The sequence below is a fragment of the Mustela putorius genome, unplaced genomic scaffold (assembly GCF_011764305.1).
Source record: "Mustela putorius furo isolate JIRA1106 unplaced genomic scaffold, ASM1176430v1.1 tig00003858_pilon_pilon_pilon, whole genome shotgun sequence".
In the NCBI taxonomy this organism is placed as follows: domain Eukaryota; kingdom Metazoa; phylum Chordata; class Mammalia; order Carnivora; family Mustelidae; genus Mustela; species Mustela putorius.
In genome coordinates this window covers 4,013,865-4,122,199 of record NW_025422010.1, presented here as the reverse complement: position 1 = coordinate 4,122,199, position 108,335 = coordinate 4,013,865, and the positions used below count along the sequence as shown (strand labels likewise).

Here is a 108,335-nt window from a genome sequence, read left to right as displayed (position 1 = left end):
CGAGTATCGGCGGGGAGCAGCCCCCGACGCGTTCGTACACCTGCCCCATTCACTGGCTAGGAATCTGGCCCGGAACCCCCCTTCCCTTCCCTTGCACACCTGCCCCGAGCACAGGCTGGGGTTTAGCCCGGGAGCCCGCCACCTTCCCGCGCACGCCTGCCCGGGATACGTCCCCAGGGCAGCGCAGACTGATTCCAGCTCCCGGGTGCCGGAAGTGCGGCTACGCGCGGGACTACTTTTCGCGGACCCTCAGGCGAAGGGGCGGAGGGATCCCGCGCAGGGTTGGTGCGGCGAGAGAGAAAGCGTGCGGGACGGGGCCCGGAGCAGTGCGCCTGCGCGGCCGGCGCCGCCACCACCGCTGCTGCCGCCGCCCGTCCGCCCGCGTGAGGGGAGCTGCCGCCACGGCCACCACAGCCTCCGTCTCCGCTGCCGCCTCGGCCCCGCACCCACCATGGCGCAGATCCTCCCCATCCGTTTCCAGGAGCACTTCCAGGTGAGATCAGGGCTCCGGCACCGAGACCCGGACGGCTACAGGGCGGGTCGCGCGCTTCGTCCTGTCAGCCGCGCCCCCCGCCGCCCCGCCTCCCGGGAGACCGGGCGGGAGCCGCTTACTGGCCGGCCGGCGGGACCTCCGGCTCCTGGCCCTGGACCCCGACTCCAGTGGACGCGGCGGGGCGCACATACCCGGGCCGGCCTGGGTGGGCGGGCTAGTGTCTAGGCGCGCCGGTCGGTGTAGTGGGAGGGCGTGGTGGCCCGCACGTGCCGCCCCGCCAGGTGTGCTGATCGCTGAAACCCGTTATCCAGTAGCGACGGTGATCCTTCTCGGACCGCTCAGATCTCGGTGGCATGCTAAGAGCGCCGGGTGACGGAAACTGAAGATGTCCCGAAATGTCTTTCAGTGCTTTTGGGAGCTGGAACCAGACTGACGAGCGGTGCGCTCGGATTCCACTCGCAAGCTTTACAACTCTGAAATCTAAATCTGAGTCTCATTTCCCTTTTGCGTCTCTCGATTCTTACATCTGAGTTTGTGTCTGTTGGCTTCCGAAGTCACTGGAGTGGTTTCGTGGGAGGAAGGATCGTCAAATCCTTTGACCAAAGAGCGAGAGGGATCATGGTGTGTTTTAATAAGACCCTTTCAATGCAGTAACACCCACTCCCCAAAGTTTAGCTTTTTAATGAGGTCCCAGTTTGTTCTATCTCCAACTCTCCTAATAGAGTTGTGCTTCAGGGAAATAAAGATTGGTTGTTTGTGTTTGACTGGGGGTTGTGTCCTGGCACGATGTACAGTGCTTCACTCACATCACACGCATGTGTCACACCTGTGAAGGGTGATAACGATTCTCATTTTACAAGTGAGGAGGTGGCGTAGGTATATAGTTGCCATTGGCTCTGTGCTTTTGTTAAATCATCACAGTTCTGGGGCGCCTGGGTGCCTAAGTCCGTTAAACCTTTGACTCTTGATCTCCGCTCAGGTCTGGATCTCACAGTTTTGAGTTGGAGCGCCCCCCACCCACCGTGGTCTCCACGCTGGGTATGGAGCCTCCTTTAAGAAAAAATCATCACAATCCCATAAGATCCATATGATTTTCCCCGTTTTCTGGGTGAGGAAACCGGGGCACAGAGACATTAAATAAGTTGTCCAGTCATTCAGCAAGTAAGAGCCGGAATCAGACTCAGGTCATTGTAACTACACTGCAGGATTGCAAGGAATGTTGTCGATTGGAATATCTTTTTTTTCCCCCATAGCACAGAACACTTCTAACTCTATATCCAGATGGGAGAAGCCCTGGGAGTATAGTGAGGGGTCAGATCCTCTTATTATGCAGATTGGAAACTCGATCCCTTGAGTATTCTTCTGTGGTCCCTTAGTGATAGAGCTGTGGTTGGTGGAGGTAGCAGTCTCCTGAACACCCATCTCTTGACAGTAATGTGAAATAGGAAAATACTACTGCTGCTGCTAATTAGAACAACACAATAATGTGATCCATTTTATTGAGCCCTTTCTCTTGCTAATCACTATGCTATGTATTTTATAAATCTCATTTAATTTAGTCTTTATCGTAACTGAGGCACAGAGTTATAAATAACTAAGGCACAGAGAGAGTGAGCAATAAAGGTAAAATTACACAACTAGTAAGTGACAGCTTGGGTTCTAACTCTGATCACTAACTCCAAAGCCTGTGCTTTAGCCACTAAATATGTTCTCTTCAGAAGGCAAGGAAGCAGTAAGACATTTTAAATTCCTATGGAAGTTCATAATGTCTTGAAAAAATATATTCTATTACCTGGAAAATACTTATGACTTGTTAACACATAGGCCATGTAAATGTGGTTTGTGGTCTCCAGCATTAACCAGCTGTTGAGATTTCTCTGTACTCATTTTTCTAGTCTGTACACTCTCCCTTAGCTGCAGACATTTAAAAATTTCCGCTTGTTTTTTTAAATCCCTAATCCTGCCGTTCCCTGTTGTTGGCAACAGATGATTGGAGAAGCAGAAGCCATACGCTGGGATATTTCTCACCTTCATGCCTGCAGCCTTACAAACTTGTCTGCAGTTGCCCTTTTCTGCCTTCCTGTTATCTCAAAAGTGGGTGTTTTTTTTTTCCCACTTGTGTGTGTTCTGGATCCCACCTCCTTCCCTCTTTTAACAAGGCCTTCTCTTTCCCGTGTTTTCATCCATTCCCTCTTGGTGTCTTCTTCCATGTTTGTGTTTAACCATGCTCATATCTCTTCTGTCTTTACACAAACTTCTCCCTCTCCCCGTTCCCTTGAAGCTCTTATCTTACAGCTAGACATCATGAAAGAATTACCTTATCCCTCCATCACTTCTCTTATATTCCTTAGTAACCTGCAGTCTGGTTTTTGCCCCCACTGTTCCTGTGCATCTGTTCTTGCCAAGTTTACAAGTTGTCATATAGACTTTTTTGTAAAGACCAGTTAGTATATAGGTTAGGCCTTTGAGAGCCATGTATTGTCTCTTGAAACATAGTCTCCCACTCCCTCTTTTTAAAATTTTGTAAAAAGTATAAAACTCACTTTTAGTTGGGCTATACAGAGTCTGTAATTTGCTGGCCCCTGCTCCAAAAAAAAAAAAGAATTAAAACTCCAAAACATCTTCTATAGTTGACACCGTACTTTACTGCCTCCTCATAACCCTTTCTCTGTTGCTTTTGGTCATACCACAGTTTCCCAGGGTTTCTCCTATCTCTCTGCTCACATCCCAGTTTCCTTTGTGGGCTCCTCTTGGGAATAAGCCTGGGGTCTGTCTTGAGCTCTTCTGTCTTTTCATTTTGTATGCTCTACTGGGTGGTTTGTATGTATTCCCATATGCTCAGTGTTCCCAGGCAGGCTGCATATTTTTGCTGAGCCTCATAGGTATATGTAGGGGAGACAATAGTAGGCCCTGGTTAAGAGCACAGACTGAGTACAAATGGAAGGGTTTGACTCTGGGCTTGGGCACTTACTGGCCAAGTGAATTTGGGCAATTTTTGTAACGTTTTTGTGTGTCCATCTCTATATCTATAATACAGAGATAAAGGGTATAGTTTTTACTTCATAGAGCTATTGTGACATTTTGAGTTAATAAATGTGATAAATGTAAGATGTGGGACAGTGTCTAGTACATAACAAAATGCTCTATTCTTGTCAGTTGTTACTGCCACTATGACAGCTGGCCCCTGCAGAAGGCCATTGGATGGTCCATACGTTCTTCAAACAACACATCATGTTCCAAAATAGGGTTCTTCTTTCTCTCCAAATGTGTATCTTCTCCAGTTTCCAGCCAAGAACCTAGGAGACAGCCATGACTTCTCCCTAACCCGTTGGTTCTTTCTCCTATGTATTTTGGGCATTATTCTGCTACTCTTAGCTTGGACATGACCCTGAACTATGACCCTGGACTATGACAATATTGCTCACCTAAATGGCTGCACTAACTTTGTCTCTGGTCATCTACCTCTAGTCTTGCCTTCCCTTCTCTAACACACAGGCAAAGAGATTTTCTCAAAAGCTTAAAGTTCATCAGTGAATGCTTCCCTTTTGCTTCCAGGATGAAAATGCCAGACTCCTCAATGCCTTATAAAGCCCTGCCTAATCCAGCACCTGCTCAGCTTTCTTGCTTATCACCGTCTGGTCCTTCAGGACCTTCTCTGGAGCCCAACACTCTTACCTGTGGGCTTATTGCCTCTTTCCAGAACATTCTCCCCCCCCCCCCCTTTTTAATTTCACTTACTTTTATTTATTTGAGAGCAAGAATGAGAGGAAGAGTGCACAGAAGCAGGGGGTAGGGGCAAAGGGAGAAGCAGACTTCCCTCAGAGCAGGGAGCCCAATGTGGGACCTGATCCCAGGACCCTGGGCTCATGACCTGAGCTGAAGGCAGATGCTTAACTGACTGAGCCACCCAGGTGCCCTCTTCTCCTCATTCTTATTACCCAGCCAAGGCCTACTTAGCCTTCTGCTTAAGTGACAGGAAGCTATCCCTGATATGTCAGAATTAGGAGCCCTTCCTGTGTGCCCCCAGAGTTTTGGGGCTTCTCTCATGATGGCCCTAACCATATGGTGTATAGGTGATCACTTCCCCTACTGGACTGCAATCTCAGGATCTCCTCTCTGCAGTTGTATTACCACTGCCTAGTACATAATGGGCCCTGATATCTTAGAAGGAATGAAACCAGTTCCATATTGAAATGTTTGTATAATCAATGACTGACTAGTTGTAATGTAGATTCTAGGCCCTCCATATAGCTCACCTGTGAGCAGTTTACTGTAAGTCTACTTTATTAAGAATACTCCTACTTATCTCACATTTTGTTTCTGTCACACAACCCCTGCCTGTTTTGTCTACCATATCACTTTATATTTTGTGAATCTAGTTATCTTTTTTCTGTTTTTAATTTTGGTTGGTTTCATATGAAAAATTGTGGGCCAGATTTTCCCCAAAGGTTAAAACAATCATTTTATAATGGTCACTGGGAAAATAGAAATCAGCATATGGGCAGGTGGCTCCTGTGTGGCTCAGTTGGTTGGGCCTCCAACTCTTGATTTTGGGTGGGGTCATGATCTGGGGTCATGGGATTGAGCCCCAGGGTTGGGGGGGTACTTCGTGCCCAGCAGGAGGTTCTTCTTGGGATCCTCCTTCTCCCCCTTCCTTTGCCCCTCCCCGAGATAAATAAATCTTAAAATAAAAAAAAAACCAAATTAGTGTATAGGAACTTTTTTTTTTTTTTTTGTATAGGAACTTTTATTCTACAATCATCTTTTCAGGAATGTACCCAGAGCAGAAGCTGTACTTCTATATCTAATGCGTTATAATAAAGCATTCTTCCACTTCAGCTTGAGATTGTAGCAATTTATTTAATTTTACTTATCCTGCCATCCTCCTGTTGAGTGGAGGACTAGTTCTGCAGAAATATTTTTCTTCAGTGTACTATTTGAACTTTTTTATATTCAGATATCTAAGTTTGAAGGTTGTTGCTTTTTAAGCTGAGAATGGAAAAAAGCTAGAGGGCTAAAAACCAGTGACCTTGATTCAGAAGAGGAATAGTTTGTAAGAGTTTTGAAATGTGACACAGCTCAGTACACAGAGAACATATAAATGCATTCCCTAAAGGTTTTGATATGTAGCATATCTCTGAGGTGATGTTTTTAACAGATACAGAGTCTGCCAAGAGGATCTGTGTAAATTATAGGATGAGGGGGTCAGTAGTCGAGCCCTGCATCTGGCTCCCTGCTCCATGGGGAGTCTGCTCCTCCCTCTTCCACTCCCCCTGCTTGTGTTCCCTCTCTTGCTGTGTCTCTCTTTGTCAAATGAATGAATAAAATCTTAAAAAAAAAAAAGAAAACAGTCATGGGCACCTGTATCTGCTGGAGATGCCCCAGGGAATCACTCTGAAAAGAGATGCTGTATTCGTGGCACCTGGGTGGCTCAGTGGGTTAAAGCCTCTGCCTTCCTCTCAGGTCATGATCCTGGGGTCCTGGGATGGAGCCCCGCATTGAGCTCTCTGCTCAGCCTGCCCCCCACCCCGCCTGCCTCTCTGCCTATTTGTGATCTCTGTCAAATAAATAAATAAAATCTTAAAAAAAAAAAAAAAGATGCTGTACTCACAGCCTAGTACATGTTTGGTTTATGTTACCATTACATTGCCATCATATTTTGTGAAATGGTTTTTGGTATACTAAGACAATGCTAGGCTCCTTCTGCCCTGAAATTGTTGTGCACCCATGTAAAATGTTTTTAAGGTCTTGTGTAAACTGTTAAATTTTACCCTGGGTGGACTTGTTTTGGAAGTAGATAGTGGGCCAGCCATTTACCTTCTGCCTTTGTTATTTATGAAGTGAAGAAAGTAACAACCCAGTCACCCAGGGTGTGTGGAAGGGTCAGCCTTTTCGAGAGAATCCCAACAGTGGCATAGTAATTGAGCAAATATTAAGTGAATTTGGACAGGTCCTCCTTAGAAGAATCAGTTATCACCATAGAACATATTTAAATGTTCAAAATCCCCAAACTACACAAGTACTTTTTGAATTTATTGGGTTAAAATAGTTACCGTGTGCTAGGAGGATCTTAGTCAAGGTCCCTTTCCACCAGGTTCTTGAGCAAAGTCTGTAGCTAGGGCAAAGTGTGTGTGGAACAAGCTTTGAAGTCATACATATACATGGGAAGAATAACCCCAGATAGAACATATAAATGGAAATTAAACTTTTCTGGATGCCTAGGTGGCTCAGTCGGTTAAGCGTCTTCCTTCAGCTCAGTTCATGATCCCAGGGTCCTGGGATGGAGTCCCACATCAGGCTCCTTGCTCAGTGGGGAACCTCCTTCTCCCTCTGCCTACCACTCCACCTGCTTATGCACTTGCTCTCTCTCTTTCTGATAAATATATAAAATCTTTTTAAAAAAGAAAAGAAAATTAAACCTTTCTTTTCAAAAACTAGGTCTATTTTCCCAGATGAAACTACTATTAAGAAAACCATTATATCTTTCAAAAAATGATTAAAAGAATTCTGTTATAAAATTCCCCTCCTTTTGCTTTTGTAACTTAACAGAGTTTGAAAATCTTTCTTTGAAGATTACATATAGATTGCAGCATGCATTCGACAGTGTTGCTTACTAATATCCTTCTGGGGCAGTAGTTGTTGACACCAGTCACCCCATCCTATAAATATTTCTTTGCTTTCCCTTGCTGTTTGCCCGAATCTATTCCTTTCAGTCTGTTCTTTATTTTCTTCTTTTGCATCTCTTGCCTGAGGCCTGCTGGTGGCCTCCATGCCAGGGGGAGATTACGATCTCTTTCAGCTGGCTAAAGAAGGATGCCGCAGAGCTGGGCTGGCAAAGTTCAATGACAAAATTAGAATCCAAGCAGATCTTGACAGGCTGGAATCCAACTAGTTGACATTTAACAGGTATAAATATAGGGTCTTATGCATTGGTTTTAAAATACAGAAAACGTACGTTGATGTAATTTGAGAGAAGTTCTGTAAAGCATAATAAAAATGTAATTTTTAAAGTACCCTGAACTAACCTAGTCCTAGAATTTTAGGTTAGTTCTAGAAAAGACCTTCATAGGTCCTCATTTACAGAGCTCCCTCTTTAAGCTAGGAAAAAACTTGCTGATAAGTTTAACATATAAAATCTATATTTTTAAGTTACTTTAAAGATTTTTTTAAAAATTTATTTGACAGAGATCACAAGTAGGCAGAGAGGCAGGCAGAAAGTGAGAAGGGGAAGGAGGCTCCCCGCTAAGCAGAGAGCCTGATGTGGGGCTCAATCCCAAAACCTTGGGATCATGACCTCAGCTGAAGGCAGAGGCTTTAACCCACTGAGCCACCCAGGCGCCCCATGTTACTTTAAATTATTTTCTTAACTGCCTAAAACTTGTAACTTCTTCACTAATTAATTATTGAACATCCATGTGCTGGGCACAGTGATAAGGCAGTGAATGAGTCTGAGGAGACATAAACAGAGGGAGAAAGGACTAGCATCTTCAAAGACAAGAGGCATGAAAACCTGGGATGTTCAGTGCAACTGGAACGTTTTGGCTCTTTGATATGGGCAATTGGTGTTTTCACCAACGTCCCTGTATAAACACAGCTGCAACCCTCCCCATTCAGACTACTGTCCCTAAATCCCTTAAATATAGAAACAACAGGACTGTTGGATGAGTAATTTCTTTTTATGTTTTCCCCAGTGTCAAATTTGAATTTGGATTCATTTAATTGCAGGTCTTGAGAACAGAAAAGGATTATTAGATAGTGTCTTGTGTACTTTTGCTTAACTCGTATATGGACTGTTTTAAATGTGTATCTAGGTTACCTTTCAGAGTAATTATTGTAGGAATCAGGAGTCCTTAGTTACAGCTTCTAACTAATGAGAAAAAATCACTTTGAGTACACCACTTCTTTGGAATTCTGTTTCTGCATATGGAGTAAAGCTTAGTGGTATTTGATATTTTATTTTTTTACTTTTTAATTTATGATTTATTTATATATATACAGAGAGAGAGAGTCATGCATGCACAGTGGGGAGAGCAAGAGGGAGAATCCAAAGCAGAACCCTTCCCTTGTTGAGCGTGGAGCCCACCGCAGGGCTTGATCCCACGACCTGAGATCATGACCTGAGGTGAAATCAGGAGTTGGAGGCTCAACTGACTGATCAGCCAGGCGCCCCGGTATCTGATATTTTGGATGTAAAAGTTATTTTGGTGGGATTGTCCTGTGTTTGGCTGGACTCAGTCACTAATATTTAAGAACGTACTGTGCTCAAGAGATTGGGTATAGATATTTCTTGATATTTGGAGTTGAAATCAGAATGTTGCCATATTAATTCAAAATGATCCCCAAACTAAGAATAAAGTGAAAATTTAGAAAATCTGGGCCCACTTAAGTGTATGGCTCTGCTATGTAAAGATTTGACAGTGTTGGGTGTTGGGTGCTCTCTAAATTTACTATATGCTTATATAGTACAATGTTTACAATAATACATAATAAAAAATAAAGGAGACCGTGTAGGTCTCTTGGGAACTTACTTCACCCTGTTTACTTCCCCTTCCTCCCCACTTCCCACCTCTGCTCCCAATGGAACTTTTCATTGCCCTCTTATCAGCAACTTCATATAGTTTAGCCTAATAGTAATGGTTAGTCTCCACAGTCTGTGGGCTCTGAATAGTGTGACTGTATCTTATGTATCTTACTGTTTTCAGAGTCTAGTTAGTGGCTAATAGATAGTATGTTTTCAGTACTTATTTATGGAATGAATGTGTGAAAATTACTTGCTATGAAAAAGTCTCAACTTTCATTCACTGCATTTACTGCATTAAGCTGCTACTTCAGATGTGTGAAAATAAAATGTGAATTTCAAACAACTCAGTATTGTGGTTCAGAGCACAAGCTTTATTCACAACTGTCCCCATCATTAATCAGCATTGTGATTCTGGGAAGAGGTCTTAATCTAAAAACTGTGTGTTGCATTAGTGTAAATTGTGTGTGGCATAACTTGCCTCCTGAGTTAGCAGAAAGGTCAGATGAGGTCACCTTTTGGCCTCCAGCCTGTTCTGCTCAGCAGCTGGAATACTCAGTATATGCTAGACTCTGTATCACAAGAAACAATTAAGATATAGTCCCTGCTTTTGAGGAGTTCATGGGGGAAAAATATGATAGGATTAAGAATTATACTAGCAGTATGAACAGTCTCATTTGTGCTTCTTCCAAAGGCTGGTAGTTATTTTTAACAAGTCGCCCCTAATCTTTTGTTGTTAGCATAAACTTTATACAAATTCACACAGGGTAACAGTTACTAAAGGGTTAAGTCAGGAGCAGTAGGGTTTGAGTTGAGCAGAACAATGTTTAGAAACAAAGATACTTGTAGGTAAATGGGGGCAAGAGAATTTTATAGAAATAAGTATGGTTCTTCATAGGGGTGATAGAAATTTCCCGAGTCTGTGTTTTCCCCAGGGTTTTTCATTGAAGCTTATCTCATTAATAGGTTTTTATTTAAACCAGGCACTATCTATGAAGTGGTCTTTGGAGAAAGGTGCCTGATTTAAGTTGTACATGAGTTCAAGCAATCTGTCTACCTCCAAAATGTACTAGACCTTTTGACTTTTTTATTAACCTTAGACTCACCAAGAAATATTTAAACTGACTGAGAAATCAGACTTTATGATTTGTGGGGTTGCTTTAAGGAAAAACTCTTGGCTAGTTCTTTGTTACTGCTTGCTTTTGGAGAAACCAGTTTTTGTTTTCTTCCTTTCTGCTCTCTTTACCTGCCTTCACCTCTCCAAGACCCTCTTCCTGCTGAGGCTCTCCTTATTTGTGAGGTATTCTTTGTGGGCTTCTCCACCCCCTCCCAGGTGGTATCTTCCTGTCTCTGGCTCTGATGGCATCCTTCCCTCTTCCTGGTTTTATTCTTATTCTTGTGTGTTCTCATCAGCCTGTGGGATTGTAGGCTCCTTGAGAGTTGATTCATGGCCTGCTGTTGATGCATTGCCCGTACTTACTAAAGGTATAGAAAAACAAGTCAGTGTTTGCCTTGAATAATCACTTGATGTTAAGTTTTTTCTAAATTCTTATTTAACTTTTCCTCTTCCTTCTGTTAAACTTCCCTAAATAATGGGCTAGATTTAATCTGTTTCAGAGAGGAGAGACTTACTTTTAAATCAAATGTTTCTTTTCTCTTTAGCTCCAAAACCTGGGAATTAATCCAGCCAATATTGGATTCAGTACACTGACCATGGAATCTGATAAGTTTATATGTGTCCGAGAGAAGGTTGGTGAACAGGCTCAGGTAGTGATTATTGACATGAACGATCCAATGGCGCCTATCAGGCGGCCCATCTCTGCTGAAAGTGCCATCATGAATCCAGCCTCTAAGGTGATAGCTCTGAAAGGTAAGCTTTGAGGAATTTTGCCTCACTTTACCTGCTTTGTTACTTTAAATAGCAGACAACTGTCAGTAAACTCACAGGAAAATGTCATCAATAATATTAAACTTAATTCCAAAAGTTTTAGCCAAAGCTATGTTTTACATACCTTATTTAATGAGAGGTTCCTGAGCACCTGAGTTTTTTGTGACGTCATGTGTATAGCCAAATACAGGAGGGAGCAAATGCCCAGGGCCTCATCCTTATGACTGCTACATCTGGAAGGGCCAACCCCACACTGCACATGTTCACCAGGAGGACCATGTGGTGCCCTGGACCTCATGATGGGCTGCTTTACACGGGGCTCCAAACATCCTAGAGTATGAGCCAAGGTACTACTTCTCTTGTGAAACTCATCGATAACAGTATAGCTGTTGTTTAATAGAATTTTGCTTCCTTGAACTCGGGATATTGGGTACTTGAAACCTTGTAGTTATTTGAGAATATAGAATCTTTTCATATTGCCGTGATTTGGGAAATTTAAAGGGTTGTGTATATACTGGACTTGTTAATATTTTATGCAAGGTGTATTATGACTTACCTTGAAAAGTGAAAGTTCTTTCTGGAGCTAAATTTAGTAAATGCCGAATATTAGCTTTGCCTGTGCTCCTATTTTGTTACAGAAATAGGGTCTACTTTGTCCTTTCATAGGTAAATGGACATCTGGAAGTTATGAACTTTCTATTTAAAAAAAAAAAAAGCTGATTTAAAAAAAATTTTTTAATGATCTTTTCTTCTATCAACTCTGTTTCTTGTCAGAATATTTTTGGGGGCGCCTGGGTGGTTTAGTGGGTTAAGCCTCTGCCTTTGGCTTGGGCCATGATCTCAGGGTCCTGGGATGGAGCCCCACATTGGCTCTCTGCTCAGCAGGGAGCCTGCTTCCCCCTCCCCGTCTGCCTGCGTCGCTGCCTACTTGTGATCTCTCTCTCTCTCTGTCAAATAAGTAAATAAATAAATATTTTAAAAAATATTTTTTGAACATGTAGTGTAAATGGTATAAACTAATTTTAGTTGAAAAAAATGGCCAACCTTTATGGATTCTTCATGATTCTTTTGGCTTTTCTGTATTTTCTAGTTTGCAATATTTTTGAGAGATCTTATCTATCATGTTATTTGGTGTTTGGTATATTCTCTGTGGGTCTCAGAGATGGCCAGCATTTTAGTCTTCGTGGTCCTCTGATACAGTTCTCTTTACTGGTGTGCACCGTGCATCTCCTGGAGGTGGTTTTTGAAGTGTGGTAGGGGAATGGAGAGAACTCACGATTTAATACTATCAGTCCCCTCCTACCAAAGGCCACTGGCAACACATCTGAAGTTGAACAAGTTGGGTTTATTACTTGTTCCAGAAAGGGCAAAACCACACCATGGGGAGCTTGGACGTATCACACTATTATTAGAAGGTGTTAGAAGAACCTTTTGTAGGATTTGGGATTTCATTGGGTGATTTGGGGATGGTCTAAGGAAACACGAGTTTGCTGTAGATTGGGTGCTGTTAGAAAGTGGGACTAATTTTATACTTAGGTTATCGCAATGAATCTTAGCTATAAGGAAGTACATAGAGTGAAGATAAAGTTGGCATTGGTTAAAGAAGTAGTAGCCATGAGAGGGGCTGTTTGGTATTTTGTGCGTTGCACATTTACCTTGTTTTTGTCTGTACTTAGTAAAATTCTGAAGTGACATTTACTTGTTTTTGTCTGTAGTTGGTAAAATTGTTTTGTCTCACTTTATCATGGTCTTAAAGGGACTTGTCTGAAGTTGGTGTTCTCTGAGATGGTTTATGTCCACTAGGAGAGCAACATGGCCTGGATGTGAGGACCAGGGGCTGCTCCTATTTTTTTCCATTCTCGGTGTTCATATGAATTTTTTTCAGCTATAGTAATTGAGTGCTGTGTTCTTTTGCATGAGGAAGTGTGAGCTGTGGAACCAAATTGATAAAATTTTAAGTATCCTATTTTTACTGCAATCTTGTGGCCATTAGGATGATCTTGTATAAATTGTGAGCAAGGGTGGCACTGTGTTTCAAAGACCCTAGACCAAAATGAAGAAAACTGTTTTTTTTTTAAAGGTATTTGTACAGTGGCTGAATTACAGAGATAGTTTAATTATACTTTTATTGCTTCATATGACTTAGCTGCTGCATAGGTCCCAGTGTGAAAGCATGAAAGTGAAGTCAAAGGTACTGACTGGTCTTGAATCTCACAGACCTCATTTTGACTGGTGATGTCTTGTGATTGGAAAGGGGCTCGTGATGAGAAGGACCTCTTTTTAAAAAAGGTCTGCCTCCACGGTTTGTCCTTTTATTTCGCTGAGAGCTCCTGAGATGCTCAGCCCATATCACTGCCCATCCTTCTGGAGAAACTTAGAGCAGATTCACTCACCCCAGTCTCTCTTCAAACTGTCTCTACTGGTGCTTTTGTGGTGAACATTTTAAAACCAGAGATACAATTTTACCCTTGACTAAAGATCAGGAAGCAGTAGGGGCTGGGGGTTAGAATTCATCAGCAGTTGCTCATCATCCTAATGGAACATTAATACTCTAAGTGAGGGATCAGTAAACTGTTCAGTTTTGTACAGTCCCAAATAAGAATGGTTTTTATATTTTTATTTATTTATTTTTAGAAGATTTTATCTATTTATTTGCTAGAGAGAGACAGACAATGAGAGAGGGAACACAAGCAGGGGATGTGGGAAAGGGAGAAGGAGACTCTCTGCTGAGAGCCTGATGTGGGGCTTGGTCCCAGGACCTCGGGATCATGACCCAAGCCAAAAGCAGATGCTTAATGACTGAGCCAGCCAGGCGCCCCAGTTTTTATATTTTTAAAGAGTGGTAAAAACAGTTACAAGTCAAAGATCCTATATATCCCTAAATAGAAAAAGTTGACTGACTACTTGCATTACTGGTCCAAGTATATTTTTTACTTTTATTATGAATCGTAGCACTTTGAGTAGTCACATGTGTTTCTTTTGCAAACTCTACCTTTCCCCCTTAATTTTTAGTGGTAGATTGCATAAAGGCTTATAATAATAGTGCCAGCCTAGCAATTAGCTCTTGGCCCCAGTAAGGAGGGGAGAGGTGGTGAGATGGAGCCCCCTTGTGGTAGCACATTCTTTACCCTGGCAACTGGAATCTGACCGCAGATTGATTCCCAAAGGAGATTTGGTAGGGTTTTCTTGTTTTGTTTTATTCTTTGTGATGCTAAATATTTGGCACATCATGTAAAACAAGTTCTTTTTAACCAGTCAAAGGAGAGCTTGACAAGTTTTCGAACTAGAGGAAATTTCCTCTGTGATCCCAGGCTATTTGAAACTAAAAGGTACTCCCATCCTACAGTTGAACTTCTAGTCTAGTTTTTTTCTTTCTTAACCATTTTATTCAGGTATAATGCCATAAAATGCCATTTAAATGCCATAAAATTCACTTACTCTAAGCGTAGAGTTCAATGTTTTTAGTAAATTTATTGAGCTATGGAACCACCACCATGCTCTGGTTTTAGAACATTTCTACTACCCCCAAAAGTTCCTTTATTCCTCTTTGCAGTCATTTTCCACTTCCTCCCTCAGCCCTAGGCAGCTACTGATCTGTTTTCTGGCTTTATAGATTTGCCATTTCTGGACACTTCAAATAAATCTTACAACTTACAGTCTTTTATACCTGGCTTCCTTCAGTTAGCATAGTATGTTTGAGGTTCATCCACACTGTAGCTTAAATCAGTAGTTAGTTCTTTTTTATGTGTGAGTAAGATTCCTGTACTCCACTATTCCATGGATATATCACATTTTGTTTCTCTGTTTACCACTTTACCAGGTACCATTTGGATTGGTACCAGTTTTTGGCCATTAAGGATATTGCTGCTATGCATACTTGCCTTCAAGTCTTTGTGTGAATGTATATTTCCATTTTTCTTGGGTAAATGCCTAGGAGTGGAATTGTTGGATCATATGATAATTTTTTTTTAGCTTTTTTAAGATACCACCAAACTATTTTCCAGAATGACTACCATTTTACATTCTTGCCAACAAGGTATGAGCATTCTAGTTTTGTTGTTGTTTTTTTTTTAAGATTATTTATTTATTTGACAGGGAGACATCACAAGTAGGCAAAGAGGCAGGCAGAGAGAGAGAGAGGAGGAAGCAGGCTCCCCGCCGAGCAGAGAGCCCGATGCGGGACTCGATCCCAGGACCCTGAGATCATGACCCCAGCCCAAGGCAGCAGTTAACCCACTGAGCCACCCAGGCGCCCGCATTCTAGTTTTTTTAAACATATATGCAAACTTGATACTGATATGGTCTTTTTTTATTATAGCAGTTCCATTTGTATATCTTTTTTACCTTACTTTTTTAGCCACTCATGTATCTTTTTTTTTTTTAAAGATTTTATTTATTTATTTGACAGACAGAGATCACAAGTAGGCAGAGACAGGCAGAGAGAGAGGAGGAATCAGGCTCCCCGCGGAGCAGAGAGCCCAATGCGGGGCTCGATCCCATGGACGGCAGAGGCTTTAACCCACTGAGCCACCCAGGCGCCCCAGCCACTCATGTATCTTGTTAGAGAAATGTCTGTTTAAATCTTTTGTCTATTTCTTAGCTGGCTTATTTGTCTTATTGAATGTTGAGGGTTCTTTATATATTCTGGATATAAATTACTTACCAACTATGTGATTTACATATTTTCTCCCAATTTTTGTCTTATTTTTTTATTTTCCTAGTGTATCTTTTAAGGAAAAAAGTTTAAATTTGATAAACTGCAGTTTACCAGGTTTTTCTTTAATGGATCTTGATTTTGGAGTCCTACTTGTGAGTGTTTAGCCTAACCCAAGATCATGATTTTCTATTTTTTCTTCTAGTGGTTTTTTAGTTTTAATTCTTGCATTTAGGTCCATAGTCTGTTTTGAGTTAATTTTTGTGTATGGTGTGTGGTAAGCTGCTGCTGCTACTGCTGCTTCTTCCTCTTCTTCCTCATCTCCTTCCTCTTTGACTTCTTCTTCTTCCTTATCACCTCTGTCGCTGCCTCCTTCCTTTTCCCCTCCTCCTCCCTTCTTTTTTGGTGGAATAAGGGCATTCAGTTGTCCCACCCAGAACCATTTGTTGAAAACTCTGTTCTTCCCAAATGAATTATCTAGGCATCTTTGATAGAAGTCAATTGACCATGAATAGAAAGATCTATTTCTGGGCTCTCATTTCTATTTCATTGATCCATATGCCCAGCCTTGTGCCATTACTTGATGACCGTGGCTTTATGGTAAGTTTGAAACAAGATAGTATTGGTAATTCAACTTCATATTTTTCAAAATAGTTTTTTTTTTTAAATTTTGTTTATTTATTTATTTAAAAAGATTTTATTTATTCATTTGACAGAGAGAGATCACAAAGTAGGCAGAGAGGCAGGCAGAGAGAGAGTGGGAAGAAAGCTCCCTGCTGAGCAGAGAGCCCGATGAGGGCCTCGATCCCAGGACCCTGAGACCATGACCTGAGCTGAAGGCAGAGTTTTTAACCCACTGAGCCACCCAGGCGCCCTTTTATTTATTTATTATTAAGATTTTATTTATTTGTCAGAGAGAGTACAAGCAGGGGAAGCAGTAGGCAGAGGGAGAAGCAGGCTCCTCACTGGGTAAGGAGACCAGTGCAGGACTCAGTCCCAGGGTGCTGGGAGCATGACCTGACCTAAAGGCAGGCACTTAACTGAGCCTCCCAAGCATCCCATTTTCTTGATTGTTGTGAAAAGCCAACTTTTTGTTTTATTGATTTTCTTTTATTATTTATCTGTTTTCTTTCCTTGATTTTTGTTCTACTCTTAATTTTTATTTTTTTGTTGCATTGGGTTTAGTTTGTTCTTTTTGTAGTTTATTAAGGTAGAAACTTACTTTATTGATTTGAGATACTCTTTTCTGATCTTGACATTTAAGATTATGTATTTTTCTTTACGTACTGCCTTAGCTGCAACCCCAAAATTTATATGTTGTGCTTTTTATTTCATTCATTTCAACATATTTTCTAATTTTCTTTGTAATTTATTCTTTGACCCATGAGTTATTTAGAGGTGTGTTGTTGTGTTGTTGATGGGGCGCCCAGGTGGCTCAGTGGGTTAAAGCCTCTGCTTTGGGCTCAGGTCATGATCTCAGGGTCTTGGGATCAAGCCCTGCATTGGGCTCTCTGCTCAGCGGGGAGCCTGATTTCCCCTCTCTCTCTGCCTGCCTCTCTGCCTGCTTGTGATCTCTCTCTCTCTCTCTCTCTGTCAAATAAATAAATAAAATCTTTAAAAAAAAAAAAAAGAGTTGTGGGATGCCTGGGTGGCTCGGTGGGTTAAAGCCTCTACCTTTGGCTCAGGTCATGATCTCAGGGTCCTGGGATCGAGCCCCACATCGGACTCTATGCTCAGCAGGGAGCCTGCTTCCTCCTCTCTCTCTGCCTACTTGTGATCTCTGTCTGTCAAATAAGTAAATAAAATGTTTTAAAAAAAAAAGAGTTGTGGCTAAATATAATAAAATTTATTATCTTAACTATTTTTTAGTGTATAGTTCAGTGGTATTAAATACATTCATATTGTTGTACATCCATTAAGATCAGAACTATTTTCCTTTTGCAAAACTGGAACACTGTACTCATTAAACAGTAACTGCTCATTCCTTCCTCTTCCAGTCCCTAGAACCACCATTCTACTTTCTGTCTCTATGATTTTGGCTAGTCTACCTACCTAATATATGTAGAATCATGCAGTATTTGGTTTTTTATGATTGGATTATTTCACTTAGCATGATGTATTTCTTTGTTGCTTGCAATCTTCTTTGATTCAAAGTTTATTTTGTCTGAAATTAACCATCCCTGCTCTCTTTTGATTACAATTTACGTGGAATTATCTTTTTTCATCCTTTCATTTTGACCTCTTTGTGACTTTGGATCTAAAGTGAGTCTTCGTAGACAGCATATAGTTGGATCATGTTTTTATACCTGTTCTGCCTGTCTGTGTCTTTTGATCCATTTACAGTTAATGTCTTAATGATGAGGAAGGACTTCTATCATTTCACTATTTGTTTTTCATATAGTTTATGCTTTTTTGTCCTTCATTTTCTGTATTACTATCTTTGCTTATGTTTAGTTGATTTTTTTTTCAGTGAAAACATTTAAATTTCTTCTTGTTTCTTTTGTGTACATTCTATAGCTGTTTTTTGTTTTTTGTTTTTTGTTTTTGCTGTGGGGACTGTGTTTAACATCCTGAAGTTGTAACAGTTTAATTTGAAATTTTGCCAGTTTAACATCAATAACATACAAAAAGTCTGTACTTTTACATCTCCATTCCCACCTCTTTTATTGTTACTGTCACAGAATTACATCTTTATACATAATTTGTCCAAAAGCATACATTAATTTTTTCTAATGCATTCATTTCTTGAGTTATATAGAAAACCAAAAGTGTAGTTACAAACCAGTTGTAATACTAGATTTACTCAGCCTACTCAGTGATTTTTGTAATGTTTTAGTCTATTAAATCATGTTGAAAACAAAAAGTAGAGTTATAAGCCAAAGTTACAAAAGTACAAGTTTTTATAATCACCCACGTATTTACCTTTATTGGGATCTTTATTTCTTCATATGGCTTTAAATTACTATATAATGTCCTTTCATTTCAATCTGCAGGACTTCCTTTAGTGCTGTGGTTACAAACTCCCTTAGCTTCTCTTTATCTTAGAATGTCTTGATTTCTCCCTCGTATTTGAAAGACAGATTTGCTGGATATAGGATTCTTGGTTGGCAGAGACTTTGTTTTCCTTTTAGTGATATTACAGTTCTTTTAAAAATTTTATTTCCAAATTGTTTGCTGCTGGCATCTGGGAATTCAATTGGTATTTTTGTATATTGACCTCATACCCTGCAGTATTGTTAATAGTCGCCTATTCGTTCTGATAATGGCTTTGTAGATTTGTAAATTCCTTAGGATTTTCTTTGTAAAAGTTGTTTGTGAATAAAGGCGGTTTTATTTCCTCCTTCATCTTTATGCCTTTCACTTTTCTCGTGTTATTACAGTAGCTAGGATATCCAATACAGTGCCAGGTAGAAGTGGTCAGAGAAGTAATCCTTGTGTTGGTCCTGATTTGGGAGGAAGCAGTATTTCATGTTAGCTCTGAGTTTTGCATAGATACAAAGATCAGAACTTAGCTTTTTATCAGAGGTGGAAACAACAGGAGTCTCTTGCCAGAGGATGGATGCTAAAGTCTTTTTCTAGAACCTAGCTGCCCCATTGGATGCTAGCCATGTGAAGCTATTTCAATTTAAATTAATTAAACTTAAATTAAAGTAAAAGTTCAGTTTCCTTAAATGTGTCTTAGCAGACACATTTCAAGTACCTAATAGCCATGTGTAGCTAGGGTCTTCCATACTAGAAGTGCAAGTGCAAAACGTTTCCAACGTTGTAGAAAATTCTGTTTGACATCACTAGTCTAAAATTTAAGACAAAATGACCCTGTTTTCTGGAGAAGTTGTTTAATTTGAAGGGATGATGGTATTCTTTCCTGAAAGTTGGAGGCACCAGACAAAGAATGTCTTGTTTTTGCTAACTTACCCAGGAAAGTATTTTAAAACTAGAAGATACCAATTTAAAATTGATTCTTTTGATAGTTGCTTCAAAAGAACTAATTTCTGATTGTTATTCATACACTTTTACATTCTTCTGAGGAAGGCTTTTCTCAATATTAAGACATCAAAGTGTGGTTAATTGCACTCAGGCAGCTCTTTTCCCTTCTTAATCAAATTACCTATAAGTAGTACAACTTTAAAAAGTAATATTAAAAGGATTCAGATTAAGAGTGTAATAATTTGTCTTTTAGATTTTTAATTTATCTTTCTCTAATCTTCATCACATCAAATACTAGCTGGGAAGACACTTCAAATCTTTAATATTGAGATGAAGAGTAAAATGAAGTCTCATACAATGGCAGAAGAGGTGATATTCTGGAAATGGGTCTCTGTAAACACTGTTGCCCTGGTGACTGAGACCACAGTCTACCACTGGAGCATGGAAGGTGACTCTCAACCCATGAAGATGTTTGATAGACATGCCAGTCTGGCAGGGTGCCAGATGATCCACTACCGGACTGATGAGTACCAGAAGTGGCTGCTCCTCATTGGCATCTCAGCTCAGGTAAGGTTTTGGCTGCCTTCAAGAAGGTCTGATGCAATGTAGAGGTGTAATACTGAAGTTGGTACAGGTGTGAGGGAGAAGAAATAGGCCCAGACCTAAAAGAAATAGAGGTAACAAGAAATCCAAACGTTGGGTAACATAAGAATTTTAGATTAACTTTGGCCCATTGACTACACTGCATTTCATCAGATTACTGATATTCATCCTGAAAACTATTTCTGGCACAGTTTTGAGAAGTGACTTGCTGAGGAATTTTGTAGAGTGACTTGGAACCTATAGGTTTATGGGAGGTAGTTTTAGGGCTCTATTTTAAGGGCTTTAATGGAATATTACTAATTCATACACTTTTTTAAAGATTTATTGAAGAGAAAGCAAGTGAGCACAGGAGGGAGAGGCAGCGGGAGGAGAGGGAAAGTCTTAAGCAGACTCCTTGCTGAGAGCCTGATGTGGGGCTTGATCTCACAACCTTGAGATCATGACCTGAGCCAAAACCAAGAGTTAGACACTTAATACTGACTGTACCACCCAGGGGTTCCTACTAATTCATAAACTTTTATGATGAAAGGGGTAACTTTCTGCTGTGCTTCCTTTTTTCGTTCTTGGTGTCTAATCTAGTCACCAGATACTTGACTACAGGATGTATGACTTTGGATCTTTATTAGCTAATGCTGGCCATTAAATAATCTTCCGTAGCCTAGTGGGAAAAGTATAAATGTGGGATTCTAGCACCTAGAAAACTGTCAGACATTTGAAGAGAGTGCTGTGTGAGAATACCTTAAGTCAGAGAGGCCCCATGACAGAGGGGGCCTCTAAGCTGTGTTTTGCCACCTTTAAGAGTGCACTTGGAAAGGAAACTGTGTGAATGGCTCTTTCTGGGAGTCTGGGGTCATCACTTTGGCTAATACTTATCAGATGCTTAAGAGGCAGCTAGAGAGGCAAGGGTAAGAGATGGGTAGAGACAAGACTGAGGTGCATGCTGCTGGCAGTTGGAATTCTGCAGCAGATTTTAAAGTGAGAGTGATACGATTTATTTTCCTTCTCCGCAGCATAATGGGGTCAGAATAATGCTATCAGTGATGTTGAAGAGGGCCCACCATGAAGACTGGAGGCTGGGAAGCTAGTTGACAGGCAGATACAGGAAGAAAGTCTTATAGTGTGTTCTGAAGTAAAGATATATATGAGAAAGGTGAAGAGTGAGCGAAGATGGAACAGATACTTCTCTCCACTTTGGGAGTCTCCTCTACTCTGTAACTCCCAGGAGAAGTGAGCCATGAGTGATTTAGATGGAAGCACTGGCATTGGAGATGAACAGGAGAGGCAAGGCTTGAGATTTTATATCTCAACACTTAATGTGGGGCTCAAACTCATGACCCTAAGATCAAGAGTCATGCTCGGGGTGCTTGGGTGGCTCAGTTGTTTGGTCTCTGCCTTCAGCTCAGATCATGATGCCAGGGTCCTGGGACTGAGTCCCACATCGGGCTCCCTGCTTGGCAGGAAACCTGCTTATCCCTCTCCCATTCCCCCTGCTTGTGTTCCCTCTCTCTTGTTGTGTCTTCCTCTGTCAAATAAATAAATAAAATCTTAAAAAAAAAAAAGGGTCATATACTATATCGACTCAGCCAGCCAAGTGCCACAAGGCAAGGCTTGAGATTTTAGAGGTGAAGTGGCTAGAACTTGGTGATGCATGGGATGCATCTCAGGGAGAGGAGAGTTCGAAGATGGCCTAACATTTGTCTCAGAATTCTGAGGCATAGATGAGGTCAGAGTTGAAGTACCTCTGCTCTAACCCTTCATCTTTGTATTACACTGATGAGTTTGTCTCCTCAGGTGACCTGGTAGTTATTTGGTGTAACTTAAGGGAACTTACTTAATCACAGAGCCTTTTAGTGATAGGCCCATGGCTTCCTTTCAGCCCCAGTTACTTCTTATTGTCAGGTTAAGCTGGAATGAGAATATATTTGTAGGAAACCACATATCGTATCTAGAATAATGGGCATTCCCATTGCTCCTGCACATGATAATAACATTATAATGATTCACCCATGACATCTTGTTTGAGTCTGATTGCCCAGGCTTCCATAAAAGGAATAATTTTACACCTAGGACATTTTCTGTGATGTAGCATTTGTTATCTGGAATAATTTCCTCTTGCGGAGTTACTAACCCTAGATAGATGCTGTGTATGGAGTGTTTCTCATGTGGAAACTCTACCTTTGGTTTCCTATTGAAAGGAATTAGATGTTGCTGGCTCTTATGATAGGCAGAGATTGCACACAGTTCTAGTGTTGCTAATGGAAATGACATCAGTGAAGTATTTGTGATGTGAGGGGTGAGGAGTGTACCTTACATAGAGCCTGCAGATGCTGGGATGAATGAATCATGAGAGAGTCACAAACAGGTAAAATCTATATGACAAATGCTGTCTTGGTGAATTTTCAAGGTGGTATGGACACAAAAAGAAAAAATTGATTCACTCTACCTTTGTGAAGCCAGGAGGGGAGCTGGAAGATCCCTCTTCCCTAGCCCTTCATGCTATTCAAGAATCAATGAGAAAGCTGTGCTTTTTGAGCCTTTATGTTGCTTTCAGAAAGAAGGCCCTCGATATATAGGACCCTCAACCAAGGAACAAAATTAGTCACAGTTTAGCGTTTATCACTCTTCCCAAATACTTGCCCAAAATACTTTTTGTTTTTGAATTTCCTCTTTATTTCATGAAGCTCAGTTTTTGTACTGAATCTGGTCTGGAAATAAATTTGTTCCCCCAGTAATGATGAGGTCTCAGGGGTTGGAATGAAGCTTTAAGCTGATACTTACAAAACTAGATCATAGTTAATTCATTCCACTTTTTAACTGCCTCTAATACTTTCTCAAAAGCCCTTTGCTCCAGTTTGACCTGAGTACTTCAAGTATTTTATTATTCTTAGCCAGAGGTCAGCATATTTTTTCTATAAGGGCTTAGATAATAAATGTTTTTTGCTTTGTGGGTCCAAAATATTTGGTCTCTGTCACAACTACTCAGCTGTGAAGTTTTAATACAGGCAGACTTAGACAGTATGTAAATGAATAGCCATGGCTTCATGCCAGTACAACTTTATTTACTGAAACAGTTGGAACAAACCATATTGAAATTAAAAGGATTAGTAGAGACTACAAGAATATTGTATATCAGTAAATTAAATAACTTAGATGAAAGGACTAGTTCCCGGGAAGACATAGATTACTGAAAATGACTCAAGAAGAAGTAGAAATTCTGAATAGGCCTATACAATAAATTAAGACACTCAATTAGTAATGGAAAAACTACCCACAAAGAAGAACTCTGACCCAGATGGTTTCAGTGGTTAATTCTACCAAATATTCAAAGAAAAATTAGTACTAATCCTTCACAAACTTTTCCAAAACATAGAAGAGGAGGGAGTACCTCTCAGTTCATTCTTGAGGCCCATTAGTACCCAGATACCAAAAACAAAGATATCACAAGAAAATTGTAGGCCACTCTCTCCTCTGATTGTAGATGCAGAAATCTTCAACAATATACTAGTGAACTGTATCCAGCAACATATAAAAAGAATTGTATATCATGACCAAGTGGGACTTATCTGGGAGTACCAGGTAGGTTTAATATCCAAAAATCAATTCAAATAATGAACAATATTAATAGAATAAAAGACAAAAACCTTTTGGTCATCTCAGCAGATGCAGAAAAAGCACATGATAAAACCCAACACATTTCATGATAAAAATGCTCAACAAACTAGGAATAGAAAGGAACTTCCTTAACCTGATAAAAGGCTTCAGAGAAAAACAACTAGCATTGTACTTAATAGTGAAAGACTGAAATTTTTCCCAAGATCAGAACAAGACAGAGATACCTACTTTTGCCACTTCTGTTCAACATCAGACTAGAGGTCTAGTTAGAGCAATCAGAAAAGAATACAAGACATCCTGGTTTGAAAGGAAGAATTATAGCTATCTCTGTTTGCAGATGACATGATTTTATATATTGACAATATTAAGGTATCTAATGAAAAATTCTAGAACTAACAAGTACTAGGTTGTAGAGTACAGAATCAGTATACAGAAATCAGTTGTGTTCCTACACACTTGCAATGAACAATTCAGAAAGGAAATTTCATTTACAGTAGCATCAAAAAGAATAAGATACTTAGGGATAAATTTAACGAAAGAAGTATTTAACTTATATCCTGAAAACTATGAAACACTGATGAAAGTAATTAAAGAAGATCTAAATAGATGGGAAAACATCTCATGCTCATGGATCATAATAGTTAATATTTTTAAGATGTTAGTACTCCCCAGCCTGATCTGCAAATTCACTGGAATCCCTATCAGAATATCAGCTAAGTTCTTAGAAATTGATAAGCTAACCCTAAAATCATGTGGAATTGCAGGAAACTCAAAATAGCCAAAACAGTCTTGATGAAAACAACAAAATAAGAGTACTCATACTTCCCAATTTCAAAGCTTACTACAAACCTACAATGATCAAGACAGTTGGGGTGCCTGGGTGGCTCAGTGGGTTGGGCCTCTGCCTTTGGCGTGGGTCGTGGTCTCAGGGTTCTGGGATTGAGCCCCATATTGGGTTCTCTGCTCAGTGGGAGCCTGCTTCCCCCTCTCCCTCTGCCTGTCTCTCTGCCTACTTGTGATCTCTTTCTCTCTGTCAAATAAATAAGTAAAATCTCAAAAAAAATCAAGACAGTATGGTACTAAAATAGAAATAGACACATAGATCAATAAGGTAGAATTGAGAGTCCGTAAATAATACTCTTACGTTTATAGTCTGTTGGGTTTTTTAATAAGGATGCCAAGACCGTTCAACTGAGGTAAGAATAGTTTGTTCAACAAATGGTTTGGGATTACTGGCTATCCATATATACAAAAGCATGAAGCTAAACCCCTACCTCTCATCATACTAAAAATTAACTCAAAATGGATCTGACCCAAATGTAAAAGCTGAAGCTGTAAAGCTCTTAGAAGATAACATAGGAGCAAATCTTAGTGACCTTGAGTTAAGCAGAACCTTTGTAAATGCAGCATCTAAAGCATGAGCAACAAAAGAAAAACATATAAAAGCAAAATTAAAATCTTTTGTGCTACAAATGATACCATCAAGAAAGTGAAAAAATAGGGGCGCCTGGGTGGCTCAGTGGGTTAAGCCGCTGCCTTCGGCTCAGGTCATGATCTCAGGGTCCTGGGATCGAGTCCCGCATCGGGCTCTCTGCTCAGCGGGGAGCCTGCTTCCTCCTCTCTCTCTCTCTCTGCCTGCCTCTCCATCTACTTGTGATTTCTCTCTGTCAAATAAATAAATAAAATCTTTAAAAAAAAAAAAAAAGAAAGTGAAAAAATAACCTGCCATTTGGAGAAAATATTTCAAGATCATATATCTGATAAGGGACTTGTATCCAGAATATTTAAAGACTCTTACAACTCAGTAATTAAAAAGGCAAAATAAAATATACAAATTTTTTTATAAAATATGATTTGAGGAGTGCCTGGGTGGCTCAGTGGGTTCAGCCTCTGCCTTTGGCTCAGGTCATGATCTCAGTGTCTTGGGATTGAGCCCCTCATCATGTTACCTCCTCTGCTCAGCAGGGAGCCTGCTTCTCCCTCTCTCTGTCTGCCTCTCTGGCTACTAGTGATCTCTCTCTGTCAAATAAATAAATAAAATCTTTTAAAAATATATAAATTAAAATCTTTTGTGCTATAAATGATACCATCAAGAAAGTGAAAAAATAACCTGCCATTTGGAGAAAATATTTCAAGATCGTATATCTGATAAGGGACTTGTATCCAGAATATTTAAAGAATCTTACAACTCAGTAATAAAAAAGGCAAAATAAAATATACACTTTTTTTTTTTAATAAAATACGATTTGAGGGGTGCTTGGGTGGCTCAGTGGGTTAAAGCCTCTGCCTTTGGCTCAGGAATCGAGCCCTGCATCAGGCTCTCTGCTCAGCAGGGAGCCTGCTTCCCTTCCTCTCTCTACTTGCCTCTCTGACTACTTGTGATGTGTCTGTCAAATAAATAAATAAAATCTTAAAAAAAAAAAGATTTGAACAGATATTTCTCCAAAAAGTTATCTACATGCCCAATAACACATGAAAAGATGTTCAACATCATTAGTCCGTGTGGAAATATAAATTGAAAACATAGTGTGAGGGGCCGCTGACTGGCTCAGTCAGTAGAGCATGCCACTCTTGATCTCAGATCATGAGTTCAAATCCTACTGTGGGTGAAGAGCTTACTTAACAAAACAGAAACCCTCCCACAAAATGTGGTGTCACTTCACTGAACCTACTAGGATGGCTATAATCAAAAAGATCAGTAACAAATGTTGCCAAGGGTGTAGAGAAATTGGAACCCTCATACATTGCTGGTAGGAATGTAAAACACATAGCCATGAGGGAAAATAGTTTAGCAGTTCCTCCAAAAGTTGAATGTAGAGTTACCATGTGATGTAGAAATTCCACTTATATACCCCAGAGAAATGTAAAATATGTAAAACATAAAATATTACACACAGGACATCAGCAGGAATGGTGAAGTGAGGACCTTTGAAAATCTCCATAAAAGTAGTGCCGGCAAAATTCTCAAAATCAGCTTTCTCAGGGACATCCAGGTGGCCCAGTCAATTAAGCATCTGCCTTCGGCTCTGGTCATGATCCCAGGGTCCTGGGATTGAGCCCCACATTGGGCTCCCTGCTCAGTGGAGAACCGGCTTCTCCCTTTCCCTGTCTACTACTCTGCCTATTTGTGCTCTCTCTCTCTCTCTCTCAAATAAGTAAATAAAATATATATATATTTTTAGAAAAAACAGTTTTTTTCAGATGTCTGGAAATTAATAGGTTTACAAAAATCCGAAGAACTTTTATTTAAGAAAATTTGCTACATCTCAGAATAACAAGCTTGGCGACATTTTAACCTGTGCTGTTCCCATCCCTCTTTGTATAGTTTTTTGATGGCCTTGATAACCAAAGTTCCACCAGCTGGTAAAATACAGCAACCTTACAGCCTCTGAAGGAGGCTAGGAATGTTTAGAGCTCCCCCCAAAACACCTTTCCTAGAGAAATGTCATTATTTCACCTACCTATTAGTTCTTTGGAAATCTCCATTCACAAGCCTTACCTTTTATTTGACTTGATTCACTCTTGCTTGGTGCAGATGGCCTTATCTCTTGGGACACTTGTGATACACCATCAGCAGCAGTTGTTTAACATCACAGCTGCCTGTGGGGATCTTAGTAGTTGAGAAAAATAAGAAGCCGGCTTTAAAAAAAATTTTTTTTTTTTAAAGATTTTATTTATTTATTTGACAGAGATCACAAGTAGGCAGAGAGGCAGGCAGAGGCGGGGAGGAAGCCGGCTCCCTGCTGAGCAGAGAACCCAATGCGATGCGGGGCTCCATCCCAGGACTCTGGGATCATGACCTGAGCTGAAGGCAGAGACTTTAACCCACTGAGCCACCCAGGCACCCCCGGCTTTAAAAATTTAAAAATGAAAAGCTGTGGAATGAGATGTTCGCAGGGGCTTTCAAAAGTTTCAGCATATTCTTGGGAAACTAGACAACTATGTACATGCACAGAGCTCTACACCTGCCCAAGAAAGAATTGACAGGGTCTTAAGCCCTGACTGATCTTAAGGCTCTGTACAAGCAGGATATGAAGGCCGAAGGCCAATGCAGTATTGTAAGCTGTCTGCCAGAGTATTGAAGGCATGTCTCAACATACATATACTCTCTCGGCAAAGGCTGAGATTCAAGGCATTTAAGGAATCTCTTTCAAATTATTAACTGACCACTAAGCTCAGAATAGACCTCAGTGAACACATACGACAAAGAATACAGACTTTACAGAATTAGTTCAGGAAATTTGTTAAACAGCTACAATAAACCCAGGAAGTTGTGGTGGGGGGAGGATCTGATTTCCAGAGTTGTCACTTTATGTTATTTAAAGTTTCCAGCTTTCCACAATAGCAGCAAAAATGAAATACGCAAAAAAACAAAGTATAGCCTATACTCAAAGGGAGAAAAAGTAGTCAGTAGAGACTATTCTGAGGAAGCCCAGACATTGGAGTAGCTTTCAAAAAGACTGTAAGTCAGCTATTTTAAATATTTTCAAAGAACTGAAGGAAAGCATGCCCAAAAAACTAAAGAAAGTATAAGAACACTGTCTTTCCATATAAACCGTAACAATAAAGAACTAGGAGGTATTTAAAACAACAGCAACCACTTGTGGGATGCCTGGCTGGCTCAGTTGAGTGTGCCTTGGCCTCAGGATTGAGCCCAGGCCCCATGTTGGGCACAGAGCCTACTTCAAACAAAAAACAAAAACCAAAAAAAAAAAACCCTCATAGATTTGTAGAATACCATTCAAGTGGGCCAGTACACATACTGAAAGTCACACAAGAAGGAGAGAAAGAAAGGGGAAGAAAGAATATTTGAAGAAATAATGGCCCTGAACATAGCAAATTTGATGAAAACCATTAATCTGCATAACCAGGAACCTCAAAGAGATCCACACCCAGATGTATCATAACTAAACTATCAAAAGACAAAGAATCTTGACAACAGTAAGAAAGAAGCAAACTAATCTTGTACAGTGGACTCTCAATAAGATTAACAACTGATTTCTTATGAGAAACCATCCAGGCCAGAAGGCAGTGGTATGATATAATCAAAGTGCTTTAAAAAAATTAAAAGATCAGGGTGCCTGGGTGGCTCAGTGGGTTAAAGCCTCTGCTTTCGGCTCAGGTCATGATCCCAGGGTCCTGGGATCAAGCCCCGCATCAGGCTCTCTGCTCAGCAGGGAGCCTGCTTCCTCCTCTCTCTCTGCTAGCCTCTCTGCCTACTTGTGATCTCTGTCTGTCAAATAAATTAAAAAAAAAATTAAAAGATTGTCAATAAGAATTCTATTTCCCGCAAAATTCTTCCAACTAATGAAGGGGAGATTAAGACATTACCAGGTAACAAAAGCTGAGAGGATTTGTCTCTAATAGATCTGCCCTATAAGAAATACTGAAGAAAGGATGAATACCCAACATTTGCTTCAACATGGATGGGACTGGAGGAGATTATGCTAAGTGAAATAAGTTAAACAGAGAAAGACGATTATCATGTGGTCTCACATATTTGTGGAACATAAGGAATAGCATGGAGAACATTAGGAGAAGGAAGGGAAAATGAAGGGAGGAAAGTCAGAGGGGAAACAAACCATGAGTGACTGTGGACTCCAGGAATCAAACTGAGGGTTTTAGAGGGGAGGGAGTTGATGGGGGGTGGTGAGCCTGGTGATGGGTATTAAGGAGGGCACATACTGCATGGAGACCTGGGTGTTACATGCAAACCAATGAGTCATGGAACACTACGTCAAAAACTAATGATGCACTGTATGGAGACTAGCATAATAAAATTAATTAATTAATTTAGAAAAAAAAGATATACTCAAGAGAATCTTTCAGGTGGAAATGAAGGGACCCAAGTCAGTAACCCAAACCCACATGAAGAAATAAAGAACACTGGTATGAGCAACTTTATAGGTAAATATAAAATACTATATAAAGGTAGTTTTGTTTATGACTCTTTTCTTGTGAATTAAAAGATGACTACTGAAGCAATATTTATAAATCTGTGTTAATAGGTATATAAAATAGATAAATATGCACTTTTATGACAATAGAACAAAGGCAAGGAAGGAATGGAGCTATAAAGGAACAAAGTTTTTGTATAGTATAGAAATTATATTGATACAAATCCAAATTAGATTTGGACATTATTATATATAATAATATATATAATATATTATATATAAATATATATAAAATACATATTATATACTTATATATATAATATAATATATATTATATATAATAATGAGGACATTAATTGTAATTCTGAGGCAACCACAAAGAAAATGACGTTTTAAAAAAAATCACAAAAGGAATAACAAGATAATCGAAGTGACACACTAGAAAATATCTAACATAAAACAAGGTGGTAATGAAATAATAGAGGAGCAAAGAAGACATGAGACATAGAGGGGAAAAAATTGTTAACTGACAGAAGTAAATCTTACCCTATCGTAGTTGCATCAAGTGGATTGAACACTTAAAAGGCAGAAATTGGCAGAATATTAAAAAAAAAACCCATAATCCAACTATATATGCTGTCTACTGGAGAGACACTTTAAATTCAAAGATAGAGTGGGTTGAAAAAAGGATGGGAAAGATATACCAGGCAAATTGTATCCAAAAGAGAGCTGGGTTGGCTATCTTAATATCAGATAAAATGGACTTTAAGATAAAAATTGTTACTGGGGTGGCTAGGTGGCTCTGTTATGTGTCTGCCTTCTTCAGTTCAGGTCATGGTCTCAGGATCCTGGGATTGAGCCTTGCATCAGGCTCTCTGCTCAGCAGTGAGTCGGCTTCTCCCTCTCCCTCTATGATTCCTCTGGCTCTTATTCTCTCTCAAATAAATAAAATCTTTAAAAAATATATTAAAAATGTTACTGAAAACTTAAATAAAATGTTCATAGCAGTATTATGTATATTTTTTTAAGTTTTATTTATTTTTATTTTTTAGAGAACGAGTGGGAAGGAGCAAAGGGAGAGAGAGAATCTTAAGTAGGCTCCATGCCCAGTGCAGAGCCCAGTGCTGGTCTAGATCTGGCAAGCTTGAGATCATGACCTGAACCAAAATCAAGAGTTGGATGCTTAACTGAGCCATCTAATAACCCCTTAAGTATTTAAATTTTTAAGATTTATTTATTTATATTAGAGCACGAGTGGGGGAGGGGCAGAAGGAGAGGGAAACCATCTTAAGCAGTTCTGCACTGAGTCCAACAAAGACCTTGGTCCCACGACCCTGACATAATGATGTGAACCCAAATCAAGAGTGGAACATGTAACTGAAACTGAGGTACACCCAGGTATACCACCCACCTTGAGTTTTTATTTAAATTCCAGTTAGTTAACATACAGTGTAATATTGGTTTCAGGTATGCTATATAGTGATTCAGCACTTTCAGTAAAACACCTGGTCCTCATCACAAGTGCACTCCTTAATTTGCACCACTTATTTAACCCCCATCCCCCTGCCCATCTCCTCTCTGGTAACCATCAGTTACAAGGTTATTTATTGTAGCCAAAAGGTAGGAAACATTCCAAATGTCCATCAGCTGATAAATGCATAAATAAAATGTATATCCATACAGTGGAATATTTATTTGACAATAAATAGTGGTACAGCTGATCCCTTTTTTTTTTTTAAGATTTTATTTATTTATTTGACAGAGAGAGATTACAAGTAGGCAGAGAGGCAGGCAGAGAGAGAGAGGAGGAAGCAGGCTCCCTGCTGAGCAGAGAGCCCGATGTGGGACTCGATCCCAGGACCCTGAGATCATGACCTGAGCCGAAGGCAGCGGCTTAACCTACTGAGCTACCCAGGCACCCCCGGTACAGCTGATCCTTGAACAACGTGGGTTTGAACTGCATGGGTTTACTTAGACACAAATTGTTTTCAGTAAATACAGTATAGTACTGTAAATCTATTTTCTCAGCATTTCCTTTTCTATAGCTTTATTGTTAAGAATGCAGTATATAATACATATAAGATACAAAATATATGTTATTTGACTATATGTTATTGGTAAGGTTTCTGGTCAAGGGTAAGCTATTAGTAATTAAGTTTTTGGAGAATCAGAAGTTATACATGGATTTGCCCATGTCAGGGGTCCATGACCCTAAATTTCGCATTGCTCAAGAGTCACCTGTACTGATATATGCTGTATACCATGGCCATTCTTAATCTTGGATATATTAAGTAAGTGAAATATGTCAGCACAAAAACCCACATATTGTATGATTCCATTTTTATGAGGCATTCGGAATAGTTTTCCACAGAGATAGAAAATGGATAAGTAGTTGCTTTGACTGGGGGTGGAACGTGGGAGGTGGGAATGGGGATTGGCTGCTAAAGAGGTTTCTCTTAAGGGAGGAAAGTGTTTTAAAAAGTACATTGTGGGGCGCCTGGGTGGCTCAGTGGGTTAAGCCGCTGCCTTCGGCTCAGGTCATGATCTCAGGGTCCTGGGATCGAGTCCCGCATCGGGCTCTCTGCTCAGCAGGGAGCCTGCTTCCTCCTCTCTCTCTGCCTTCCTCTCTGCCTACTTGTGATCTCTCTCTGTCGAATAAATAAATAAAATCTTTAAAAAAAAAAGTACATTGTGGTGATGGTTGTACAATCCTATGAATAAACTAAAAAACATTGGATTGTATATTTCAAATGAATTATATGGTAAATGAATTCTATATCAATAAAGTTGTTAAAAAATACCTTTAAGAATCATGCTCATTTATAAGGAAATCATCATGTTTGAAAAATAATTTAAAAGAAAAGATTATAAATCACAGTGTTACTTATTTGTGGTTTAGACAAAAAGAAAAACCAACAAAATAAATCCAAGCTAAAAGTTTTTTACTCACTATACTTTTGACACTAAAGCTGTTGGCTTTTCTTTTTTTTTTTTTTTAAAGATTTTATTTATTTATTTGACAGAGAGAGTTCACAGTAGACAGGCAGGCAGAGAGAGAGAGAGAGGGAAGCAGGCTTCCTGCTGAGCAGAGATCCCGATGCGGGACTCGATCCCAGGATCCCGAGATCATGACCCGAGCCAAAGGCACGGCTTAACCCACTGAGCCACCCAGGCACCCTAGCTGTTGGCTTTTCTATACCAAACAGTTCTCTGATTCTCTGTGGACACTAACTGGATGTCCAAGAATTAGTGTAGACCTCACAAGTTAAGGGTTCAATCCCACGAGACTGCCCCCATGCCTTCATGATAATGACCTGAGGCCAGTCTCAAGTCCCAGGCTCCTAGCAGCTCTGACCAACAAGCTATAAATTAAGGGTTCCCATGACCTCCTTCTCTGGTTTGATAATTTGCTAGAATGGCTCCTATAACTCAGGAAGGCACTTTACTTACTGTTACTGGTTCATTAAAAAGGATACAACTTAGGAACAACCAAATGGAAGAGATGCATAAGGCAAGGCATGGAGGAAGGGGGTATGCATGGAGCTTCCATGCCCTGTACAGGCCTTCCACCCTCCCAGCACCTTGGCGCTAGGAGCTCTCTGAATTCTGTAATTCAGGGGTTTCTATATATTTTTTTTCTTTTTTTTTCCTATATATATTTTCATTGGTCATTGGTGATTAACTCTGCCTCCAGTCCCCGTTCCCTTCCCTAGAGGTCAGGATGTGGTGGGACTTAAAGTTCCAAACCAGAAGCTGTCTAAGCCCCCCCCCCATAAGTTTTTGTGTCATGAAGATGCACCTCTCACTCATATCACTTAGGAAATTGCAAGGGTTTTAGGAGTTCTGTGCCAGGAACAAGGAACAAAGACTGGATATGCATTTCTTATTTTTATCATACTATCACACAAGTATTTAGCAACAACAAAAACCCATGGGCATAAGGATAGACATGTAAACCAATGGAATAGAACTGAAAGTTCAGGAATAAAGCATACATCTGTGGCCAATTGATTTTTTTTTAAATTTCATTTATTTAGAGAGAGAGAGACAGCATGAGGGAGAGGGACAGAGAGAGAACCTAAAGCAGACTCCACACCAATGTGGGGCTCAGTTCCAGGACCCTGAGATCACGACCTGAGCTAAAACCGAGAGTCAAACACTTAACCAGCTGCACCACGCAGCTGATCTTGGCCAGTTGATTTTTGACAATGGTGGTAAGACCAATCAATGGGAAAAGACTATTCTCTTCAACAGGTAGTGCTGGCACACCACGGTATTCAAATGCAGAATAATGGAGTGGATTCCTAATTTTTATAGATGGTACATCTATAAAAATTAACTCAGGGCTCTTGGGTAGCTCAGTTGGTTGAGCGTCCAACTCTTGATTTCGGCTTAGGTCATTATCTCAGAGTTGTGAGGTTGAGCTGGGTCTGGATCCTGCTTAAGATTCTCTCTTTCTCTCCCCCTCTGCCCCTCCTCCAGTTGACACTCACTCTCTCTTTCTCAAAATAAATAAATCTTTAAAAATTAATTCAAAATGGATCAAATACCTAAATATAAGAGGCAAAACTGATGACATGAAGAATATTCATGACTTTGTATTCGGCTATGGAGTTTTAGACATAAAACCCAAAGCATGAGCAATAAAAGAAAAAATAGGTAAATTGGACTTCATCAAAATTAAAAACATTTGTGAATCAAAAGACATGGTCAAGAAAGTGAAAAGACAGCCTAAAGAATGGAAGTGTTTGTACATCATTTATCTGAGAAGAGTCTAGTATCTAGAATATTTAGAGAACACTTATAACTCAACAACAAAAAGATGTCTCAGTTAGAAAATGGGCCAAAAAACTTGAACAGACATTTGTCCAGAGATATACAAATAGTCAACAAGCACATTAAAAGGTGTTCAAAATCCTTAGTAACTGGGGAATTGCAAATCAAAACCACAGTGAGATACCACCCATTAGGATGGTTGTAATTTTTTTTTTAATTTTTAAAAAGATTTTATTTATTTATTTGACAGAGATCACAAGTAGGCAGAGAGAGGAAGGGAAGCAGGCTCCCTGCTGAGCAGAGAGCCGGATGCAGGGCTTGATCCTAGGACCCTGGGATCATGACCTGAGCTGAAGGTAGAGGCTTTAACCCACTGAATCACCCAGGCACCCCTAATTTTTTAATTGAGCTGTAAATCAAGCTCAATTTTAAATTAAGCTATAATTTTTTGGCAAGGATGCAGAGTTACTGGAATCCTTGTATGTCAGTAGTGGGAATGTTAAATGGTTCAGCTCCAGTGGAAAACAGATTGATGATTCCTCAGAAAATTTAACATAAAGTTCCTATTTGACCTAGCAATTCCACTCCTAGGTAGCTATCCAAGAAAAATGAGGAAAACACTCCCATACAAAAACTTGTGCACAAATATTCATAGCAGCATTATTTATAATAGCTAAAAGATGAAGACAACCCAAATATTTACCACTGGATGAATGGATAAACAAAATGTGATTTATACGTAAAATGGAGGATCACTTAGCCCTAAAAAGGAATAAAGTACTGATACAGGCTACACCATAGATAAACCTAGAAAAACTCACTGAGTGAAACAAGTCAGACACAATAGGGCACGTATTTTGATTCCATTTATATGAAATCTTTAGGTAAATCTGTAGAGACAAAAATTGGTGGTTTTCAGGGGTTGGGGAGCAGGGAGATGGGGACTTTTAATAGGCACAGGGATTTTTTTAGATGATGAAAATGTTTTGGAACTACACAGAGGTGATAGAGACACAACATTGTGAATGTTCTAAATGCCACCGAATTGAATCCTTTAAAATGGGTAGTTATAGGTTATTTAGTGAATGTCATCTCAACAAAAAGGAGGCAGGAGGAGAATGTGGAGGGTAGATTTTGGCCTTCAGGCTGCAGTTTGCAACCTCCTGTCTAAGCATTTGCAAACGTTTCCCCTTTGTTAGAAACAGCTTTTGCTTTTCATCTTGTGACCTCTTACTCCAGCTTACTTGTCACCAAGGAAGCCTTTCCTGACCCACCAGACTGAGTGAGCGGAATTGTAGCATCTCACTCTATCCTGGGCCATAGCAGTTAGCATCCCGTGTTGCTGTTGCTTGCTTCCATGCCAGAAACCCTTATCATGTGTTCTTAAGGGAAGGGTCTGTGTTACATTCACTTTCCTTATCCTTAGCTCCTTGCATGGTGCCTGGCGCAAAAGGAAGCATTTTTGCTTTGAGTCTTTGTCAGCTGCAGTCCTCAATATGCACTTTCCCGAAGCACACGCAACACCCCTGCAAGGTGGTCTTTACTAGCCAGGAGACTTAAGGCTCACAAGCAGGTCACTGGCTCAGGGCCACATGTGTAGCCTCTGGGTGGGTCCATGAAGACAGCCAGTGCAGGAGTCCAGGTCTCAGTCTTGATCTCAGGTGTTCTCTCTGCTCCACCTCTTCTTGGCTTTAGACTTTTCTAGCATTGGGCCTCAAAAATACTGTCTCCATATTGTCTCCAATTTTCCCATCCTCACCTGGGAGGGTGAGTCTTGTCTTATCCTTACTGTTACTTAAGAATTCTTTTGCTCATTCTTCTGCTAGAGCACCCACACTAGTTTACCAGTTGCTCCCCTGTTCTTCCCTCCTTCCAGCCCTTGGCAACCATTCGTCTGCTCTGTCTCTCTGGATTTCCCTATTTTGGATGTTTCATATGGGTCTTTGTGAATGGCTTCTTTTGCTTTGCCTGTTTTCAAGGTTCATCATGTTGTAACATGAATTGGTACTTTGCATAGTACTTCAGCATAAGTGTCTTCAGTAGAAAAGTACAAAGGAAAGGTTCTTTTTTTTTTTTTTAAGATTTTATTTATTTATTTGACAGACAGAGATTACAAGTAGGCAGAGGGGAGTCAGAGAGAGGAGGAAGCAGGCTCCCTGCTGAGCAGAGAGTCCAATGTGGGGCTCGATCCCAGGACCTTGGGATCATGACCTGAGCTGAAAGCAGAGGCTTTAACCCACTGAGCCACCCAGGCGCCCCAAGGAAAGGTTCTTTAAAAAGAAAAATGTTGAAGCCATTTTTTGCCTTTTTATGGAGTGAGGGTAGGTGGCAGATACACTGGGGATCTGAATTTACGCACAGATTGTAGAGGGGCTCATTCGACTGTGATAGCTATTCGAATGTTGGATTCTAGGGGCTTGAGCTGTGATGCTGTCATGTCTCATTTACTTACATCTCCTTACTTTGCTTCTTGAGCATTTAACGTTGGATATAAATATATAGAAATTCTTTTCTAGAAAATAGAAGTTCTAAGTTTTATAAAAGATATTAGCCTAATTAATTTTTAAAAAAGATATTAGCCTTATTGGAGTTTACTAAATATAGTTTTTGCTATTTATAAATTTCAGAAAACCCAATTTTCAAAATTATCCCATAATCTCCTCCTCCTGATTAAACTACTCTTCAAACATTTTAGTTTTTCTTCCCAAGACTTACTTTATATGAGCATTTATGAGTATGCATAGAATGTACGTATATATAGATTTACATGTACAAACATTGAATGTACACTTACACACATCCACAAACATGTATAAATGCGTACCTACGTGTATACACACATTTTACGTTTAACAAATTGGGACCACTATTTTACTGTTTTTGTAGTCTTATTTTCTCCCTGGTGTTTGTGACCATCTTTCCACATCAAATGTAGAGTTGTATCATGTCTTTAATATCTAATAGTCTTGATTTTTATTAGAGAAACTATTATCAACATATGAGACTTTCATTTTAGGAACATTTGTTTTAACAATTTATATCCTCTCTTTTCTCTCCCTTTCATTGCAAAATGTCTTGTCTTAGCAAAACCGTGTCGTTGGGGCAATGCAGCTCTACTCTGTGGATAGGAAGGTTTCACAACCCATAGAAGGCCATGTTGCTGCTTTTGCAGAGTTCAAGAGTGAGGGGAATGCCAAGCCTGCCACCCTTTTCTGCTTTGCTGTACGTAGTCCCGCAGGGGGCAAGGTAAGCACTCCACTTTGTCTTCACCCTCAGAAAAGTGTCCTGAGTGAGTGTTGGGAGTCTCTGTCCAAGTGTAAACGTTTAGCCAACGTGTCAAAATCAGTTTATAGTTGGGAGTGGGGAACAGCCTGCAGGTGCTTCATGGATATGAAAGTTCTTAGAGTATTTAGAGCAACTCCCTGTTGTACGCATTGATGGTTTCACAGCCAGTCTTTGTAAAGTCAGTAATGTGACATCAGCTCTACCAATTAATCGGTCCCTTTGCCCTAAAAAAAAGTCCTCTTTGACAAAGTCTCTTGAGCGTGGGCTATGCACATGTGGTTTCTGTTCTCACACAGCAGGCTCATGGAGGCAACAGCTGTGAAAGAACCAATGCACAGTATCCTAACGTAAAGCGTGGGTCCTGTGTGCTTCTGGCCAGGTGGTGGGAGCTGCAGAGTGGAGGCCATGCTCTGGGAGCAGGTTGAGTTTTATTAGGGCTCAAGCACATGGCTGGCATCTGTTCACTGGGGTTGCTGTGATATGAGGTGTAAGAATTCAGGATGTTGGATAGACCTGCGGTTCCATAGTTGCGTCACTCACCTCGAGAGTGGCCTTAAAACAGTGTCCTTATCTCAGTATTCTCTTGTCAGAAATACTTCCTGAAGTCATTATTTTGAGTTGGTCACTAGCCCTCAAATGTTCTCCAAAGAAGACTGCTAAATCAGTATGTGGTCCCAAATTTCATTATCTTAAATATTCTTCATTGGATACTTTGGTCTCCTGTGTAATATATATCATGCCGTCCTTAGCTGAGAACCAGTAGAAAAATAGGAGTCAGACAAAAATGTCTTATACTGAGGCTTTCCACCTTGTCACAGACAGAGCTAGGCAGCCACAGGCACCCTTGCAAAGGCAGAACTTGTCCCGCCAAGCTCCCGGTGAAGAAGAACACACCAGAACAAGCCTCCTGTAAGACAGGTGTGCCCATTTATCTCCTGGACTCAGTTGTAAGGCAGGCAGTTCCCCTCAGGACAAAGCTGCGGCTAGGAACAGTCTTCCATGGTGGGGACCCCCCCATAGCAGCCATCCCAAGAGCCACCTCATTTTGTGGTTGAATCTCACTTTCCCTACCGCAGTGGCAGGTGTGGGTCCCTTCAGAGACCTCTCAGCCTTTGCCCCCTGCGCACACCCCTTCTAGTCCAGCCCAGCTGCACTTACGGGAATGGCTCGGTAGTCTTCTCATATGGATCTGAGTTTTGTCTGGACTCCAGTTCCTTGTTTTTTTCTTTTCTTTTTTTTTTTTCTTCCTTGTTCCTTTCTTATAGGAAAGTACCACTTGCCGATAGTTGTGCCCTTCTCCTGCCACCTCCCAAAGAAGCCTGGCTTTCTTACTCATGCCCCTGCTTCTGTTGACGGTGTCCTTATCCTTCCCAACTCCCAAGCAAGAAACATGGCCCTCGAGCTCCATTCTATTCCTATTACCACTGTCCATCCTCTAGCAAGTCTCACTTCGATGGCAGATGAAGCCCTTGTTACCCATATTTGGGTTAAAGAATAGTCATTTATTAGGTCCTCAGACCCATCCCACCCCTCAAAAAGAATTTTCCCAAGCTACCATTTCTTTTAAGTGCCTGTATGCTAAGAGTTTAGTCTCCCTTCATCTTAACTTGCAGTGGCCCCTGCTCACTTGCTACATCAGCCCTCCCCTTTTAGCCCGTCTCACTGCTTACCTCAAGCCTCTTTGGTGTTTCCCCCTCCTCTCTGCCAGGCCAAATCCACACTATTCTCTAAGTTTACACTCATCAGTTTCTTCTGCTGGGCACCCCCTCCAACCCTTGTCGCTTTGTGTCTTTGACCACCCTTACTTGGGATTTTTTCCAGACTTGTTTTAGCTTTGGTACCTTTCCATTAGATGAGAGGAACTTAAAGCTCTTCTGATAAAAGCAGGGATGGAGCCCCTTATCCACTCTCATTCTTCCTGATTCTCCAAAGATTCTTATGAACCCCCCTCCCCAAGCAAAACCTTGAGAAGCTCTCAGGCCTTTGGTACAATCAACTGTCTTGTGAGTTTAGCATTCAGTTATAAGATCTTGTCTACTAACTGATTTGTCTTAGTCTGAGCCATGTCCAGCAGAGCCCCTTGTTTCATGAGCTTCTACACTAAAGCCCAGAGAGGGGAGAAGCAATTCGGCCAACATGCTGGAACTAAATGTTGCTCAGGTTTCCAGTGTTGTTTTTTCCTGTATCCTTGATGGTGGGCAGCAGGTTAGTGAGTAGCATGAGCACTCCAACCGAGAGACTGTCTTTTTTCTTTGTAAGTTTTATCATTAGTCCTACAAAGTGTGTGCTGTGGCTCTGCTTACCAGTGGGCATTGGTTAGCATCAGTCTGCCACCAATATGTTTACTTGAATTGACTTAAATTTCTTCTCCAGTTGCACATAATTGAAGTCGGACAGCCTGCAGCAGGAAACCAGCCTTTTGTAAAGAAAGCTGTGGATGTCTTTTTCCCTCCAGAGGCTCAGACTGATTTCCCAGTGGCTATGCAGGTATGAATGTGCTGCCCACTACATGAGTTAGAACAAATATGGATCTGGGGGTGGGAGGAACAGCAGGTAGCAGGTTCCTGTGCTTCAGAAGATGCCTGAATAGATACAGTAGAACATGAAGAGGATAACTTTAATGTCCATGTTCTAGCTCATGCTGTGTTAACATTCTCTGGAAAGGAGCACTCTTTTTCTGCAAACAGGGACTTTGTCCAACTCACATACCAAAGTCCCAGGCCTTTTCCTTTTTATTACAAAGATTAGATGTTCTCTGTAATACAGAAATATAAAGAGGAAAACAATCTTTATAGCTGAACCAATTGGATGTTTACCACTGGTTGAATGATCAGAGATCTCACTATTTGTCATATTTAAAAAGTTAGATACACTTTCTCAACAAAATTTGGATCGTGTTTATATATGTAAGATCATACAATCTACTCTCCCTTTTTATTTTTTTGCCCAGTACATCATAGGCATTTGGTATGACATTCTTTGTTAATATTTTGAGAAGTAAACATTTATTTTTAGGCATGTACCATAATTGTAGGATGGTTTAGCTGTGGCTTTTTTTCTGTTCTCACATATTTGACAATACTTAATGATGATTTCTTTTTAAATTTTTTTAAATGTTATTTTTTTAAGCTTGATTTCTGGAAATAGATATGTAATCAAATACATTTTTTCCCCACAAAGAGAATTTGACCTTTTTTCTGTTTTAGAGAAACATATATTGTCCATAAATTTCCAACAATATCAATAAACATAACAATAGAATTAAATAGCAACTGAAATCCTACCCCACTGCTAACTGTGACTGCCCCTTTGGAAATTTTTTCATATGCATGCATTTGTGAAGATATACAAATAGAGTCTTTTTTTTTTTAAGATTTTATTTATTTGTCAGAGAGAGAGAGAAAAAGCAGGGGAAGCAGCTGGCAGAGGGAGAAACAGGCTCCCTTCTAAGCAGGAGCCTGATGTAGGACTCAATCCCTGGACCCTAGACCCATGATCTGAGCCAAAAGCAGACTCTTAACCGACTGAGCCACCGACATGTCCCTACAAATAGTCTTATGAAAAATGGCTTGGCACTGGTCTTCAGCTTTATGACCTTCTCTATGTCATAGACCATCCCACACCAACTAAATATATATAATATTTTAATGTCTGTACTTCTGTTCTGTGGATATCTCTAACTCATTTAGACAGTCCCCCATTGGGTATTTATGTTTACAGTAAACACTTCTAGGAGTATTGTTAATCCAATGCTCAGTCCAAGGATAAACTACAGATGAAACTACTGGGTTAGGGATGTGTGCACGACCATGCTGGACAATGTCTAGTGATGTTCATGCCTTCCCTGTGATTGTTGTCAAGATGGGGTGGGTTTACCACTCGTACGCATCTTGTTAATTGTCTCTTCTTGATCTTGGCACTTTTTCTCTTGGGGTCTTTATCTTGTAAGAACTCTGTAGTTTTCGGATACTAAGTGCCTGTTGTGTTTCAAATAAATATTTCTCTCTAGTCATAGCAAAAGTTTATTTGTGGTGTGTTCCAGCTTGTGGAAGATATGCATTTTTGTGTGGCTTGGTATCATGTTTTGAAAAGAATTCTACACGCCAAAGTGATTAAAATATTCACCCATATTTGCTTCTTTTACTTTCTTAGTTTTATTTACTTTTTATGTAAAAATCTTTGACCCACCTGGAATTTATTTTGATCTAAAAAATAAGATGAAGAGCCAGTTCTTTTTTTTTTTTTAAGATTTTATTTATTCATTTGACAGAGAGTGAGCACAGCAGGGGGAGCAGTATGCAGAGAGAGAGGGAAAAGCAGGTTTCCCTGCTGAGCAGGGAGGGTCCTGAGATCACGATCTGTGCCGAAAGCAGACGCTTAATCACTGAGCCACCCAGGCGCCCAGAGAACCAGTTATTTACACTCATCTCCCATCCCCATATAGCCAGCTGGCTATATCAGCATTGTATACTGGTTAAAGTCTGTTTTCTACTACTACTCATTCATGTTAAATTCTTATATATGTTTGATTCTATTTCAGGGTTCTCAGTTAAGTTTTGTTTGTTTTTGTTTCTTCCTATTCCGGTACTGTTTTTTTGTACCATACTTTCAAAATTACTATAGGTTTGGGATGCCTGGTTAAGTTGGAGGAGTATGTGACTCTTGATCTTGGGGTCATGAGTTCAAGCCTCACTTGGGGTGGTGAGATGATGTAAATAAATAAACTTGTTAAAAAATAAAGTGCTTTAGGTTTTATAATTTTTTTAAGTTTATCCAGAACTTTCTCCTTATTTTATGAACTCACAGCTTTTTCTGAAGGGATTTGGTAAGAAAGTTAGGGAGAGGATAGTTAGATCTGAAAGACAAATGGAATAGCCTGACTTATTGGACCTTTATTTGAGAGGAGTCAGGGAAAGTATTAGCTTTAAAACTAGTTCTCAAGTGGGCATGACTAGAATCAACTTGGGATCCACGTCTCAGTAGCACACTGCTCTTGCCAGTGATAAATGACCTATTGGGCTAAGGAACTCAAGATCCTCTTTCATCATTTGTAACCCTTTTGCCCTATTTGGCATCTCCTTACTTTTCTACTTGTTGTTCTCTTTCTATAGATTGGAGCTAAACATGGTATTATTTACTTAATCACAAAGTATGGCTATCTTCACCTGTACGACTTGGAGTCTGGCGTGTGCATCTACATGAACCGTATTAGTGCTGACACTATCTTTGTCACTGCTCCACATGAACCTACTTCTGGAATTATCGGTGTCAACAAAAAGGGACAGGTATGGAACTTTAAGAGTTCATCTTGCATCTTTTCCATTCACTGGGGACTGCAGCTTAACTTTTCCTTCTCCTTCAGGAAAGTGATCAAATATAGTTAGCTCCTGTTATTCAACTTACACCCGTGTCTCCCTTTTCCTTCCTACCATCGCTTTGCCTCTCAGATAGCACCATTCTTAACATAGGATTGATTCTGAGAAGAGTAGCTCCCTGCACAAAGCTTCTACCAGTGGAGTAGTGGTTCTGATACATACCACTAACATGTTCAGGCCAGGCACATGTTAACTGGGGAGGGCTGAAAAGCAGGTACTATTCTACCTAAATCACCTTTCTCAACTAAAGTTAAAAAGACAGTTAAAAGAAGGAAATCTGTGCTATTGAAAAAAAAAAAAGAACATTGAGATGAAAAACTGTCACTTCCACCTACCCAAATAGGTCATTTTGGCAGAGTCATCTTGGATGCATCAATAGTAAATGTCCATGCAACTTGATGTGTTTCTCATTTGACCATGCTGTTGCTCTACCATGGTATTTTCTGCTGCCATTAGATATTTGGCTTCTGTGCATCTTGTCACTATTGGACCCAACGTTCTAGACATACCCAGCCTGAGCCTTAGAACTTTGCTGATACTGCAGTGCGTGCGAGTGGGATGTTGGCAGTGTGTGTATGTCCTGGGTTAGGCCAGTTTCACTTGTTGGTTCTTGACAGGTGCTGTCCATTTGTGTCGAGGAAGATAACATTGTGAATTATGCAACCAATGTGCTTCAGAATCCAGACCTTGGTCTGCGTTTGGCCATTCGTAGCAACCTGGCTGGGGCGGAGGAGTTATTTGTGAGAAAATTCAGTACTCTTTTTGCACAGGGGAGCTATGCTGAAGCCGCCAAAGTAGCAGCATCTGCACCAAAGGTAATGGCCCTCGAATGCTGTGTGCCAGCCTGAGAGTAAAATAAATTATAAAAACATTCACTACTGATGTTGGAGTTTTTTAACTGTTTTTTTAGTTGTTTTAGCTTTAAAATTTTGCACCAGTGGCCTGACGACAACGAGACAAATCAATGAAAAGCATATTCCTGCTGCAACATTTTTTAAAAAAATTCTTTCAGTTCTTATTTATGTGCATATGTATTTCACACCCAGGTTCTTAGCATAGAAAATGCAGAGCTATATTATACATCAAGTGGTTGTACCACATTTTATTCGCATTTACTCACATTCTACTCTTGACTTTCTTTACCCATCGAGAGTGTAACAGTACTGCCTAGGGCATATTCTTTTATTTATTTCATTAGGATAAATTGTCCTGGCCCTAGTTCTGCATCTGAGCAGATAAAAGGTTTTGAGTTGCTTCTCCTTGAAAGGGATTTTTCTGTCTTTCAAGTGATGCTTATGAGCAAACCATTTCTAATCTTCACCCAGGACTTTGAGTATTTTGAATTAGAATGTAATGGTGGTAGTACTTTGCTACTGCAAGGGTGATTTAGAAGCCTAATTCTCACCTTTGTTAGAAGTCACTTGTGGGACTGACATCCATTGTGTTTCTGGGCTTTTTTTTTTTTCCCCAAGATTTTATTTATTTATTTGTCAGAATGAGAGAAAGAGCGCACAAGCAAGGGGAGCAGCAAACAGGGAGAAGCAGGCTCCTCACTGAGCAGGGAGCCCAATGTGGGACTCGATCCCAGGACCCTGGGATCATGACCTGAGCCAAAGGCAGATGCTCAACTGACTGAGCCAATCAGGCGTCCCTGTGTTTGTGATTTTTGCTGAAGGTGGAAGCCATTGCCTTGGTAGAGGACTTTCTGTCCCTGACAATTAATTCCGGGTAGATTTTCCATTGGCAGATATTTTATTTATTTGAGAACGAGAAATAGTGAGAGATAGCACAAGCAGGGAGTTGAGAGAGAAACGGGTTCACTGTGAGCAGGGAGCCCAATGTGGGGCTCAATCCTAGATCATGATCTGACCTGAAGGCAGACACTTAATGGCCTGAGCCACCCAGGTGTCCTGGATTTTTTTAAAATACAGGCCAGTTAAGTAAAGGGACAACTTGTGATTATAACGTAACAATGTACATATCCATTTGTCGTCAGGGAGTCCTACGTACCAGTGACACTGTTCGAAAGTTCCAGAGTATTCCTGCCCAGCCGGGACAGGCCTCTCCTTTGCTCCAGTACTTTGGAATCCTGCTTGATCAGGGTCAACTCAATAAACTTGAATCCTTAGAACTTTGCCGTCCAGTGCTTCAGCAGGGACGCAAGCAACTCTTAGAAAAGTGGCTGAAAGAAGATAAGGTACAAACACGAAATCGCAACCCTCAGTACCATTTGAAAATGAAATCACAGGTTCCTCTGGTCCTAATCTTGCCCTGTCTCTTTGGCACAACACAGCTGGAGTGTTCAGAAGAGCTTGGAGATTTGGTCAAAACTGCTGACCCTACACTTGCTCTGAGTGTGTATCTTCGGGCGAATGTGCCGAGCAAAGTTATCCAGTGTTTTGCAGAAACCGGCCAATTCCAAAAAATTGTCCTCTATGCCAAAAAGGTAATTAGCATTTCACAGATACTTAATTTTTGGTGGGTGATTGCTGATTCTTAGGTTTACGAAATACCCTTCCTTCTATGGCAGTGCTCTGGTGTGAGTTGTCGGTGTTGCTGCTAGCATCTGTCACTCAGTGATAATGATCCTATTTTATTCTCTTCAGTTTTTTGTTTTCCTGTCTTGTGCTTATAGTCCTTCCAGTTCCCTTCCAGTTGGGGGCTTTCTGATAATTTTTTAAGGTTTTATTTACTTATTTGAGAACAAGAGATAGAGAGCGAGAAAGAGCAGAGGAGGAGCGGCAGAGAGAGGAAAAAGCAGACTCTCCACTGAGCAGGGAGCCCAAAGTGGGGCTCGATCCTGGGACCCTGGGATCATGACCTGAACCGAAGGCAGACGCTTAACCTACTTAGCCGCCCAGGTGCCCCTTCTGTAATTTTATCTTGTTCTTTTTCTCCCTTTTCCCTCATACCCCTCAGCACCAACTGTGTGTTAAACCCATGTTTCACTGGGGGTCCACTGCAGCTTGTCTATGAAGCAAACTGGCCTGTGTGCTGGGTGTTGGTCAGAGCTGGCACACTTGTCAGGGTGACTTCTTTGTGGTCCAGGCTGTTTGTGTAGTCGATTGATTGTACCTCCACATACATGGCATCATCACATAAGTGGGTGTTGTGTTTGGCATAGGTGCAGCATGTACACATGCTAATATCATTTCTCATTTCTTTGTAAACACAAGTTCGAAACAAAGGATGGGAGCTTTTTTTTTTTTTTCTGTAAGCACTCAGAGTGTTTTGTTTATTTTTCTGATGGGTGTCCCCTTGCCTCTAGGTTGGCTATGTCCCAGACTGGATCTTTTTGCTGAGGAGTGTGATGAGGATCAGTCCAGACCAGGGCCTGCAATTTTCTCAAATGCTAGTGCGAGAGGAAGAGCCATTGGCCAACATTGACCAGGTGAGCATCAGCGGTTGTTTGAGACAGCTTTTTGTGGCTTGTATAACTGTCAAGAAGATCTCTTTTGCTTTTCTCTTACCAATGTCTTGATTCTTTTCTTTGTCTGCTATTAATCTTCCAGTTTTAAAAATCTGATATACCAGGGAAGCTTGTCTTCTACTCTTTTATTGTTTGAATGCCTGTCATTTACTTTTGTTTTGAAGTGTTTTAGAGGATTTAGGTGTCCAATTGTGAGAATCTTATTTCTTTGTGTGGTGGTTGGGGGTGGGGAGTGAGGATGTTTCTTGACAGCAGTAGCCCCACCTGAGCCCCACCTCAGTATCCTCTGCTGACTGAGGCCACCTGAATTCTGCCTGCGTACCTGGTTATGGTGAGTGCTGTTGAGTCTGCAGACTTTCATCTTGTGGGTGTCTGGCTAACCTGGAGTTAAGTGAATGTGAGACTATTATTTTAGCATAACGTAGTTAGTGTTTAGATATAAACACATGTCTAGTTGCCTTCAGTAAGCTGTATGCAAAGGGCTCTGGGTAATACAGAAATATGTAACAAAGTTTGAAGCAAGGCAAAACCAGCAACCTGTATAAATGTAAGTGTAGTTATACTGGGTTTATACATCATGGAATTTGCAGGATTTTGGAGATCATGATTAAGGGGTTTGAGCCAAATTTATATAGATCTCAAGGGGAAAGAAAACTCCAGATTACATCTGGATTGTATTTCATAGTTCTGAGGTATTTTTTTTTTAAAATTTATTTGAAAGAGAGTGAGAGAGAGGGAAAGAGCAAGCACAAGCAGAGGGAGCAGCTGGCAGAGGGAGGGAGAAGCAGACTCACCACTGAGCAGAGAGCTCGATGCAGTTCTCTAACCCAGGACCTTGGGATCATGTCCCGAGCTAAAGGACACTTAATTAACTGAGCCACCCAGGTGCCCTCTAGAGTATTTTTAATACAAACTTTTTTCTTGTACTTAAACATGGAAACAATTACACAATCAGTAAGTTCATTATCTATATTTCATTTTATATTAAAGCTTATTCTTTGATATCTATTTAACTCTGATGATTGTATCTAAGTCAATGTTTGCGTTTTCCTAACTTGCCTGAATAATTAGAGTGTAAGGGCTAGATAGCAGGTGTTGACTGCCTCTAGAATTTGATTAAGTAATGGATTGTTAAGATTACTTGAATCACTTCAGAGAATTTGGGGGATTCACACTGATAAAAGTACTTCCTTTGATATACTTGAATAAAATACCTTGTTGGTGAATATGACATGGGTGATATAATTTCACAAAATTTCCTAAAAATTAAGGCCATGAATTACTTGAATTTTGTAATACAAGAAAATGCAGGAACGCCTTGCTGGCTTATTCAGAAGACCCTTAATCTCAGGGTTGAGTTTGAGCCCCATGTTGGATGTAGAGATTACTAAAAGAAATAAATAAAAACTTTTAAAAAGGCAAGGGAAGGAACTAATTATTGAATTTCTAATTCTAGATTCAATTTCAGGAATTATTTGAATAGGAAAATAAAACCCATTTCCTTTGGTAAAAATGTGTTTTGCTATCTGTTTCAGATTGTAGATGTTTTCATGGAAAATAGTTTAATTCAGCAGTGTACTTCCTTCTTGTTGGATGCCTTGAAGAATAATTGCCCAGCTGAGGGGCATCTCCAGACTCGCCTGTTGGAGATGAATCTGATTCATGCACCCCAGGCAAGTGCCATATCTAGATTGAAACCAAGGGACAAAGGACCTGTTTCATTTCTGTGTTGGACTTGCACACCTAAACACAGTGCCTTTGGGCTGGGATGTGCTAATGCCTCAGTGGACATTCTCTAGGACCTTCCTACAAGAGATTTCCAGAATCCGTGGTACAAAACTTTCATAGAAACAATGACAACTTTCAGAGAAATAATTACAAGAACAAAATCTTTTCTTTTCTTTTTTTCTTTTATTTTCTTCACTGTGGTAAAGTATCCATAACGGAATTTACTATTTGAACCATTTTTTAAAAATATTTTATTTATTTATTTGACAGATAGAGACACAGCAAGAGAGGGAACACAAGCAGGGGGAATGGGAGAGGGGGAAGCAGGCTTCCCGCCAAGCCCGATGCAGGGCTTCATGCAGGGCTCGATCCCAGGATCCTGAGATCATGATCTGAGCTGAAGGCAAATGCTTAACAACTGAGCCATCCGGGTGACCCTATCTGAACGATTTTTTTTTTTAAGATTTTATTTATTAATTTGACAGAAATCACAAGTAGACAGAGAGGCAGCCAGAGAAAGAGAGAGAGAGGGAAGCAGGCTCCCTGCTGAGCAGAGAGCCCGATGCGGGACTTGATCCCAGGACGCTGAGATCACGACCTGAGCCGAAGGCAGCGGCTTAACCCACTGAGCCACACAGGCGCCCCTATCTGAACGATTTTTAAGTGCACATTTAAGTGGCATTAAGTACATTCACATTGTTGTGCAACCGTTAACCACTATATATTTCCAGAACTTTTATCATTATCACAAATAGAAAATCCATATCCATTAACTCCCCTTTCCCTCCCCCAGCCCATGGTAACACCCTATTCTACTTACCTTTTCAATGAATTTACTTGTTCTAGATACTTCATGTAAGTAGATTCATATGATATTTGTCCTTTAGTTTCGCTTGTTTATTTTACATTATTTTCAGGATTCATCCATGTGGTAGCATGAATTCATGAATTTCATTCCTTTTTATGTCTGAATAATAGTCCATTGTATGTGTATACCACATTTTGTTTATCTGTTTATTTGTTGATGGACATTGGGTTACTCTCACCTTATAGCTGTTGCAAATAGTGCTGCTGTAGATATTGGTGTGCAGGTATAAGTTTCAGTTCCTGTTTTCAGCTCTCTGGGGCACACATCAGAAGGAGACTTGCCAGATCGTGTGGTAATTCTGCATGTCACTTGTTGAGGTGCCACCAAACTGTATTCCAAGCAGTTACACCATTTTCTGTTCCTGCCACAATATATGAGGGTTCCAATTTCTTCATATGTTTGCCAGTGCTTATTATTTTTTGGGTTTGTTTTTAAAAAAATAGAGACACCTGGGTGGCTCAGTGGGTTAAAGCCTCTGCCTTCAGCTTGGGTTATGATCTCGAGGTACTGGGATTAAGCCCCGCATCAGGCTCTCTGCTCAGTGGGGAGCCTGCTTCCTCTTCTCTCTCTGCCTGCCTCTCTGCCTACTTGTGATCTCTGTCAAATAAATAAAATCTTAAAAAATAAAAATAAATAAAAATTAAAAAAAAAATAATAGCTATCCTAAATGGGTGTGAAGTGGTAGCTCATTGTGGTGGGGCATTTCTTGAACTGAAAGTTGGGGGGATGTTAAGTCACATGTATATGCTTTTTTTTTTTTTTTTTTTTTTTTTTTTTTTTTTTTAAAGATTTTATTTATTAATTTGACAGAGAGAAATCACAAGTAGACAGAGAGGCAGCCAGAGAGAGAGAGAGAGGGAAGCAGGCTCTCTGCCGAGCAGAGAGCCCGATGCGGGACTCGATCCCAGGACTCTGAGATCATGACCTGAGCCGAAGGCAGCGGCTTAACCCACTGAGCCACCCAGGCGCCCCTGTATATGCTTTTTTAAATTAATTTTGCATAACATATGTATGAAAGGAGTTTGGAGAAATTTACATCAAGCTTTTAGCTTGATGGTTGTCTGAGTGGACAGGATCGTAGTTCACTTTGTTCTTTACTTATTTGTCTTCTAGTTTTTTTTTCTTTATAGTCATCTATTGTTGTTGTGATTAGGAAACACTGTGTTAATTATACTGTTCTGTGATTTCAGGTTATTCCAATCCACAAGTTAGCTACTCTTGTGTGGGTCATGTCTCACCTCTAGGAAACAAAAGTGCTATTAATTTGGTGTTTGGTGTTCTGTTGAACTCCTGTGAGTTGGTGATCATGTATGACAGCTTTTATTAAATGAGCTTTGAAGCAGAAACTAGACACCACTCAGTAATTGAGCAGATAGACCCTAAGAAGAGCCCAAATCTGAAACAGGGGCAGCCTGGATGGGTACACAGCTGGATACAATACCCAGAACATTGGGACAGTCTTCTCTGGATGTCAGAGGCTGGATGCTATTTTCCTTCTTGGCTCATCTTATATTTTCTGAGTTCTTTAAATGACACTATTGCTATAATAAGGAGGAAATTTCTTTTTCTAAAGAAGATAGTAAGGATAGGTCTGAAGAAAAAGGGTGGGGAGCATCCGGTAAGTTCCCGATGTTACAAAACTGTGCTCTCAGCACTTGGTTGGGATTGTTAGGAAGCCCAGAGTGTGCATTACCCTGGAGCAGCATAATGTTAACTAGGTCTGTGGTCACTGTATGGTTGGTACTCCATATCCAGGAAGGAACAGGAAAGAGTGTGCTGGGTGACACCCAGGAGCATGTCTCATCAAGACTCACTCGTAGTTAGATACTGAGGGTCAGATCACTTAACAAGGCAGAGAGGTTGATCGTTGACTCACTCATTCTTAGTCCAGAGGTTGCTTATTTAAAGATGGAATTAAGCTTCATCAAAATTCTTTCCAGGACTGTTAGTTGTTTTTCAAACATAACCCCCTGCACGTGCACACACACACACGCACACACACACACACATCCCTTCTCTCCCCAATTCTGCCTTCAACCAAATTGAGAAGCTTAATGAATACCAGTAGGATTTGTTACTTCCAGGTCTAATTGTAACTGTTGCTAGTCCAAGGATTGAGCTCATTAAAGACTCATGCTCTCATATTGACCTTGACTTGCCATGGAAAACTGTACAAATACGATGGCTGAAAAGCCAGAACAGTAGCCTCGCCTGATCCCAGTAATACGCTTTAGGGCAGAGCCTTGGCCTTTTATACACACCTGGCCCTGCACCCTAGGAGATCAGCGCCTAGTTCAAAGAGCCTCAGGTCACTTGCAAGGTTGTCTAGGGCTCTGCTTGGAGGTGGGGAAGAGCCTGGACCTGGTATAGCCTCTCTCTCCTATGATTACATTCTGGAGCTGTGCCCTGGGAGACATGGTTTGAGCAGCTACTGTTAAAAAATTATTGCCACAATTCAGGTTTCTTCCTGACCTCTCCATTTCATAGGTTGCAGATGCCATTCTTGGAAATCAGATGTTTACTCATTATGATCGGTCCCACATTGCCCAGCTCTGTGAGAAGGCGGGCCTCCTGCAGCGTGCACTGGAGCACTACACAGACCTCTACGACATCAAGAGGGCTGTGGTCCACACTCACCTCCTCAATCCCGAGGTATTGGTGCGCCGTTGGGGCACTTCTGTTGTGGATGACACCCACATGTCATTAGGGTCACATGCTCCCAAAATTTCCCTATGTCTGTGGTTGTGGGAGTGTGGCATGTGTCTTCCTTGTGCATGAGCCTTGTCACTGCTATATACAATTCTCATTCAGCCAACACACAAATTCCCCTTGCTCATCCACGCAACTCGGTTCTCATTACCTCTTTCTTCCCATAGTCTATCTCTGACTTAACCCAAAAGAGAGAACCTATTAACATTGACAGCTCTAGCAGAGTTGTGTAAAAATATTAGCAGAAGCTAATTGGTATTGCATTCCATTTATATAATAGGTTTTTGTATCATTTGTGGGGCGTTGCAGGTTCTGGACAGCTTGATGAATAGTTGAGGTTAGTGTCTCATCTGAAGTTAACTCCTGGCTTCCACTTTTTGCCACAAGGGATAGTTGCTTTTCAATCCTTTTAAGTGAAGATTCTTTATATTTTTCACACTCAGTGGGAAAAACTGATCCAGTGATGTTGCCAGTGTTGGCAACATCGAGGATGGTACTTAGCTGTGGACAAACTCTTCCTTGCTTCCCAGTGGCTCGTCAGCTTCTTTGGCTCCTTGTCAGTGGAGGATTCTTTGGCGTGTCTTCATGCTCTGCTGTCTGCCAGCATCAGACAGAACCTTCAGCTGTGTGTGCAGGTGGCCTCCAAGTACCACGAGCAGCTGGGCACACAGTCCCTGGTGGAGCTCTTTGAATCCTTCAAGAGTTACGAAGGTAAATTCCACAGCCTGTAGTCACCTGCATCTCCTCGTCAGGTGTTCGTGTCTGCCTGCCCAACCTGAGTCTTCCTTCAGGCCAGGCCAATGTGTTGGTCAGTGGCAGAAGATTTCTGCTGTCTGGTGTGTGTTACCCAGTGTAGGTCGCTTTTTTGGCATTTGCAAATGAAGAAATTGGTTGGTGTTGGGGTGGGGATGCTTAGAATCCCCCTTGTGTCCCTGGAGCCTCTATGGAACTGAGCATCTTTGTGTCACACACTCCTTTTTTCTGCTGAATGTTCACCAAAAAACTTTGGCCAGTAGTGCTGGAGTACATGGCTCTGAGGGGGCGGCCCCTTTGGCTTCCTCTGAGTAAGAGCCCCATGGAGACTCAGCCCTGTGTAGTTTTGGGGCTGGCAGGCTTGACTATGGTTGGCTTCCTCTGCCCTGTTGTGGGCATCACACCGAGAATGTGCTGGTTGGGGGATGGCTTTCCCAGGTGAGTGTCTGCTGGGGACAGGCTGAGGCAGGGATAGAAACTGAGCATTTGTCCAGCAAGGTGTTAAGCCACTGTTCTTGGCCTAGAATGTTGGAATGTTGGAGGAGTGAAGGCAAGACCTCCCTTTAGGGAGCTGCCCCTCTTGTCAAAAGACGCCATTGCAGGAAAGGCTGCAGCAGCAATTAGGTTACATGGGTGGGGAGATGGCAGTAGAGTAGGGTTGGTGGAAGCTGTCTGCCTTCAGGGTTCTGGTTCCTTCCTCCAGGTTACAGCCAAAGACCTTCTCAGGGAAGGTGGTTTTCTCTGAGTATCCTGTCCTGGTCTTGTCACCAGTACCTCCTGGCTGGCTCCTATGAGAGTCAGGAGGTAGTCAGCCTCTGAGGAGTAACAGTGCTCTGTGACTCACCTTGCACCCCCGTCCACAGTGGCTCCATGTGTGCCAACAGCTCAGTGTCACAGAACAGACTCTGGAGGCTCCCAGTGAAAGCCTCTGCTTTCCTCTTCCTGGTTTGTCTTTTTTCTTTTTAAAGATTTTATTTATTTATTTGTCAGAGAGAGAGCGAGAGCGAGCACAGGCAGATAGAGTGGAAGGCAGAGTCAGAGGGAGAAGCAGGCTCCCTGCAGAGCAAGGAGCCCGATGTGGGACTCTATCCCAGGACGCTGGGATCATGACCTGAGCCGAAGGCAGCTGCTTAACCAACTGAGCCACCCAGGCATCCCCTGGTTTGTCTTTTTAGAGTAGCAGCCACACAGCCCTCTTAGGCTACCTCAGTTTAAATTATTCTTGAAGATGACCGTAGGATGTGCCTGGGTCCCCAGAAGGATTCCACATACACACACATGAGGTATTTCACATCAGAACATCTCAGGTGTACCTCCCAAGTTTCATGGAAATCTGACTAGCTCCTTGAGGGAGAGGCCAAAGCAGAAGAACTTCACATAGATTTTGTAAGTTGTGAGTGGGCTGTGTGAGCTGGGAGAGTGGAGCATTGTTGTTGTGGGTTGGGCCATCAAGGGCAGGTGGAGTACGACTGTGGAAAAGCCAGGTAGATAGTATGAGGGCATAAGATGGAACAGTCTCTCTTTGTAGGCCTCTTCTACTTCTTGGGCTCAATTGTAAACTTCAGCCAAGATCCAGATGTGCACTTGAAATATATTCAGGCTGCCTGTAAGACGGGGCAGATCAAGGAGGTGGAGAGGATATGCCGGGAGAGTAATTGCTACAACCCAGAGCGGGTGAAGAACTTCCTGAAGGTAAGTGTGACCAGGTTATCACCTCCTTCCTTGAGCAAACCATCAGGCAGAGTTAGAAATCTGGCTTTTTCCTCCATCAGTGTCCCCTGGGTCCTTAGTGCAGAGCTCTACCTTGTGGCCTAAAGTTCTTGGAGGAGGCCACTGCTCATTTTATAAGCCTTGAGGCTGGATTCTTAATTATCTGATGTGTGAGTGGAGGGAGTTAGTTTATTTCTGCATTATGTTTCAGCAACATCCCAACTGTTCCTCTGTTAATTAGTCTGGGAAAGTCTATGGAGCAAATAAGCTACTCAGTGCTAGGGGCGAAAAAGCAAGTGTCTTTCTTCCTCATGCACAGACAGGGGTGGATGTGGAGCTAAGTGGGGTAGCCTTTCCAACCATCTTTCAAGGGCCAGGCTGTGGCTGCTTTGCCATCTTCAGCATACCACCTTGAATGTTGCCTTCCTGGTCAACTGGAAGAAGGAAAGAGAGGAGGAGCCAGCTCCGGTGGTTTTTGTGGGTGAAGTTGCAGGTCTCATGTGGCATTTTGATTCTCATTCCATTAGAGGAGACTAGGTCACGTGGCCACACCCAGAACTACAAGGGTGCAAGGACACCTGAGAAGTGTTGTGTAGGTATGTCCAAATGAGGGATGGGGAAGACATTATTGTGGTGGACTGCAGAGTTGGGGGAAGCCCCCTGCACTGATGGCTGATGTTCCATGAAGTATGGTTGCATGTCCGGAAAGGCAACCCTTATTGGCAGATGTTCTTGAAAGTAGTCTATCTCTTTGCTGCTGGGTCTCGGTCAGATTTATACATAATGATCTGCTTGTCTTAACCCAGGAGATACTTGCTTTTAGACCAATTTGCAGTGTTATTGCCAGATTTAGCGGAGTTCTTTTCTTCTTTAACCAAATAGTATTATTATCTTTCCCAAGGCAAACACTATATCCCCAAAAGCAAATGCCTTAAACAACAGCATATCTAGAACAGTTTCATCCTGAGTCTCCTTGGAGCCACTCTGCTACAGAAGCAGAGCCATCTCTGTGTTGATTCATCGTCCCTGTGGTCTGGCTCTTTGGGGTCTTCACTGCCTGCATTATTTCTGTGCTTTCCCAATACACAGGAGGCCAAGCTCACAGACCAGCTTCCCCTCATCATCGTGTGTGATCGGTTTGACTTTGTCCATGACCTGGTCCTATACTTGTACCGCAACAACCTGCAAAAGTACATTGAGATCTACGTTCAGAAGGTACTACTGGGAGCATCACTGGGACCATCACTCCCAGGTGACACCCAGCTGCTTTTGTGCCTTGCTTGGTGGTAATAGCTTACACCTGAGAGATTACCTCTGATCCTGAATGTATCTGAGACTGGTGGTATCATAGCTTGGGCTGCCATAGCGGAATACCACAGGCTGCATGACTTAAGCAGTTGACATTTTCTAGAGGCTGAAAGTCCAAGATCAAGGCACTGACCCCACCACCTTGGGTTGGTTCTTTCTGAGGCCACTCTCCTTAGCTTACAGATGGCACCTTCTCACTGTGCCTTTATATGGCTTTATCTCTGATTAGGGCCCCATCCTTATGCCCTCAAGGAACCATAATTATGTCCTTCAAGGCCCATCTTCAAATACAGTCACATTAGGGGTTGGAGCTTCAAATATGCATTCTGTCCACCACAGGAGCCCTTTCAGACAGCCATACTGTCCAGGCCTTGGGGGACTTGTAGCAGTGACCTGTGCCTGCAGCACTGAAGTCACCACCTTGACCATTCTAGGTCAACCCTAGCCGGATCCCTGCTGTGGTTGGAGGGCTGCTTGATGTGGATTGTTCTGAGGAAGTAATTAAAAACTTAATCATGGTGGTGAGAGGACAATTCTCTACTGATGAGCTGGTGGCTGAAGTAGAAAAAAGAAACAGGTAAGGGATCCTAGCTTGGTATCTTCTCTTGCCCCCGGGTTCTAGTGTTTGTTGTTAGGTCTATGACTAATTCTCCAAAGTCCCTTTTCAGTCAGCCTCTAGGCCCCAGGACCACCTGTCTCTGTGGCTGGTCTTTAATGCAACAGATCTTAGATCTAATAGTGAGTTGTTTGCTATTGGTAGTACAGATCTTTGAGAAAAACTTAGCAATTGAAATCAATTTGGAACTCAAGTCTGTTTTGGTCTCTAAAACAACCTGAGGTTAACGGAGTGAGATTTTTGTTTCTAGAAGCAAGCTTCAAAGTTCAGGGTCTGCCCTGGAGGTTTCGGTTGTTAGTTTTGAGACTTTTACGGTGCTCTTCCTTCTTTCAAAGGCTAAAGCTGCTGCTTCCCTGGCTGGAGTCCCGGAGTCACGAAGGCTGTGAAGAGCCTGCCACTCACAATGCACTTGCCAAGATCTACATCGACAGCAACAATAGTCCCGAGCGCTTCCTGAGAGAGAACACTTACTATGACAGCCGTGTGGTGGGCCGCTACTGTGAGAAGCGGGACCCACATCTGGCCTGTGTTGCCTATGAGCGGGGGCAGTGTGACCTTGAGCTCATCAAGGTGGGCAGCAAATATACTACGCTGCCAGCTATTGCTCTGGCTTCCTGGGGCAGGGCTTCCTCAGTGGGGGCCGAGGAGGGCTTCTTCTGAGCCCCACAATTGCAGATCATGTGGTTACATTATCACCAACTTGGTTTCCTCTTGATTCAGACTCTTTGTTTCCTATCTGCTTATGCCCTGTTGGTATATATTGTACCTGTAAATCTGGCTGGCCCAAGTCTGACCTTTCAGCCTTCTGCCTCCAGTCTTCAGTGTTACTTTGGGTCCTGAGAGCAAAATTGAACTCCTTGGCCTTACTCAGGAGGTTTTCTGTGAACCACAACCCTGCCTCACCAGCCTGACTGCCTCTCCTCTTGCCTCTCTACCCTGGATACTTATGTCCTGTGTGTGCTTGCACTTTTTCCTCTTTTTTTTTTTTTTAAGATTATTTATTTATTTATTTGACAGACAGAGATCACAAGTAGGCAGAGAGGCAGGCAAAGAGAGAGGGGGGGAAGCAGGCTCTCCGCTGAGCAGAGAGCCAGATGTGGGGCTGGATCCCAGGACCCCGGGATCATGACCTGAGCTGAAGGCAGAGACTTTAACCCACTGAGCCCCCCAGGTGCCCCACACTTCCTGCTTTTCTGAGGGCAGCTTCTTTTTTTTTTTTTTTTAAAGATTTTATTTATTTGTTAGAGCAAGAGAGAGAGTGCGCAAATGCACAAGCAGGCAAGAGTGGCAAGCAGAGGCAGAGAGAGAAGCAGGCTCCCTGCCGAGCAAGGATCCCAATGCAGGACTCGATCCCAGGACCCTGGGATCATGACTTGAGCTGAAGGCAGCAGCTTAACCGACTGAGCCACCCAGGTGTCTCCTGAGGGCAGCTTCTTACACGTACCCTATGCCAGCTGTTGCCGACCACTGTTGCTGAAGGCCCCTTCTTGGGACATCCACCCTCGGTCTGCTTACTGCTGCCCTGGCTTGGATCTACATGTTTTATTACTTACGTATCAAATAGTTTGAAACTTAATCTTGTGACTTAAAACTTCAGAAATCTCATGTGGGTTCACCTGATGTTTGACTATAGGCAATTGGTCTGTTTGCCCTGGGTGCCTCAGAATGTTTGACAATATGGTAAAAACTCAGCAGCCAGGGAAGAATCTCTTAGGGTATCAAACATACAGAGCCAAAGCTCAAGAGCCAGGCACCAGTTTCTCATCCTACTTTAGCTTTGGACACTGACCATGCATGTGACAGGCCGGGTCTACATAACACCTTGCCTTGCAGTCTCTAGGGAACCAGTTTTTGTGAAGTTGGGACTTAAGTTAGTTTCATACCATAAGCCACCTTTTGGCTGAACTTGCTACTTTTTTATCAAAACTCAGTTCAGTGACCGATTAGGGATCTTTGCACCCATCTGTCCTACCGGGTGATGTATGATTGACATTCCCTTTTTTTTTTTTTTTAAGATTTTATTTATTTATTTGACAGAGAGAGATCACAGTACGAGAGAGGAAGGGAAGAGATCACAGAGAGAGGAAGGGAAGCAGGCCCCCTGCTGAGCAGAGAGCCCGATGTGGAACTCGATCCCAGGACCCTGAGATCATGACCTAAGCCGAAGGCAGCGGCTTAACCCACTGAGCCACTCAGGTGCCCCTTGACATTCCCTTTTAATGAAGCAGTATTGAGACGAGGAAAAAAAAAAAGTGCTTGTTACAATCGGCTGTGTCAGAAGGAGAAGCTGCAGTGAAATTTCGGGGCAGGCCAGACCAAGCCTGCTCCTGGCCTCATGCCATGAACACATGAGCAGCCGTTGGACACATACGCAGCATTTAGTCTTTGCCCAGCATAGCACAGATCTCGAACATTTTCTTTGTTTCAGAGCATTCTGGGTAGTGCCACTTTAGAAGGTAACAGTTAGGTTCATGTGGAGAGGAGCTACCACACAGCCATACCCATTCTGAGTTGTTATAAACTACGAAACTTGTGTTTTGAGGTAATCTGTCACCTGAGAAGTACATTGTCATCCCTTTGGGATGCTGCTCCTCCCATGTCAAAGTACTGTTTCTCATTTGGGCTCTGGCTGAACTAGATAAGTTCAGGGGTCCCCCAAATAGTTTTCACTGATTGGCTCTGTTATACACACTAGTGTACTCATTTCAGGTTTGCAACGAGAATTCTTTGTTCAAAAGTGAGGCCCGCTACCTGGTGCGCAGGAAGGATCCAGAGCTCTGGGCTCACGTCCTTGAGGAGACCAACCCATCCAGGAGACAGCTGATCGACCAGGTGAGGAATGGAAATGGGAGTATGTGTATGCATGCCTGCTTTTTGCCCACTCACCATCTTGTGCCAGAGTGACTAGTTGAATTGTTATGTTTAACATAACATCTTCAGACATGTGACCAGACTATCTTGTGAATTTCTCTGGAGTTGTTTATTGGTTAAAGGCACAGAGTTGGCCCTGATCTCCTAAGCTGGGATGTGCTACCCCAGTAAAAGGAATATCTGATGACCTGCTTGCTTGCTGGATCCTTAGTGTTTTTTTTTTTCAGCTCAGCCCCCAATGACACAAGGTAAGTAGATCTTAAGGTTTTGTCAGCTGAACCTGCCTTTGTTGAGGAACCCCTTGCACCCTTGTGACTATCCAGTGCCTACTCAGAGCTGGGGCACAGTGCCAAGACCAGGATTCCTCTTATGTGCTGCCTGATGGATGGTTGTTGACCTCAGCCACTCACTGGGCTTTCTGTACTCTTAGGCAGCAGATGATACTTTACCATTCCCACTGTCTCCTAGGCTTCTGGGGACACTGTTCAGGGATGGGCTGAGAGCCAGGTGGGAGCAAGATCCTGGCCCAACAAGTGGCCTTCAGGCCTGAGCAGATCAGCTAAAGTGCCCTCCTCCAACTGCTTTGTGTGCAAAGCCCACTAGGTGGGCTTGTTGGGTTTTCTCTTCTGATATCAGTCCGACGTTCCCACTCCGCTTTACCTGCCCACTGGCGTCTTCTGCCCCTGTAGAGATCCAGACATGTATAATTCTGATCTCAGGCTGATTTCATGGGTGATTGGAGTTCTTTGGTAGGTAATCAGCTGACTTTAGGGTACAGGTTGAAATGGTGTCTCCTCCTACTTCCCCCCATCTTGTCTCCCCCTATCTCTTCTGAATTTCACCTTCTTGTTTGCTGTCCACTGTTCCTCATGTCTGTGCCATTATCTTATTCTTAATAAACTTTACTTTGGAATACTTTTAGATGGCTAGAAGCCTGAGTTATTTTGGACCTCATTATATCAGCTTTGGAGTTACCCATCTCTAAGATTTGTCCAAAGATTGATCTGGACTTGACAAAGACATTGAGCAACAAAGGCCTTGGGCCAGAGTAGATTTAGATTCCGCTAGAGATCTCTCTCCAAATTTGCAGACAACTGGTACTTCTCCAGGTGTGGTCCAGTTGCCTGGCACATCTTACAGGTCTCGTTGCATTGGCACTGGGATGAGCAGCTCTAATGCTGCACTGGGCTGAAGCCAGCAGGTGCCTCTTAGTCTTCCTGTGTCTGTGTGAAGCTCCTGATCCTGTCATTATGTCTGCTAGGACTGAATATTCATAGCCGCCTCCTGAGGGGCATTCACCTCCCGTGCCCCTCTAATTAGAGGGACTGCATGATGGCAGCAGGCGGCTTTTAGGTCTACAGGAGAAGCTCATCATGGAAAGTTTACTTAGAGGAAGCAGCTTCCTGAGGTAACCTTAGATTAGGCATCCTGTTGACTCAAATAGATTGTGGAAATTTATTTTTGCCCTTAAAATAACCAGTGTGTATTTAAAGTGCTCTAAGGTTTTCCAAGAATGGACAGATGTCATGATGGCAGGAAATAAACCTCCTACTTTGGATGGATTCTGTGTGCTGTCACAGTTCTCCTTTCCCTTAAGTACACCCTTTTTGTTACTATCTTCTGTGATAGCCCCTTTCCTCACATACCTTTGTATAACCTTTAGGGTTGTTATAAACGCCTCAGAAGAACTTTTGTATCCCATGGTGCCATTGAGTATACAGTGGTCACTTGTGAGGTGGACTGCGCTGATTTTGATTCCAGGTCCTTTGCAGCCCCTCCTGTTCATAGGATGAAAGTTCATGGCCAGAGCTCTATATTATCTATGTTATACCTCCTCTGAGCAATCTGTTCTTTCTCATTAATGCATTGCCATTGCCCATCCCTGATGAAACCTGGCAAAACTGATAGATCCTAAAGTCACCAAAGGTCCCTGGAAGAAAGTGCAAAGAGAACAATGCTGGCCTTCCAGCCTGATGTTATCTGGGAAGCGTACTCTTTGGAAAAATGTCTTTTTCCCCACTTGTGAGTTCTTTTGTAGTTGAGACACCTATAACTAAATGAGGGGTGGTGTGGCCAGTTTTTTGTCAGACCCCTTGCCATGGGTCTGAGGCTGTGGAACTCAGGGTGTACTCAGTTGCATCCCTGGAAGTGGGTTGGGCCAGAGTAGCTGTGATGCTCTAGGCTAGCAAGAGCTTCCCTGGAGTGGTGTCTTCATAAGAGAAATGGGGCCATATTTGTTATGAACAGTGACCTAAAAAAAAAAAAGATAAAAGCAAACATGTATTTCAGCCGCCTGTTTAAGTGCACTGTGTTACTGGCTTTGGAGTAAATTTGTAGTATGGTTACTGGGGCAGAGATGAGTCTGCAGCCCTTTTGATGTGAGAGAGAAACTAATTGTCAAATAGAGCAGGCTGAAGTCTCTGAAATTGACTTCTTTAGACAACCTTCCCTTTTTGCCTTGAGAAATCTTCTGTTTTCTCTGTGTCTATTTCAGACTGCCATGGGGTAATCCTTCCTTTCTGTTTAGCGTCAAAGATAGTCTTGAATTGACTTTATCTAACCAAATTCTTTCAAATGATACTTCAAACCAGGTGGTACAGACAGCATTGTCAGAAACACAGGATCCTGAAGAGGTCTCAGTCACGGTCAAGGCCTTCATGACAGCTGATCTGCCTAATGAACTGATTGAACTGTTGGAGAAGATTGTTCTGGATAACTCCGTCTTCAGTGAGCACAGGTGAGAGTATGCTGAGGGTAGCTGCTCAATCAGTCAGGTTCAAGCCACCCGCCTCATGCTCACTTTCTGTCACAGTTTTGTCTTACCTCACCTGCCCAGCCTCACTGGTTGCTCCCCAGTGTCTTCTTACTGCGTTCTGTATCTTTAGTCCTACCTATCTCTTCTAGCCCAACCTAAATTCTACTTTTTCCAGGAATTTGTCCTTCTTGCTTCTCTGGCCTGCACTGTTCTTCTTTAACCACAGTGTTCAGAGGGAGCTAATATTCTTTAGTACCTACTGTGTCCCAAGCATGTTAAACTCTTGAAATCATGGTGAACAAAGCTTGGAAACAGATGCCAAGAAAACTAAATCTGGGCATATATCAGGCATGACTTGCTAGAGATGTAATGTAGAACCATGATGAGTAGGAGCTTGGATAGGAAGAACATTCTAGGCAGAAACAATAGCATGAGCAGACTCTCCGGAAATAATAATAGAGCATGCTTCAGTGTGGTTGCACCCAGCATTTATTTCCACTTTAAAATTCATTATCAGAAAAAAAAATTCATTATCAGAGATTCTGCATCAAACAGACTAGTGTATTTGCATCCTGCTATAAAGACTTAATTATAAGGTATATTTTGTAGGTTGAACTATTTTATAGGGTTTTTTTTTTCAAAATTAACTGTTTCATAAGCCTTTTTGATCTTCAACTTTGTATTGTTTATTTTGAAATCCAGAAGGGTTTTCAAGGTCTGTGGCATTGTGTTAAAGAGTACTTGTGAGGATATGTTTGGACTTTGTTTATTTGTTGTTTTTTAAGTGCTGCATGATTCATTACTTATGAACAACACCCAGTGCTCATTACAACACGTGCCCTCCTTAATACCCATCACCAGGCTACTCTATCCCCCCACTCCCTTCTGAAGCCCTCAGATTGTTTCCCAGAGTCCATAGTCTCTCATAGTTCGTCTGCCATTCTGATTTCCCCCACCTCAGTTTTCCCTCCCTTCCCCTATGGTCCTCCCTGCTATTCCTTCTGTTCCACATATGAGTGAAACCATATGATAATTGTCTTTCTCTGCTTGACTTATTTCACTCTGCATAATCTCCTCCAGTCCCTCCAGCTTTTGTTGATACAAAAGTTGGGTGTTCACCCTTTCTGATGGCTGAGTAATATTCCATTGTATATATGAACCATATCTTCTTTATTCATTCATTTTTTGAAGGGCATCTTGGCTTATTTCATAGTTTGGCTATTGTGGACTGTGCTGCTATGAATGTTGGGATGGATGTTCCCCTTCCTTTCACTACATCTGTACCTTTGGGGTAAATACCCAGTTGTGCAATTGCTGGGTCATAAGGTAGCTCTATTTTTAACTTTTTGAGGACCCTCCATACTGTTTTCCAAAGTGGTTGTACCAACTTGCATTTCTACCACCTCTGTAAGAGGGTTCCCCTTTCTCCACATTCTCAACATTTGTTGTTTCCAGCCTTGTTTAAGGAGGTATCTCAATGTCGTTTTGATTTGAACTGATGGCTAATGATGTTGAACATTTTTTCATGTGTCTGTTAGCCATTTGTATGTCTTCTTTGAAGAAGTATCTGTTCTTGTGTTCTGCCCATTTTTTGGCTTGATTATTTGTTTTTTGAGTGTTGAGTTTGAGAAGTTCTTTATAGATCTTGGATACCAGCCCTTTATCTGTCATGTCATTTGCAAATATCTTCTCCCATTCCATGGGTTGCCTCTTCATTTTGCTGACTGTTTCCTTTGCTGTGCAGAAGATTTTTATCTTGATGAAGTCCCAAAAGTTCATTTTTGCTTTTGTTTCCTTTACCTTTGGAGACATGTCCTGAAAGAAGTTGCTGTGGCTGATGTCAAAGGGTTATTGCCTATGTTCTCCTCTAGAATTTTAATAGATTCTTGTCCCACATTGCAGTCTTTCATCCATTTAGAGTTTATCTTTATGTATGGTGTAAGAGAATGGTCAAATGTCATTATTCTGTATATTGCTGTCCAACTTTCCCAGCACCATTTATTGAAGAGACTGTCTTTTCTCCATTGGATATTTTTTCCTTATTTGTCGAAGATTAGTTGACCGTAGAGTTGAGGGCCCATTTCTGGAGACACTATTCTGTTCCATTGATCTATGTGTTTGTTTTTGTGCCAATACTGTGCTGTCTTGGTAATCACAGCTTTGTAATATAGCATGAAATGAGGCAACATAATGCCCCCAGCTTTGTTCTTCTCTTTCAACATTTCCTTGCCAATTCAGGGTCTTTTCTGGCTCCATACAAATTTTAGGACTGTTTGTTCCAAATCTTTGAAAAATGCCAATGGGATTTTTTTAAATTAACATATAATGTACAGGTCTGTGAATCATCAGTCTTACACACTTCACAACACTCACTATAGCACATACGCTCCCCAATGTCCATCACCCAGCTACCCCATCCCTCCCACCCTGCTCTCCTCCAGCAACCCTCAGTTTATTTCCTGCAGTTAAGAGTCTCTTATGGTTTGTCTCCCTCCCTGGTCCCACCATGTTTCTTTTTTCCCTCCCTTTCCCCCACAGCCCCCTGCCCTGCCTCTCAAATTATTCATATCAGAGAAATCATATGATAATTGTCTTTCTCTGATTGACTTACTCACTTAGCGTAATACTCTCTAGTTCCATCCATGTCGCTGCAAATGGCAAGATTTCGGGGGTTTTGATGGCTGCATAGTATTCCACCAATGGGATTTTGATAGGGTTGGCATGGAAAGTATAGATTGTTCTAGGCAACATAGACATTTAAACAATGTTTATTCTTCCAGTATGTGAGCATGGAATGTTTTTCCATCTTTTTGTGTCTTCTTCAGTTTCTTTCATAAGTGTTCTGTAGTTTCTAGAGTACAGATCTTTACCTCTTTGGTTAGGTTTATTCCTAGCTATCTTACGGTTTTTGGTGCTATTGTAAATGGAATCGATTCCCTAATTTCTCTTTCTCCAGTGACAATTTTAGTGTATAGAAAAGCAACTGATTTCTTTTTTTTTAAGATTTTATTTATTTATTTGACAGAGAGAGATCACAAGTAGGCAGAGAGGCAGTCAGAGAGAGAGAAAGGGAAGCAGGCTCCCTGCTGAGCAGAGAGCCCAACTTGGGGCTCGATCCCAGGACCCTGAGACCATGAACTGAGCTGAAGGCAGAGGTTTAACCCACTGAACCACCCAGCCACCCCGAAAAGCAACTGATTTCTGTGCGTTGATTTTATATCTTGCCACATTACCAAATTACTGTATGAGTTCTAGTAATTTGGAGGTGGAATCTTCTGGGTTTTCCACATAAAGTATCATGTCATCTGCAAAGAGAGAAAGTCTGACTACTTCTTTGCCAATTTGAATGCCTTTTATTTCTTTTTGGTGTCTGATTCCTGATGTTAGGACTTCTAGTACTATGTTGAACGATAGTGGCGAGGGTAGGCATCCCTGTTGTGTTCCTGATCTTATGGGAAAAGCTCTCAGCTTTTCCCCATTGAGAATGATACTCACTGTGGGCTTTTCATAGATGGTTTTAACGAAATCAAGGAATGTGCCCTCTGTCCCTGCATTCTGAAGAGTTTTAATGAGGATGCTGTATTTTGTCCAACACTTTTTCTGCATCAATTAAGAGATCATATGGTTCTTGTCTTTTATTAATGTGTTGTTCTATCACATTAATTTGTGAATGTTGAACCACTCTTGCATCCCAGGGTTAAATCCAACCTGGTCATGATGGATAAGACTTTTAATGTACTGTGGGATCCTATTAGCTAGGATCTTGTTGAGAATCTTGGCATCCATATTCATCAGGGATATTGGTCTGTAATTCTCCTTTTTGATGGGTCTTTGCCTGGTTTTGGGATCAAGGTAATGCTGGCCTCATAGAATGAGTTTGGAAGTTTTCTTTCTGTTTCGATTTTTTGAAACAGCTTCAGAAGAATAGGCATTATTTCTTTAAATGTTTGGTAGAATTCTCCTGCGAAGCCATCTGGCCCTGGACTCTTGTTTTTTGGGAGGTTTGGAGTACTGCTTCAATTTTGTTACTGGTTATTGTTTGTTTTTAAACTGAGAAATGCTAAATGATAAATTATGGAATGTGAAATTGTATTTTAATGGAATCCTATGCCCTTATTGATTACAGGATTCTAGAGGTAAGGTACCTGAGGTGGCTAGGGTATACTGTCTTGTCAGGCCACCCTCCTTTGCTAGATCTTAGCCTGTTGGTACTTCCCACAGAAAAACACTTAAAGGTGGTTCTGACTCTGTGTGCTGACTCCTTGGACACTTTTTTTCTCTCACATGCAATGGGACCTTCAAGTTCTTGCCCTTCTTTCTGTGACTTAAGTGCTTCACCAGACATAGTTTTCCATGCAGGTGAAAGTAGCCTGAATTAGCAGTGTGGCAGACTAGATACTATATACTTACACAGATCCTGTATAAGTAGAAAATCTGAAGATGTAGGATGAAATACACAAATGATCCTTTAAAATGAGTCCATGAGCCAGTGACTTCTGCCAAACTCTGTTAAACGTGAGTTGTGTGTCCCTATAGGACACAGAGGACAGGAGATAAGACGCAAGGGCCTACAAAAGGTATGAAGTGTGCAGTGAAGCCCCTCCTCAGTGCCAGGATCAACCACCAATATCAGCCAGCCCTCTGCTGAGAGACTAAATAAAACAAAATAAAATAAAATAAAATAAAAAAGAGCTCTTTGAAACCATGGTACTAGACTGTGAGGACAAAACTGGCCCCGAGAAGCTGGCCTTCTAACAGGTTTTAGAACAAATTTTGTGAACTGGCATGGGATTAAAAATCCTCAAGTGAGGAATTTAATTTTAAAACGATTGCCATCAGGTAGTGCCTTCAGATCTCTGCCAAAGACAAACACAAATCCTTTTAAGAGGAGCCTACCCTCTAGCAAGGCTTCAGAGAATTCTGATATAACATTCCAAGAAATAATGAGCTTATAGTAAAATATGGACAAAATGCATAAGGCAACAAGGCTGCATTAGTAAGAGCCAGCAGTAAAACAGAGTAGACTCAGATCTGCTAGAGGGACTGTGGCTATTGGAATTATCAGGCATGGAATGTAAAATTACATGTAATGTGTTTACATACCCCCAAAAAGATCAAGCAGATTATTTTTTAGAGGTTTTAGTTATTTGAGAGAGAGAAAGAGACCCAAGAAAGCACAAGCAGGAGTAGAAAGGGAGGGACAAGCAGACTCCCCGTTGAGTGGGGGGCCAGACATGGGGGTTGATCCCAAGACCCTGAGATCATGACCTGAGCCAAAGTCAGATACTTAACCAACTGAGTCATCCAGGAGCCCCTCAAGCAGATTTTTAAAAATACCAAATACCTGATAAATAAAAAATGAAGTTCTATAATTGGATTTGAAGTAAACTCCAAATGGGTTTAGGGGCATTAGAGAATAAGAATTGAAAGATGCATGTGAAGAAATTGCAAGAATGTAGCCAAGACAGGTGAAAACGGTGAAAGAGTTTAAGATCTCTACAGGTTGAAGGTAGACCTAATCAGAGCCTCAGAGAGAGCAGGGAATGGGACATTATTTGGAGGGGAAACGATGGAGATTTTAGCAGAACTGATGGTATTCTAGTTCTAAAATCTAGGAAACCCAGCAAATCCCAAGTAGGATGAATTTTTTAAAACCACCTTTACCCACATTATAGCAAAACTGTGGAACATTTAAAAAAATGTTTAAATACTCAGAAGATAGATTACCTATAATGAATATAAATTAGACTGACAGCAGACTTTTCAGCCTCAGTAGAAGCCAAAGGATATGGGATGATATGACTTCAGAGTATATTAATGAGAAGTTGGAAATAAAAGAATTTTTTTTAAAGATTTTATTTGTTTATTTGACAGACAGAGATTACAAGTAGACAGAGAGGCAGGCAGAGAGAGAGAGAGGGAAGCAGGCTCCCTGCTGAGCAGAGAGCCTGATGCGGGACTCGATTCCAGGACCCTGGGATCATGACCTGAGCCGAAGGCAGCAGCTTAACCCACTGAGCCACCCAGGCGCCCGGAAATAAAAGAATTTTTAAAAATTAGACAAATGTAAACCTAAAGGTGCTGGTATTATATTGATATTATATGTTAATATAGTTTGACATTTTATGTTTTTATATATATTTTCTATATTTAAAGCATGCAAAATAGACTTTGATATAAAAACTGAGGGATACCTAGTTGTCTCAGTCAGTTAAGCTTCTGCCTTCTGCTCAGGTCATGTTTCAAGGGTCTTGGAATTGGGTCCCGCATCGAGCTCCTTGCTCAGTGGGGAGCCTGCTTCTCCATCTACCTGCCACTCCCCCTGCTTGTGCATGCACACGCTCATACTCTCTCTGACAAATAAGTAAATACAATCTTTAAAAAAAAAAAAACTATTGAAGTAGAAATGGCCAGTAAGTAATCCCTACTTATCCTTGATTTCATGTCCTATGGTTTCAGGTGTCATGGTTAACTATGGTTTGTCTGAAAGTAGATAATGTGTCAGAAGCTCAGTTATAGCCTAACACTATGTCTCAATGCCTACATCATTCACCTCACTTCTTATTATATAGGCATTTTAGCATCTCACATCATCACAGGAAGGGTGAGTATGGTACAATAAGATATTTTAAGAACAAGAAACCACATTCACATAAATTTTATTTACAATATATTGTTGTAATTGTTCTGTGTTGTCATTAGTTATTGTTAATCTCTTACTGTGCTTGATTAATAAAATAAAGTTTATCATAACTGTGTATGTACAAGAAAAATATATAGGACTTGGAACTATCTGTGGTTTCAAACCCCGACTTGGGGTCTTGAAATGTATTACCTGATGATGAAATATTCAGCTCACTAGAAAGATAATTCTTAACCTGTATATACCTGTAATACAGTGTCAAAATATGTAAGGCAACAGTTGACAAAACTACAAGAAAACACAGGTAAATTCTCCATCTTGGGAGATCTTAACATACCTCTCCAGGTAATTGATAGAACAATTAGCTTAAAAATGACAATATTGAATAATTTTTAAAATGAGCATATTAAAAAGTATTCATAAAGATAGTAATAAATATATTTTTAAAAGTAAATAAAAACATAACATGTTGACAGTTAATGTGAATTTTATAAGCTTACTGAAATGAATTTACATATATTGAACAAGTAGATGTGGTTCTTAAAGAAGAAAAACAAATCAGGAGACAAATAAATGAAAAGGTAAACTGCTATAGTCCTATCCACTCAACCATGATAAATGCTTGATGTAAATTCATGAATGATCACATCATATTGAAAGACATTGGGGTACCTGGATGGCTCAGTCAGTTAAGCATCTGCTTGCAGCTCAGGTCATGATCCCAGGTCCTGGGGTTGAGCCCATTTTGAGCTCCCTATTCAGCACAGAGCCTACTTCTCCATCTGCTGCTCCCCCTGCTCATGTGTTCTCTCTCTCTCATAAATAAATAAAATCTTCAAAAAAAAAAAAAAAGAAAGAAAGAAAAAGAAAGAGATCAGTTTTACCCACTTCACTCAAATATACTGCAGTACCAGTAAAATTCTGTTTGTTTACATATGAAACTTGACAGGAAGATTTTAAGTTTTAAATCAAAAAGATAAAAGCCAAGATTAGTCAGTGCTAACACAAATAATAAATCACTCAAGAGGTAAGAATAGGTTTTAGGATGGCAAGGTACTTACTCTGACTAGAATTATCATAAAATTAAATCAAGTCATTATGGTTTGGGCAAGGAATAGAGAAATGGACCATTATAGTAGAGGAAAAAACCCTAAAATATACCCACACAAATGTAAAATACTTATTTATGACAGAGTGGCTATGCAGATGGAAATAATAGACTTGAGTAAAATGATGTTGGGACAAATGATTATATGGGTAAAAATTAAAATTGGATCTCTATGACACACAATGTGAAGATTTAAATATAAAGTCAAAACTATCATGTTTTTAGAGTTTATGTTTAAAAGAAAAATATAGGGGCACCTGGGTGGCTCAGTGGGTTAAGCCTCTGCCTTCAGCTCAGGTCATGATCTCAGGGTCCTGGGATCAAGCCCTGCTTCCCCCTCTCTCTCTGCCTGCTGCTCTGCCTACTTGTAATCTCTCTGTCAAATAAATAAATAAAAATCTTTTTTAAAAAATAAAATAAAATATATTTGTGGTCTAATAAATACATAAGCCAGTTGCAAAAAATATATAACCATTTGAAAAACTAGTAAATAGGACTATGTTAAACTTAAGAACTTTATCATAATAAGATGAGAAAAGGTGAGGAAAAGATGAGAAGCTACAAACAGATGTTTGCAACATAGATAACCAACAAAAAGCTAGCATGGAGAACATATAATGAAAGAAGAACTCAAATAACCTGATAGGAAACTCAGCAAAGCACTTTAGCAGTCCTTCAGCAAGAGGAGAGACAGCTGCAAGTCTAAGGCAAGCGTGCAGCCTCATCCACCATCAAGGAAGCACAGTCTGGCCATTGTGTACCATCCCTTTCCTCCTGCAGAGTCAAGGCCATCTAGCTCTCCTAATCAGCCTTGATGAGTGTAGAGCAGCTGGGCCTCTTACGTGCCCTGTTGGGAGTGTGTGTTCCTTTTGGGAAGCAGTGCCTGTTAGAAAGTGTTTCCACTCTTTTTTTTTTTTTTTAATTTATTTTTTTCAGCGTAACAGTATTCATTGTTTTTGCACCACACCCAGTGCTCCATGCAATCCGTGCCCTCTCTAATACCCACCACTTGGTTCCCCCAACCTCCCACCCCCCCTCCCCTTCAAAACCCTCAGACTGCTTTTCAGAGTCCATAGTCTCTCATGGTTCACCTCCCCTTCCAATTTCCCCCAACTCCCTTCTCCTAACTCCCCATGTCCACCATGCTATTTGTTATGCTCCACAAATAAGTGAAACCATATGATAATTGACTCTCTCTGCTTGACTTATTTCACTCAGCATAATCTCCTCCAGTCCCGTCCATGTTGCTACAAAAGTTGGGTATTCATCCTTTCTGATGGAGGCATAATACTCCATAGTGTATATGGACCACATCTTCCTTATCCATTCGTCCATTGAAGGGCATCTTGGTTCTTTCCACAGTTTGGCAATCGTGGCCATTGCTGCTATAAACATTGGGGTACAGATGTCCCTTCTTTTCACTACATCTGTGTCTTTGGGGTAAATAACCAGTAGTGCAATTGCAGGGTCATTGGGAAGTTCTGTTTCTGAATCTTGAAGAAACTCGTCTCACGTTTATCAGGAGACACGTGCAAGAATGCACAAAGCGGCACTATTTCCAATAGTAAAGATCTGAGAGCAATGTAGATTCCCATCTGTAAAAGGGCTGTGGTACAGTCATCCAGCAGAGTACCATGTCACGGTGGGAAGGAATGCTACACAACAACATGGGTGAATCTTGGACCTAATTTTTTAATACTTGTTTCCCCTTCTTTTTAATTTTACAGTTAAATTGGTCTTTTGTGGGGGACGTACAAAACTAGGAATTTCAACACATACCTAGATTCATGTACATAACCACCACAGTCTGCGTATAGAACAGTTCCCTAACTATGAAACTCCCTCGTGTGAGCTACCCTTTACAGTTACATTCCCTGTACCCCTGACAGTCACCCATCTCTGATTCATCACCATCAATCCAGTTGTGCCTTTTCAAGAATGTCATGTAAGGGGAATCACATAGTATGCAGTCTTTTGAGGCTTGGCCTCTTTCACACAGTGTAATTCCTTTGAGATCCATCTAAGCTGGGTGCATCAATAATTCTCTTCTATTGCTGTATAGTGTTCTGTGTTGTGAATGTACAACGGTTTGTTTATCCACTTGCTCATTGAAGGACAGTTGGATTGCTTTCAGTTTGGGGTTCTGTGAATACAGCTGCTGTAAGTGTTTGTGTCCATATTTTTGTTTGAACACACCTAGCAGTTGCTGAGCCATATGGTATATGTATGTTTAACTGTTTAAGAAGCTGCCAACCTGTTGTTTTCTGAAATGACTGTACCATTTTGCATTCCCACCAACAATGTGTGAGAATTCCAGTTTCTCTACATCTTCACCAGCACTTGGTATTATTGGTATTTTTTATTTTAGCCGTTCTAATAAGCATATAGTGTCCCATCATTGTAGTTTTAATTTGCACTTCCCTAATGGCTAGATGTTAAACAACTTTTCCTGTGCTCACTTGCCCTTCGTATATCCTCTTGGGTGAAGAGTCTCTCAAATCTTTTGCCCTTTTTTTAAATTGGCTTATTTGGTTTTTCACTGTTGAGTTTTGAGAGTTCTTTATACATTCTGGATATAAGTCTTTGTGGCTTTTTTTTTTTTAAGATGTTATTTATGTATTTGAGAGAGAGAGCATGAGAAGGGGGAGGGTCAGAGGGAATAGCAGACTCCCTGTGGAGTAGAGAGCCCAATGCGGGACTCCAGGATCATGACCTGAGCTGAAGGCAGTTGCTTCACCAACTGAGCCACCTAGGTACCCCACAAGTCTTTTGTTTTATATGGGATTTGCAAATATTTTTTTTCCCAGTGTGGAGTTTGTCTTTTTATTCTCCTAGTGGTATCATTTGCTTATCAAAAGTTTTCATTTGGGTCAACTCCAAGTCAAACATCTCTCTTGTGGATTGTGTTTTGGTGATAAGAACTCTGTGCCTAATCCCAGGTCAAAGATTCTCACTGAATTCCTTTAAGAGTCTTGCAGTTTTACATTTTACATTTAGATATGTGGTCCAGTGTCCAACAATATGTGAAGTTTAGGTTCATTTTTTGGCATGTGGTTGTATAGTCATTCCAGTGTTATTTGTTGGATCCATTCTGCATTGGATTCCTTTTGCATCTTTGCCAGAATCACTTGGCCAGGTAGTGTGATTCCTCCAACTCTATTCTTGTTCAAGATTTAGAATCAGCTTTGTCTATCAACCGGGAAACCTTCTGGAATTTTGATTGGAATTGCTTGATATCTGTAGACCAGTTTGGGGACAGTTGGTATCTACTGTGTTCAGTATACAATATGTCTCTCCATTTATTTAGATCTTTAATTTTTCTCACGAGCTTTTTATATTTTTCATCATATAGATCATGCACATGTCTTACTAGGTTTACACCTAAATATTTCATGTTTTGGGAGCTATTGTAAATAGGTAGAAGGGGTTTTTTTTGTTTGTTTTAAGTGTACATTGCTAGTATACAGAACTATCACAATGGTTAACCTTGTATCTTGATATCTTGCTAAGTTTACTTATTTATCCTAGGATTTTTTTTCAAAGATTCCTTGGAACTTTCTGTCAGTCATTTTGCCTGCAAATAGTAACAGTTTTCTTTTTTCCTTTCTAATCTAGATGCTTTTTATTTATTTTTCTTGCCTAACTGCCTTGACTAGAGCCTCCAGTAGAATGTTGAATAAAAGTGGGGAAAGAAGACATTATCTTGTTCCTGATCCTGAGGGGAAGCATTCAGTCTCTCACCATTGAGACCTGTGGATATTTTGTAGATAGCCTTCATCAGATTGAAGAAGTTGCTTTCTATTTCTAGTTTGCTCAGAGTCTTTAACATTAATGGGTGTTGGATTTTGTCAGATGCTTTTTCTGAATCAACAGTATGATCATGTTGTTTTCTTTTTTAAATTCTTAATATGGTACATTAAATCGATTCCCCCCCCCCCGATCTTTAAATGAGACAAAAGAAAACAAATTTTGTAAGATGTATCTGGTATGATTAAAGGAAAGTTCAGAAACATGCAAAACTATCTATATTGCTTAGATATAGTTTTTTAAAGATTATTTATTTATTTATTCGACAGACAGAGATCACAAGTAGGCAGAGAGGCAGGCAGAGAAAGATGGGGAAACAGGCTCCCTGCTCAGCAGAGAGCCCAATGTGGGGCTCGATCTTAGGACCCTGAGATCATGACCTGAGCCAAAGTCAGGGGCTTAACCCACTGAGCCACCCAGGTACCCCTAGATATAGTTTTTTAAAAGACTATTTTTTGACAGAGAGCAGAAGAAGGGGGAGCAGGAGAGGGAGAAGCAGACTCCCCACTGAGCAAGGAGCCCAGTATTGGGCTCGATCCCAGGATCCAAAAACAGATGCTCAACTGACTGAGTCACCCAGGCACCCCTAGTTACACAATTTATATGGTCGAGCTATAAAGAACCACAAAGAGCTAATAGAAGTACAGTTCAGGAAAATAGATACCTGTGAATTGGGAGTGAAGGCAGCTCCTGGAGAAGCTGTAGCAGCCCTCCAGGGATTGGTGGTTTTCTGATTTCTCCTACTTGTTGCTTTCTCAAGACTTTGGACCATATATACTTCATAAATACTCTGTTGTATCTATTCATCAGTCATATGTGTGTGTGTTTTAAATATCTTTAAATCGGGGACCTTGGGCTGGTCAACCTGCTGAAGAGTGTTATGTATAGCTTTCATTCCTGTGACACTGTGCTGACCATCACCTCTCCTAAGGAATCTCCAGAATCTGCTGATCCTGACTGCCATCAAGGCGGACCGCACCCGGGTCATGGAATACATCAGCCGCCTGGACAACTATGATGCCCCAGACATTGCAAATATCGCCATCAGCAGTGCACTGTATGAGGAGGCCTTTGCCATCTTCCGCAAGTTTGATGTGAACGCCTCAGCAATCCAGGTGAGCTTCTGAGTGCTTTCATGGTAGACCTAGGGACCTCTGCCACACTGTGTCCTCATCATCACCAAGGGTGTCACACCCTCTGGTTGTTCAGTGTGTCTCTCTGATCCTTGTGCTCTTTTCTATTCATCAGTAACCCATCTTTCTAGGCTGTTGCCTCCTACTCTGCTGGTGTTCCTGCTGTGTGGCAGTCACCCTCACTTGCTGGTTATTCCTCTAGACTTGGGTGCCTGAATCAAGGTCATGTGACTGAGGTGTCTGATTCTCAGAGACCCTCACACATGTCGACTATTTCAGCCCTTCACCGTCTGCTGCCTCAATTCCCCAGAGCAGTCCCAGCAGCCCTCCTGCCTACCTTCAGCCCCACCAAGAGCCCTTCCCTTAGCCCTCCTCCCTTTCCTACCAGCCTGTTGACTTTTTCTGGTTTTATTTCCAAAAATTATAAACCATGGGACATAACACAATAAAAAAAATTATAAATGAAAGTAAGAAATTTTAGGGTTAAGTATAAAAAAATGTTTCCCAATTTTTACATAATGTGTTTATATTACTTTATAATGAAAACCATAAATATAATAAACAGTTAAGATGAAATAAAATAAACCATGGGACAGATCACTTTAACTGCTGTCTTTCTAGATTCTTTATGTCCTTGCCTCTTTCTCTTACCATTTTTATCATTTTTCTGTATCTGCCTGTGAAATCCCACATCTCCTCTTTTTGCTTCATACCTAGTCTAGGGCCTTGCTCTGAGATCAAACTGTATTAGGGGCAGCTGCTGCACCTGAGCCCTTCAGACTCCTTGAAGCCTGCTTTCTGTCTGCTGAGCTATCTTATTCCCCACAGTAGCTCCTTTTTACACCCTCTATGCCAGGCAACTCCCATGTCACTCTCCTGGCCCAAAAAGCTAAGCTTGACTGTCTCTCATTTCCTTATGCCCTGTGTTGGGAGTGTCTCTTCTTCACTTGGCATCTTCCACCTGTGTGGCATAGATCTCATCCTTTTCCTCCATTCATCATCTGAGAAATTCTTAATGTCCAGTTGCTTTGGACTGAATTGAAATGGTCATGCAACTTTAGGCAAAATGTAGAACCGAACAAAAATCTGTCTGCTCCTTGGAGCTGACTTGGTGTTGTGGAGAATGAGAGCCCTCTTGTAACCCCTAGGTCCTGATCGAGCACATTGGAAACCTAGACCGAGCATACGAGTTTGCAGAGAGATGCAATGAGCCTGCTGTGTGGAGTCAGCTGGCCCGCGCCCAGCTCCAGAAAGACTTGGTGAAAGAAGCCATCGACTCCTACATTAGAGCTGATGACCCTTCCTCTTACCTCGAGGTCGTTCAGGCAGCCAGCAGGAGCAGTAAGCTAACCTCCTCTCCCCAGGGCTCTGCTTCTCACTGGTGTGAAGCCTGGCTGGAGAAGGGTGTGGCTTTCCAGGCATCTGCATGTGTTACTCATCCAGAGATACTGGGGACACGGCTAAGTCAAAGTTTTCCAAAAGAATCTATTACTCTTATTCTGTTAATGACACTAACTCTTCAGCTGACTGTTAACTAGACACTAGCTCTTTTGTTGACAAGATAGATTAAGCACAATGGATAACACTATCATGATAATTTTAAGGTCAGAAACTTAGACACAGAGCTTCTTCTGGCCTTTCCAGTTAACTGTGGTACTCCCTTTTCCTGGGGCTACAATAATCATCCTGTCTCCTGGTGAGGTCTTTACTTGGTGACATGGAACTTTCCATCCCTGGGATCAGCCTCCATGTGGTTCTGCCCTTTCCATCTCTCCCACCTAGGATATGGCTCTGCGTAGCAGCCAAACAAGTCCTTCTAGACTTTACCTGGAGTCCAAGCCCTCACTGAAGTAGAGTGGGAGATTAAACATCTTAACTAGGGACAAAATGGGAGGAGCTGCACCTCCTGTTTAAACTTAGCAGCTCTGGATTAACCTATTTTTGTTTTCTGTTTCAGACAATTGGGAGGATCTAGTTAAATTTCTACAGATGGCCAGGAAAAAGGGCCGTGAAACCTATATAGAGACTGAACTTATTTTCGCCCTGGCTAAAACCGGCCGTCTGTCTGAGCTAGAAGATTGTATTAATGGACCCAACAATGCTCACATCCAGCAGGTAGGCCATGCCCTGGGAACCACAGACTGCTCCAGGTAGGTTCAGGGATCACTCCCTAGAGTGGTGCAGATCTTTGACACTGAGAAGCAAGCCACACCGTGACTTAAGTCCTGTGTTAGTGTCACTGGTATGGAAATTAAGGCCCCTGGCTGTGTATACCAGAGTGAATCTTCTAGAAAAAAGGTGTCAGGACCATGTGCCAGTGTTCTGGCTGTTATCACTGAAGAGTAAAGTGAACTGAGTAACTGGCCATAGAATAGGTATGTTGGAAATCAATAGCTTTTCCATATATCAGGAATTACCAGATAACATAATGGGAAGAATATTTTTTAAAGTAGGAATAACACCAAAATGTTTAACCCCTAGAAAAATTGATGGAGATGAAAGATAATGGACTATATTCTAACCCCACCTGAAAGAATATACACATTTTACTGAAGTAAATAACACAAAAGTGGACTTTGGATTCTTTATTTCAAAGTAAGATCCAGTTAACTGTTGGAAATTGATTGGAGTTTTGAAAGGGCTTGAAAGCTCATCAGGAGAATTCTGTTATGAATTCAGAGGGAGATTTTAGACAAGGCTTCATTTTCTAACACCTCTATTAGTTTTCTGATTATAAAGGCAATTTTAAAAGTTATGGTCACTGATTAAAACAAGACTTGGTAAATACAGGCAAGTGAAAGGAAAGGGAATAGTACTGCCCAATCCTTATCTCTGAGTCCTTAACCACGTAGGAGTGATTTAGTACAGAGAACAAAATCACTGCTAGGCTTGCTGGGCTGCTGACATGGAGCAGGGGAGGCTAAGTGAGGCTAAGTGAGGCCACAGATGCAGCAAGGGGGCAGACTCCGTCCCAGTGCTTATGGAAGGACTCTTCTGGTTGTGTCTGTCTCCTCAGGTTTTGGGAAGCCAGGCACTCAGCTTGAGCTGCTGGAGATTTGAGGAGAGAAGACAGGAAATGAATGATGGACAAGGAACAAGTACCTGGGCTGAGGGAGTAGGGTTGCTAGTGTTGCGAGTTCTTCTAGGGTCACCATCATGAAGTTCAAGAGAGCCCAGGTGGCACTTTGGGTTTCAGCTATCTGAATTTAGCTCTGCAGTCTTGGGTGTAGAGTTGGCAGAGAACATCTCTGGGTAGGACTGGGATTTGGCCGAGTGAGTACAGCCAAGTACAACCAAGAGAGTGAGTGTAGAGCCCCATGGCTTACCAACACCAGCAAGCCAGGAGGAGAGTTAGCTGGGCACAGATGGGGATGGTGGGCAGGAGTTGGGGTGCCTGGAGGTCCGTGAGCTGGAAAGGAGGGGAGGCAGCAGGCAGAGAGTAGGTTCTTATGCCAGGTTTCCCAGGGTTGGCAGCTGACAGTGACTGGCTGTTGTCATGAGAGACACCAGGTCCTCAGAGCTAAAGCCGTCAGGAAATGAGGGAGATCTGTGGATGGCAGCAAGAACCAGGGCTGGCATGTGGTCTGCAGGCTGTCCTCTGGTAGGTAGTTGTGAGTGGGGAGGAAGGGACCGGCCTGGAAGCAGCAAGGAGCACACCTCTGAGGCCAGGCCCACTGGGGAGCAATCTGGGAGATGACAGACAGCAGACATAAGAACAGGCGATGGAGAGTGGGTCCAGGGCCTGAGGGGTACACTTCATCCTTCAGTAGTTCTGTGGTGGCCCAGGCTGCTTTGTGATCAGAAAGATACTCACCTTCTTTGAAAACAGAAACACCCCTTCCACTTACGAACTTTAGACCATCTCTGAGGAACCTTCCCATTTAAGAAGGTCTCAGCAAAGCTGTCCGGTTGTTCATAGGTTGGAGACCGCTGTTACGAGGAGGGAATGTATGAGGCCGCCAAGCTGCTGTACAGCAGTGTTTCTAACTTTGCCCGCCTGGCTTCCACCCTCGTACACCTTGGGGAGTATCAGGCAGCGGTGGACAGCAGCCGCAAGGCCAACAGCACGCGGACATGGAAGGAGGTAAGCATAGAAAGTCTCCAGGTGACCACTGGTCTCTCAATCCTTTCCTCCTTGTCCTTCCTCCCTCCACACCCTTGTGTCACATGGGATGCATCTGGATGCCTGCCTTGTCTAGGCAGGGTTCTGAGTCTTCTGGGAACGCTCAGAGAACCTTATAAGCTAGCATTTGTGGTTGAAGCAAAGGCCCTGGAGAGTTCTGTGTTGGACCAGTCAGTTGCCAGAAGCTATCTTAATAGCATGGAATTAATCAGCATGAGAAGTACTGTCCTAATTTAAGATATTTTTAAAAACCACCTTATTAGTGGTATTATCAGTGTAATTTGACACTTTAGTCTTTTGTAGTAAATTGGAAGGGCACGTCTTTTTTTTTTTTTTTAAAGATTTTATTTATTTATTTGACAGAGATCAGAAGTAGGCAGAGAGGCAGGCAGAGAGAGAGAGGAGGAAGCAGGCTCCCTGCTGAGCAGAGAACCCGAGGTGGGGCTCAATCCCAGGACCCTGAGATCATGACCTGAGCCGAAGGCAGAGGCTTTAACCCACTGAGCTACCCAGGTGCCCCTGGAAGGGCACGTCTTATAGCTCTCTGATAATAACGGAATTATCTGCAAGTAGAGAAAATATTGTAAAGAGAGGTGCAGAACATTTGGCTTCAGTGAATCTCTGAAGTACTGTTTGATAAAAGATTAAAACCAACATAAATGTACAAAATCAAGGGCAGGGTTAAATAGTGTACATATTGCAACTCCACCAAAATGAATAGGCAGGGTTTGGGAAGGGAGGTTTCAAGTATTCCATGAGAAAAATAAGTAGCATGTCCAGGGTAATTCTATCCTGGGTGTGAGTATGGGAGAGAGAGATTTCACAAGAAAAACAGCAGGTAACAATTGTGTCCTGAAGTAGTGACCAGTTATCTCTGGGTTGTGGAGTTATTTTTGTTTATTTGGGTTTTCTGCCTTGTCTATCAGGAAAACACATGCATGTATATTTAGAAGATGGGGAGGTAGGGAAACTTCAAGAGAAGCCAGCTTTGCCTGTGGGTATGAGGTCCATCTTCAGCCATTAAAAGAAGAGCAACTTAGGGATGCCTGAGTGGCATCTGACTTTGGCTCAGGTCATGATCTCAGAGTCCTGGGATTGAGCCCCAAGTGGGGCTCCTGCTGAGCGGGGAATCTGTTTCTCCTCTGCCCCTTCCTCTGCTCGTGTGTTTTTCTCTTTCTCTGTGTGTGTGTGTGTGTGTGTGTCTCTCTCTCTCAATAAATAAATAAATAAATAAATAATAAAATCAAAGGGAGGGAGGGATGAAGGGAAGGAAGGGAAAAAAGAGCAACTCAGAGGCCCCTTATGAGTCTTTTTGAGCAGAAGCTCAGGAGGCTTCTTTTACTTCCTAGAACTTGTTATCATTAAGTGTACATACCACAGAGTGCCTAAAACAAATGCTCAGTTTAAAAAGTATTTATTAAAGTAAGCTCCTCCCACATAAACAGCACTCAGATGATCCATGCTCCCTTTACCATTATTCTTGAACTTCGTTAAACCATTTTCAAACCCTGAACCTGCAATTCCAGCATTGCTTTTGTGTCACCTAAAGAAATCATCATGCCTCAGGGCTTAGAAGTAATGCATGATCCCTTTTCTCTCCACGGTCTCAAATACCCCCATGGCCTGCACATTAAAAATGTCATTATTTTTTCTCCCAGTCTCACACAGCTCACCTTCCAATTATTTACTTGTTCAGAATCTAACTTTAAAAACCCTGTTTGCTGGTATTTCTGCATTTACAGTTGCATCCCTGGCTTGTGGCACTGTGCCCTGTCTGGGGGACACTCACACTGTCTGGCCTTCCCTCCCATAGGTGTGCTTTGCCTGCGTGGATGGGCAGGAGTTCCGCCTTGCACAGCTGTGTGGTCTTCACATTGTCATTCACGCAGATGAGCTGGAGGAGCTGATACGATTTTACCAGGTAACTAGTCTTTGGCCAGAGATGATCTCTGCTGGCAGTGGAGATGACAAGTGATCCCTAAGCACTCCACATAAAGGGACCCTTATCCCCTCAGTATGCGTCACTTCCACAGGTAGGCATATGAAGCACTATCTCTATGGGAAAGTCTTTCCATGTACTAGACAACCCATCCACAAATCAGATTGGTTGTTAGATATCCTGGACCTCACTGCTGGCTGGTATTTGTGTTTTTAAGAGTACTCCCCCCTCTTCTTGTGTCCTTGGGCCTTCAGAAGCCTAGCCAGTGGCTTACATGTGTGAATAACCCTTAGGTAACTTTTTGGGAACACTGGACCAGTCATAGCCAAGACACAGCCCATACCCCAGAGTGTGTGGCCCACAGAGGGTGTGATTATCAGGTACCATAGAGACAGAGGATATGCACTAGTCTGGGGTAGGGAACCCCAGGGGGCCTTTGAAGAGTGGGAGCTGTCTGTGTTGGTGTCATAGTTCCTCTCTGCTGTCAAGTGTTTGGAGTCAGACGCGCTACCATTGCGCCACGAGGTCACTTGCTGTCAAGTGTTTGATAGACATCAGTGTGTTCAGGGCCTGGACTTCTGTCTGTGGGAGTCCTGGAACTGCGTGTGTGAAAGTGTGGGATCTGCAAGGCAGACTGCAAATCGGATTTTGCTCAGCAGTGTTACTCTTCCCATAGAATTCAATCCCCAGCCCCCCGTCACTGAGAGGATAGTAAGGGCTATGGGGGGACTTAGTGAGTCGCAGGGTTCAAGGGCTTGTGAACTTCTGAAAGTGAGGGCCACTGGAGTCTAAAATGTCAAGCTAGGCTGGATGACTTCTCAGTGATATATGCTTTCCTATTCCACAGAAGTTCAAGAAATAAAACTGTAAAGTAAACAGGGAAAGTAGTAAAGCAGTCTGGTGGCTGACAGTATTTCATTTGTTCATCAAGTGTTGGAGTACCTGCTATACGCTGGGTGTTATTCTAGATAATGCTATCAGTAAACAAAACAGAAAAACCCTCATTCAGTTTAATTTATATTCAGTGAGGCTGACAGACAGGCAACAAACATCACGTTTAGAAGTGATGAGTTACAGGGGCTTTGGAGCCTGTTTGGGGACAGGAGTGCCTGACTCAGACTTCATGAAGGGACCATCAAGGTCACACTAATTGAGAGGGGGACCCTGAACAGAGACCTGGAGAAACTGAGGGGCCTGGTCATGGGGATGTTTGAAGGAAGGGTCAGCAGACAGGGCAGGTCCAGAGGCGAAACATGCCAAAGAATTGGGGAACGGCCCCGGAAGGAATGAGAGGGAACACAGGCCATCATGAAGGACTCACAGCAGGACATGGGACCTGAAGGTAAGGGGCCATTCTGGCTTGCATGCTGAGAACAGCCTCTTCTAGGAACAGGCCAACAGGTGGCAACCAGGAGAGCCCTGGGGCGAGTGATCTAAGGTAAGAAGTGATCAGGCAGTCAGGTTTGAGGGGTTTTGAGTGTGCAGCTGAGTCAGTATGCAAGTGGATTGTGTGTGGGTGAGAGAAAAAAGTCAAGGATGATTCCATTTATTTTGGGCCTGAACAATTAGAGCTAGAGTTTTCACCAGTGGACATGGGGAAGACTAAAGGCAGAGACTGGTGGAAGGGAAGGATGGGGATTAAATTTTGGACATACCAAGTTTGAGCTGCCAGTTGGATGTTCACATAGAGGTGTCAGGAGAGGCAGAGGGAAAACAGGGCCTGGAGCTCAGAGAAGAAACTCAGCTAGAGAAATGAAATAGGAGTCATTGGTTGACATACAGATGGGGCATAAAGACAGACCACTTGAGTGAGGTCGTGTGGTGTTGAGGGGAGCAGATAAAGAATAGCAGGAAGTGAGCCTACAGCTCTCCAATGTGGGTTGGGGTAGAGTAAGAAGAAAGTCCAGAAAACAAGGTGTCTGTGCCCAGCGGGTAGAGACAGTCAGCCAGGCAGGGTGCTGCTGAGGGGTTTTGCTGCAAAGAGTAGAAAAATAGGATGGCTATGTAGAGGCCATGGAGTCAAGAAAGAGCATTTCAGGATGGGAGGATAAGCAGGATGTTTGCTAAAGGCAAGCTGTGGAGGGAGAAGCTGATGCCCAAAGAGAGAGGGACAGTTACTGGCCCAGCAGCCTCAGTAGGTAACACATGCTGGCAGGGTCAACACAGGCATTTGCTTCTAATGGCGTCCTTTTCTCAGTGAAGCAGGAGTGAAGTTATCTACACCGTGCAGACAGGGAGTGAGGAGGGTGTGAAATTGTCCTCTGAGGGTGAACCCTGAGGTTTTCAGGCAATAATGTGACAGCAACCAGTCAGACTCAGTTCGGGCATGTCAGGCAGGCTGGAACCAGAGTGAGTAACTGAGAGGGAGCAGGGCTGGCCACCCCAGCCGTGTTTACCCCTACATCAAGCCTGTTTGTCGGTCTGTCAGGATCGGGGCTACTTTGAGGAACTGATCTCTCTGCTGGAGGCGGCCCTGGGCCTGGAGCGGGCCCACATGGGCATGTTCACAGAGCTGGCCATCCTCTACTCCAAATTCAAGCCTCAGAAGATGCCAGAGCACCTGGAGCTCTTCTGGTCAAGAGTCAACATCCCAAAGGTAATCTCTCCCTCTTTGAGGTTCTAGCTGCTATTTGCATGTGTGGCACAAGCCCAGCCCTTGGCCATGGCTGTCCCCACAGGTGCTGAGAGCTGCAGAGCAGGCGCACCTCTGGGCAGAGCTGGTGTTCCTCTATGACAAATACGAAGAGTACGACAATGCCGTCCTTACCATGATCAATCACCCTACTGACGCCTGGAGGGAAGGACAGTTCAAGGATGTCATTGCCAAGGTAAGAGGGTGCCTGAGCACCAGCTCCTGTCTGCTTCTGGCTAGCCTGTCCTAGGGGCGGGCAGAATGAAGGCCAACGTGTGCTCCCTACGGTGTATTGGTATTTGCCTTCATCTTGTGAGTCTCACTGCCCTCTGTGCAGGTGGTGGTGATTCCATAAACACAGAGGGAACAGATGCTTAGGAAGGGTAGTGACTGGCCTAGGCCCCAAAGCTAAGCTACAGGCAGGGCAGGATCTAGGACCACTCTCCCAACCTCACTCCCACACAGGGTCCTGAACAGCCAAACCCTGGTGTTTGCTCTTCCTTCTTCTCTGTCAGATTGGGACCCACTTCCACACCCCATCTATACCATTTCCTGTTGTATTGTTTCATATTTTCTATCGCCTGGCATATTTTTTCTGCATGTCTCTCCCCTAAAACTGCTAGCCCCAGAGCAGCAGGCGCACCTGTGGAGGTGGAGTCATGAGCCCGGATCTGCTGGCCTCTGGGTCCCTGCTCTTCCTTGGAGCCTCCACCCTCCAGTAGTCTAGTTGGGCTAAACCAGGGTGCTACACTGTTCCACCAGCTGCCAAATACTGTAGGAAGGTGTCAGGTCTGGGTGCAAGCACTGAGCAGGCCTCTGCTGTTTTATTTCCAGGCTCAGAGTGGGCCCAGCTTCCAGTTTTCTCCTTCTCTGTGAGATCTGTGTATTTGAAGGAAGGGGATGAAGCTTTCTGTCATCAGTCTCAGACCTTTTGCCTTTGTTTTATCCCAGTGGCCTTACATGAATAAATTGCCCACAGGTCTCTCCCATTTGCTGTCTGTCAGTGAAAGACAGCATTTTGACTATGTGTCAGTCCTGTTTCTCCTGGTAGGGTTTGATGGGGCAGGCATGGGCTCCTCACCATCTGGGTCAGGAACTTGTCTGCCTTTGTTCCACATATGGCTGCTTAGGGCAGGTGTGGGTGACAGGTGGGGTACCTAGCCAGGTCTCAGCCCCGGAGGTCACACAACGGCAGTGCTGTTCAGTGTGGTGGTATGTGAAATCAGTGGCCTTCTGTACATGTCCCATCCTATACAGGTCTGCAGGTTGCTAATGGAAGGGTAGGCAGATTTCACATTCCTGTGACCCCAGCACACATGAAAAACATGCTAGAAAACCTATACCTGATCAATTCTAGGCGTGCTTTTTTCACATGGAACTCAAATGATATCAGGGTACATTTTTTAAAAATATTTTATTTATTTGACAGAGACACAGTGAGAGAGGGAACACAAGCAGTGGGAGAGGGAAAGGGAGAAGCAGGCTTCCCAGTGAGTAAGGAGCCCAACTCGGGGCTTGATCCCAGGAGCCTGGAATCACGACCTGAGCTGAAGGCAGACACCTAATGACTGAGCCACTCAGGCACCCCTCAGGGTGCATTTTAAAGTTGATGACGTGCCATGGTTGAGGCAGCGGTGCTTTTTGTTTCTTAGCGGTATCTGGAGTGCTATAAGCTGTCCAGGCAGCTGCTATGGCCCATGACCCGAGTGCAGTCTACCTTGATGGTTGTCAGGATCAGAAGATTCTTTTTTTTTTTTTTTTTAAGATTTTTTTTTTAATTTATTTGACAGGCAGAGATCACAAGTAGGCAGAGAGGCAGGCAGAGAGAGAGGAATGGAAGCAGGCTTCCCACTGAGGAGAGAGCCTGATGCGGGGCTCGATCCCAGGACCCTGGGATCATGACCTGAGCTGAAGGCAGAGGCTTTAACCCACTGAGCAACCCAGGCGCCCCAGGATCAGAAAATTCTTGAGGAAAGATGGAAGTCAGCATGACATCTTGGGTCTGAGGTCACATGCTTGCAGACAAGAACACTTTTTTTTTAAGATTTTATTTATTTGAGAGAGAGCGTGTATAAGAGAGCGCAAGCCGGGGAGGAGAAGGGACAGAGAGTAGACTCCCCACTGAGCAGGAAACCCGACATGGAGCTCAATCTCAGGACCCTGGGATCATGACCTGAGCCGAAGGCAGATACTTCACCGACTGAGCCACTCAGGTGCCCTGACAAGACCATATCTTGTGGCAGAACAGTGTTTACACAACTGACAGCTGAGTTCTGTTCTTGGTGCAATGCATTGATGACTGTGCCTCTCTGCCACGTGAGAGACTTGTCAATTCGAGTTTGGAGGAGAGAGGGGGGTCGAGGACACCAACTGGTGTGGTGGCCTGGCAGGGAGGACATTGTGGGCACATAACAGGAGAGTTTCAGAATCACTTGACCATAGGACTGAGTGGTGGAGGGCCAGGCAGGGGTGACACAGACCTGGTTGCATCTCAGCCATTTGCCATCTCTGTCACTTTGAGCTAGTGTCATCCCTGTGAACTCACTGACCCCATCCATAAAATGGACATGTTTCCTGCATGCCAGGTGATCAGCAACAAGTGCCTGGCTCACAGTAGGTGCTTCTCACAGGTAGCACAGTAAGTGTCAGGACCAGAGCACCCTCACTGGTCACCCTTGAGCTCATGACAGAATCTTTGAGCCTGATTTTCTTCTTCAAAACAGGAATAATGCCCTGTCCCTAGTCCAGGGGCAGCGGGGGCTGTCCTTATTAACTGCACAAATGGGTATGACCTTGTTGGTGCTCCCCTCCGGTGCATGGCTCCAGAAGAGGGTGCCACACAGATGCCAGTGTCCTAGATGGGAGCAGTGGGTGCTTCAGAGTGCCACATGTCACCGAACTGGTGTCTCAGCCCAAAACCACACCCACCCAGAGTGGCTGCGCCAGGTCTTGTCCAGCTTCTCAGACACTGTAGTGGGGGAATGGAGCATGGCCAGTTGTGCTTTGCTTTCTGCTGTTTAAGCAGAGGGATGTGGAGCACTCTGGCTATGCTTTAGTGAAGGCTGCAATGACTTGTTCAGAAGGCAGGGACAGTGTGCCCTTCCCCTTCCATCCCACCTTAAATCCCCATTCCCTTTCTGCTTGTTAGACATCTAGTCTGGCTGGAGACCTTTGATTGGATCCAGATACCATTGAGTAAAAGAGCCTGGCTAGAAAATTAGCAGGTTCCAGGGCTCTAATGCAAGTGGATCACTGACAGGGGCAGCACCAGGGACCCCGGGGCCAGTCTAGGTCAGAATCTGTGGTGACAGTGAGTGCTCTGCTCTGAGAGGGGCACATCCAAGTCAGGGGGTGGAGAGGAGGATAAAGTCAGTAACCATCGAGCATACCAGTAATGAGCGGGGCTGTAGATAGTCCTCTTCCATGTGGTCTGCACATGTCACTGGGCCCACATTGTTGCTGGCTCACCTGGACCTAGTGTTGCTAGAAAGCTCCCATGGTGCCTACCCCCTCTGCCCAGCATGACTGATGTTTCTACACTTTGTGTGTACCCTTGGACCTCTGCATGTTCCCTTGGACATGCTGATCACCACAGACCTGGCATACATCCTTTTGGAGGCAGGAAGCACCTTGCTGTCCTCTGAGCACCAGGCCCCACTGTCAGCAGGCTTGGGAGGGTGGCTTTCCTAGGGGCACAGGGTCACCCTGAAGCAACTCAATCCTCTGCATAACAGGGTTCCCAGTATGAACACCATGGTGTCTTGTCTGAGAGCAGTGACACATAATACTATGCATTACAAATTTGCTTACAGCTCAGGCTGAGCTTTGCGGGGAGGCTTGGGGGAATCTTTCTTGGATAAAACCATGTTTTAGTGTTTGGGTTTATCCTGGCCTGTTACCCCTCATTCATTCACTCAACATATATGAGCTGAGCATCAACCCTGCAACAAACAGATAGTAGGGTGAGGCAGGAAACAAAGGTCTGCCTCTTAGATCATTGAGGGGCAAGTGCTGAGGAGAAAAATGTCAGAGGTGGGAAAGGAGGCATGTTGGGAGGGAGAGGGAGCATTTGGTCTTAAAGAGAGCAGTCACAACAACCCTCACTGATAAAGTTCATGTGGCCACAAACTGGAAGGAGTTACGGTGGAGTGTGCTGCATCTGAGACATGTGGGTGGCAGCCTGGGGATTGACAGGGGCCAATCCTGTCTCCACTGTGGCTCTGTCTCGACCCACAGGTTGCCAATGTGGAGCTCTACTATAAAGCCTTGCAGTTCTATTTGGATTACAAACCTCTGCTCATCAATGACCTGTTGCAAGTGCTGACACCCCGGCTAGACCACACTCGGACTGTTGGCTTCTTTTCAAAGGTGAGTGACCAGCATCCCAGAGCCAGAGAAGGCTGTGTACGGCCAAGGTCATCTAGGTCATCTGAATGGTAGTTCCTTAGTAAATAGTTTATTTTTATTTTTGTTAAAAGATTTTATGCATTTTGGGGGGCACCTGAGTGGCTCAGTAGGTTAAAGCCTCAGGTCATGATCCCAGGGTCCTAGATCGAGTCCCACATCAGGCTCTCTGCCCAGCGGTGAACCTGCTTCCCCCTCTCTCACTCTGCCTGCCTCTCTGCCTACTTGTGATCTCTTCCTGTCAAATAAATGAATAAAATCTTTAAAATAAAGATTTTACTCATTTTTTAAAAGATTTCATTTATTAGAGAGAGCAAGAGAACACAAACAGGAGGAGCAGCAGAGGGAGAGAGAGAAGCAGACTCTCTGCTGAGCAGAGAACCCAATGTGGGGCTCTAGCCCAGGACCCCAGGATCATGACCTGAGCCAAAGGCAGACACTTAATCCATTGAGCCACCCAGGCGCCCTGTTCCTTAATAAGTAGTTTTTTTTAAATTGATCCCTAGAAAATACAAAGATTAAATGTATCAAACTGCTTCAGGTTTCAGATATAGCTTTGTATTTCAGCCAAAATATCCACAGATGAAACGTATTTACTCAGTAACCCAGGCAGTCCTTCACGTGCTCATATGTGTAGGGCATTTCAGTTGTGGGTGTCCAGAAGGAGATGTGGCTGGCTCATCAGTGTGTCACAGGGACCCCAACTCAGTGCCCTGATGACTTGCCTGAGTGCCCTAACCATTCTCTTGACTTGTCAGGCAGGCCAGTTGCCCCTAGTGAAGCCTTACCTACGGTCAGTCCAGAGCCACAACAACAAGAGTGTGAATGAAGCCCTCAACCACCTACTGACGGAAGAGGAGGATTACCAGGTGGGTGTGGGGAAAGGAGCCCTCTTGGAGGGCAGTGGCTTCCCTCTGCCACAGGGTCCCCTGCAGCCAGTGTTGGGCACCCAGGGACTGCAGAGCCCCTCCTCACCCCAGCCCTCTTCTCCAAGGGCTGACCTGGCACAGGAGGGGTTGTAGGCCCCACAGGGTGCCAGAGGTGGGTTGGGAGAGGCCTTGCTGAGACCATGGTGGCAGCAACCGGCAATGAGTAATTCCTGGTTGTCCACTCCACTGTGTCCCTCACCCACGGAACGGCCGGGTCTTCCTAGGGTTTGAGGGCATCTATCGATGCCTATGACAACTTTGACAACATCGCCCTGGCACAGAGGTTGGAGAAGCACCAGCTGATTGAGTTCAGGCGCATTGCAGCTTATCTATACAAGGGCAACAACCGGTGGACCCAGAGTGTGGAGCTCTGCAAGAAGGACCGTCTCTACAAGGTTGGTTCCCAGTGCCCCACCTGCTCATGTGTGCCTCCTGGTGTTTGGGGGGGACAGGTGGTGAGATGGCCACAATCCCCTATCAGGAGATGCTTGTGGTGGGGACACGGAGGATAAAGTTAAGGGGGACGTGTTTGTAGAATGCAGGGTGAAGATTATTATCTGTCATTAACATAGAGCCTCTTCACAGTTATTTAGATCAGAAGACTAGCTTCTGTGGCGCTAAATCTTTCCCAGCAGGCATTTGTGAGTCTCACTCTATCCACACCACGTGTGGCAGCATTCACTTGACACTGACTTTCCTTTCTGTCGATCAATGATATGGGGAACAAAAACACCAACGTGAAAATTACATTCATAATACTTGTTCTGCCATTGAGCAGTGGCTCGGTACTGGTCTGGACCTGGATCCAGGCATCTGACAGCCACGGTGGGCTGCTTGGAGAGATCCCAGGCCCTTGAAGGCATTGCCTTCGCTCCACCTGGCCTCAGCATCGCCCCAGTGGGGTAAACTGCACTTGCATGAGAGGGCCATTGTTGCCCTGTGCTGTGTGGCTAAGCTGATTTCCAGGGGTTCCTCATGCCACGAGCCTCTGGGGAGCCTTTTCTCAGGCCATGAGCTTGACCTAAACATGTTACTTCCAGAACTGTCCTTGGCATTCCAGAGTTCCTTTCTAGGATGAAGACAGGCATCTCTCAACAGCACATGGACCAACGCCACAGAACCCTGGACATCAGGGACACGTCAAGCTTCATCCTAACTGTTACCTCCAGTTTGGGATTGTTATGTGACTTGTCCTCCGTTATAGTGGCAGTGCTCATGGTCCTTCCTTGGGTGCTGACAGAGGAACTCTGAGATAATCTGTTGGGGGTACTCAGGCACTGGCACCAGGGGGAGGCAGTGGGGCTGCATGCAACACACCAGTGGGAAACTGCCCCTGACTAGGAGTTCCCAGCTGTCCCCTCCTGCCAGTGTACACACCAGGGTCTTGAGTGCATGGCCTCTCGTCACTCATGCAGTGAGTGAGTGAGCGAGCAGTGCTGTAGGAGCTGCCAGCCGGACATCTGGCCCCTTCTAACCAGCAATTCCACTCGGAGCAACATGTGCCAGGAGGAGAACCCACTAGGACAAAGCCACAGGCAGAAAGTTGTGGGCATACTTTACAGTGCCCCGATTTTCAGTGAGGGTGACTGACCCCCAGGGAATGTTTGGTTGTCACATCTGGAGGAGTGGTGCTACATCTAGTAAGTGGAGGCCAGGGTGGTGGTAGAGAGCCCATGATACACGGGCTATCCCCCACCACACACACACAAGTGTCAGCCAGGCCTTGGCAGCAGAACCAGCCATGCGTTGAAGTCCTGGGAGAGTGGGTCACGGTGTGCCACCTGGAGGGCTTGGTGAGTAGCCACTGCAGGCTTCTAGGACAGTCATAAAGCAATAAGAAGCATGTTTCCAGATTGCAGAGGTTGGTTGTAAAAGCACAGTCGGTGCTTGGCTGTCGGGTAAGCACTTTTAAGGAGCCAGTGGAGTTGGGGGAAGGGTGGTGACTGCATGTGGGAAGCTGGGATTGTTAGAACCAGTGGGGCAGGTGGAGCATGAGGGGATGTGTTAGGACATGGGGAAGTCCAGGCTAGGGGCCCACACATAGGCGTGTGGGTTCATGGACCCCCTCGTGCCCATGACTGAAGGACAGGAGATTGCAGAGGTGTAGTCACAGGCTGGGGACAGTGAAGAACAGGGTGAGAGCTTGGAGCAGACCCTTGGCAAGTGCTGACCAAACCAAGTGGTTTGGGAGGGAGGTTGAGGAATGGGGGACGAGGTAGAGAGGTGCGCCAGTAATGACATGGGTCAGGTATGGTGATAAGAAGTGGGAAGGTGTGGGAAAATCTGAGATTCAAGCTTAGCTTCAGGATGCAGGGAGAGGGCACAGACTGAGAGATCATCTGTGGGGCTCATTCCCCCTGAATCCTCTAGGAAACTGCCATTGGACAGTTGGAGCACAAGGGTTCCGGAAATGTCCACTTTCTGATGATGGCGGTTGATGCTATGAGAGTTCGTGAGACAGTCCCCGGGCCTGTGGAGGAAGAGAAGTGCCCACTTTTGGGTGCACATTAAAGATGAGCCAACCACGGGTGGGCCCTGCTGGACTGGAAGACATGTGGGTAGAGTGCCGAGCAATGATGGTATTGGTGTCAGAGGCCCAGGGAGACCTGAAGGCATCCTGGAGCTGTCACTTAAGCTGCCCCTGACTTTGCCCCCCACCATAAAAAGGCCAGGTGACTTTGTAGGAACAGTGTGGGGATGAGGCAGGACTCAGCAGAGGCAACAAGCAGGTGGGAGAGGATCCTTTCAGGAGCAGGGACAAGAGGGCCCTCCACTGAGCTGGCTTAGAGGACTTTGGGTCCCATGTGGGAGTCTCATGTCGGAAGACTGAGCAGGCAGGGAGCTGGGACTGCCACAGCAGGCAGCGGTTGGTGGGCAAGCAGAATGCCTTTGAGACCCGTTGTGGCTCCCAACTGAGAGGGCTCCCCTGCGGCCTTCAGTCTCGTGTCTGGAAGGGCACTGTGGGAACACCTGCTGCAGAGGCCTGGTGGAGGGTCCAGGAGAGTTTAGGCCATTCAGTTCTCACCATTGTGGCTAGAAAATCGAAATCACTAATTTACTGATGACTACTCACTGGGTGGATATGGTTCTTTATGTTTTAGACAAATATGCAAGTAGTGATTAGGGATTTTTGAGAGGACTTTTTTGTCAGGAAGAACAGGCAGATTTCTGTTTCTTGAGGACTGGTTGTCCCTTGCAGCTGCTGCAAGGATACTGCTGGTTGTTGAGCCGAGCACAGCGACTCTGACCTTTACATCTCGCCCTGCTAGCTCTGTTACCATCCCTCTTCAGCCCTACCCCCGAGCAATCCCATGCACTCCTTTGCATGCCAGTCCAGCTACGAGACCAGAGCCCGTCTCCCAGGGTGCCTGCACCCATGCATGTCACCTCCCTCTGGCATCTCAGCAGGTCTGAGAGCCTGCTGCCAGGAGCACACTTGGTGCCCTCCACAGCCCTCCTGGAACTGATACTCCTTCCTACCGGAGGGCATCTGAGTCACAGAGACCCCTCTGCAGGCGAGGATGGCCTTCACAGAGCCTGGCACTGTTCCGTATCCTTCTGACCCAAAAAGGAACTCAAGGCAGCGCCAGGCAGGGCAGACCTGAGGTGTGCATCTGCCTTGGTTGCAGGACGCTATGCAGCATGCCGCAGAGTCCAGAGATGCCGAGCTGGCTGAGAAGCTGCTGCAGTGGTTCCTGGATGAGGGCAAGCGGGAGTGCTTCGCGGCTTCTCTCTTCACCTGCTACGACCTGCTTCCCCCGGATGTGGTGCTGGAGCTGGCCTGGAGACACAACCTCATGGACCTGGCCATGCCCTACTTCATCCAGGTGATGAGGGAGTACCTTAGCAAAGTAAGTACAGCCTCTGTACTGGCTTCCTGGCTGCCATGTAGCACAGCTGTGACTCTAGCCCAGGTCTGTGGAGGCCCTGAGGTGGCTGGTGGCCTGTGGGAGTCAGCCCAGGTGGCCCAGCCAGCCCTGTCCACCTTGGAGAGTGGCTTAATGCCTTCACAGTTGAGTGGTTTTCTGCCCAGCATTAACGCATTCTAGAAAATCACTTCAGGGAGCTCTGCATAGAAATGAGCACTTCCGGGGCACCTGGGTGGCTCAGTGGGTTGAGCCTCTGCCTTCAGCTCAGGTCATGATCTCAGTGTCCTGGGATCGAGCCGCGCATCGGGCTCTCTGCTCGGCGGTGAGCCTGCTTCCTCCTCTTTCTGCCTGCCTCTCTGCCTGCCTCTCTGCCTACTTGTGATCTCTCTCTCTGTCAAATAAATAAATAAAATCTTAAAAAAAAAAAAAAGAAATGAGCACTTCCTCTTGCATCAGCTCTCCCACACACTGCTAGGAGACACAACGGGTGAGCTTGCCCGCAGCCAAGGTCTTCTGTGGTGAGAGGACAGCGAGGCACTAGGTGGCAGAGCTCCCCCGCACAGCCCGTGGGCTCCATCCCCATATGGTCAGTTCACCTCTCAATGTGCCTCCGGTGGAGTTCGGGTGCATCTGTTGGCAGACCTGTCGTGGTAACCCCCTTTTGCTGAGCACTTAGTAGGAATGGTAACACCTTGGTAGGTAGGTAGTCATCCCCTCTACAGCTGTAGGCACAGGTTTGGGTCCAAAGCTGATGTGGGCTCAGATGCATATCTCCCTGCCCTTCCAGGCCATACTCATTCTCAGTAAGTTGCTTCTACCACTTGGTGGCCCTAGCCTCCTACTCTGGCTTTCTTTGCCAGTTGATGAGCTGTTTAACAAGGTAGGAGTATCTGATTTTAACTCTCCTTGTGTGGAAGCTCTAGGCATTCCGGTCTGGGGCCTAGTTGAGGCACCATCCAGAGACCCTTGTCACCTAGTCTGGTTTATTTCTAAGGCTGCATAAAAGCTGCCACAGTAGCACCTACTGGCCAATCCAGCCATACACCTAACATTCTTCCAGCCACATGGAGGCCCCACAATGCTAAGAGGCCACTAGGTTGAGGTCTTTTTCAGTGGTGTGAGGAAAGGGAGGGGGCTTTCAGGGGGGTTAGTGCGGGGTTAGGGAGGAAACAAGAAGTGCAGGGGCAGAGGGTATCTGGCACTGCCAGCTTCAGCCTGAGACGGCTTGCTCTTTCTGCCACTTGCAGAGCCTCCTGGGAGCTGCCCAGCCTCTGGCAAGGACTGCCCCATGGGTCATTCAAGACCATCTCCCTGCTACAGGAGGAGAGACTGCCAGAGTGTGTCCTAGTCCCATTCGCACAGCACATCTGAGCAGGAGGGCTCCCAAGACTCTTCAGGGGATAGGAGAGGGGCAGTCCTGTGGTGATGTGGGCTGATCTCCAGGCTACTAAGTACACAGACTGGTAGGATTTGCAAGAGTCCCGGTTCCTCCACCACAGTGGATGGCAGCTCCCTAAAGGAAGTTTCTGTGCTGTGTGGAGCTTATCTTCAGAAACTGTTCCACTCTTTCTGCTTTTCCCATCCCTAAATTGTCTTAGCCACAGTCTATCTGCTCTGCCCCTACATAAATAAGGCTTGAATCTCTTCCCAGAGTCAAGGTCCATGGGTTAACTTAAGAGGAACTCAAATCACTTGGACCTTCTTTGCCTCAGGGGTTGGGCCCTCTAAGGGACCTCAAGGGCGAGACAGGAGCAGACTCCCTCTCTGTGATGGATGATGGAGCTCATCCTGGTGGCCACATCACCTTGGTCGACACTGCAGCTGCATGGCTACCTCAGAGTGGAGCAGTGTGCTTGGGCTACAGCTGCTTTCCTACTGGAAGGACTTGCTCCCTCGCCCTGGGTCCCCAGATACCTCCCGTAGCCTGGGAGGAAGGCAGGCTGCTGTCCCACATTCCTTCACCAGCACCACACCTCATGCCTGTCATGTTGGGGATAGGGATAAAGGTTTCTTAGGCAGTGGTGGGATGTGGGCTGGGGCCTAACAGACTAGACTGCTGTGAGGTGGAAGGGCCCAGACAAGGAGGCCCCAGGCCCTTCCTCCCTAGAGAACCAGGCCCAGGGCCTCTTGATTAATTTGGGAAGCATGAGGACCATCCCTCTCTCTGAGAAAAACCCACATCCCTGAACCCCCTGGCTCTCGCAGTGGAGGATACAGGCCTCGCTTAGAACTCTGCCTGGGTGGGAGCCAGCTGAAGGAAGAGAGTATGGATTGCAAGTCCTCTGCACTGTCTTGCTCCTTCCTCACCTCAGCTCTGGTCCCAAGGAGGGAAGGGGAAGGGTACACAGGACCAATAACAAGGCTGCTTCTGCTACGGTTCTGGTGCCTGGCCTGCTCTCTCCCAGGCCCGAGTACACACAGGGCACATAATTTTTTCTTCTTTCTGATTCAAGTGCTTGTTTTGGTGGGGGCAGGGGATTCCCAGAAACACAGTTGCTGTCACCTCCGCTAGCTAGCACAGTGCGGTCTGCCCCTCAGGCCTCTGGCACCGCCTTGCTCTGTTCCCTCCCCCTCAGTGTGTCTACTCCAGCCCATGGGTACTGCATGGGGTAGCCTATGGTAAAGGCTTGAGGAAGAGCAAGGAGGCAGCCTGTCCTCAGATGGCTGCCACTGCCCCCATTTCTGAAGTGGCTCATCCGCCTTGCCAGGTGGGATGTCCCAGATGTCAAGTGACTGGTCTCCTCAGGAGGGGTGGGCAGCCTGGACTAGCTAGATGTAGGAAGTGTTATGTCGTCCTGGAGGTGCCCCTGTATGCAGAGGAGGGCCCAGCCCTGTGAGCTATAATGCATGTGCACCCTGTAGTCAGCGGCCACAGTCAGTGGCCACTGCTGTGGTGGAACAGCCGTGGGGGGGGGGGGGTATTAGGGCCCCCTGAGCACTCCATGTCCCCCCAGTTATAGAGGCTTCACCTTCCTGCAGAGCAGGGCAGTAGTCACTGTGGGTATAGTGTCTGCCCTCCAGCCATCCCCACTTGACTTTCCTGGAGGCTGTGCTGCCTCCTGGCCCCACACTCACCTCCTGGCCCAGACTGAACGCAGCCTGTCAGGTGGGTACTCGAGCGCTGGCACCTCTTTGCAGGTAGACAGACTGGATGCTTCGGAGAGCCTGCGCAAGCAAGAGGAGCATGTGGCGGAGCCCGCCCCTCTCTTGTTCGGTAGGTGGCACCCCACTGCCCCTAGCAAGGGGAGTCCTTCCTTGGCTGGGCTTCAGATCAGAGAGAGAATGGGCAGGGTGGGAGACAGGAGAGCCACAATGGCTGCCGGGTATAGAGAAGGTCAGTATCTAAGAATGTTGAGGCGCGGCCATTGTCCTCCCTTTTCTGAGGGTCCCTGCCTTCTGTGAGGGCACCCCTGCCTGCTCCGTGTGCCTAGCCACTGCCCAACTCTGTGCTGCTGCTGTGTGCTGCTCTGCCTGCACTTAGGCAGCGAGGCTGCTGCTGACTTGGACTTGAGAGCCTGCCTGAATGGCCTGGCGGTTGAACAGATTAGCTGGTGTCCTCTGCACCGAAAGGCTGTTGGGTTCTGGAGTGTGTTGCGGTACTAACAAAGGCCTGAGGGTGTGGTGTGAGCACGCAGCATGTCTCCCACCACTGTGTCCTCTTCAGGGTCATTGTGTCCTTCCTACCACCACCATTAATGTCAATCTGGTTTTTTTAGATTTTGATGGGCATGATTGAGACCCAGCCAGTTGAGCTAAGTAAGTGTCCCATTTTGGGACTAGCTTACCCCCTAGCCTGGCCAGCCTCTGTAGCTGGCCCCACAGCAGCAACTCCCACTGTCCTTGTCCCCAGGCCCCTCTTCAGTGCCTGAGCTTTGGGTGGTCAGGGCTGGTTTTCGACCCTGCTCCTTGGGCCCCTGGCCACTCGGAGGCAGCAGGAACTCTGCTCACCCTCCTTCTGCTTCTCCCTTTGCAGGCCAGCAGCTGATGCTGACAGCCGGCCCGGGGGCAGGCCCTGCCCCTGCTGGCTTCCCCTATGGATATGCTGCTGCACCTGCCTTCGCCCAGCCTCCTGTGTATGGCTTCAGCGTGTAGTGAGCGCGCAGTGGCAACACACCTCTATGGGGATAACCTCAAGAAGTGTGTCACCCCGAAAGCACAGAGGACCCTGATGGGAGGCAAGGACACCTGGACATTATTTATTTTGGCTGAGGCCCGGTGATGGCTGCCTCTAAGCCATCCCCAAACCAGGGGAGGCCAGGGTGGCCACTGACTGCCCAAGAAGAACAGCTTTGGTGGACTTCTTCCTCCAGGCTCTCTGGCTGGAGCCAGGCATTCCTGGGGAGTTCTGGCAGGGATTCCCGCCCTTGGTGGGTGGTGGCGACGAGCTTTCCCTCCGCACTGGCAGAGCTGCCCCCTCCAGGCCACTTCGCAGACGCAACTGTTAAGGACCTTCTAACCTGGCCCTGAGCCTCCTACCGATCATGAATATTAAAGTCGGTTTATCAAGGCAAAGCTTCCCTGCTTGATGCTGGTGTGGGTAGCAGGGGACAAAAGATTTGCTGGGGCCTCTTTGGGATGTGGGTCCAGGGAGGAAGCTGCCTAGGGGCAGATAGCCACGGTGTATTGGGAATCTTTTCCTGCGTGCTCTGCATGGAGCTCTAAATACCTAGCTGGGAATGGTAGCCGCACAACCCGTTGGGTTTCGGAATGCCAAACCCTCAAACATCAGGGATGGGACTAGCCCCATGTGCCCCATGGGGGAGGGAGTGGTCTGCACATCTCTCCAACCCCGATCTACGGGGCTCCGGTCGCTCAGGCAGACTCCACGACCACGAGAGCCGCTCCTTCCCCAGCCGGATTCTGCCTGATGCCGGGGCGGGTTTTAGAAACTGCACCTTGACCCACAGATCCAGGCCCGGGCACAGCACCGCCTCCCAAGGACCCTGGGCTCGGTCATTGGCTGGGCTGTCGGCCCCGCCCCGACGCCTGCCTCGCTTGCCCCGCCCCGGCCTCAGTTTCCCGGCCGGCGCGGGGCGGGCCGGGGGCGGGGCCCGCCTCGGACCACGCGGGGCGGAGCCCGGGAGCTGACGCGACCGCCCCGCCCCCCCGGGCCATAACCGGCCGCCGCCGCCGCCGCCGCCGTCGCAGCGGACCGAGCGCGGAGAGCAGGAGGCTCGGACCCGAGGTCGACGCCGGGCGCCCCGCCTCCTCGCCTGCCATGGCCGCTCCCCGCGCTCTGGCGGCCGCCGCGCCCGCGTCCGGAAAGGCCAAGCTGACGCACCCGGGGAAGGCGATCCTGGCAGGTGGGCCCCTCCGGGACATGGACCCCCTGTCTGCCCCCTCCGTTGGCCCCACTGCGCTTCCGTGTGGGCCCGGGACGCCGAGGCCCCGCCCCACTTCCGGGTCGGACCGGGGGGCGCGGCCCTGGTCCCTAGCCAGCGCGTGGGGGATCGCCCGGCTCGTAGCCCCTCCGCGCCTAGCCAGGACTACGTGGGCGGGGCAGGGGAAGCTGCCCGGCCTCCCCTACACCAATGGAGTGGGACAAAGTCCGGGGCGGGGGAGGGGCCGGTGCACCAGCAGCGGCCGGCGGAACAACCCGGCCGCGGGGCGGTGGTCTCAGGGTCCCGGTCCCTGGTCCCCTCAGGCGGCCTGGCGGGCGGCATCGAAATTTGCATCACCTTCCCCACCGAGTACGTGAAGACACAGTTGCAGCTGGACGAGCGCTCACACCCTCCGCGGTACCGAGGCATTGGTGAGTAGGGGGCTGCCCTTGGCGGGGCGGCTCGCCATAGAGACGGCCGGCACCCAGAGGACACGGCCGGACCCTGCGCTCGGGGAGCAGCCTTGGCGGGCTGCGGGGAACTGCGCGGGGGGCGGGTCTCTAGGGCGGCTGGGGTCGCTGAACACCCCTTCATCCAGGGGACTGCGTGCGGCAGACGGTCCGCAGCCATGGCGTCCTGGGCCTGTACCGAGGCCTCAGCTCCCTGCTCTACGGCTCCATCCCTAAAGCGGCAGTCAGGTGAGGTGGGCTTGGGTGGGTGGCCGCGGGAGGGAATCCCCGGGGGCTGCAGCCCCTCTCACCCCACTGCCTGGCTTTCCCAGGTTCGGGATGTTTGAGTTCCTCAGCAACCACATGCGAGATCCCCAGGGACGCCTGGACAGCACTCGGGGACTGCTGTGTGGCCTGGGTGCTGGCGTGGCAGAAGCGGTGGTCGTCGTGTGCCCCATGGAGACCATAAAGGTGGGGAAGGTCCAGTTGGGGGAGGCTGTGCAGAGGGGTGCTAGGGTGGCTGGGGTCATCCTGCTTTTGTGCTCCATGGAGACCAGGGAGATGGAGAGGGTCCTGCTGGAACAGGACAGGGTGTGCAGGGGGAACTGCCTGGGGGGCTGGGCACAGGAAGTGTGCAGAAAGGACCTCCTTTGGAGACTGGACTCTGTCCTAAAGGCATGGGACAACTGACTGTTGGGGTTTTTTTAAAAAACCCTTTTATAAACAGAAAATATAAGATAACATGTTCCTTGCCTAAGCTGTGGGAAATAACTAGCAAACATAACTGCAGCGACTCTTTGGTAAGGCCAGCCCTCTTGCTTGCTGGGGCCTTGTGTCTCATGGTGGCCTTGAGTAGCCCTGTTTCCAGGTGAAGAGCTGCATCTCCAACCCTGATCTGATCTTTGTGAGCCCTGGGGCTGGGAGCCAAAGGGCCAAGTGCCCTTCCAGGGGCACCCTGGGAGCTAGGGCCTTTGCGTTCCTTTCACAGGTGAAGTTCATCCATGACCAGACCTCCCCCAACCCCAAGTATAGAGGATTCTTCCACGGGGTCAGAGAGATTGTGCGAGAACAAGGTAAGCCATAATACTTCTTTCTAAGGTAGGGCCAGGGACCTAGGCCAGGCTGGCCTGAACTTCCGCTTCCTGCTTTGGTGCTCTGGTGTGCCACTTGCCCTGCTCGCCATTCCCCAGCTGAGGCCTGGAAGGCAACAGTATGACTCCCATGCCTGCTGACTCCCCAGGGCTGAAGGGGACCTACCAGGGCCTCACAGCCACGGTACTGAAGCAGGGATCTAACCAGGCCATCCGCTTCTTCGTCATGACCTCCCTGAGAAACTGGTACAGGGGTATGTATCTGTTGGGTCTGCAGCCCCAAGACCCTACCTCCAACCACTCTGGCAGTCTTCCCTGCCAGGACCTGGCCTCCTGGGGCCCCCACATTCCTAGGCTCTGGTCCATGCTCCTCCCCAGCCCTGAAGAGCCCTCCCCTTTGCCTTCCCATCATTTTCTGATTGCAACTCCCACCCACATCCAGGGGACAACCCCAACAAGCCCATGAACCCACTGATCACTGGAGTGTTTGGAGCTGTCGCTGGTGCAGCCAGTGTCTTCGGGAACACTCCTCTGGATGTGATCAAGACCCGGATGCAGGTGGGGCTGGGGCCAGGAAGGGGGTAGGAAGTCTGTGACAGGGGCTAGCTGCTGAACCCTGTGGCATGATGCTGTCCTGCAGGGCTTGGAGGCGCACAAATACCGGAATACGTGGGACTGTGGCTTGCAGATCCTGAGGAATGAGGGGCTCAAGGCGTGAGTGGGGGAGGGGCAGGGCTGTGGTCCCCACCCTAGGCCCTCCCTAGCCTTCTACCTGGGCCTCACCCCATACCCACCGCCAGCCCCAGGCTATCCCTCAGTGAGCCCTTACCTTTAGGTTCCTGTCCTCTGTTCCTCCGATCCCTGGACCCACTCTCACTGTCCAAGGACACTGTTCTTCATCTGCCTTCTCTCCTCCTACCTCTCCCCCCCCAACCCCAGATTCTACAAGGGCACCATCCCCCGCCTGGGCCGGGTCTGCCTGGATGTGGCCATCGTATTTGTCATCTACGATGAAGTGGTGAAGCTACTCAACAAAGTGTGGAAGACAGACTGAGTCCCCGAGGGGTTCTGCATGGGGGTTGCTCCCAGGTGCCTCCAGACCAGTCCCCACTGCCCTCTTCTCACGATTCCAGTGCAGTCGTGCCAAAAGGCCCCTTTTCCCTGTCCTTGCACTCCATGGCCTGGGTCTGTCCCCTGTAGCCATTGAGTCCACATGTCCCTTAGTGCCGTGTGTCCCGTGGTGTGTGACACCACCATTGTGTCCATGTGTCCGGCCAAGGCTGGGTGTCCCTCTGGCCTGTGAATCTGTGCCCACTTGTCCATGTGCTTACTCATGAGCCGTGTGCCTGTGTTTCATGTTCCGTGTCATGTGACCTTGTGCCCCACTTCCCGGGGTGCCCATGTGGCTTGGGTCCACGGCCCTGTAGCCATGGCCCGGTCCCAGCCCGGTGCCTTCCACCCTGGGCAGCAGGGGCACTGGCCCCGGCCTACCACAGCTGCCTCCGGGCCTCAGCCTGGCCTCACCGCATTCCAGGGGCTACGTGCCCCCTGCTTCTCCCGCCACTGGCCTTAACTGGCCCTTGGGCCCTCCCTCCGCCCGGGACAGGGTGGCACCCGCCACTCTCAGGACCACCCTCCCATGGCAGAATAAACCGGATCCTGTCGCAGTCTCCTGTCCCTGTGTGGGCCCATGTGTGAGTGTATAATGAGTGTCCATGCCTCTGCAAAGAGTAGGCCCACCCCCTCACCAGAGGATACTGGCAGGGGAATGAGGAAGCAGAGCACTAAGCAGGCTGGTGGGTGAGCCAGCTGTGACCACAGCATCAGCCCCCAAGAGGCCTGGCACCATTACACCAAGGAACATCTGGACTTTGTCCAGGCCATGCTCTTATCCTGTGAGCAAGATTCTGCAGGGTCAGCTGGTGGACATGCTTTCAGGGTCACCTGGCAGGCAGCACTGAGTGGACAAAGTGTAGAACTGCCCCATCCCAGGAGTTGGGCCTGGGAGACAGTGCTCCAGAGCCTTGACTGACCCTCCGCCTATGGCCCAGCTTAACTTCTTACTCCTCACAGTTTCTCTGTGGTCTAATATGGGGAAGGGCTGTGGGGCATCCAATTTCTGAGGCTCTGAGCAGGGGCCCTTTGCTCCCTCCTTTACCCTGGTCGAGAGGCAGCTTTCCTGCTAGACAAGGTAGAAGTGCCTGTTTGCCCCCCCCCCCCGCCCAGATCAGGAGCTGGGAACCACAACCTGGGCCAAAGTGGAAGAGTCCTGAGAGCAGGATGGGATAAACCAGGCCCCTGGCTGAGCGGGGGCAGAAGGCACTTTGCTGTCCAAGTGATCCATGGGTAAGAGTCATGCAAGGGTTTGGCTCAGATTGGGAAATAACTTGCCAACAGAAGCCTTCCAGTAAGCAGGTCTGGTCCCTAAAAGCTGGTCCTTTTAGGGGAGATTGCCTTACCAGTGCAAGCTCCCACAACATCCAGATCTGGGGCATTTAGGGATCAGGGGCAGATCTGAGTGACAATTGTGAGCTTAGGGGTACAAGGAAAATGCTCTTGAAGGACTGGGCAGTGCACACTCACTGCTCTTGGGAGGTAACCAGTCTTAGTCACAACTGAGGAGAGAGGGCCCCACAGCAAAGCTTGCCTGCCCGCAGGGGCCAGGGGCTGTCTCCCACACACACATTCCACAGCTTGCAGGCCCAGACACAGGCCACTGGCTCTGGGCCTCACGAGCTTCACTGTGGTGACAGGCATTGCTGGCCCATGGCACAGGCCACTGAGACTAGGGAAGAAGAGAGCATCTGTGGTCAGTGGTGGGGAACAGAACCCTGGCTTCTCATTTGTTCACTGTATGACCTTGAACCAGTCACCTAGCATCAGTTTCTCAATCTGCGAAATGGTGACAGAAGAACACAGCCCATCCATATAAAGTGCTTAGAACAGGAAGCCTTTCTATGCATAGCTTTTTTCTTTGGGTTGCAGGTTATTTACAGTCTGCCAGAGTTCCAGGTAATTCCTAGAGCAGGCAAAGCCCCACAGCTGACCCCTGAGGGGAATCAATGCCCCCCGCCCATACTGACCTCCAGGAATGGTAACCATTCACTGACTACACACCAGCAACCCAGAAGCCTGTCCCCTTCACCCTTCACTGGGAGGATGGGGCTGAAGCTGCACTGGTCTGAGAGTAGGACATGAGGATCCCCCACCCAGGAGCAACCTATTCCCCATTCTCTCTCCAGGGGGGTCAGGAGCCCTACCATAGCCCAGGTCCCCTTTCCTGTGCCTCACAGCAGGGTGTGGACAGCAGTTAGCCCAGCCACAAAAGACTGAGCTGGATTGAGTCCCCAGGGGCTATGGTTAGAGAAAAGCCACCCACTCTGGTGGAGGTAACCCCACCCCCTTCACACATTACTTGAATTAGTAGGCAGCCTCAGATCTTGGAGCTGAGACCCTGAGGGAAGGGGACCAAGAGGGGGGTGGTATCCTGTGTGCCGTAAAGGGCTTGTGGTGTCCAGGCAGAGGGAAGGTCAACAAGGCTGGCGGGAAGTGAGCAGGCAGAGACCTGGAGGGAGGGAACCCAAAGGCTGTGGAGAGGAGGACGATGGCAGGAGACCCTTGCCCTTGTGGCAGTGGTGGAGACATAGTGGCAGAGGTGTGTGCATATCTTCAAGGACTTGGGAGGTAGAATAGACTCAACTTCCAGCCTGGTCCACCACAAACCTGGACACGACCAGTGGGTGAATCTGCATATCCGAGGAGGGTGGAGATTCCACGTCACCATATCCGGAACCTCTGTGCTGGGCTGGAAGCCACAGCTAGCCTGCACTCAGCCTCAGGCAGCCTTCACCATCTAGCATGGCCTTGAGCCTAGAATCCTAACGTAATATAGCCAAAAGGGACAATGGCCTCAGAGACAGGGCAAGGGAGCAGAGGGTGAGGTGGTGGCTACTCCCGGGGCAGGGCTTGGCCAGCTTCCAGCCCTGTCATCACTGCTGTGGGGCTGAAGATGGGGGTCCTACTCCCCCTTGGGCAGAGGCCTCAAGCAGCTGTCCTCCAGCTCCAGTTTCCTTGAACCCACCTCCTGCCCCTGCCACTACTGTATGGGCATCCCCTGGATTTTTCCATGTCCTTGTGTAGGTGATGAATGCCAGTCAAAGCTTAGTACACCAAAAACAAACAAACAAACAAACAAAAACAGTCACTCCTGACAAATGGGTCTGTCTCCTTTTACCCAACAAAGAGAATTCTGTTTTTTGGGTTGTGCCCTTAGCCTTTATAGCAAACAGAATCTCAGTTGAGGATGCCAGAGTATTTTCCTTTCTTTTTACTTCCTGCAAGTTTTCAGATTCCCTGGAGAAGGGTCTTTAGTAAGGGGCACAGAATCACAGGGTCTAGAGGAGTTCCTGCCCCATCAAGATCTGGGAAGAGGACTGGACACCCCAGGGACAAGGACAGAGATGCACGCACAGTGAATAGCTGGCCTGAAAGGACAACTGGGGGGCCACAGACAACACTCAGGATCATGGGTGAACTGGACCTAGGCCAACGATGTGGGGTGAATCATGGAAAACAAGGTGCTCCCTGTTGTGTGGTCTGGTATCTCCCCTCCTTCCACACCCACCTCCCTAAGGGCAAACTCCCCTTCTCTCCTGCCCCCACTCAGTTTAGGTCAAACCCTGACCCTCTCCATCTGTTGTCACTTTTGACTCCTGGCAGGCCACGCCCACCTCCCACTTAACTCCTCCGCTGACTAGGCCTGACCTAGGAGGCTCCGCTGCTGGCAGGGTGGCCATCTCCTGACGCGACCTCATGGGATAAACTAACTCACTCCCTTGGCCCCTAAGCAGCGCTCAGATTTCTACAGCGGCCTGCCGCTCAGGCCCTGGCCGAAAAGCACTGAAAACGCTGGGGTCTTGGGCAGTTTCACCACTCTGACGGGATCGGTGCGGCTGAAGCTCTCCGGCCAGCCTGTTTATCCGCCCCTGGGTGCCCCACACAGGCTGACCGAAATCCGCAGCGTCCTCCCCACCCGCGCTGCCCAACAGCCTGACGAAGAACGCCCAGCGCCGGTTGTCTGGAAGACTGCCCCCAGGGCGGTGATGGGGGCAAGGTAAATAAACTGCCCGCGATTGTGACCTGGAGGCTGATCAGAACACGTCATGGGAAAGATGCTGCGCTTGCCAGGGCCGAGAGACGAAGGGTCCACCCTCATGGTCACCCGTTTGCGCCCCCAGGCTGTCCGCTAAAGGTCAAAGACCACCAGGGCCTCTCTCAGCACTTGCCATTGGAGGTCCGGGGACGCGGGCCTATGGGCGCAGAAAGCACCCAGGGGGCTTCCCGGGTCCATCCGTGAAGAAGGAGCCAGATTTTCCCGGCCTTGGGGACACGCAGGGAGAGCAGGGTACGAAGTGGGCAAGCTGCCCACGCCTGAGAGGTAACGGCAGCTCCCCGAGGTGGGGACACGCGCCTAGACATCCGGGGCGGCTCGTACTGATGACGTCACGTGCGCGCTCCCGGGCGGCATAGGCTCGCTCCCGCGCCTTGGTCTGTGGGTCTGGGGTGCCGTTATGCCGGTCGCGGCCACCAGTCCCCGGCCCTCGTATTTCACCGCCAGTGGCCGACCTCGCCTGCAGGCCCCCACCACTCGGCGTGCGGCCAACCCAACCACCGTCTCCACTCTCCCAAGTCTGAGGCGGACGCTGCCAGCAGCCTCTCCGGACTCGCCGGCCCGAGGGAACACCCCCCTTCCCCGAGCCCGGCCTGCTGTTGGCTGTTTCCCTGGCTTGGACCTCTCCCGCGCTCTGCCTCACCCCCGGACGGGCAGCACGCGCTGTTCCTCGTCCTCGAACACTCTTCCTCACCCCCGACCTCTACCTTGTGATTCACACTGTTCTCCGGCCCTGCCTAACCTATGTACAGGTAGAGGGACTGCTCCCCTTTTCCAGCACAAACCCCCTCACCTGGTTACCTTCCTGTGTACTCAGACCCGAGCTCGGGGGCGGGGGGCGGTGGTAGTTGCGGGGAGCAGAGCCTGGGCCTGAGCCTCACCCGTGTCCACTCCACAGAGCCTGGGCTCCGGAGATGTTTGCCAAGTGAAGGAAGGACTTTGGATTGTGTCTTTTCCTCCTCCTGCAGATTTTTACTTCAGTAACCCCAACCTCAGCCTTGAGAAAGCAGATAGGGTCGCGGGATGGGACCAAAGGGGCTCCACCAGCCTCTCCACTGCTCCCCCCCCACCCCCCCCCACCCCACCACCCCACCTCCACCCCCCGCCTTCCGGTCCTGCCTGCCTGCCTGGCCAGCTCCTTCCAGCTGTGGTTCATGTAAGGTGTAGTGGCCTTGCTACATCCCCGTGGAAGAGGAGCCCTAGGTGGTGCAGAGACACCCCTCTGAGTCTCCCACTCCAGGGGCCTGTCATTAGCAAGCCAGGAAGAGGCTTAGGGGCTGGGGGTGTCCCTACAGAAGGCAGCAGTGAGCACAGGCTGCACAACTGGACAGCAATGCCTCCTGGCTGGACCTTTACCCTCAGCCAGCCCTGTTTCCCAGATGGGAAAACCCCCGGCAGAGACAAATGACCCATCTAGGACTATGAAGGCCCCTGCCTGCACAGCCCCACTGTGCCTCAGAGAGGGAGCAAGGGCTGGAGATAAGCGGGGCGGGGGGGGGGGGCATCACATCGGTCCTGACTGAACAGAGCAGCAAATATGCCCCTTCGCGGTCCAGACCCTTAAAAGGGACTCCAAGGGAAAGATGGGTGGCCTATAAGTGGTGGCTCCTTGCCAATCTCCATTAGCATCCCCCAGCCTGTGACCTGCTTCCTGGTCATGATAGGGATGGCCTGTGCTTTACTGAGGAAGCCGAGTTCAGTGGGGAAGCTGATGCCCAGGGCTCCGAGGGGTGATCAAGACCAGAGGTGGAATTGGAGGAGGAGGAGATGGGGAGGACAGACGAGAAGAATGTCCACAAGGATGGGCAGGGACTGTGTTCCCCAATCTCCAAAAAAAAGGCTGGCAAAGGTGGAGGATGGAGCCAAGAGCCTGGCTCCTTTCATACCTAGCAGGCCAGGTCCATGCACCAGCCCTTTGGCCTGATGAAACGGGATGTGCGTGGACCAGGCTTGGTCCAGTCAGCTGGGGAAACCGAGACCAGCCTCGGGGCCACTGGGGCCAGAGGTGTCCTCCACCGCTTGCACACTCCCTGCTGACAATTGAGCAGCCAAAGCAGATTAACCCGGGTGCTAATCCCCCCTAATGGCTTCAGAATCCCCGGCGCTGAGCAGCTAAGCCGGCCTTTCTCCGCAGCCGTGGCCGGGCCCTCCCCGGCAGCTTCAGCCCAGCGACCGAGCCGATACTATCTCAGACCGGCCGGACCGCGGGTCCTGCGCTAATCCCCGGCGCTCGCTTTCTTCCCCGTCCCGCTCAAGATCGGGCGATTGGCGTTTGATTATGGCTGCTATCGAGGGCCTCTTTGTGCTATCGGCCCCAAATCCCCTAATTCCGTGATAAAGGAGGCATTAGCGCCGTTTGCTGCAGAGAAAGGCACCGGGATGAAAGAAAGCAATCAGGGGAATCCTGATGGCCTCGACTGCCGGGCCTGGGAGGGAGGCAAGAAAGGGGGTCCGGGAAGAGGAGGGGATGTAGGAGGAGGGGCTGGAGAAAGAAGGAGGGGGTGCTGCTCAAGGGGCCTGACTCCCTACCTCCATCCTGAGTCTGCCTTCTGCAGCCCTGAACTGTGCTGAGGACCTCCTCCCCACTTCCACCCTAGCTGCCATCTTTGCTGGATGCTGAGGAACCACAGGCACCCCGCCCCCTCTGGATCCATCTTTGCACTTGCTGAGACCTAGTCCCCAAACCCGCCCTGGATCTTGCTGGGTCTGCCTTGCACTCCAGTCTGACTGTCCAAAGCCAGTGATCTCTTAGGGTTCATCGGCAGATCCATTCTGTCCATGACCCTTGATGCTCCTCCAACCTCTCCCAATCCCCAGAGGCCCTGCTCCACCCAACCCCATCTGTCCCTCTCTTTTGATACTGACCAGCTTTGACCAGTCCTGGAAGCAGCCAGGTCTGCTCTTCTGAATGGGAAACAGATGGGAGGGCATCCGGTGTTGACTAGGGTTGTTGACGAAGTAGGTGCAGAGGAAGGCACCCTGAGATCTCCAGTGTTGCAGTGGACTGAGTCAGAAGGGCCCCTCTGCAAAGGCCACAATGAGCCCCAGGACGGGGCCAAGATGAGCCAGGCTGGCTGTGCCCTGGGCTTGTTGGAGGGGCTGACCAGGAGTGTGGGCAGCAGGAGAGCAGGCAGAGGCCAACAGGGTAGATGGACAGAAGGGGCAGAGTCCGGGGGCTGGAGGACCACAGAGACAAGGGGACTAATCCTCAGGATCCTCTTATCCTGCGAATTTGAACCGGAGGAACACTCTGATTGGATTTGTGTTTCCAGGATCACTGCTGTCTCTGTGGGCAGGCTCACTCCCTTGGAGGCTTGGAGGTTTGGATGGCTCTGTGGCAGGTGCGAACTTGACAAGGCACGCAGGTCAGTGGGTGGGCCACTAAACCTGAATGGACAGGTGTGCATTTATCAAGGTGAACAAGAGTCTAGGTGTGCATTTATCCAGGTGGCTAGGTAGAAAAGTGGGCCATTTACCAAGAGAGACAAGTAGATGGATGAATGTGCAGCCCTGGGAAACAAGCATCATGAAGGCCACTGGGGCTCTGTTCAGATCCCCTCTGTGGCCAACCCACCTGTCCTGTTTTTGAGTGTTGGCAGCTAATGGAGCACAGCTGCCTCCATCTTGGTGAAGGAGGCTCCCATACTCCCTCTGCTTGGGGCAGAGCTCAGCCAAGGACTGGCCCCCATTGGGTACAAAAAGCCCCTCTTTATTTTGCCTCAAGGCAGTTCAGATCTGTGAAGCCACCAGGGCTTCCATATGGGATTATAGGAAACTGACTCCAACCAAGACCACCTTCTTGCTTAGCATCCTCCATTCCTCACTTTGCTCGGTCCTGCTTCCAGGGTAATGAACCATCTTAGTCTCCAGAGATTAAAGAGTTTCCCAGAAGGTAAATTTCATTGCTCAAACCAGAATGGTTACTCACCCTATACTTCTGT

General features: G+C 45.2%; 2 protein-coding genes across 3 annotated transcripts; both read left to right on the top strand.

The window, feature by feature from the left end:
- Positions 1–258: 258 nt before the first annotated feature.
- On the top strand, positions 259–96,871 carry CLTCL1 (clathrin heavy chain like 1). Of its 2 annotated transcripts, XM_004742597.3 has the most exons (33): positions 259–493; positions 10,674–10,881; positions 19,779–20,047; positions 37,453–37,614; positions 40,027–40,140; positions 42,765–42,938; positions 43,646–43,843; positions 45,025–45,225; positions 45,322–45,474; positions 46,297–46,419; positions 47,994–48,131; positions 51,542–51,706; positions 52,294–52,474; positions 54,045–54,208; positions 55,316–55,441; positions 55,969–56,111; positions 56,486–56,720; positions 58,860–58,982; positions 61,613–61,758; positions 74,266–74,449; positions 75,616–75,808; positions 76,425–76,582; positions 78,387–78,551; positions 80,404–80,511; positions 82,958–83,125; positions 83,208–83,357; positions 87,398–87,529; positions 88,324–88,434; positions 88,719–88,889; positions 92,124–92,345; positions 95,502–95,577; positions 96,080–96,119; positions 96,337–96,449. In XM_004742597.3, the coding sequence occupies exons 1-32, from the start codon at positions 452–454 to the stop codon at positions 96,097–96,099; spliced, it is 4,923 nt and encodes a 1,640-aa protein (XP_004742654.1). In that variant the 5' UTR covers positions 259–451; the 3' UTR covers positions 96,100–96,119; positions 96,337–96,449. The 2 variants fall into 2 exon arrangements, with proteins under 2 accessions (XP_004742654.1, XP_004742653.1); XM_004742596.3 differs by lacking the exon at positions 96,080–96,119 and having other exon boundaries at positions 96,337–96,871.
- A 584-nt stretch (positions 96,872–97,455) lies between these two features.
- SLC25A1 (solute carrier family 25 member 1) lies at positions 97,456–100,891 on the top strand. The gene is made up of 9 exons (XM_004742595.3): positions 97,456–97,666; positions 98,008–98,115; positions 98,283–98,382; positions 98,466–98,604; positions 99,122–99,206; positions 99,374–99,478; positions 99,667–99,782; positions 99,865–99,938; positions 100,164–100,891. The coding sequence occupies exons 1-9, from the start codon at positions 97,582–97,584 to the stop codon at positions 100,276–100,278; spliced, it is 927 nt and encodes a 308-aa protein (XP_004742652.1). The 5' UTR covers positions 97,456–97,581; the 3' UTR covers positions 100,279–100,891.
- Positions 100,892–108,335: the final 7,444 nt, after the last annotated feature.

Coding starts and splice junctions, on each gene's coding strand:
- CLTCL1 (XM_004742596.3), top strand. CDS start 452: ATGGCGCAGATCCTCCCCATCCGTTTCCAGGAGCACTTCCAG. Junction 494..10,673: donor GTTTCCAGGAGCACTTCCAG/GTGAGATCAGGG, acceptor TTTTCTCTTTAG/CTCCAAAACCTGGGAATTAA. Junction 58,983..61,612: donor GGAGACAGCTGATCGACCAG/GTGAGGAATGGA, acceptor ACTTCAAACCAG/GTGGTACAGACAGCATTGTC.
- SLC25A1 (XM_004742595.3), top strand. CDS start 97,582: ATGGCCGCTCCCCGCGCTCTGGCGGCCGCCGCGCCCGCGTCCGGAAAG. Junction 97,667..98,007: donor GGGGAAGGCGATCCTGGCAG/GTGGGCCCCTCC, acceptor TGGTCCCCTCAG/GCGGCCTGGCGGGCGGCATC. Junction 99,207..99,373: donor AGAGATTGTGCGAGAACAAG/GTAAGCCATAAT, acceptor CTGACTCCCCAG/GGCTGAAGGGGACCTACCAG.